The 135,468-nt window shown below is 38.3% G+C and overlaps 5 protein-coding genes and 1 pseudogene across 5 annotated transcripts; all 6 read right to left on the bottom strand.

The window, feature by feature from the left end:
* Positions 1 to 31,907: 31,907 nt before the first annotated feature.
* LOC136750000 (myosin heavy chain, fast skeletal muscle) lies at positions 31,908 to 47,241 on the bottom strand. The gene is made up of 40 exons (XM_066704700.1): positions 47,196 to 47,241; positions 46,123 to 46,338; positions 45,886 to 46,029; positions 45,622 to 45,778; positions 45,498 to 45,525; positions 45,279 to 45,390; positions 45,101 to 45,193; positions 44,941 to 45,004; positions 44,738 to 44,836; positions 44,554 to 44,657; positions 43,446 to 43,584; positions 43,077 to 43,195; positions 42,831 to 42,980; positions 42,521 to 42,691; positions 42,124 to 42,430; positions 41,973 to 42,037; positions 41,739 to 41,826; positions 41,522 to 41,639; positions 41,303 to 41,426; positions 40,718 to 40,854; positions 39,434 to 39,689; positions 38,980 to 39,222; positions 38,726 to 38,902; positions 38,375 to 38,520; positions 38,201 to 38,291; positions 36,955 to 37,344; positions 36,747 to 36,873; positions 36,531 to 36,649; positions 36,222 to 36,418; positions 35,954 to 36,137; positions 35,102 to 35,267; positions 34,537 to 34,661; positions 33,806 to 34,114; positions 33,516 to 33,719; positions 33,259 to 33,384; positions 32,921 to 33,091; positions 32,735 to 32,839; positions 32,549 to 32,644; positions 32,275 to 32,406; positions 31,908 to 32,027 (listed from the first exon to the last, which is right to left on the bottom strand). The coding sequence occupies exons 2-40, from the start codon at positions 46,324 to 46,326 to the stop codon at positions 32,010 to 32,012; spliced, it is 5,805 nt and encodes a 1,934-aa protein (XP_066560797.1). The 5' UTR covers positions 46,327 to 46,338; positions 47,196 to 47,241; the 3' UTR covers positions 31,908 to 32,009.
* Positions 47,242 to 53,888: 6,647 nt separating this feature from the next.
* On the bottom strand, positions 53,889 to 89,586 carry LOC136749996 (myosin heavy chain, fast skeletal muscle-like). Its single transcript, XM_066704696.1, has 40 exons — positions 89,376 to 89,586; positions 89,150 to 89,293; positions 88,905 to 89,061; positions 88,779 to 88,806; positions 88,587 to 88,698; positions 88,074 to 88,166; positions 87,914 to 87,977; positions 87,730 to 87,828; positions 87,431 to 87,534; positions 87,210 to 87,348; positions 86,667 to 86,785; positions 86,389 to 86,538; positions 85,897 to 86,067; positions 85,506 to 85,812; positions 85,224 to 85,294; positions 84,552 to 84,639; positions 84,345 to 84,462; positions 84,122 to 84,245; positions 83,143 to 83,279; positions 82,316 to 82,571; positions 81,927 to 82,169; positions 81,574 to 81,750; positions 81,339 to 81,484; positions 81,161 to 81,251; positions 80,677 to 81,066; positions 80,467 to 80,593; positions 80,266 to 80,384; positions 79,589 to 79,785; positions 79,317 to 79,500; positions 78,959 to 79,124; positions 78,727 to 78,851; positions 78,226 to 78,534; positions 78,075 to 78,131; positions 55,730 to 55,876; positions 55,457 to 55,582; positions 55,061 to 55,231; positions 54,875 to 54,979; positions 54,683 to 54,778; positions 54,465 to 54,596; positions 53,889 to 53,939 (listed from the first exon to the last, which is right to left on the bottom strand). Exons 1-40 carry the CDS (start codon positions 89,577 to 89,579, stop codon positions 53,922 to 53,924), a joined length of 5,811 nt encoding a protein of 1,936 aa, XP_066560793.1. The 5' UTR covers positions 89,580 to 89,586; the 3' UTR covers positions 53,889 to 53,921.
* LOC136750484 (myosin heavy chain, fast skeletal muscle-like) lies at positions 56,001 to 62,027 on the bottom strand. Its single transcript, XM_066705645.1, has 9 exons — positions 62,013 to 62,027; positions 61,496 to 61,885; positions 61,281 to 61,407; positions 61,071 to 61,189; positions 58,139 to 58,335; positions 57,844 to 58,027; positions 57,487 to 57,652; positions 57,167 to 57,291; positions 56,001 to 56,327 (listed from the first exon to the last, which is right to left on the bottom strand). The coding sequence occupies exons 1-9, from the start codon at positions 62,025 to 62,027 to the stop codon at positions 56,001 to 56,003; spliced, it is 1,650 nt and encodes a 549-aa protein (XP_066561742.1).
* On the bottom strand, positions 62,150 to 68,516 carry LOC136750483 (myosin heavy chain, fast skeletal muscle). The gene is made up of 23 exons (XM_066705643.1): positions 68,313 to 68,516; positions 68,076 to 68,219; positions 67,810 to 67,966; positions 67,678 to 67,705; positions 67,485 to 67,593; positions 67,307 to 67,399; positions 67,147 to 67,210; positions 66,966 to 67,064; positions 66,765 to 66,868; positions 66,532 to 66,670; positions 66,036 to 66,167; positions 65,788 to 65,924; positions 65,413 to 65,583; positions 65,022 to 65,328; positions 64,860 to 64,930; positions 64,638 to 64,725; positions 64,416 to 64,533; positions 64,178 to 64,301; positions 63,693 to 63,829; positions 63,139 to 63,394; positions 62,675 to 62,917; positions 62,411 to 62,587; positions 62,150 to 62,299 (listed from the first exon to the last, which is right to left on the bottom strand). The coding sequence occupies exons 1-23, from the start codon at positions 68,514 to 68,516 to the stop codon at positions 62,150 to 62,152; spliced, it is 3,252 nt and encodes a 1,083-aa protein (XP_066561740.1).
* A 22,534-nt stretch (positions 89,587 to 112,120) lies between the features above and the next one.
* On the bottom strand, positions 112,121 to 124,326 carry LOC136750002 (myosin heavy chain, fast skeletal muscle). Its single transcript, XM_066704703.1, has 39 exons — positions 124,117 to 124,326; positions 123,880 to 124,023; positions 123,612 to 123,768; positions 123,480 to 123,507; positions 123,287 to 123,395; positions 123,109 to 123,201; positions 122,949 to 123,012; positions 122,767 to 122,865; positions 122,566 to 122,669; positions 122,333 to 122,471; positions 121,821 to 121,952; positions 121,573 to 121,709; positions 121,198 to 121,368; positions 120,807 to 121,113; positions 120,645 to 120,715; positions 120,423 to 120,510; positions 120,201 to 120,318; positions 119,963 to 120,086; positions 119,478 to 119,614; positions 118,925 to 119,180; positions 118,461 to 118,703; positions 118,198 to 118,374; positions 117,942 to 118,087; positions 117,766 to 117,856; positions 117,284 to 117,673; positions 117,070 to 117,196; positions 116,860 to 116,978; positions 116,425 to 116,621; positions 116,144 to 116,327; positions 115,808 to 115,973; positions 115,485 to 115,609; positions 114,465 to 114,773; positions 114,176 to 114,379; positions 113,901 to 114,026; positions 113,505 to 113,675; positions 113,319 to 113,423; positions 113,127 to 113,222; positions 112,909 to 113,040; positions 112,121 to 112,153 (listed from the first exon to the last, which is right to left on the bottom strand). Exons 1-39 carry the CDS (start codon positions 124,318 to 124,320, stop codon positions 112,136 to 112,138), a joined length of 5,808 nt encoding a protein of 1,935 aa, XP_066560800.1. The 5' UTR covers positions 124,321 to 124,326; the 3' UTR covers positions 112,121 to 112,135.
* Positions 124,327 to 132,955: 8,629 nt separating this feature from the next.
* Positions 132,956 to 135,221, bottom strand: LOC136749024 (myosin heavy chain, fast skeletal muscle-like; annotated as a pseudogene).
* Positions 135,222 to 135,468: the final 247 nt, after the last annotated feature.

The following is a 135,468-nucleotide window of genomic DNA, read 5'->3' as shown; positions in this document are numbered from 1 at the left end:
TTAGCTACAGCCACGGCTCGTCTGTATGGGCAGGTGGGCAGAGCCCCACCAAAATATTCAGCCACTTGAAAACATAGAAGTCTATATAAACTTAATAAATCCTAAAATTGTTAACTCGTAAATGTGTTCATCATTAGTTCATAAATATTTTCGGAGTTACTAGGCTATTTTAAGTCGTAAAGTGGGATTGATATGTTGAAATTTAGCGCATGGCTTCGGTTGACAGGGTGACTATATTAATGATTGCACTAAGCGGGGAAGCTGGTCTCCGAGCCCTCCTGAGCTCAACAGCGCCCCACATTTTTCCAATGTAAATCTGTGGTGAAAAATGGAAATGCAGCGCGCTCTAATAGAGAGCCATATGGGCAGATATGAGACTGCCCCACCATCAAATAAGTGAAAGCATAAATCAGTTAGTTTAAATGTGCTCTTGTAAATAGCCTGTAAATAAATATGAATATGCCTATACGACATTTCTGCATTCCAGAAGGGAAACAATTGCAAAAGAACAATCAATAAAAATAAAATAAAAAAAGATAGATAACAAATTGCCTGTAAATAGTTTGTTTGTGTTTGTTTTGTTAAATAGCCCAGTTCCCCATGCGCTAATGGTTAGGCTTGAACTTGATAATTGTTCTGAGAATTGGCTTTGTTTTCTTCTCCTGGTTTTTTCCCCCTCGTAACCATTTAAATCAATATTCAAACACAATAAATACTACATTCATGTGTGCATTCTAAGATAACATTCTATGTATGTATGTCGAGCCTGCTAATCAACATTAGAGCATCACCTGCAGGCTGAATTACGCAAGGACACTAGATCTCTGCCCAAAGTGTTCTGCATGTGTTCAGTCATTTGTCAATCGATTGTAGGTTAATCATACAGTCTACGATACGATCCAGAATCTGCCCCACCTAAATTTATGGTCAGGAGCCGCTACTGGTTAGCTATACGTAGTCGATTGGTTAACACTCTTGATTGTCAGGAACATTGACCTATCTACGCTCTTCATTAAACTTTTGTTGAAATAATGTTCGTATAATGTTTGATGGCAGTCACAAATTTAGCGATGAAGGAAGTAGTAGTAATGGCACATTTTTACGGACAGTCAAACTTTTTTACGGATTTACAGACAAGGTGAAATTAAGATTTTTTTTTACTGACTGTCCGTAAATTTACGGACGGTTAACAACCCTGACCCCAATCCTAAATCTGTGTAGTTGAACAATCTTATTTTTGAGAAGTTTGTGACGTGCTGATCATGTATGTATCTTGTATAAGGCAATACTCACATAATTGTTATGTGCCTGCTTGAGCAATAATCTTGTTTTGCATTAAACACGTTGCCACTTTATCCCCAGTTAATAATAACAGGCACACTGAACTAATGCTATAATATGAATATTACATTATAGTAGAAATGGGGAAATGCTTTCTAGAAGAATAATTTATCAATTTAAACACCCCATTTTGCATTTTATAAATAAACTAATGAGTCTTTCCAATTCACCATGAATACATTTGGGCTGCGTCCCAAATCGCACACTTGTACTAAGGTGGCCATCTTAAGGCCGTGTGTCCACCGCCAGGCGCTCGTCTGAAAGCACCCAGTTAGGAGCGCTTTGGGGCCACAGCGTTATTTCAGTGCCGCGGAAGTAATGTGTTGAAGTACCTAATGTCGCAGATAGGTGGTGTTGCTGACAAATACTGAATGTACAATTTCGGCACAAAGTAGTGATCACTCTGCTCTTGCTCTGGATGAAGGGAAGGCTGAAGCACGTAGAGAGAGGACGGACGGTAGGTGTGGTATTTGTCCCGCCCCTCCTCCACTGTGATTGGACGGCTGGGTGAAAAGTGACAGTGATGAGCGCTGCGTTTTACCCAAAGTTGAACATTTTTCAACTCTCTGCAACCAGAAAAAACGCCTGGCGCTCAGCGGGGAATAGACGCGCTGCTGGCCTCAGGAAAAAACGCTTTGGTGGACACACGGCCTAAGCGCTGTCCCAGTCCCTCAGGGAGCGAGTGAAGAGCCTAATCGCACTGTTTGCGCTTCAATGCTCCTTCAGCGGAGTGAACAGAAGAGCACACTGATGCAGAAGAGTTTAGCGCTGAATCCCAGAACTCTATGCGTTAAAGGCCGAGACAAGTCCACTGGGAAAATATAGCAGCGGCGGGTGCATATAAATGTCATGTTAGCTAGACAGTTATAGAAATTGTTAAATTATGTATCAAGGAAATAATACATAGATAGATAATATAAAATGATTATATAATCATGATTTAAATATACAATTAGAAAGTTCAGCCAAAAAATGTTTCAGCAGCTATCAATTAATTAATTACTGAAGTAGTAGCCTATAAAACTAGTAGGTGATATTAACAAGCAATGTATTTCAAAATTATGATTTTGATTAAATACAGAGACATGACAAGAAAAGACTGCGTAGGTACTTTTTTGGTCAAAGGCAAAGGTGCTGAATGCTAACGCTGAAGTGTGTCCCATTGAGCGCTTTTAGCTTCACCAGCACCCTCCTCACTCAAGTGCACACTCTTTGACGTCAGCACAATGTCACGTGAAGTGTACACTTGTGGAAGAGTGTAGGAGCGAGGGTGCGATTTGGGACGCAACCTTGGTTACTTTACTGTAACAGAGCAAATAGTAGCCATTGATTGGCTATTCAGATCCGTTCTTTCCCCTTTCATTGGTTACTCAGTCAACTCATGTGGTTTAATTGAATTTTGGAAATGGGGGAGGGAGATGATTTACACAATGGGAGTTAAAGCGTAAAGAATTTATTTCCATTGTCCATGTTTTTTATGGCAAACCTTTGTATAAACATTTCATAGTAAGTTAGTCCCTTAATCAGCGCATGCACGTCATTGAGTGTGTACCTGGTGCCACCTGTGTTTCTGTTTCACATTGTGTGCAAGAAAACAAGGTACAGTGCTTCACACACTGATCTACACTTATAGTTGCACTTCAGGGCCGCCGTAATTTAGGCATTTTATTTGATCCGGCTTATTCAGTGGAAGGTTGAAGCATAGATATTGTGCTGTTTTTTTTTTAATCCGAAATTTAATATTTCTGTGGCAATGTTCCGTTTTTAATGTAGTGTGCTTAAAACAATATATTAAAGAAATTAATATATATATATAGGTGGTGTGATTTTACACGTGTGTCTATAAACGTGTTTTTACAAAAATGCTAAATGATATTAAAAAATAGAAAACCTATTACATGTTTTTGTGTAATATAAATTACTGTCAGACATTTTACTTTTGGTACTTTCTAGTAAAACTACAATGTTCAGATATTCAGTATTGAATATATTTCAATAACATATATAACAGCATGTGTCTATTTAATGCCTAAAGTGACAATATTCAAAAGCCAGATGTTTGGAATTCTGTTTCCCTGATTAGTATTCTTCTTTACTTGTATATATTTATTCCGGCTGTTGGTTGTCTAATATAAATGGCTATAATTTATGTTCTGGAGGTCAGATTTGAGTTTTATTTTTTTATACAAGTTCATAAGACTTTGAAGTTTCAATGTTCAGTGAAAAGCCTGCTTGGAGCAATAAAAAGGTGTTACACTGACCATTAATTTTTTTTCTTTGTTTTTCAAAAAAAATATATTTCTGCATTAACATTGGTGGGACAAAGCCAATTATTTGTTATTTTCTAAATCTCAATTTTGTACTGAGTGTTTCCATATAAGAACCTTGCCTCTAGCCCTTAGAGTTAAAGTAAAAATGTGACAACTGTAAAATCAAGCAAGAAAGGGGGGGCCTCGGAGGGTTAAAATAAATAAGTTGTATTGAAAGTCACTTCAAGTGCATAACTGTATTAGTCAAGACAGATATCATGATCTGCACTGAGTCTGATGATTACGGTGTCCATTTTAGGACATCCTTTGCCATCAGTCGTCCTCGAGTCAATATCAAGGATCACCCACTCAAGTCTCTGGTATCAGGATCATTACTCACCCCTCCCTCAGTCAATCCTCACTGCTCCTCCTCACGCCTCACCTCCTCAGCCTCAGTGCTCCTACATCAAGTCTTCTGCTCAGGTATCACGTATCATGCGTCAGGTATCAGGCGTCATGCGTCAGGTATCAGGTGTTGGGTATTGGGTGTCAGGTGTCAGGTCTGCTCCTCACGCCTCACTGCCTTTTTTTTTTTAATGTTACGAAATAACAGCTCACCCGCTGATCCGGTCAATCTTCATTTACATAAGGCGCGGGTCTTAGACGTGCGGTTGGGTCACTGCGCTGCGGTGAGAGACCGGGGCTCGAATCCTGCTCTGGGAATCATTGATACAATACTTTGATTTTTACCTTTCTTAATTAATAGAAACGCATCTTTACGCAATGAAATGTGCTGTGTTTATGTAACAACCTTGTAATCTGTTTAAATTACTGTATTGATTATGCCTTTACATAAGAATATGGGATGGAAATCCAAGACTATCCTTTAAAGACAAATAGTAATTAATCATTTAACAGAAATAATGTTAAATGTCAACATATGTATACGTGTATGTATACATGTATACCCCCCTCCGATCCAAGTCGTGTCCAGAGAATTCCTGCTGTTCAGTTCAGGAACTCATTCATTGAAAAGCAAGATCAGACGTTTGTCGTTTATTATTTTAAATGTTTTATCTACTATTTGTCAATAAAATTGGTGCTTGTTATTCTTTAATATTTCGGCTGAGTGGTTGAACATACGATCTTACATGTCTTACCGGTGTGGGAAACGTACTGTTGTGTTTTGATCTGTAATTCTCCAAGTGGCTACTGCACATTTACCTATTTCATATTAAATGCATGAATTAATTAGGCTTTCTGTTCAGCATGTGTAAGATTTCATTTTTTTTTTAATAACTGTGTCTATTGGCTAATACTAATTTTAGAAACACTCTCTTAAGCTTCGCCCAGGGAGATAGAAAATGAAGTATTGAAAAGTGTGATCGTAGCTCCTTGTCTGAAATACACTCACCTAAAGGATTATTAGGAACACCATACTAATACTGTGTTTGACCCCCTTTTGCCTTCAGAACTGCCTTAATTCTACGTGGCATTGATTCAACAAGGTGCTGAAAGCATTCTTTAGAAATGTTGGCCCATATTGATAGGATAGCATCTTGCAGTTGATGGAGATTTGTGGGATGCACATCCAGGGCACGAAGCTCCCGTTCCACCACATCCCAAAGATGCTCTATTGGGTTGAGATCTGGTGACTGTGGGGGCCAGTTTAGTACAGTGAACTCATTGTCATGTTCAAGAAACCAATTTGAAATGATTCGACCTTTGTGACATGGTGCATTATCCTGCTGGAAGTAGCCATCAGAGGATGGGTACATGGTGGTCATAAAGGGATGGACATGGTCAGAAACAATGCTCAGGTAGGCCGTGGCATTTAAACGATGCCCAATTGGCACTAAGGGGCCTAAAGTGTGCCAAGAAAACATCCCCCACACCATTACACCACCACCACCAGCCTGCACAGTGGTAACAAGGCATGATGGATCCATGTTCTCATTCTGTTTACGCCAAATTCTGACTCTACCATCTGAATGTCTCAACAGAAATCGAGACTCATCAGACCAGGCAACATTTTTCCAGTCTTCAACTGTCCAATTTTGGTGAGCTTGTGCAAATTGTAGCCTCTTTTTCCTATTTGTAGTGGAGATGAGTGGTACCCGGTGGGGTCTTCTGCTGTTGTAGCCCATCCGCCTCAAGGTTGTACGTATTGTGGCTTCACAAATGCTTTGCTGCATACCTCGGTTGTAACGAGTGGTTATTTTAGTCAAAGTTGCTCTTCTATCAGCTTGAATCAGTCGGCCCATTCTCCTCTGACCTCTAGCATCAACAAGGCATTTTCGCCCACAGGACTGCCGCATACTGGATGTTTTTCTCTTTTCACACCATTTTTTGTAAACCCTAGAAATGGTTGTGCGTGAAAATCCCAGTAACTGAGCAGATTGTGAAATACTCAGACCGGCCCGTCTGGCACCAACAACAATGCCACGCTCAAAATTGCTTAAATCACCTTTCTTTCCCATTCAGACATTCAGTTTGGAGTTCAGCAGATTGTCTTGACCAGGACCACACCCCTAAATGCATTGAAGCAACTGCCATGTGATTGGTTGGTTAGATAATTGCATTAATGAGAAATTGAACAGGTGTTCCTAATAATCCTTTAGGTGAGTGTATATTTGTACAACAACAAGAGGCTACAGGATGAGGACAGCGAAGCAACGAGCAGCACTGGATACAGGAGAAGAGAATGGGGGGGACGGCGTATACAGTGAGGGAAACAAGTATTTGATCCCCTGCTGATTTTGTACGTTTGCCCAATGATCAGTCTATAATTTTAATGGTAGGTGTATTTTAACAGTGAGAGACAGAATAAAAACAAAACAATCCAGAAAAACGCATTTCAAAAAAGTTATAAATTGATTTGCATGTTAATGAGTGAAATAAGTATTTGACCCCTTCGACTTGGTGTACTTGGTGGCAAAACCCTTGTTGGCAATCACAGAAGTCAGAAGTTTCTTGTAGTTGGGCACCAGGTTTGCACACATCTCAGGAGGGATTTTGTCCCACTCCTCTTTGCAGATCCTCTCCAAGTCATTAAGGTTTCGAGGATAACGTTTGCCAACTCGAACCTTCAGCTCCCTCCACAGATTTTCTATGGGATTAAGGTCTGGAGACTGGCTAGGCCACTCCAGGACCTTATTGTGCTTCTTCTTGAGCCACTCCTTTGTTGCCTTGGCTGTGTGTTTTGGGTCATTGTCATGCTGGAATACCCATCCACGACCCATTTTCAATGCCCTGGCTGAGGGAAGGAGGTTCTCACCCAAGATTTGACGGTACATGGCCCCGTCCATCGTCCCTTTGATGCGGTGCAGTTGTCCTGTCCCCTTATCAGAAAAACACCCCCAAAGCATAATGTTTCCACCTCCATGTTTGACGGTGGGGATGGTGTTCTTGGGGTCATTCCTCCTCCTCCAAACACGGCGAGTTGAGTTGATGCCAAAGAGCTCGATTTTGGTCTCATCTGACCACAACACTTTCACCCAGTTCTCCTCTGAATCATTCAGATGTTCATTGGCAAACTTCAGACGGGCCTGTACATGTGCTTTCTTGAGCAGGGGGACCTTGCAGGCGCTGCAGGATTTCAGTCCTTCACGGCATAGTGTGTTACCAATTGTTTTCTTGGTGACTATGGTCCCAGCTGCCTTGAGATCATTAACAAGATCCTCCCGAGTAGTTCTGGGCTGATTCCTCACCCTTCTCATGATCATTGAAACTCCACGAGGTGAGATCTTGCATGGAGCCCCAGACCGAGGGAGACTGACAGTTATTTTGTGTTTCTTCCATTTGCGAATAATCGCACCAACTGTTGTCACCTTCTCAACAAGCTGCTTGGCGATGGTCTTGTAGCCCATTCCAGCCTTGTGTAGGTCTACAATCTTGTCCCTGACATCCTTGGACAGCTCTTTGATCTTGGAAATGGTGGAGATTTTGGAATCTGATTGATTGATTGCTTCTGTGGACAGGTGTCTTTTATACAGGTAACGAGCTGAGATTAGGAGAGTCCCTTTAAGAGAGTGCTCCTAATCTCAGCTCGTTACCTGTATAAAAGACACCTGGGAGCCAGACATCTTGCTAATTGATAGGGGATCAAATACTTATTTCCCTCATTAACATGCAAATCAATTTATAACTTTTTTGAAATGCATTTTTCTGGATTTTTTTGTTGTTACTCTGTCTCTCACTGTTAAAATACACCTACCATTAAAATTATAGACAGATCATTTCTTTGTCAGTGGGCAACATACAAAATCAGCAGATGATCAAATACTTTTTTCCCTCACTGTACATAGGACATATAACGTTATTTCTGTTAAATGAGTATTACTATTTGTTCTTAAAGGATAGTCTTGGATTTCCATCCCATAGTCTTCAAAATTTGTAAAGGCATGATCAATACAGTAATTTAAACAGATCACAAGGTTGTTACATAAACACAGCACATTTCATTGTGTAAAGATGCGTTTCTATTAATTAAGAAAGGTAAAAATCAAAGTATTGTATCAATGATTCCCAGAGCAGGATTCGAGCCCCGGTCTCTCACCGCAGCGCAGTGACCCAACCGCACGTCTAAGACCCGCGCTTTATGTAAATGAAGATTGACCGGATCAGCGGGTGAGCTGTTATTTCGTAACATTAAAAAAAAACAGCGGTGAGGCGTGAGGAGACCTGATACCTGATGCGTGATGTCTGACACCTGATACCTGATGCGTGATGTCTGACACCTGATACCTGATGCGTGATGTCTGACACCTGATACCTGACACCTGATGCGTGATGCCTGATACCTGATACCTGATAGTTATGTAATGTAGTAAAATAATGTAGATAAGAATGCAGATATCATATGTCATGAGAACAAAACAAAAAAACACCACTTTTGATCACTGGTAGACCTATTTAAATTGCTAATCAAGCAACTCGTGTTGCTAAGCAAAATTATTTTTGATTAGCATGAGCTGCTATGCAAATTTGAGACAAAATGTACACTGTGAATGCTTAGGTATATAATGCAGTTGCAAGATATGCCACTTGAGGTCAGTAGCGCCATATCTACTTACCCCTCTCCCGGGAGACCTGTGTGTAGAGGAAGTCTTTCTTAGTAAGACAACACTAATGTGTAGGTTCCAGCAGAGATTGCCTAATAAAGACACTGGGATTAAAGTTATACTCTTGCATCTTGGATCTCGGGTTATTACACAGCCAAAATGTTGCAGTGGGCAAATTGTTTTAATTTATAATTAGTTATTGTTTTATTAGTAAGTACTTTCGATTGGCCTAGGACTTTAAATTTGAGTTTTTATCAGAAGAAATAGTAATTGCTGAATAAAGTCCTATTATCTAGTGACCCCCACACATACAACCCACAGCGGTCAAGTTCTCTGAAAATGAGACCGGGTTGATACGCAAGTTTCCGCAATACTTTACTAATACGAATTCAGATTAGCGGTTGATCTGCTGAATTAACTTTGAGGCTGTTTTGTTGTATACAAGATATAGGTTTATTAAAAATGTAAATAGACAACATGTATTCGCAACTGTATTTGACTCGAGGCACAAAACATGTAAAATAACAAACAAGTATTACAATTACACTACCCGTTTCTACAATTTAGATCTCATACACAACTAGGTTTTATGTAATTGTGATTGACCTAATTCTTGACTAGTACATACATTATACTACCTGTGTGGTTTACTGAGATTCATTTATGCAGACGTTTGATAGCAGGGAGGGCTGGCAGACTGCGTCGACTTGAGGAAGGTTGCAAAGCTTTCAGGTTTTTGGTTCAGTCTTCCTGGATGTTGTCTCCTTGGTTTCTTCTCCCGGGTTGTTCCACTCCACTCCACTCTGCTCCCAAATTGTACCCCTCCTGATTGCTAGTTTTAACTTTCTGGTTTTATACATCTTAAATAAACAGATTCTAATGTCTTTCCTTCCAAACTTCTGATTGGTCAGGTTAGGGGTAATAAAATTGAAATTCAAATCTAAGCAGTCTTTTGTCACGTTTTAGTTTTATCAATTACATTTTCCCTCAAAGTATGACCTTACAGTTGATACTAACCATGCCAGGTGTTCTTTCTTGGTAAAGTTAAATTTGAGTTTTCTTGGAATTCCAGGGGGGGATGGTCTGATGCTCATGTCAGTGGAGGATAAATGAATTATCTTTCCAAATGTTAATTTTGCATTGTATGTGAAATGTAAATGGTTCAATGGTTGTTTTAGCTAATGCTATTTCTTTTAAGAAAGAGGTAGAATGTTCTGAGGTAGAATTACATAAGTGTCATTAAATTAGTTTTAAGTCACCTTTTATTGTTTGTTATCAAGCTGAGGAAGAAGCTGGCTAACACTTCTGTTAGCAGCATGTAGTTCGTATTTGGGTTTGGTGCTCTGGTTTATGGGATATATAACATACCTTGAATGTCTGAGTTTCACAAAATAACTCTTCAATTGGTGGTGCTAGTCTCTGTGGAGACGGGGCATGGCAGCCCATTTGTCAGTTGGGGGGGTTTTCCAGCATGGATGTGTTATCTGTCGTAATACACAGAACTTCAAAGCTGTCTCCTTAAGTCCTTTAACACAAGCCTACATTTCTCAGTTAGGAAGGTATATGCATTTCTGTATATATTTGCCAAAATAAGGCTGTATGATTTACACAACAAAAACAGTGGAGCAATACTATTGAATATGTATTTAGAGCAGTACATTAAAGTACACTTACATGAAAGTAATGTAAGACACCATATATGTAGTTAGCATAGCATTAAATACCAATCATTTGTTAAAATCGTAATTTGTTTTGTCTGTGCCACCCAAAACACCTTTGTAACTTCTTTTACATGTAGCTTTCCTCTTTAGTGTCTGTAAGGTAAACACATGCAGTACCGTTTCCTGACACATAGGGGCACCCACCTCTTGATTTGGAAATATTTTTGAAAATTTGATGAAGTGTCCTATTGATGTTATAACTATAGTTACTTGTCACTGCATCCTGTTATCGCAACATGTTGCTTGGTGGGTTATGAAACTGATATGCACTTATTTATTCAATTAGGATATAGAATTATAGTACTGAAACTGTGTACAACACACGCTTCAGATGCAATGTTTAAAACTATTTAGCCAAGTCAAACAAGTCAAGCCTGTTCTTTGTAAAATACAGAACAATACATTTCCTTTTTTCTCTTACTTCCATTACAAAAACATTTGATGGTAAAGCACCAATTTCTTCTTTCAGGATGAGTTAATGAATAAATAAGTGTCCACATATGTGTTAAATAGAAAAACATGATAGTTTAAATATCTTGCTGAATTTTACTTTATAATCTGCTTTGTTAGAAAGATGTTGATGTTCAATAATTTTTTTCTTAAAAATCAAAACAAAATGGAATAAAAATGGAACCAAGACAACAGGAATGTGCAGCACACTTACTATTCAGAAAAGTACCATAGAAAACAGAAATAGTTTGAAGTGACATTTATATTGTATGAATTCCTGTCATCACGGCCATCTTTCTTTATGCTTCTGCAGCCTTGCTCATAATAAAAGCAGGAAACATAACACCTGATTAGATCCTGAACACTTGCATCTCACACTTTTCTGAAGGGGGAGTTGAGCCCAGATCAACATTATGAACATACCTTTTTGAAATATTCTAAAATATGCTTTTTAACACTGGTGCTAGCAGATTCTGGGCCATAATACAATGTTTTGTGCATACTGTATTAAATAAATGGAAAGATATTATGAGAACAGAAGCCAGCAAACACTATATTTGCTTTACTTGCTAAGACAACACTATCCACCATGATTTTAGCACTTCATCCAAAAACTCTATAGCACTCAATTTTAAAAGATCAGTTTCTGTGAAAAACTTTTCCCTGTTAAGGAGAGAAGTTTTGTTAAAGCTGTTATCCTTTGTTTCAAAATGTCGACAAACACATTGTAGCGATCCGGGCAGACAATGTAAGGACACTCATTCTATCTTTGTTTGTGTCTGTCTTGTGTGTTTTCTAATGTGTATATAGTTCTGTATGTTAAGCCCCCTCCTTTACAGCAGTGTTCTTCCTGGGTCACCTAGCAAATCGAGAGGGGGGCAGTCTGTCACTGGGCATGCTGTGTCTGCTGTGGCCACTACAGTGTCAGTTTTGCAGAATGATTGCCTTCCCGGATGAACAAACAAATCACCTGGGCCAGATGGTATATTTACAACAGTACTTAAAGAAATTAGGGAAATTATTTATAGGCCGCTAACTAAAATATTCCAAATGACACTTAGAACAGGGGATGTGCCAACTGACTGGAAGACAGCAAATGTCATACCAATCCACAAGAAAGGGGACAAAACTGAGCCAGGAAATTACAGACCAATCAGTCTCACCTGCATCACCTGTAAAATGTTGGAGAAAATGATTAGACGGAAAATAGAGGAGCATCTTAATGAAAACCATATTCTTGGAGATAATCAACATGGGTTTAGATGAGGCAGATCATGTCTTACTAATTTATTAGAATTTTTTTAACATGCAACTGCAGCTGTAGATCATGTGAAAGCATATGATATGATATACTTAGATTTTCAGAAAGCTTTTGATAAGGTTCCACACCAAAGACTGATCCTCAAATGCTGTAGGCATTCAGGGTAATGTAAGTAGATGGATTATGAACTGGTTGATGTATAGGAAACAGAGGGTGTTGATTAGAGGAGTTGCTTCTAACTGGAGTGAGGTTGTTAGTGGAGTTCCACAGGGATCAGTACTAGGGCCTTTGCTTTTTCTAATCTATATAAATGATCTGGACTCTGGGATAGTTAGCAAACTTGTCAAATTTGCCGATGATACTAAAATAGGTGGCTCAGCAGATACAATCTCGGCAGCACAGGCTATTCAAAGGGACTTAGATAATATTCAGTTGTGGGCCGACACCTGGCAGATGAAATTCAATGTGGACAAGTGCAAGGTATTACATGTAGGTAACAAAAATGTCCACTATAATTACACTATGGGAGGAATAGAACTAGATGAAGTAACGCATGAGAATGTGGACTCCTCACTTTCTTCATCCAAACAGTGTGGGGAAGCAATAAAAAAGGCAAACAGGATGTTAGGGTATATTGTCAAAAGTGTAGAATTTAGAACAAGGGCAGTAATGTTCAGACTGTACAATGCACTAGTTAGAGCTCATCTGGATACTGTGTGCAGTTCTGGGCTCCACACTTCAAGAAGGATATCGCTGCTCTAGAGGCAGTTCAGAGGAGAGCAACCAGACTTATTCCAGGTCTGAAGGGAATGTCCTACTGAGAGACTGAGGAACTGAACCTTTTCACCCTGGAACAGAGGAGACTACGTGGGGACTTGATCCAAGTCTTCAAAATCATCGGGCATCGACCACATCAAACCAGAGGAGCTTTTTCAGATCAGCAGGGTCACACGCACCCGGGGACACAAATGGAAATTGGGCTTCAAGGCATTCAAAACAGAAAACAGGAGACGCTTCTTCACACAGAGAGTTGTCACAATCTGGAACAAACTCCCCAGCAATGTGGTTGAAGCTGAAAATATGGGAACATTTTAAAATAGATTGGATAGGATCCTTGGATCACTTAGTTATTAATGGACACAAAACAAGCACGATGGGTCGAATGGCCTCCTCTCGTATGTAAACTTTCTTATGTTATTATGTTCTAGCTGTCTATGCTGCATATCAGGCTGTGCATGGGACATCATAAGGGGTTGGATGTTCTAGGTGGAGGGTTAGAAAAACATCTGAGTTGAGGATGGCTCATGTGCACTGAATGTATTAGTTTAGGTTATTTTCATGCACTTTTATGTTTCTTTTTTTTGGCGTGGCCTCAGCCATAACAGGGGCCATGTTTATAATTTAAATAATCAAAGCTGGGACTGCGCTGGCCCCACATCCAGTCCCAAGGGCATGACTATCTCCAATATTCTAACATCACCAGTGTTACTTACTTTAGGCTCGGGATCGCCAGATTATCAGCCTGGCCGATAATTGGATCTGATATTCATAATTTTTCCAATAATTGGAATCATTAATGATTGCCGATATAACGGGTCTACTTTTTCCAAATGCGCTGCACTGGCTCAGATGCAGCCGCATTCCTCAGAAAGGTTTCTGCATCTTGTCTGGCTCTATGTCCCGCCCGCAGTTTTATCGGATTGGTAATAGCTCACAAGTAAATAGCCAATCAACACTGTACGCCGTATTTGTGAGAGAGACGTGGGATAAAGGAAAGCAGAGATGTGCATGGCTGAGACGAGAGACTGTTTTCTTGAAGGTAAGAATGCCGATAACTAACATTATCTATTTACTGTCATCCCAGTAAATGTTTTTTGTGCACTAACATTACTACACTGAAACCAATGTTTTGGTATAGCCTACTAGCAAAAAAAGAGATATTGGAAAGCGATTTTTCAGGACCCCGTTAAATAGAGCAAACATGATAAGGGATTTCATTCAACGGAGGCAAAAGCAATGGCTTTTAAATCAGTCACACCTTTTCCACCAGAGTCCCTGCATATAACGTGCTTTGTTACAGTAACAAATATCTAACGTTAACGTTTGGATTTATGCAGTGATATTTTTGTGTAACAAGTCAATGATGTCAGTGCTAATGCAATTAGACAGCTAACATCCATAGTATGGTAACAAATACTATATAACAGATTATTCGCCCGTATGAGTGTTTTTGACGTTTTACATGATGGTAGCTAGGAGCTGGCTAACGTTAGAAGGTTTAGCAATGGTAACACAGCGAATGTTTTGTCAGGGTTCGCATCGCAAGAAGCAAGTCAGTTCACCTCCATTTGTGATGTATTTTCTTGAGAGATTCGCTGATTGTGTGAGGCATTAAAATACATTTTCCAACCCAAAACAAGCATCTAAAATATTTTTTTTGTTACCCAAAACAAGCATTGAAAAGGCATGTACAGCTCATGGTAGAATGCATGGAGGTGATAGCAGGTTGTTACAACTTGAGACTTGCTTTTGCGCTCACAAAATGTACCTGTTTTGGGGAGCTACTTAAGTTAATTATTTTTATCTTTGTAAAATTTCAGTTCAGTTGACAAGAAATGCTGCTACGAGCTCCCTGCACTTTATTTTTCAATATATAATGTTTAAATGTTCTGTTTTCTAGTATTTAATTAAACATATTTTTAAACACATTGAAAGGAAGTTTTGTATTGGTGTTTGTGCTACTTTAAATTTTGACATAACATTAAAATTTTTACCACAAATGTGTGTGTATATATATATATATATATATATATATATATATCAGACCCAATTATCAGTTATCGGTATCCTTGATCACTAATAATCGGTATCGGCCCTTAAAAAAACAAATCGGTCGATCCCTACTTTAGGCCCCCAGTGCTGGTAGGTTGGGCCTCTGTCTGATCGACACCAGTTCCACTGTCACCTTGGTTCATCCTGATGTGCTGTCACAAGGGACACAGTTGGAACCCAGAACTGAACACCTGAGCAGAATGATGGGAGACGTGGCCCTGATTATTGGGAAGGGGAGGTTCACCTTTGGGGTAACAGGAAAGACTGTACCACCCTGTATGAGTTGCATATGTGTGGGACCAGTGTATCTTGGGACTGGATTTCCTCCAATTTGTTGGAGGGCAGTTGGATATGGGACTCTTGAGATTCAAAGGAGGTTCTAAGTTGGGCCTGTCCTCATCGGGGGAACTCACCTGCCTCGCAGGAGGCTGTCCCATGGACCCACTAGGTTGCGATGGGGAAACAAGGCCTCCCCTAGGACCCCTACCTCGTCTCCCCCGCCTTGCCGAGTGAAATCCCCTAAACACACTACATGGAGAAGGGGTGCTCGTTCCCGACTCATTGTCCTACTCCAGGCATGGCTTCCAGAACTCTGGATAAAAGGTGGAGGGGTTTCTCCTCAGTCCTGCCAGGTCTGTACAGACATGTCTTTATTATATCCCCTTTCCCCCTTATCTCTTCTCCCCAGCCTTCATTCATTCCCCCAGCAGAGGAAGCAGATCCGGTCATCGCTATCGTGAATGTGCTGTGGCAGTGAAACTGTGAGGAGCTGTGTCCGGAGCAACAGAAGCAATTGTGGAAGCTGCTCTTTCAATTCTGCCACAATTTTGCCACATCACCCAGTGATGATGTAAAGTTGCATCTGGTGCAGCACCAGATCAACACAGGGGATGCCCGCCTGATCAGGCAACACCCTCGATGCATACCTCTTGCCCGCTGGGAGGCTGCAGACCAGATACTAGAGGAGATGAAGGCTGCTGGGATTATTGAACAGTCTGACAGCCCATGGACTTCCTCTGTGGTCATGGTGCCAAAGAAGGTTAGCCAGTGGCGGTTCTGTATTGACTATTGTTCCCCCGCATCGATGAGTTGCTAGACCTAGTTGCTGGGTCAAAGTGGTTATTGACCCTGGACTTCCGCAGTAGGTACTGGCAGGTCACCCTTGCTCTCACAGCTTTCCCCAAGATCACCTTCCTGACAGGACAGGGGTTATGCAGTTCAGAGTCACGCCATTTGGGCTTTACAAATGCGCCTGCTACTTTAAAGATTAATGGAGAAGGTTCTGTGGGGGGTGTACCCCATGTGTTGCCTTGTGTACCTGGATCACCTGCTGGTCCATGGAAGCACATTCGACACTGCCTTTCACTACAAGAGGTTCTTCAGAGAGTTACAGATGCTGGTCTGAAGTTGCATACAGAGAACTTCCTCCTAATGTGGAAGGGGAGTGTCCTTCCTGGGTTGAGCATGTAGGGGATCACCACAGAAGTGGACAAAATCGCAGCAGTGAGAGACTGGCCTCTTCCAGTCAGCCCACGACAGGTTCAAGCTTTCCTTGGTCTTGCCTCCTATTACTGAACGTTTGTGCAGGGTTTTGACACTCTCGCCGCTTTCCTACACAACCTTCTACAGAAAGAAATTGGGCATTCAAAACGGAAAACAGGAGACGCTTCTTTACACAGAGAGTTGTCACAATCTGGAACAAACTCCCCAGGAATGTGGTAGATGCTGAAAATGTGGGAACATTTAAAAATTGACGATAGGATCCTTGGATCACTTAGTTATTAATGGACACCAAACGAGCACGATGGGTCGAATGGCCTCCTCTCATTTGTAAACTTTCTTATGTTCTTATGTTCTTAAGGATGAGCCATTTTGCTGGACAGCAGACAGAAAAGAGGCATTTGATGCTCTGAAGAATGCTCTGTGCCAGGCCCCTGTGCCCGTGGCTCCCAACCCTCAGCTCCCTTTTATGCCTCATATAGATGCCAGTTATGAGGGAGTTGGGGCGGTGCTTGCCCAATGGTATCTTGAGGGGAAAAAAGTCTTTCAACATGGCTAAACAGAATTACTGCATCACCAGAAGGGAGCTACTGGCTGTAGTGGACTCTGTACACCACTTAAAATATTACTAATGCGGGCTGCCTTTCACCATGCTGCTCTACAGTGGCTGATGACCTTTTGTGAGCCGGAGGGACAAGTGGCCAGGTGGATTGAATAACTACAGTCCTTCCAGTATACTGTGGAGCACCATGATAGAACAAGATACCAAACGGTTGATGCACTGTCTCATCATCCCTGTGCTTGAAAAGGCTGTAAGTATTGTGACCACAGGGAGGAGAGAGATACTGGGGTGACTGAACAGGAGGAAATGCAATGTAGTGTGTTAGAGCAGATGGAGGTGGCTGATTGTAGGACATGCCAGGACCAAGACACTGACCTACACACCATTCTGCAGTGGCTAAAGGTGCAACAGAGACCAGCCTGGGAGGAAGTGGCTCCCATGTCGCAGGAGATAAAAGAGCATTGGTTTCAATGGCCAGGGCTGGCCCTTTGCGAGGGAGTGCTGTAGAGGTGATGGGTGGAACCAGCGTCAGGCATGATGGCAAGGGTTTGTCCCCAAGACACTGAGGGATGAATTGCTAGCCATGCAGCATGGGGCTCCAGGAGTTGGCCATTTTGGGGTTGCAAAAACATTAAGGCGTCTCCGACATTCTACTGGGAACAGTGTTGTCGTGATGTCGTGTGGTTGCTGTGAGGCATGTGTTGCTCGTCAGGCCCCCCAGGGTCATTCCGACTCCCTGTTATAGCAGCATCAAGCATCAAAACATTATTTTCATGCACTTTTATGGTTCTTCCTTTTTGGTGTTGCCGTGGCTTTGCATTTAAATAATAAAAGCAGTTTTGTGTTGGAGCTAGTAGTGCTGTGTTCTTATTAGCTAAAATTCTGTGGTCATCACAATATGTAGTTTTGCAGACTGCTTGGTTTTGCATTATCATTTCCGAACAGAACAAAGCAAACATGATCTGTTAATTCTGAATTGAACAGTCTGTTTTCACTGTCTACTTTGTGCTTTTTAGATATACACTACCGGTCAAAAGTTTTAGAACACCTAAATATTTCCTGTTTTTATTGAAATTCATGCAGTTTAATGTCTCAATGTACTCTGAAATTAAAGCAAAGAACAAATAAACAATTGGAGATTAAAAATAAATCATGGAATCGTTTTTTTCAACAAAATGTAACCCTTTAAGCTGACAAACCCCTCTGGTACCTTTAAGAGGGCACCAAATCCATGTGCTTCTCTTTAATCCTTTGTGTACTCTTCATTGTTTGTTGTTTGCCAGGTGTTTGGTATCCCATGAAAGCTGAGACTCTCAGTTTCTAACGATGTGAAGCATTCTCTGATGTGAAAAAAATGTTTTTTATACCCCCCTGCATTTAACCCCCCTACCCTGCATTCTGAAATGGGGGGTGGGGGATACTTGGTCTGAGTAGGAATACATTTTGGTAGAAGCAACACACCCCTAGAGAGCTCAAAATGTCAAGAAGGAGAACTCTGTTTACAGTATACTAATGCATAACGATTTTACATCATTGGATCTTCTCTGTGTTTGATAGAACATCAGTTGATGTTATTGGAACTCTACAAATGGTAAATTCATAAACAGCAGAGGTCTGTTCTTCATACAGGTTATCCTACTAAGTTTCAGGATAACTTGGCATAAACACGAGATTATCCATTCTCCAAAGGTTCAGCCAGCTATGATACCAGAGCAACAGGTCCTAACCTGAAGTTAGCTGGCTATGAATCTGAACAAATTTAGTCCTGCTCATGAAATGACAGTTGACACACCCCCAACAATGACTGGGCTGTTCCTTGTAGATCCACTAGATGTGGGAGCAATCTTAATAAGGCAAGCTTTTCATTGAGCAAGAATTCATAAAGCTCGCCAAGATCCTTTAAATCATAAAAATGCTTTATCTAAAGGGATGCTTTATCTAGTTGATTTATTAGGACTGATCCTCACTACAGCCACCTGCCAGGGTCATGCATTTACACAGAGCCACAGATCCTCTGTGTGGCTGCTAGGGATGGGGATCAAGACCCGGTTCTATTAAGGACCCAGTTCCAAATTTCTCAAAACCCGAAGATCAATAAGGTCCGAGCTTATCGATACTGCTATCGAGACTAGTTAACTTATGTCTTGAGAGACAAGAGTCATGTTATTTAAATCAAATCTTTAAATCAAATCACTGGTGCACAAACATACATCGATTGTCTAATAAAATTACTAAATTCAATTGAATTGCCTCCCAACCGCCTTCAAACTAAACGAAGAAGAATTGAATTGCCTCACGCCCTAATTCCTTTCATTTCGTTGCTTGCTAGGATGGCTGAACGTACTAATGCTGGGGTCACACTACACGATTTCTACAATCCGACCCGATTTTGTGAACAGTGGGCAGCTCACACTTAACGACTATTTTGCACCGAATTTGTGTCTTTTGCGTCGTGAAGGAGCGCACACTACATGATCGCTTAAGTACAGGGGAACTCACACTACACGACTCATCTGTCATCCTTGTCGTGGCGATCTGCGTCACAGCCTCCAAATCTCGCAGAAACACGCGTGATCCACACAGAGTTCAACAAACACGGACGTACACTTGTATAGGTCATGTTTGTGTAGCGCAGATCTGCGCTGCTCCACCAATGGGATCAGAGGATTTCTGCAGATCTGCGCAAAACTGCAGAAAGAACGCGGACAAACACAAAAAGCGTATAGTATTTTAAAATAACCATTGGTATTTGAAGTATTTTAAAAAATACGTATGACAATCTTATTCTCCTGTGATATTTATTCTTCGTGTTTCTTCTCTCTTCTTCAGTCAGCTCGGCTCTCATTGGCTGCTGATCACGTCACTCTCCACGATCGGTGCCGATCGAGTCGTAAATATGAAACATGTTTAATAAAATCGTAGGGGCTCCGACAAGCTTACGATCAGATCGGAGGGCAAGCAATCGCATCGCAGCCCGTCTCTCACTACACGACCATCGGCAGCGGGGATGCGCCCCGACCAGGCTGCCTGTCGTGACGATCAGTGCCGATCTGTTGTGAGGGGCAAATCGGGCTTAAAATCGTGTAGTGTGTCCCCGGCATAAGCCATCAAAGGCTTGGCTACATTTTAATAAAGCCAAAGATGAGGAAGCGACATGTAATTTATGTTTGCAGGTAATTTCTTGCAGGGGGGGGGACACTACAGCAATGATGAAGCACCTCAACGTTGTGCATCAGTTAAAGGGAAAATGCAGAAGCTTCAGGTCGCAACGGTGCCAACTCTGGCTGCCGCTGCAGGACAGTCATCCTCCTCCACCCAAGGTATGCATGGTGAGCGCACCCCAACTTAATAGCAAGTCTCCATCGTTGACAATAATCAGCCAGTTCAGGGCTCTACAGTGCAACTATTTCACTCGCATATGCCCCTAAAATTAGATATGTGCGCAAACCGGAAAAATGATTTACGAGCACAGTGTGTGAAGAGCTGTCAGGAAGTGCTGTCGATACGTTTTTCTTTTTGTTGTATAATATTTATTTTATATATGGATATTATTTATTTTATTTGTTGTTGGAAAAAACGTGTTGAACATTTTGCTGCTGATGTATTATTTTACTGTTCTCAAAGTTATACGCTGTGTTGAAATCAGAAATGAAAGACTCAACGTTTTTGCAATAGCAATAACAGTTCTGTTAAGAATGTATCGTTGTCTCGTCTTTCCACCAATAATAGAAAAGTATCGATAGTGGTATCGATAAAGACTCAGATCGTTAAGCAATCTCGAAAATTGTATCAATATCAATACAAATACAAATACAATACACTGTAGGTGACACAGAAAATGTGAGCAAATCTGCAGTGTGCAATGCGGTTGAGAAATTTTAATGTAAATGTTGTTTGGGGGAATAGGTTGTCATTTTAGAGTGTCAGGGAGACATTTTCCTTTGAAAAAATAAGTTTATTGCACCAAATGCATTAGGTATCAGCCTATGAATAGAAAGAGAAATATTCAGATCCAGTTTAACACTTTAACAGTTTTATGCTTGAAGTGGAGACATGACAACTAAATATATCCAAGTTCACACTCACAGCCAGCTTCATATCCTTCTCCACCTTCCTCATCTTTAAGGAAGTGTAATTAGAATAGGGCTAACCGATCATTACATTTAAATAGGCTGTAAACAAGTTCACAGTACATGTTCTAACAGCCTAGAAATAATATAGACAGCTAAACGATGAATATCTATTTCAAGACCTCTAAGCCTGACCCCCGGCTCTTGTGGCGAGCGGCAGCAGGTGTTTGCATGTCTTTGAACAACTTGTTGTTTTAGTGTTTAAATGAGTTTTGTAGTTCCCTTGTTGGATTTCATGTGTTGAGATTCAATCAGAAAATTAAACTTTTTTCCCCATTCTTTGTGGTGATTATTTTGGTAATCCATGGTCACTGTGATGAAGTGGCTTTGCCTCTCATCAGGAAATGTCTGTGCATACTAGTATTATTGTTATTGTTTTCATTTGTCATTTGTTTTACTGTTGTTTTTGATTTGTTTGACTGTTCAATCTACTGAAAGTGTATACATCACTATGATGGCGGTATGGTATTTACATAATCAATACTTATCTGGTTTGGTTACGTGGGAGAGGTTTTCCTGCCCGGAAACCATAGGACGATCACGTCTTAAACGGCATTTTCTTTTCTTGCAGCGTTGAATCTGTTAGGGCAGTTGTTTGGTTTGTTTTTGTTTTTCTTTAATGGTATGTGTATTTTCTTTTGTTTATGTTTCCTCTTGGTTATTTCTTTATTATTTTGTTGCGTGTCAAAGTGTCCTTTGATACGAGGGCGATATGGATCTCTCGTGAGGACTATTTCCTGTTTAAATGCCATGCTCCACTTCCGTGTGTGTGTGTGTGTGTGTGTGTGGTATTGTGTTGATGTGTGTTTTATATAGTAGAATCATACTGTGGAGGAAAAATATGAATCATTTTGTGCTTCTGTGCTTTGTGTGCTGTGACCCTGGTGGTTTCTGGCAAGTCACTATTAATTTGCCGGCATTCTTTCCAATGAATTATGAGAACCTGTTATTTTGTAACTTCTGAGTACTCCTTTTTAGTTTATCAGCAACTTACATTCTCTACTTGTTTCTTATTAAAGTTTAATTGTTTCAAACCTATCTTCGTTATCGGCAAATGAGCTTCTAGATGCAGCTGGCAATTTAGAGGATAATAATTATTATTCATGAGTAATAATTGTAATATTGATGATGGGTAGGCTTATTTTAGAATGCCAATGAAATTACTATCATAGTTATTTAGATGACCAATCAGACACTGTTTGTAAAATGTCAAACCCCTTGAAGGTATGTCCCAAAATGGGAATAAAAGCTTTGTACTTCCTTGAACTCTTTGGAAAAACAGCATTATACTTGTTTAATACTTTCTGTTGCTGTGTTCTGCTGTTTTTTCCCGTGCACGTAATAAAAGCTGATTAGAACTTCCGACTCCAAATTTAAATTCCAGCACAGTACCCAACTCTCATTAACGGGAATAATGATGCTGGTTGTATGTATGTAGTTTGTAATTCTACAGTTTAACTTGGTGTATTTGATATAATTTAGGTTATTTATTTATTGCCTTGTTGTTAATAGCAACTGGGTTCTCCTTACTATAGATTGATTGGTTTGGTCCAAAGCTATAAAGGTGTGGTTTTTACTCTAGACTGATCACTATGGGGTGGATTTAAGCAAATTGGATATGTTTTTCTATGTGTATAGGAGACTTGATTGATATACATGGACTACAAATTTGTATGTGTTGTTTTCATCAGCTTTCAGCCATGTTTTGTTTTGTTGTGAACTGAACTTGCCACCTAATTACACCTGGGCTGGTCGTCCCGATTATTATAGGGGATAACTTCCTCACAGTCACCATTCTCAAACAAGCAGGATTCAATAGCATGTGTATTTATTGTTTCCTAGGAAATATGGATATGGATTCAGTGTTGGACATAAATGGCTTCGGGGTCTCGATCTGGCAGAACCAGGACTGCTTTGTGACAGGAAAGTCATATGGAGGGGGTGTTCGCAGGTGGTGCAACAATGTCACTGTGCACGAGCGGCTATGTCTACCTGACACTGAACTCTTGTCGTTATTGGTAATTCTGTTCTACCACCCAAGGGAGTTCCCTCAATCATTTATCACAGTAGTGTACATTCGTCCTAAAGCCGACACTACGCGTGCTGCTAACACAATCTTTACTGCAACCTGAAAAAAACACTGAATAGTTTTTTATCAGTATATTACTTGCCCCACTTTTTGCGATAATATGTTGGACATTTGTTACTGCTCTATTAAGGGGGTTTATAATTGTTTTCTAATGTATATTAATGATCTGAACTCTGGGATAGTTAAACTTGTCAAATTTGCAGATGATACTAAAATAGTTAGCTCAGCAGATACAAGCACAGGATATTCAAGGGGACACCTGGCAGATGAAATTCAATGTGGACAAGTGCAAGGTATTACATGCAGGTAACAAAAATGTCCACTATAATTACACTATGGTAGGAATAGAACTAGACACACACATTTTGATTAGCTCTGCCCCAGGAAGATCCAACTAATTGATGATGAAATTCTTTGCCAAAGATTTGTAATAATTAATGTAATTGATTTAATCGATTAGTTGCTGCAGCCCTACCAAGGACGTTCGTGCCACAGGCCTAAAAATTTGAAACCTTTGGTGTTTTGTTTGGAACAACTATGGCATGTTTCCAGAGCTTTTGAAGCAGGAGAGACTTCATAAAAATAAAATGAAAAATACTACCTAGTTGCTCTGCACACGTCTTGAGTACATAGCCACAAATATTGTCTGGTCCTGGAAGTGTGAAGTGTGGTGCCCAGAACTGTACACAGTATCCAGATAATGTCTAACTAGTGCATTGTACAGTCTTTACATTACTGCCCTTGTTTTAAATTCTACACTTTTGGCAATATACCCTAACATGCTGTGTGCCTTTTTTATTGCTTGCCCACACTGTTTCGATGGAGAAAGTGAGGAGTCCACATAGACTCCTAGGTCTTTCTCATGCGTTACTTCATCTAGTTCTATTCCTCCCATAGTGTAATTATAGTGGAAATTTCTGTTACCTGCATGTAATACCTTGCACTTGTCCACATTGAATTTCATCTGCCAGGTGTCAGCCCACAACTGAATATTATCTAAGTCCCTTTGAATAGCCTGTGCTGCCGAGATTGTATCTGTTGAGCCACCTATTTTAGTATCATGTGCAAATTTGACAAGTTTGCTAACTATCCCAGAGTACACTGAATGCCTACAGCTTATCAAAAGCTTTTTGAAAATCTAAGCATATCATATCATATGCTTTCACATGATCCACAGCTGCAGTTGCATGTTCAAAAAACAAACTAGTATTAGTAATTACATGATCTGCCTCTTCTAAATCCATGTTGACTATCCCAAAGAATATGGTTTTCATTAAGATGCTCCTCTATTTTCTGTCTAATAATTTTCTCCAACATTTTACAGGTGATTGGTCTGTAATTTCCTGGCTCAGTTTTGTCCCCTTTCTTGTGGATTGGTATGACATTTGCTGTCTTCCAGTCAGTTGGCATATCCCCTGTTCTAAGTATCTTCTGGGATATTTTAGTTAGCGGCCTATAAATCATTTCCCTAATTTCTTTAAATACTGTTGGAAATATACCATCTGGCCCAGGTGATTTGTTTGTTTTTAATTCTGCTAGTCCCTTTAGTGTCTTTATCCTGATCTCTCTTAGGATTTGACTGGACTGTGGCATGTTATCTGTTTTTTCTTTTGCAAAAACCTGTGTGAAAACTCATTTAGAACATTTGCCACATCTTGTTCATTTTCCAAGATACTTCCATTTTTGCCCTTTATCTGTTTCATTTCCTTCTTTATTGACCTCTTGCTCTTGTAGTATTGAAAAAATCTATTTGCATTAGTTTTAGCTCCAAGAGCTATGTTTCTTTCTGTTTCCCTCTTTGCTTTCCTGATCCCTTTCTTAACATCTCTTTGCAGTTCAACATATTCTTTGTACACCGATCAGCCATAACATTATGACCACCTGCCTAATATTGTGTAGGTCCCCCTTTTGCCGCCAAAACAGCCCTGACCCGTCGAGGCATGGACTCCACTAGACCTCTGAAGGTATGCTGTGGTATCTGGCACCAAGACGTTAGCAGCAGATCCTTTAAGTCCTGTAAGTTGCAAGGTGGGGCCTCCATGGACTTGTTTGTGCAGCACATCCCATAGATGCTCCATTGGATTGAGATCTGGGGAATTATACTCCTGGGATTGAGGTACAAACATTTCACAACTTTCCCACTAGCAGTTTCCCTTGGTTTTCTTTCCTTAGTGGAACATCTCCCATTGTCAGAGCTCCCTGCCCCCCTGGTCCCTAGATTAAAAGATTCTCAATTACTCTGCACATACGCTCTCCCAATGCATTAACCCCCCTTCTGTTTAGATGTAGACCGTCCAGTTTGTACCGGTCCCATCCATCCCAGAAGAAAGACCAATGCTCCATAAACCTAAAACCCTCTTCCCTACACCAAGATTTCAACCACGTGTTAAACTTTCTAATCTCAGCCTGTCTCCCTGGCCATGCACGTGGTACCAGAAGTATTTCAGAGAAAACTACCATGGAGGTTCTGCTCTTTAGTTTTGTTCCTAACTCTTTCAATTTGGCTTGCAGAACCTCTGTCCTACCTTTTCCTATGTCATTGGTTCCAATGTGGACCATGACCAGTGGATTCCCCCCTTTGGCCAGTAGCCCATCTACTAGTTTAGGGAGATCTGCAACCTGAATACCAGGCAGGCAAGATACCATGAGGGTCTCCTTATCACTAGAACACACTGTGTGTTCTACGCCTCTAAGGATTGAATCTCCTACTATAACTACCTCCCTGTTCTTGGGGGGAGTGGGCACCATGGTGCTCTGGTGTTCAGCTGCCCTGCCATCACCCTCTGAGCTGTCATTGTCCAACTTGGTATCCAGCAGTTGGAACCTGTTGGGCATTTCTAGCTCTTGGGATGTCTTTAGGGGTTGTGTGCGCCCTTTTCTGTGGTTACGACCTACTGTAACCCAGCAGTTCTCTATGCTGTCCTGCTCTAAGGTCTCAACTCTCCTAGGTTTTGGCGTGCACACCATCTCTTTCATGGGCTGATTGACCAATTCTTTTATATCACTAATATAGCACAGATCAACAAGCTGAGCATCAAGATCACGAACCATTAGTAGTATTTCAACATGCCGACAACGTTCACAAATTAAATCTTCTTGGATTAGTTAATCAAGGAAGGCAGTCTTTATGCAAATCTGACACTGTAGTGGCCACATGCCACTACCTGCCTCCAATTCACAACTAACTGGCCCCACCTGCAACAGAATTCCTGCTAGTCCTTGAACTGATGTGCTTCTTGCAAGCTACGTCTGTTTCTTTACCTAACTACAATATTATTATTATTATTATAAATTGTATTTATAGCGTGCTCTGTTACGACCCCAAGTGGCTGATGTAAGGGAATGAGGGGGACATAACATAGAACACATAAATCCAGTATGAGGTGAGTACAAAAACCCACACTAAGAATCATCTATATACAAAACCCTGAGGTGCTGGTGGCGTGTCGTCTGCGCAGTGAAGCAGGCACTGTGGGAGGGACGGAACATTTGTCTGTTCAACAAGCAGGAGCTGGACCCGATCGTCATCGCGCGGAGGGGCATGGTGTTCGTAAGAGACTATGTCAATCTGGAGGTCCATCAGAGGGGCAAGGAGGAAGCCTATAAGAACTGGCACATACAAGATCTGGGGGAGCTCAGGATCCCATGATGGGACCCACCTCCGGGGACGGTCAGTTCCCCCTGCTGGAGCCCGAGTCCAAGATCTTTTAAAGATTTTATGGATGATTGTTTTTAAAAAAGATTTTAAAAATGAATCTTAATTGTTTTTAAAGATTTAGTTGCTTTTAAACCACATTGTTTAGGGTTTTTTGGTTTAGTTTTGTTATATTCTTTTGTCAAATACATTGACCGTTTTGGATTTAATTTTAAATGCATTGGACCTTTTTTGTTTGTTTTTTATTTTTACCTTTTTAATTGTTTCTTTATTTTGTCCAATGCATTTTCAGTTATTTTCAATGTATTTGACCTTTATGTTGGTGAGCAGTTTTTGCTTTTATCACGTTTGTTTTGTTGTTTTGGGCACGTTTATTTTGAAGTTAATTGTTGTTTGTTAAAAATCACAAAGATTTTAAAAATTTTAAGTGATTTTTAAGGATTGATATTTTAATGATTTTAATCATAAGTATTAAAAAATTGAATTGTTTTTCTTTTATGTAAAATGTAAAATACTATACCAAATAAACAGTATATACAAAAAGGGTTTATTTACAAAAGGGAAGGGAAGTATATACAACTATGTACAATAGTCAAACTGGACTTGACAACAACAATATTAATAATAACAAAAATAAACAAACACACACAGAGGAAAACTAACTGGACGGTGTCGGCTATTACTGAAACAAAACAAAACTAGTCTAGTCAAAATCTAAGCTAGTCTAAAAGGGAATCCACTACTTAACTTGTATTTCTGGACAGACCCTAACTACTAATACAAAGGGGTGATCACCTCTTCTACCTAAATACCTAATGTGCTAGACAACATACAGCTCTGGAAAAAATTAAGAGACCACTTAAACTTGATTTCTGAACATGTCTCTTAATTTTTTTCAGAGCTGTATATCACTACCTGTAAACGTGTAAACCCGTGGGTATCTCACCTATCTACCTGCTTTCCCCTGAATAAAAGTCAATAACAGTTTACAATGTGATGATAGTTACAAAAGGAAACACAATCAATCACAAAGGTAATTTAGCACAAACAAACAGGGTAGCAATTTAAATCTGTAGCAAAATATTTTTGTCTACCATTGCAACACGCACATGCATGAAGTCAGTCCGCTCATTCATTCATGCGGTCCAGATGTTATTTTACAGAGAGAATGGATGATGTGATTGTTACAGATAGGGCTGTAATGCTGTCGACCAGACCAGACCAGACCAGAGCACTACTCCAGCACTTAAAAAACCGGAACTCTGCCTCTGACACAGGGGTGTAGTGGAGCCAGGTGGAGCGCCGCCACTCTTTCAGCCCCATGCTTCTCAATTATAAATATTTTAAAATATTAATAAATGTATTTTAAACATTTCCTTGCCTGGTGTATTTGTATGAAATAATATGATAAGAATAAGTAATAAAGCCCAATTATTAAGGTAACAATTCATATAAAAACAGTGTGTGCAGCAATTGCTCCTTTTTATTCTACAACTACACCACTGGAGGTGACTATTTTGGTGAAACTATAATTCAACAAAAGAAAAGCCCGTTGTTGTGGTGGAAAATGAACCAGTATCGAGCACCCACGTGAGCTGCTCCTGGTATTGCTGACTGCCCTATTGATGTGTGCCTAGGGCCTGTCACGTGGCCTCCAGGTACGTTGCCCTACAAGGCCGGCCTGTATATTGTTTGTTTGTTGTTGCATTGTGTTGTGGTGGTGCATGTGTCTTGCCTGTACAATGCTATATGTCTATACGATGTGTAGAAAGCAGAACTGTGGCCCTGTCCTAGCTCTATAAATAGAAACATATTCTGTGGAGTGAGTATTTCATGTCCAGCTCATTCTATCAGAGAGAAATCAGAGATTAAAAAATATGCCGTAATGTCATGGAGGTACTAACTCTAGAGCTGCTTTGCTGGAAATCAAAAGGTGAAATCATGAAAGTCATGAAAATCATTAAATAACAATTTATGCATGTTTGATTGCCCCATCACCCAATTTTACCCAAAGATCCATCGGTTTGTAGTCTTAAAAACTGTCTACAGCGGAGTGCAAACTGTGCACACTCTTTGGAGAATTTTGTTTAAAAAGTCTGCCATGTTTTCAATGGCTATTTTTGTCTGCTCAGCTGGTTGCTTTAGTCCCTAGTAACTGAGTCTGATCCTTCTTATTTTGTAAGGCCCAAGTGAAGTGACTGTGGATATTATCCTGGGTTGGCTGTGGGGAAGCCTGTAAATGTCACTGGTGTACAGTGTCAAATGATTCCTACAATGAAAGAAGAGTCAAAGGCAAGTTTCACATTTTATGGATAGAAAATAAACCCACACTTGCCTCATGAAGGTCAAACGTTGATATAAACTTTTTGGACTTCTGTCATCAACAGGTTTTCCGTTTGCAAGGACGATTAAAAATAAGTTAGATCTGAAATTTACAAATGAACATATTGCAGCTGGTTTTAAATGTAGTTTATTCATATAACTAGTCACTTGCTTTCTCTTCCTTTAAGCCTTAATGTCTGATGCAGCAGGCATAATCACTGTCTAAAGTAAAACTTTCCCAAGGTGAAGGTTTACAATTAAAAGCCATGTCCATTACCATTCAAAAATGCCCTTTTCAGAGGGCACAAATGCTTAAAATAAATATTTGTTTTTGTTTTATTAACAAACTTATTTCTAATGTTAAATAAGCTTGATAAACTTTCATAGAAAGATATATTCCCAGTTGAAACTTTCCCCATAAAATCAAAACCTATAGTTGAAGGGAGAATTCTATTATTATAATTGATTACAGACATTTATGTTTTGGAAGGATCTTAATTTCTGTATATAGGAAATGGCACCCGTAAAAAACAGCAAAAAAACCAAAAAAAAAACCATCTTGATAATGGCCATGTAAATGTTGGGAGACAAATCATTCTGCCAATTAATCTGTTCATGGTAATATGTGACAGATACTAATGTATAGTAATTTAGGAAATAAGGAAGCTTAGTAAGACAAAGATAGTTTTGAAGACAGTCATGAAGATTGTAGCATTCAACAGGTGAGAATTGTATTAGTTGTTGCTCACATTACTCATATCTCTTCACGTTTGTTTATAATTATTCAATTAGTCATTTTTTGTCATAATAAAACTGATTGAATATTTATGTCATGGCCCTGTCTGTATTTAAAATGATATTTTATATAGATATTGTGGGTAACACTTATAATAGGTAAGATAGGAATGCTCAAAAAACATAAATACATAAATATTTAGTGAAACACTTCATCGGATCAAGGCTCCCCAGGATTGAGCTTGCATTGTCTATGTGAATGGTCATCTGTGTAAATACTTCAATAGCTGATGGCATCCCAATTCACAACTTCTGCGCAATAACGACTACAGTTTTAAATATGCCTTTCTTGACCAAGCAACAACCACTGCATGTGTAATATCTGAACCGATCACTGACAAAAGCATACACAAGTTTTTCTGAGAAGGATACACAGCAATCCCATAGATCAGGATTACTGATCTGTTCCACCCGATGTGTAAGAATGTTGATGCCAATTGCAAAGGCAGCAATAGGATGGCAACACAAAGCAAAAATCGCACTTATCCTTTCCCAGTTCTATTTATAGTTGCAGAATGAACAGCTGTTGTTTCTCAACTAGACATCCATTTGCTTAAGGAGTCTCTGTACTATATTGCACACTTTAAAATAAAACAAATGTTGTCCTTAATTCTGGATATGTATAGCATAGTCTATGACATTGGTGCTCAGGTATTTGTGCTTCAGGAGGCAAATTAACAAGAAAACATTGCTCTAAAGAGCCACAGTATTGAGAATTCACCGAATCAGTAACTAGGTTATAGTTGGCCTACTACATGTTCATATTTAAACTGTATGATGGGAAATATTTAGTTTAGCATTGCGTATGGGGAAATGTACGTTTCAAATTTTACATTGCTGCTAATTGAACTACCCATACACAGTTATTATAATAAAATGATGTGCTGCAAAGACCTGCAGCAGACATGTTAAAGAGACACTTCCAGCTCGTTCCTCAGAGTACCAGTGGTCTATGACCTTGCATCGTCCTGTATTAAATGCCTGTGAGCTTATGATGCTTATCAAATACTGGATGTATGACAAATCGGCACAAGCTACTTTATAAATGTAATATAAATGTGAAACCCGATATAACAGTGGGGTGATGGAAAGTAAAGCCCAACAAATATAGCAAGTGACAGAAGAGGGGGTTAGAACGTGACACATTTAGGTGTTTAACTGTTGCTAGTTTAACACTACTGTCATGTTCTTGACAGCAGTTTAGCAGTAGTTGGGAAGCAGTGAAGTCAAAGCTAATAGTTGTACGTACATTGACACTAAATATAGTGAAATATGTTCAAGAAGGTGCTTGGGAGATTTGGAAATGAAAGTCCTTCAAGGATCACTACTGAGGTAACTCAGGTAAGCAGTTATCTGCATGTAGCCTACTTTTATTGATTCATTCTTGTGGTTCTTCAAATAACGCTTCTATATGGTTGTGCACTTATTTCTTGTTGGGAGTTTAGAAAGCTAATGATGCACTGGAATAAAGAAAAATAAAAAAAATAGTGCCCCCCCCCTCCCCCACCCCCTGCCTCAAAAAAATGAAACCTTTTGGAATACATAACTTTCATGGCTAATATAAACAGCCGTACATGTTGCATACGTTTTTTTTTTTTTTGGCAGACTGTGTTACTTGCAGTGTGGAAGTGTCTCAATTGTGTATTTAGTTTGGTATCCATGGTGTATTTACTATTTACTAAAAAATACTCAATTGAAATGACACTGCACAAGAGTGCTGAACAGCTGAATTCTTAGCTTTTTGGTATTTCAGAGGTTACAGCTGATTAAATGTTCCAAGATTGGTGTCTCTGGTGTTCAATCCTTATAATCAGATTTGTTAACCATAGAAGATGACCATTCAAGGTAAACCAGATTGATCAAAGTGATCTATAAAGGACAGCAGGGAAAGGCAGAAATGCATACAACACTGAAGAAATTCCACAAACACAGGAAAATAGGATGCAAGTAGACTACTTTTTATCAAGAGCTGAATGAAACGTTTAGAGTATATGATTCATATTGTATGAATCCTTTCGGTACATGTACTTGGTTTTCCTTCATTCTCCTTCTTTGACCTTTTAAAACAAAGAAAAAAGTTAGTTAGTTAAAAAATAGTTAATCCATTGAGATTTCTGTGCTTTTACTAGTAAAATATGTATTGTTTGATTCATGATATTGATGTAAATATTTTTCATTTGCAAGATCTTTCATGTTAACATCTTCCTATAATAATAATAATATCAGCTGCAAAATAGCATTTTTTATTATTATCACCAAAACCTACAAATTTTTACTTCATAGACTTCAATAAAGGAAAAATACCTTCGTCATTTCACGGCTCTTGATTCTCAGCTTGTTGACCTGGGATTCAGCGATGTCTGCACGCTCCTCAGATTCTTCCAGCTCATGCTGTGCCTTCCTGAACTTGGAGAGATGGGTATTGACTTGTTCCTCCTGGAAGGCAAACATATTAAATTGTATGTTACAGATTTAGGGAGGAACTACTGAAATGTTTATTAAAATATATATTTCTGTAATCAATTATTTTACAGTGTAAATTATGACTGATTCAATACTTTTTAAATCTCTGACTTACAGCTTCTTCAGCCTGTCTCTTGTAAGCCTTCACTTTGAGCTGCAGCTTGTCAACCAGATCCTGGAGTCTGTTCACATTCTTCTTGTCCTCCTCAGCCTGCAGGCAATAACATTACACACGCTGTATTAGTGCAGAAATTGACTTTTTGTATATCAGTGTATTTATTGGTTATAATTGGTACATTACCTGGTAGGTGAGCTCCTTGACTCTTCTCTCATATTTGCGGAGACCTTTAATGGCATCGGCTCCACGTCGTTGCTCGGCTTCCAGTTCATTTTCCAGCTCACGCACCTAGAAATCAATCTGAATGTAAGTGTGGAGCTCTTTATTGTATTTCTGTAATGGTGAATCAATTCATAACAGCCAATTTACCCTGGCCTCCAGTTTCTGGAGCTGCTTCTTTCCACCCTTCATTGCCAGCTGCTCAGCCTCATCCAGACGGTGCTGCAGGTCCTTCACTGTGACCTCCAGGTTCTTCTTCATTCTCTCCAGGTGAGAGCTGGTGTCCTGCTCCTTCTTCAGCTCCTCAGCCATCATAGCAGCCTGAAAGTTTTAGAATGCTTTTCTAGGTTACATGAACTCTGCTATACTGTTTTAGTACTGCTGCATTGCATGGAATAAGTTACATTTTATTAACTTTAATTTGCTGATTTAATAAAATGTCTCATATTGAAAGGCAGTAGGAAATACTGACACTAAGTATTACTCACATCAGTAATAGCCTTCTTGGCCTTTTCTTCTGCATTCCTTGCTTCCTGGATGGTGTCATCAACTTCACCTTGGAGCTGAGCAATGTCAGTCTCAAGCTTCTTCTTTGTGTTGATCAGGCTGGTATTCTGAAACAATTTTAGTTGTAATGTAATTAGAAATACAGAGCCCACTGGAAATACACTGTATATGAAAAAGCAATAATATTATGTTATAGGGAAACATTACATTTCCAAAAAGCATTAAACTTTGTTTTAACCTGGGAGTGCAGCAGCTGCACACGTTCACTGGCATCAAGCAATTCTTGCTCCGCCAATTTGCGTGCTCTCTCTGTCTGTTCCAGGGCAGCCCTCATTTCCTCAATCTCAGCCATCATGAGGGTGTTCCTTCGCTCCACCATGGCAACCTGTTCCTTCATGTCCTCCTGTCCCCTGATAGCATCATCCAGGTGCAGTTGGGCATCCTGATTAATATGGGAAGGAATTAATACTTTTACAAACTGAACGTGATGCAGGTAGGTCTAATTCCAGGTTACATTACATCTTATACCTTGAGTTGTCCTTGGACGTTCCTCAGTTGTTTCTGGGCCTCGGCAGCCTGGCGGTTGGCGTGGCTCAGCTGGATTTCCATCTCATTGAGATCTCCCTCCATCTTTTTCTTCACTCTCAGGGCATCATTCCTGCTCCTGATCTCGGCCTCAAGACTACTTTGCATTTGGTCAATAATCCTTTGGCTGTTTCTCTTGTTCTGCTCAAGCTCCTCATCTTTCTCAGCAATCTTTCTGTCAATCTCTGACTTGATTTGGTTTAGTTCCAGCTGAATACGAAGGATCTTCGCTTCCTCATGCTCCAGTGTAGCCTATTAATAAGATAAGCACAGACAGGTTCTTTCTAGGAGTGTTGAATTGTCCATGTTTGACTACTTATATCAACAGCAACTTACAGTGTAATAAGTTTAACAGATAGTGATAAACACAGAAGTAGTGTATTTAAAAGCATAATCCATTGCTTTACTGTTCAAGGTAGTGTTTTGATATTTTGAAAGTGGTGGATTAAAAATAGAAACAGGAAAAAAAAAATTATTAATGGAATCCTGATGTCACCTTTTGGAGGACTGTACATGCATTTTATAAAATCTGAGTTTGTAAATGGTTTAAAGACACCTGTTATAATTGAAAAAAAAAATGTTTTAGTGTGGGTGATAGAGATTTTTGTCCTACACATTGATAAATGGTGTAGTCCAAAGTGTGGACAATAGACTTTGGATTCTAAGCCAAGTACCTCGGCCTCCTCTAGGGCAGTTTGGAATTCAGACTTCTCTGTCTCAGCTTGTTTCTTTGCCTTCTCCAGCTCGTGAATTGTTTTTCCACTCTCACCAATCTGTTCAGTGAGGTCTGAGATCTCCTCTGTTTTACAGACGAGAAAAACATTGTTAAACAACAATTACCAGACTAAGCTGTCTGGTATTAGATTGTTCTTTATTCATGAATATATACTACATATTGAATAATTCATTTTAGTAAAAATAAGGTAAAAGTAAAAATATATATGTACACTTATGTGTCAAAAAGGTCACCCAAACCAACACTTAGTAACCTTGAATATCTTTTATGCACATTTAACTTTTGAATAACAGAACAAACCAATTAAAAAAGTAATTGTTTATCAATCCTAATCAGACATACTGTACCTTAGTTATCATAAGTTGTGTATTGTTCTACAATAAATATAAATAAAGAATTCAAATAATTATTTCCATATTGACATCTAAATGTTTAGACTAAATTAATTTCTGAGATGCCTATTTTAAGATGCAGTGCACTTTTTCTTAAATGCTCTTTCTTACGCTGTAAGTTCTTGTTCTCGCGCTTAAGGGTCTCAAGATGATCCAGAGCCTCTTCATAGGAGTTCTTCATCTTGAAAAGCTCAGTGCTGAGAGAGCGAGCTTCTTTTAGACTTGACTCCAGCTCTGCCTGGCCCTCCTCAAACTTCTGCTTCCATTCTGCCAGAACCTGACAAAAATAAATATACTCGTTACAACTGTAATTGGAATGTCTTATTGCATTTTTCAATTGTAATTGGAAGCATGTTTTTGTTGGACATGCAAATAAAACATCAGCTTGGCAATGGATGTCCTGATGAGTTCAGTATTACACACTGTATCTAATACGATTAGATCGGTAATACATATTGCTTGCTCATTTCTTTAATTACTCTTATTACTGTCAGATACTAGTCTTTAATCATTTGTGGATTGATGTTCATATTTGGAAAACAGATATCATATAATAATAATTCACAGTTTTATTATGCTTCTTGCGTTCTTGATTGTTTTCCTCCTTGCTCCCTTTCCCGTAGCCCTTGACTGTGACCCTACATCATGACAGAACTCAGCTTTTACCATCCAGGATGTAGGAAGTCACTTATTGTACTTGCCTGTGTAAATTGTAAATTGGAATTTGTAAAATGTATTATATTTTGAATTGTTTTAGTTAAATTGAATTTGTAATGATTGATGCCTTTTACTTAACTGTATTATTGCACTTTTTTTTGCACGTATGTTGTAAGTCGCCCTGGATAAGGGCGTCTGCCAAGAAATAAAAAAAAAAAAAAAAAAAAAAAAAATAATAATAATAATAATAATAATAATAATAATAATAATTATAGCTTATACATTTTCCTTTATTAGACTACATACCTTGTCAAAGTTCCTCTGTTTCTTATCAAGGGCAGCTGCTTGAGCGTTTGCTCTCTCCACATCAATCATGAGGTCTTCCACCTCACCCTGCAGCCTCTGCTTGGTCTTTTCCAGAGAGGCGCACTTGGAGTTCATAGCCTCAATTTGTTCCTCAGCATCTTGCAAGCGCTGGGCAAGCTTTTTCCTAGGGAATGTTTTGAATGATTAGAAAATGGACAAGATTTTAAAACTTACTATAAATAAATTAATGTTAAAGTGCAAAGTGTACTTGGCTTCCTCAAGCTCCTCAGTGCGCTGGATGGCATCAGTTTCGTATTTTATTCTCCACTGAGCCACTTCACTGTTGGCCTTGGACATTCCGCGCTGAAGTTCAGCCTTGGCCTCCTGCTCCTCCTCATATTGCTCCCGGAGCAGGTCACAGTCATGGCGAGCTGATTGTAAAGCATGAGCCAGGGCATTCTTAGCCTGCAGAAAAAATTAACACATCAAGAAATAAAAAGTATATAATTTTCCATATATAGACTATAATGAATTTTATCTTGTGCTAACAGACACAACTACCCAAAGGATATATCACCTTGGTTTCCTCTTCCATATGCCTTTTCAGCTCTTCAATTTGTTGAGTGTAGGCCTGCTTTCCTCTTGTTAGTTGGGATACCAGAGCTTCTTTCTCATCCAGTTGGCGTGCAAATTCACCTAATGAATACATAATACAAGTTATCAGTTCTTGACTGAAAGAGTTGTTCCCTCTCCCCACAAAAACAAAAAAGGAAATAAATTGTGATGGACATACCATTTTCTGTGTTTAGTCTTGCTTTTTGTGTACTCAGGTCATTAATCTGGCGTGTGTTCTCATCACTCTTAGACTTGAGTTCACTGAGTTGGTCCTCCAGAGTACGGCACATCTTCTCCAGATTAGCCTATAATGAAAATATAATTTAAAGCTTTATAATTTTATGTAAAATCAGACAAAATTGTGTAAGAAAGCACTTTATATTTACCTTGGATTTGGCTATGGCTTCCATGTTGCTGGAGAGGTCATCGATTTCCATTTTGTATTCACTCTTCTCCTTCTCCAGCTTCTGCTTGACGCGCTGAAGGTTGTCAATCTGTTCTCCTAATTCTGCCACGCTGTCGGCCTGCTTCTTGCGGAGGGCAGCAGCGGTGGCCTCGTGCTGCAGAGTCGACTCTTCAAGGTCGCGGCGGAGCTTCAGGAATTCAGCTTCACGTTTCTTGTTCATCTCAATCTGAGCAGAAGTGGCACCACCAGCCTCTTCAAGCCTTTCACTGATCTCCTCAAGTTCCCTGGAGAGATCAGCCCTCTGCTTCTCAATCTTTGCACGAGCAGCACGTTCAGCCTCCGTTTCTTCCTCCAGTTCTTCAATACGAGCCTAACATTTGGAAGTGTTATTAGTATACAATCTAAACCCTGTTAAAACAATGCACAAAATAACAAATACTGTTATATGACAGAAAATAATGTTGTATATATACACAGAGTAAATAATATAGTGTATATATATATATATATATGTGTACAGTATTATTTATGGTCATATAACAACAACAACAACAACAACACAAGTAATAGTAATCACGCAACACATAGTAGATTGACCACATCCAGGTTTATACCGGTGCATTTAACATATGTCCTTGCTAGATGGGTACGTTTCCTCGAGTTTGGATTTGAAATTCTGCTTACCAGTAAGTTGTTGTTACTATTATTATAATAAAAAAAACTGGGTTGCACCACTGCACCCATCTAATAGCAAATGAGAGCGGGACGGAACATGTGTGCTTGTGCTTTAAAGTTTCTTTTTGTTGTAGTTTTTGTTCTCTCACACGGCCTAAATAGCACTGCAGGAAACCCTGTATATATATAAACCCATATTCGCTACTGTTTTTAGTGTGTATTTAAAACATTTAATTAACACAAGGTAACTGTATTACTTCGTAAATTCGCTTCCATTGCTTTTAAAAAGCGTAATATAATGATTGACAGTTACTCCTCCCACATTCTAAAAACTCGATACTTGCGATACGTGCTTTGTATTTTGCCCAAAATAATATATCGAATATATCGCAAAAACTTGATATATTGCCTAGCCCTAGTCCTAAACTTGAATTATATTCTCTGTTTACTTTGACCTTAGACGACTATGCTTTAATAATCCATGCAAACCTAGGCTTTTTGGTAATGCAACAGTTTAAGTGTGGTATTGTATTTGAATTGCCTAAGAATACCTGGAGCTCCTTAATCTTCTTCTGCAGCTGAACACCCAGAGTTTGTTCATCCTCAATCTTACTGAGGAGTTGGCTTGTTTCAAAGTCCTTCCTGTTAAGTGAAAAGAATATCAGCATATGTCCTCATTTATTTATTTCACTTCTTCACTCTTGTTACTTTTAGGAAAGGATTACTTTTTGATCTTCTCCTCTGACTGTTGTTTGTCATTTTCCAGATCCATTATGGATTCCTGGGCTAGTTTCAGATCACCCTCCAGCTTTCTCTTGGCCCTCTCAAGGTCCATTCGGAGTTTCTTCTCTTGTTCCAGTGAACCCTCAAGCTTAAAAATGATAAATATATATGAACATACTGATTTTATTACTGCAATATTGTAATGCTTTAAAATGTTTCTTGTGTAAACTGTAAGCTACTTCTGGATAATAATGTCAGCTAATAAATACATACATAAATAAAAATAATAAGGATTAATTAATAATAAACTATGAAAGCTATGTTTTTATGACCTATATGACCCTCCAACTTACATCATCCACTTGTTGTTCAAGCTTGCTCTTGGCTTTAGTCAGAGTGTTGACTTTGTCTTCCTCTGCTTGAAGGTCATCCAGAGTCTGCTGGTGTGCTTCTTGGAGGGCTTTCTTCTCCTTGGATAATTTAGCAATGGTTTCATCCTGGATGGCCATCTCTTCAGTCAGGTTTTTCACCTAGAGGATTTTTTTTTCATGATTTAAACATCTTTCAAATGATGGTAATATGAATTTCTTATTTCTTAAATATTTACCTTGTTTTCAGTGGCATGTTTCTCCTTCTCCACTTTGGCCAAGGTGAGCTCTAAGTCATCAATGTCTTTCTTGAGCTCAGAGCACTCATCCTCCAGTTTCCTCTTCTTGGCAGTCAGCTCAGCGTTCATTTCCTCCTCATCCTCCAGTCTCTCTGAAATATCCTTCACTTTGGCCTCAAGCTGGATTTTGTTTTTGATCAGTCCCTCACATCTTTCCTCAGCATCTGAGAGATTCTCAGTCTCCTGTTCATAAAGTTGTAATCATTAGTGATTTATTTTCATTAGAAAAAAAAACTAATTGTGACACCACAATCTGCAATGTATTATTTGCATACAATGGTTGATTTGAATGTCATTAACATAACCTTATTGATTTTTAAAAAATGCTAAAAGTTTATATTATATTTGTATATTGTATGCTTAAATATTTCATAGTGTCTAAATGATTTCTTACAGACTGGACTTGCAACAGCAGGTCATTATTTTCCTGCAGCAGAGACACCATCTTCTCCTCAAGCTCCTTTCTCTTGGCTTCTGCCTTTTTCAGATCTTCCTTGCACTTCACAAATTCTTCCTTCATGTTGGCAAATTCCTTCTCAGTTTCTGCGCTCTTCAGAAGTGGCTTGATCTTGAAGTACAGCTTCATCCATGGCCAGTGTTTCACATTCATGAATGAGCGGATGTTGTATTGAATGGTGAAAACCGACTCTCTGTAGGAGAGATGGTTAGTTTTGCTTAGTAATTTAATATTGTATACAGCATTACAGAGATAGACAAGAGTAAGGCTGCAGTAGCAAATACAAATATAAAGTAGAACAAACTTAAAGGAGGTATGGTAATTCAGCAAATACTGTTTGGCTGCTAGATGGGAAATATTATCTTCTCATAGATCATAAATGTTAAAATATGATTCTGGGGGTACTAAGCATATGAGGATTTTGACCCCTGTTATTAAAGCCCATGTGCAGACGAGTACAACATAATTATGTCTCTCTAGTTAACATATTAAAGATATACAGTACTGTGCAAAAGTTTTAGACAGGTGTGAAAAAATGCTGTAAAGTAAGAATGCTTTCAAAAATAAACATGTTAATAGATTATATTTATCAATTAACTAAATGCAAAGTGAGTGGACAGAAAGACAAATCTACATCAAATCCATATTTGGTGAGACCACCCTTTGCCTTCAAAATAGCATAAATTCTTTTAGGTACACTTGCACACAGTTTTTGAAGGAACTCGGCAAGTAGGTTGGCCCAAAAAACTTGGATAACTTACCACACCACTAAAAATGTGGTGTTTTTATTCTTGCTATTAAAAAAAAATGATGACAGAAAATGTTCAAAATTAATTATTAAAATAAAGCAGTAAAGTCTGATTTTACTAACTATGATTGAGAAATGTTTACAGTCTAAATAACACATACAGAAGACTGAATTTGTGTGTGTGTCATCTGTATAAACCAATCTAATTATATAGTTGGAAAATGGCCAATTAATTAATTGGAATCTGAGAATTGTGTTTACAATATATCAGAAATGCTCGTCACATGTCGTGTCCTTTCCGGTTACAAACGTTCAGTTCCACCTACAGACTTAGTGATCAAGGAATAATGAAACAGCTGTTAATTCGCAGTTGTGAGTGTATTTTCAATCTCTGGTGACACAATTATATTCCAAATTGAGAAATGTATTTTGTGTCTGCAGTTTTGAAAAATGTTGCCACATTTTCCTGTTACCTTCTTTCCATCATTTGTTGGAACTCCACTCTCATCAAGAAACCCCGACAAAGGGCCTGAGTACTAGTAATAAGTTTAGCAAGTTTATCATCTCGCATCTCCTCAAGTGTACCCAGCAGGCCAGCTTTAAAGAAAACCTGTAGAGCAGAAGAGATTATGACTTATGACTTTATCATCACTTCTTTCTTGCTGATATACTTCAATCATACTGCAATATTATTTGTATATAAATTATGAAGAACTGGTAGTCTGCTTTAATTTGGAATTCATATAGAGTTCTTGCACCAAATTCATATAGAGTTCTTGCACCTGATGCACAATGTTGGTGATAACAGATGCACATTGTAGTCTATAAATGGCCTTTACAGTGTAATGAATTTCCTTTTTTTAAACATTTGGGGGATTAAAACATTGTTGTGTTCTTTCACTAAACATTGTAATACACTTCTAAGTGTAAAAATGTAGAATGCCCTATGGAACTGTCTGCTCTTTGATGATTTATGATATGAATGTATGCCCTTTGTCGGTATATAAGAAAGTATATTTCAGAAATGCTTGTCACATACTGTACTTTTGACTGCTTACCTTTGTGTGCCCAAATTTATACTGAGTGTGATCTACATCAATGGATCCCAAGAGCTTCTCTGAAGCTTTCTTGCTGTCAATGAACTGACCCTCTGGGATGGCACTAGCATTCAATATTTTGTATCTAGAAAATATAAGCGAGAATTTTGTTATTACAATATATCATTAGTATACTATGTGTATGTCTTCAGTTTGATCTGATATTGTATTTTACAATACCTTTGCTTGAAGTCTCCATAGAGGATTCTGCTTGGGAAACCTTTTCTGCAAATTCTGATACCTTCTAGCACACCATTGCACCTCAACTGGTGGATAACCAGGAAGTTTTCCATGAGACCTAAAATTAAAACGAAATGTTAACAGTAAACAATACCTGAAATATATGTTTTAGAATACAGCAGTATACTTAAATATTAAATATGTATGTTGACAGTACCTGGTGTCTTTGATTCATTAGGAATCAAGCAGCGCACAAAGTGAGGATGTGTGCTCCTCAAGTTGGTCATCAGCTTGCCCAAGTTCTCCTGTGTTGTGACAAGAGGACACATTGATTAAATGTTGGTACTTGCTGTTTTTTCAGTTTTGTTTTTAACTGTTGCCTCTTTTATGTTGTAACGTAATATAGTGGTTTAATGCTCAAGAAATATAAGAATAAAAATAAAAATGTTACCCTGAAGAGAGCAGACACTGTCTGAAATGAGCCACCCTTCTTCTTGGCACCCTTCTTTCCACTATCTGTTAAAATAAATAATAAAGGACAGTTATGTCAGTGCAATTCTTATGATTAACTTATTTTCAAGAAAACTGAAAAACTATATTACCGTCAGCTCCAGGATGACTGGCATACAGCAGGGCCATCAGCTTGACAGAGGATTTCTGGTACAGCCCCACCACTGTCTCATTCAGGGGGTCCTTGTTCTTGTCCAGCCATCCGGTGATATTGTAGTTCACAATTCCAGCATAGTGCACCAGGGAGAAGTGGGCTTCAGCCTTGCCTTTGGCAGGCTTGGGTTTCTGGAAGCAGTTGGATTTGCCAAGATGTTGGTCGTAGAGCTTGTTCTTGAAGGTTATGTCTGATGCCTTGGGGAACATGCACTCCTCTTCAAGGATGGAGAAGATGCCCATTGGCTGATGATATAATACAATCAATTTTGATTTACAAAGCATGGCCAAGTTGAGGTAACAATCCATTTACGTAACATTTTGTATTTTACCAACCTTCTCAATTAGCTCAATGCAGGCAGCCAAGTCCATACCGAAGTCAATGAACTCCCATTCAATTCCTTCCTTCTTGTACTCTTCTTGTTCCAGTACAAACATGTGGTGGTTGAAGAACTGTTGCAGTTTCTCATTGGTGAAGTTAATGCACAGCTGTTCCAAGCTATTGTACTAAATTAAGAAAGTTAATGTATTGTATATGGAGTAAATGAATGTTTTTTACATGCATTGCTCCCCCCTCCCCCCCCCTCACCCTCTTCAGTAATAGCTGAGAGTAAATGATTATGCCTATGTTAATAGTATTACTCACATCAAAAATCTCAAATCCTGCAATGTCCAGGACACCAATGAAGAACTGTCTTGATTGTTTTGTGTCCAACATCTGGTTGATACGAATGACCATCCACAAGAACATTTTCTCATATATAGACTTAGCCAGAGCATTAACAGAATTGTTTACCTAATACAATAATACAAAAAAATGTTTAGATAATATAGAACAGAAATGTGTACACCATGTATAATTGGAGAAAAATAATAAGTCTGAATGCCATACCTGCTGAACAGTCTGCCCCTTGGTCACATATTCATTTCCAACTTTCACTCTGGGATAACACAGGGCTTTGAGCAAGTCAGATGAGTTCAGGCCCAAGAGGTAAGCGACTTTGTCAGCCACTGAAACAAGAAATAAAAGGGCAGGTGTTGTAATAAAATTGATCGCTTTGGCGACTATGGATATAAGACTAATGTTGGTCTCACTGATACCACTGTAAGATGATGGGTGCCCAGCGAGCCTTAGGAAAATATGTGGCAGCTTCCCAGGTCAACACTTTTTTAATGTATTGTTTTATTTTTCCTTTCCACTGTACATATTTAGTATCAAAATAATACACCCATAAAACATAAATCAATATCTGAAGTTTACCCTCAGTGCCATCAGGTTCAGCCTGCTCCTCACGTTGTTTCTGCTTGAACTTCATATTACCATTGTGCATCACAGCGCCAGTCAGCTTGTAGATGCCAGCTTTCTCCTCACTTGTAAAGCCCAGAATATCAATGGCAGTCTGAAAGATTGCAAATACACTGATCAGCCATAACATTATGACCACCTGCCTAATATTGTGTAGGTCCCAAAACAGCCCTGACCCGTCTAGGCATGGACTCCACTAGACCTCGGATGGTGTGCTGTGGTATCTGGCACCAAGACATTAGCAGCAAATCCTTTAAGTACTGTAAGTTGTAAGGTGGGGCCTCCATGGACTTGTTTGTACAGCACATCCCACAGATGCTCGATTGGATTGAGATCTGGGGAATTTGGAGGCCAAGTCAATACCTTGAACTCGTCAGACCAGGCCACCTTCTTCCATTGCTCCGTGGTCCAGTTCTGATGCTCACGTGCCCATTGTAGGCGCTTTCGGCAGTGGACAGGGGTCAGCATGGGCACCCTGACTGGTCTGCGGCTACGCAGCCCCATACGCAACAAACTGCGATGCACTGTGTGTTCTGACACCTTTCTATCAGAACCAGCATTAGCTTTTTCAGCAATTTGAGCTACAGTAACTTGTCTGTTGGATCGGACCACATGGTCCAGCCTTCGCTCCCCATGTGCATCAGTCAGCCTTGGCCGCCAATGACCCTGCTGCCGGTTCACCGCTTTTCCTTCCTTGGACCACTTTTGATAGGTAGTGACCACAGCAGACCGGGAACACCCCACAAGAGCTGCAGTTTTGGAGATGCTCTGACCCAGTCGTCTAGCCATCACAATCTGTCCCTTGTCAAAGTCGCTCAGATCCTTACGCTTGCCCATTTTTCCTGCTTCTAACACATCAACTTTGAGGACAAAATGTTCACAAAATGTTGCTGCCTAATATATCCCACCCACTGACAGATGCCATCATAACGAGATTATCAGTGTTATTCACTTCACCTGTCAGTGGTCATAATGTTAGGGATGATCGGTGTATTCAATACCAGGAAAACATTACATTTAAGCATTGCAATCAGAACCTAATCAGCTAGACAGGATAACTTACATCTGTGGCATCCAGCTCCTCTTTGTCATCAATGCTGGCCACAGTGATCTGACCCTGGCTGATCATAGGGTAATCATAGGGATTGGTGGTGATCAGAAGCATGTCTGCATGAAACAAAAATATACATATTTAAAAAACAATAGCAATGATTATCTCCCTTCATTATTTTTTTTTTCCCTCCTACCAATAAGCTCTGGCTTGTGGTTGGTCATGATCTGATAAAAGATGTGGTAACTCCTTTCGTCAGACAGCTGGAATGTTACTCTGGACTTCTCTAACAAGTCTGAGAAAAAAAATACAATTACAATATTATTTAAAAATGTAAAATATAAAAATGAAAAATCATGAATATTAGTACTACCTTTAAGAAGAAGGAAAATGACTTACAAGTCTCAATATCAGCAGAAGCTAGTTTTCCTGTAGTTCCAAAATGGATTCTGATGAATTTACCCTATTTGAATAAAATAAGACAAAATTCAAATACTGACCGTGTAAATGGCAAGCACTTCATTTATTATTTGAGACTAGCATTTGATTTTTGACTTACAAAGCGAGAGGAGTTGTCATTCCTCACTGTCTTGGCGTTACCAAAAGCCTCCAGCAGAGGGTTAGCTGAGATGATTTGATCCTCCAGGGTTCCCTGTTAAGGACATTGGATAATTTAAATAATTGCTAAATCGCAGTCTTCCTGAACTATTCATATGCCATACATATTAATGTCTAACTTTTATCTTGCCAGGCTGTACATCTTTCTTCTTGTCAGATGACACTGCGATTGTCGCAAAGTATTGGATGACACGTTTCGTGTTCACAGTCTTTCCAGCACCAGATTCTCCACTGTAGGGCAATACAGACAAATTAAATGGACTTTAATAAAACCGAAATTCGTACCAGAACGCATAATTCATAATGTATTTTTTCAAATATAAATAACTTATACGTACGTTATCAGGATTGACTGGTTTTCACGATCTGTAGCAAAAATGAAAAAAATGTTTTACACCATTCTCAGTTAAACAAATTATATGAATGCATGACATAAACACCATAATTTATGTGAATACCTACCAGTGAGCATGTTCTGATAAGCACTATCAGAAACTGAGAAGATGTGTGGTGGAGCCTCCATGCGCTTTTTGCCTCTGTACGCTGTCACAACTTCTGCATTGTACACTGGGAGCCACTTGTAGGGGTTCACAGTTACACAAAACAGCCCAGAGTAGGTCTGAAAGAGTATAATTCAGAACTTCACTACACAATTCAGATGTATTCAACGATACATGTATGAATTAATTCACTACTTTTCTTTTTACCACAGTTTTATTGACTTACATAGATCATCCATGCTGCATAACGCTCTTTGAGGTTATACAGCACAGTTGCTTCACTGAGGTGGGTCATCATCGCCATGTCCTCAATTTTATCATACTTGGGAGGATTCATTGGGAAGATTTCATCTTCCTTAACTGTTAGAGTCTGAGAGACAAAATTGTAATATTAAGTAGACGACTTCCGCTGAATTAATGAAAAATAAGGCCTTTTGCAATTATACTACTAAATACTACTTACTAGGCCTCCCTCTGTTTTTACAGTGGCTTTGCCCCCTTCTTTGCTCTGGAGAGTACCTTTAAGGTACAACTCCTTGGGCTCAGACACAAACACAGCAGTTTTAGCATCAAATGGTTTGTTCTGAGCCTCAATTCTCTCCCTCTCAGGCTTCCTCAGGTATGTGGCAGCCGGGCCAAAAACGGCCATCTCCCCGTCCGCACTCATGGTGGCGATTTACTGTGGATTTAAAACATACAGTTACCAGACACCAGGAATTTAAACGACATGGGTCAAATACTAAAGCTTGCAATTAGAGCAAGTTCTACACCATCTAATTCAGAGATTAATCTTAATATTCTGTGGTATATTGAGATGATAAACAGATATTGCAAAGGAGACATCTAACGATATTGCATTTCAACTGTTTTCACATAAATTGGGAGTACTGAAGATAGAATTGAAAGACAAGGTGAATAAGGTGAATAAGTCTGTACTTTCATTATTTCTCTGGTTAAAAAACATTAGTGTTGAAGTCATCTGAAATTTTTTTGACATTTGACAAAAGATTTCATATACCTTTTATCTTATGGTATGTTACATTTTCCCAGTTTTCCTATTTTTGTCATAATCCTACTAACTATAATGCATTATTATTTTACACAATCTCCCTCTGTTTTTACAGTGGTTTTGCCTCCTTCTTTGCTCTGGATAACACCTTGAAGGTGAAGCTCCTTGGGCTCAGACACAAACACAGCAGTTTTAGCATCAAATGGTTTGTTTTGAGCCTCAAGTTTCTCCCTCTCTGGCTTCCGCAAATATTTGGAAGCTTGGCCATAAATCGCTATCTCCGAGTCTGTACTCATGATGACGATATACTGTGAGGTTAAAGCATATAGTTACAATCACAGGGAATTAAACTACAGGCATCAAATGTACTACACAAACTAGTAGCCTACTGAACTTCAGTATTAGTCAGATAATTGTATTGTACAGAGATCAGAATTATTTCTGTAAAAGAGACAATAATTAGGGACTTCGTTTGAGTCACAGATTTTGGGATTACTGAAACTGGAATTGAAACAGTAGGTTTTTACCTGCTTTGACAGCAATCACAGCAAGATGGTTTCAAATTCTGCAACACTGCAAAAAATAGATTAGATTAGAAATTAATTAACCACATGGAATGTAAATCTTGGACATGAGCAGAGATTGACAGTTGTTTATACCAATATGGTTAGTTGACGGATACAATAACTTAAATGATGATGTTTTTTGGTGTTACTTCTTTAAATTTAAAACTAATGTTCAGAAGTGAATTAAACTTGTGTGAAAATAGTTAATGGTTTACATTTTGAAGAGATTTAATCAATTTAGTTACAGATATTGTGAAGTAGGTTTTTATTATTTGTAGCTTTGTTTGTCAGAATAATTCAATCTAATTCAATCACAAATACCTATTAGCTAGATACAGAAGGATCTTACCACTTGTTTGAACTTGACAGCTTCACACTGGCGGGGGGGCATTTAAAGAACTGCTTTTATACAGATCATTTTGCTAGCCAAGCAAAAAGTTATTCTTCATTTGGTCATGTAACTCTGAACCAATCTCTCATTAGACTGTATTATTGCTTGCTACATGAAATTTAATTTTGGATCAAGTGGAAATAATGACAGGATTAATTTTGCATCCATGCCAGATCATATGAAATGAATATTCTAGGGTGATTTTATTTATCGGTCCATTTGCCCTTCTTCTTGGTATGCAGATAATAGCATGGCATCATTTACCCTTGTTATTGGCAAAAATATAGAAATGTTTATGATTTTCATTTTGAATCAGTGTCAGATCGTGTGAAATGTACATCTGAGTTGCATGTAAGCAAAACTGATGTTTACACAGCTAATTATTTTTCAAATGCATTATGCTTAAAGCTAATGGAGGTCTCAAGTAGCTACAAGGAAAGTATCCTGCCCCTGGATCACAAGATTTTGATTGAAATCCTAGTTCCATTCAGTCCTGTGAAAAAGGAAAAGGTAATTAAAGTGAGAAAAACAACTCCTGAATTACATTAAGGGTTTAAGGAATTTAAGGGTTAAAACATATTTTAAATGTATTCTCTTCCTGGTTTGCTCTACATTTGGTATAGCAATACAAATTCTGAAGTTATCTAATTAAAAAAATAATAATAATAATAATTTACTTTAAATGTAAATTGTCAATAAATAATTAAATGCAAGTTGTAATCACATGATGTTCCTTGTCTTTGGTAAAATAAAGTGTTTGGCTAAGTGTTGTATTTCAGTAAAAGACACAATAGTTATGAATTTCAGAAGCTGATAGCTAATATGCCTTAACAGCATGACATAATAAAGATAATTATGCAAATATGATCATCATTATGTTAATTAAAGTAAATGATAATTTCAGAAACATTTCTTCACTAATGCCTTGGTATATTAGTGGTGATTATCTTCAAGCATGGTTCAAATCCTTCTGTTTCAGTTATAACAATTGTTTGTTTTAAATGCCATATCTACCAGAATTACATCCATGCAGTGAGATGTGAGTGTGTTGTACTCAATAAGTCATTAAATAACTATAGAAGAAGTATTATAAAAATAACAATTTATTTTTACTTGGAATACAAGTTTCCTGACAGGGGATGGCTAAGACAAAATATCCCCTGGAAAGATTTATTTTGCAGAGAAAAACAGTAGATCTGTGTACCTTAAAATAAAAGTATACATTTATTTATATTGTATCTATCTTTGTGTTCCTCAAAACTCATTTAACTCCAGCTAAATCCATTAGTTCCCCTGAAATGGATGAAAGTAATGAATTTTGTGCAGTAACAACTTTTAACAAAATGTAAAGTTTTCCTGTATTTTATCATTGTGAATCAGCTGCCCGTGACATTTTTTATTAAGATTCTACATTTAATGAGAACTGTATGTTAAGTATGTAGAACACTGATACAGGAGACAGATCCTGCCAGGGCGGCAGTGGAGGAGCACAGAAATGCCAGTGGTTCACTAGCAGAGGTTCTGCCAGGTCAGTGATTTTGCTGACTTGAAGGTTTGTGTAACTGTTGCTCTGCTCTAAGGGTACCTGAGGTGTCCCTTTCTGAAGCCATTTATAAACGTTGCAAAGCAGACAAATAACATTTCTATGGTGTTGATTAAGACACTTGAGTCTCTGGGGTATGAAATATGGAAGTTAAAACATATTTAACAGGCATTATGAAACTTTCATTTCTGTTATAAATATACTTAATTTAATGCTGAGTTAGCAGATCAATTGTTTTATATGAAGGGCTGTGTGATTCAGATATCAGGAAATTACTTGGCTGTATGTGATTTATACACCAAAATTATTTAGTGGCAGCTTGTTTTTTTTATGGGTCATAACTGTTCAAGGTTGACCTGTCTTAACATGGCAGTGATGACACTCCTACTAAAAGTCATTTCTGACCTTGATCTCAATCTGGATGTGTGACAACATCCTCTTCATAATTTGTTTTTACCACAAGTTGCATTTGCTTTGCCAGAAAATTGATGTTATTTGACACCATATGAAAAAATGTTTGTAGCAAATGACAGTTCCAAATATAGGAAAGCATTATTCTGTGATGACTAGTTATCCTTTCATAGTCCTTTTATAAGCACTGTTATGAGCAGTTCACTATCCTTTTTAAGTGGTTTCATTCTTGCTGAAGTGATCTAGCATGCTTTTCAACTATTATCCTTGGGTAAGATATTAAATACTAGTCTACATTGTAAAATAAGCCAATTAAGGCTTGATTTTGCATAACACATTAGCTTTTTTGTTTTTGTTCTTGAATAATTAAGTTGATTTTATTTTATTTTGTTTGACAGATCTGGCCAAGAGCATCCAATACTAATTTTCAACTGCTTGAGTTAAGCATGTGCATTTTGTAAATATTGTATATTAATCATTACTTATTACTAAAATGTGTACCATTTACCATTTGTTTTATGTTTCTCTTTTGTGTGTTATTTTTTGTGATCGTATTTCAGATGGTGGGAACTGTGGCATTCTCTTTTCCCTTTGTCTTCTCATCTTAAAAGGTAAGATATTTATCCTACTAAACAGAATGTAACTGTAAAGCAAAAGAGTGTTAGAAATATCCTTTGAAAATGCACTATACATAAAGGTGATCTTACTAGATGATATTGTAACATGTCATCACATTAAATATTAACTCCACAATTCTAATTTTAACTTCACTCTAATCATTTTAATACAATTTGAAGAAAAACATTATTTTCATTTTCAGGTATAAATTGATTGTGGAATTAAAACTCACACAAATATCCAAAACAGGAATGCAAATATGTTTTCGTTTCTACTAACTGCAGTACATGCAATAATGTATAATTTTGTATGATGGATTTATTATTTTTTCTCTTAGTTTTGTGTATTTGAAATCTGTAATAGCTTAAAATTGCCACCACACATGAACTGGATACATATTATCCATTACTTTCAAATACTTTTTTAATCAGATATGACAAAGGGTCATTAGTCTGCTTCACCCAGTCTGACTGTGCAAGTGGATTAGATATTAAACAGAAAAGGATAATGTTCTGTGATGCAATACTCTACTACTTTTGTCACACATAGGGCAGGATTAAATCAAAAATCAAAAAAGCATTAGCGCATGTCTGCGAATGGAAATCGCGCTGCTAAACTATCGCGATATTAAATCTGACGTGATCTGCGCCGCAAAACGACCTCCTCGCAGCTCGTTTCTGGCACAACGCGAGAATAAAACACACTTTCACAGCCGCTACTACTTAGATGCTTCTCTTCTGATTTGTAAAGTAAACCCCATGATGTACAGTTGTGTAGTTTGCTGTTAGCGGCTGGTTAAAATTGTAGTTAATCGCACCCAACAGTACAGTGGGAGTGGTTACATTTTCGCTGCATTAAATCAACAAAATATCTGCGAGAAAACCCCGTGAAAATGCTCTCTTTACTATCAAGTAAATATTAATCCTCACTTGTACTCACTACAACGTTATGTATATTCAGCCTATGTCATATAAGGGGCGTGTTTCCATGCATGATACATTTGGCATTAATAGTTTAAAGTTTTACACGTAACAGAAAGGTAGGCTGTTCCTTTAATTTTAAAATGAGAAAATGCACTCGCCAGTGAGAAACAGCTGATTCCAGACGGGTATATGCAACAGAAGGCAAAGGTAATGCTGTCCAGTATCCGTTTATATTAGGTTAGCTATATATTGTTGTTAAAATATATCAGCCAGCAGTTCATGAGTTGAGCATGCAGTGTCACTCACATCCAGATACCGCCTAGAAATCCGTGAGTCTCCTTTCTTACACTGTATCTGTACCCTAGAAGCCCGTGCAGTAACGCACTCACCGCAGATTGAATGTGTATCTAATGTGTATCTAATGTGTGCATTTTGTAATCGAAGTTCAGACATATCGACTCGGACCCGCAGCTCAGACACTCAGAGCTCCGACAGTCACACCCGCCACGTCAATCAGGCAGATTGTTGCAGTGGGCGGCTTAACACTGTTTATATTAATTCGGAAGGTTAGTCACTTGTAATGTGCTCATACTATGTTATGTTCAATGAGCTAAAACTACTTAAAACATGTTTGCGCTCCACTATGACAGAAGAAAGTGTTTATGGCGGCGCACCTGTACTCTGTTGATGTTATTGATGAATTTGGCGTCACAACAGGAGACTTGCATTCACACACAAACTCCTACATATCGGCGAAACAGCTGATTTCCAATGAACAGTTGTGGCTTATTTGTAGTTGCTAGTTTCTTCCAATGATAAATGTAACCACTGAGTTTTGTAGCCGGTGCGTCAGTTTGTTTTTAATGTGCACCACTACACACAACCCAGCTAACACACAATGTTGCCACAACGTAGCAACGTAATTCAACATTGTGGCAACGTTGTGTGTTAGCTGGGAAGTGGACGCTGAATAAAATATTTACATCGATCTGTTGTTCACCCAACCATTGATCCACCCGCTAACAGAAAACGCCTCGGTAAGGGCGTCTGCCAATAATAATAATAACAACTACACAGCTGTCATCAATGGCGGCTTCAGTTTTCATGTAATTTTTCTTTTTTTTTCTTCTACACATATTTGTAACCACTACGAAGTATAGGCTTGTAGTTTTGTGTCAGCGGGGAGATTAATGCTGTGGATTTATAGCATGGCGCGCCAGATCACTGTATTTGGGCCGGATTAAATCAAAACTTTGACCCACCCGCTAATAGCAACCTACATCACAGCGCCCGCCCATCCCGGGAGCCACGCCCCCAGAACAGGCTCCTCCCCCTCGCAGCTCCTCATATTGTAGAGCTGAGCTGCGAGATTCAGTCCTGCCCATAGACTGAAACCAAATGGAAACTTCAAAACTTTGGTTATGAAAAACATCACAAGTTTCTATGCATGGGTGGTGTTTGCAAAAATATCATGATACATACATTAGTGATACATGATGTGCGGGCAAAGCAGACATATGTATCCAAATAAAGGCATTGAAAAGTACAAGAATTCATATATTTAAAATAAGAGCAATAATAGTTACTTAATTGAACCCTTAATTGAATGAATCATTTGCTTACATTTGACTTTTTAAATTGTGTAACTGGTAAAACGTTGGTTCCTTATTTATTATTTATACAATAAAATGTGCATGTACATTTTTCTTTAAAATGAGTCAAGATGTGAAGAAATGTGTGAGTATTAGTGTTGAGGGAATAGATCAGATGGTTACATATTTTATCAAAATACACAATGTTCAGATTTATTATTTTCTTATGCTATTCCATTGCTCTTGGCTGGGATTAGAGAACTGTACTAGAGAACTGTACTCTGTTGTGGCTTCATTTTTAGTAAGATGCCACTTTCTTCTAATCATAAATGTAACCTCTATAATGTACAGGTGTGTAGTTTGCTCTTAGCGGGTGGGTCAAAGTTTTGATTTTAATCCAGCCCCTTGCCAGTTCATACCACACATTTTCTATTGAAATGAGGTCTAGAGATTTTGATGGCAAATCAAGAACATGGATTTCGCCTTTCCTTTTGGTAAATATTTGAATGTGGGTTTAGGATTGTTATTCTGCTGGAATGTCCATTTGTGATGAATCTTGAGTGACAACAGCTTTTGACAGAGTTGTTTGTCATTTAATTGGCTAAAACCTCTTGCTGTCTTTTGGAATTAATCCATCCCTGTATTTTATCAAGGGTACCAGCTTCAGAGGAGGCAAACAGAACCTCTGCAGGGCTTCACAGTGTGTGTGGCATTCTATTCAATATAAGCTATTTTATATATATGAGTTATTTTGAACCTTGTATAAAGCTGGTCTAAAATGAAGAAGCTTGAATTAAAAATGTACTCCATTGAATTGAGGCCATGAAGGAAACTGCACAAAAATTGTTTATGTCAATTAGAAAGTCATAACCACTTTTATGATGAGTTTTTAAAAAGGAAAAATCTCTTCCTTACTGCAATACCAGTAACCATGGCATGTATTTGTAGAATCAGACTTGTATAACTGTCCTCACAAAACTAATGCTTGTTTACTAGCATTTCATTTGTTAACTTCAAAACAATGCCAACAATTACAGGAAAGTAAATAATAATAATAATAATAATAATAATAATAATAATAATAATAATATAATAAAACAATAGAAATATAATGGTGCAAGTCAACAACTTTTATTTTGTGCTCATAGAATTGCAGGCAATGAGATTCATATTATATGAATCTTTGGACTTCAAAGACGTATCCGCCCCTCATTCTGCACTTTTCTCCTTTAAAAAATCAAAAAGAAAGAAGCAAAACTGATTAATGACAGTACAAAAAAACATTTTTAACTGCAAAAAATATCTATGTATCTATGTTTTGTTTATAACAGGGATTCACTACATTGGTCATCCAGAACTACAGGCAGGGACTTAGTTGCTAGGTGTATTTCACTATTAAGGATTGTGCTAATCGGATTTACAAATTGATGTTGACTGATGCGTTCATCATATCCATGCCAATTGTACCTTTTCACCTGGAATGAGGTGTTAATTAATGAACAAGCAGGTATATCATCACTCTTGAACCAACACCAAGTCAAATAATTGTATTAAATCTTGATATTGAAAGGGGAATCTTAGTTATTAAAATATGACAAAGCATTTGCTTAAACATTTGATAACTTACAAAAAGTGAATTCTGATTTAAATTCCTCCCTGACCAGGGTTTATGTAGGGCAAATACATATGTTTTACTTATGTTGTGTGCTATTACACGTTTTTACTTCATAGACTTCAGTTAACGGAAAATACCTTGCCAATTTCACGGCTCTTGGCTCTGAGCTTGTTGACCTGGGATTCAGAGATGTCCGCACGCTCCTCAGCTTCCTCCAGCTCATGCTGCACCTTCCTGAACTTGGAGAGATGGGCATTGGCCTGTTCCTCCTGATGGACAAAAATATATTTTTATAATCTAATTTACTCTGTAAAATACAAGGAGTGTTTAAATACTTTTAAAATCTCTGACTTACAGCTTCCTCAGCCTGTCTCTTGTAAGCCTTCACTTTGAGTTGCAGCTTGTCAACCAGATCCTGGAGTCTGTTCACATTCTTCTTGTCCTCCTCAGACTGCAGGCAATAACAGGTTAATTCCGCACACCGTATTATTGCAGACATTGACTTTTTGTATATCAGTGTATTTATTGGTTATAATTGGTACATTACCTGGTAGGTGAGCTCCTTGACTCTTCTCTCATATTTGCGGAGACCTTTAATGGCATCGGCTCCACGTCGTTGCTCGGCTTCCAGTTCATTTTCCAGCTCATGCACCTAGAAATCAATCTGCATGTAAGTGCGGAGTTCTTTATTGTATTTCTGTAATGGTGAATCAATTCATAACAGCCAAGTTACCCTGGCCTCCAGTTTCTGGAGCTGCTTCTTTCCACCCTTCATTGCCAGCTGCTCAGCCTCATCCAAACGGTGCTGCAGGTCCTTCACTGTGACCTCCAGGTTCTTCTTCATTCTCTCCAGGTGAGAGCTTGTGTCCTGCTCCTTCTTCAGCTCCTCAGCCATCATAGCAGCCTGAAATTGTATTGTACATGTTTTAGGATTATTTAAGATTTTGGAAGTGGCATTAACGCAACTGTAGTTTATACTGGTATTCATCACCGTATTACCTAAAATAGAGTATAAATAAAATCTATTTAACTAGAGTTACATTATGATACGTTCTAGATCTTGCAGGTTGAATAATGAATGCCTTATTTAAAGGCAGTAGGAAATGCTTATACTAGTCATGTTACTCACATCAGTAATAGCTTTCTTGGCCTTTTCCTCTGCATTTCTTGCTTCTTGGACAGTGTCATCAACTTCACCTTGGAGCTGAGAGATGTCACTCTCAAGCTTCTTCTTGGTGTTGATCAGGCTGGTATTCTGAAACACAAGTAATATTTTAGCTGATAGTAATATAAATCGACATTGTACATTTTCAGCTCATTGGAGAAAAAAATCTACACATGCATTGTTTTTGATAAAGCAATAATACAGGAAACATTTATATTTAAAACATTTCTTATTAACCTGGGAGTGCAGCAGCTGCACACGCTCACTGGCATCAAGCAATTCTTGCTCTGCCACTTTGCGTGCTCTCTCTGTCTGTTCCAGGGCAGCCCTCATTTCCTCAATCTCAGCCATCATGAGGGTGTTCCTGCGCTCCACCATGGCAACCTGTTCCTTCATGTCTTCCTGTCCTCTGATAGCATCATCCAGGTGCAGTTGGGCATCCTGATTAATACAAGGGGGGAAAATCCTTTCAGAAATTGAACATGATATATACAGGTCTAACGACAGCTTACATTAAATAATGTACCTTGAGTTGTCCTTGGACGTTCCTCAGTTGTTTCTGGGCCTCAGCAGCCTGGCGGTTGGCATGGCTCAGCTGGATTTCCATCTCATTGAGATCTCCCTCCATCTTCTTCTTCACTCTCAGGGCATCATTCCTGCTCCTGATCTCAGAATCAAGAGCGCTCTGCATTTGGTCAACAATTCTCTGGTTGTTTCTCTTCATCTGCTCAATTTCCTCATCCTTCTCAGCCACCTTTCTTTCCACTTCTGATTTGACCTGGTTCAGCTCCAGCTGCACACGAAGGATCTTGGCCTCCTCATGCTCCAGTGTGGCCTGTTAATAAGATAAGCACCGACAGGTTCATTCTTAGATGGTTGAATTGTTCATGGGCCATATGTGTGTGAATAATTATTTGATCAATATCAGTTTTACTACAGGAAAAATAAATAACTTTTGGTAGTATAAGTCACATCAATAGTGTATATCGTTTTAAAAAGAATAGATTTTTTGTTCAGAGTAGAGTTTTTTTCATTTGTTACTCTTTTGAAAGTGGTGGGTTAAAATTAAAATAAAACTGTTCTTAGAAGGCAATTAGGAGATAAGGCTTAAATGGTTACCATCACAAGTTAATGACTATTGCCATCATTGATGCGAACCACTGCACCTTTTTTCCCCCTGCCTTATTTCTGCAGACCGCGCCTCCCCCACTTTGCCAGCCCATACTTGCCCCACCCACCGCTGGACCGCACTGCGTGCTGCTTTATTTGTTTGAGCCCCTGCCCCCCCACAAGGCTGTGCATGGCACTGCTCTTTCTGGTAGTTCACTAGAACCAATAAAGAGCCATTTTCTCCTGGTACTCATTATTTACTGTAAAATATCAATGCATTAATTTAGTTTAGCCTATCCCTTTTCACTTCTAAATGTTAGCACATACCTTCACTCGTGTGAAATTGGAGGCAGGTGGGGGTGAGGGTACTGGTTTCCCTTTACATGGAATCACCCACCACATCACCTCGGAGAGAACTGTAATTTTATATTTTCAAACTCTGATTTTTCAGACACCTGCTGTCAGAATATCTGAGGTGTTGTTTTCGATTAGCTGATACAGATTATTATACACTCTGTTGTAGTCCAAATGTGTAAAAAGTACTGCCAATTGTATGCCAGGTACCTCTGCCTCCTCCAGTGCAGTCTGGATTTCAGACTTTTCTGTCTCTGCTTGTTTCTTTGCTTTCTCCAGCTCATGAATGGTCTTTCCAGTCTCACCAATCTGTTCAGTGAGGTCTGAGATCTCCTCTGTCATTAAAATAAGTGGAACAGCAATTGAACACAACAACAGATCACAAATCAGAAGGGCATATAAATACATAATTTAATATGAATAGAGATCTGAATGATATAAAGTATTTTTTGTATGTGTATTATTGCAAATACAGTATTTGTTGTCATGTGTAACAGCTATTTTTTTTTATTTGATGGTTTCTAACTTACGCTGCAAGTTCTTATTCTCGCGTTTAAGAGTCTCAAGATGATCCAGAGCCTCTTCATAGGAGTTCTTCATCTTGAAAAGCTCAGTGCTTAGAGAGCGAGACTCTTTCTGAGCCGCCTCCAGCTCTGCCTGGCCCTCCTCAAACTTCTGCTTCCATTCTGCAAGGACCTGTCGTAATATGTTATTATGGCAGTAAAAGATGTAGCCAAACATGAATTTCAATTCCTCATTCCTGATAAATTATTGTTTTTGTTTTCATTGAAAACAGTGTAAATAAAATATGTAATTTAACATCTTTGTCAAATTTCCTAAATTATTAAATACATATTTAATCAATTTTATTGTATTCGACTACGTACCTTGTCAAAGTTCCTCTGTTTCTTATCAAGGGCAGCTGCTTGAGCGTTTGCTCTCTCCACATCAATCATGAGGTCTTCCACCTCACCCTGCAGCCTCTGCTTGGTCTTTTCCAGTGAGGCACACTTGGAGTTCACAGCCTCAATTTGTTCCTCAGCGTCTTGCAGGCGCTGGGCAAGCTTTTTCCTGTGGGAAGATAGGATGATTAGAACAGACATTAACTTAACATAACAGAACTTAACTTAATGTTTATGTAGCTAAATCCTCAACACTGTTAAGTCAACTGCGAGAACTAACTTGGCCTCCTCAAGCTCCTCAGTGCGCTGGATGGCGTCAGTTTCGTATTTTGTTCTCCACTGAGCCACTTCACTGTTGGCCTTGGACATTCCACGCTGAAGTTCAGCCTTGGCCTCCTGCTCCTCCTCATATTGCTCCCTGAGCAGGTCACAGTCATGGCGGGCTGATTGTAAAGCATGAGCCAGAGCACTCTTGGCCTGAAGGGAAAATTAACATATGGAGAAATAAATAATATATATATACACTCACCTAAAGGATTATTAATACTACTACTAATACTGTGTTTGACCCCCTTTCGCCTTCAGAACTGCCTTAATTCTACGTGGCATTGATTCAACAAGGTGCTGAAAGCATTCTTTAGAAATGTTGGCCCATATTGATAGGATAGCATCTTGCAGTTGATGGAGATTTGTGGGATGCACATCCAGGGCACGAAGCTCCCGTTCCACCACATCCCAAAGATGCTCTATTGGGTTTAGATCTGGTGACTGTGGGGGCCAGTTTAGTACAGTGAACTCATTGTCATGTTCAAGAAACCAATTTGAAATGATTCGACCTTTGTGACATGGTGCATTATCCTGCTGGAATTAGCCATCAGAGGATGGGTACATGGTGGTAATAAAGGGAAGGACATGGTCAGAAACAATGCTCAGGTAGGCCGTGGCATTTAAACGATGCCCAATTGGCACTAAGGGGCCTAAAGTGTGCCAAGAAAACATCCCCCACACCATTACACCACCACCACCAGCCTGCACAGTGGTAACAAGGCATGATGGATCCATGTTCTCATTCTGTTTACGCCAAATTCTGACTCTACCATCTGAATGTCTCAACAGAAATCGAGACTCATCAGACCAGGCAACATTTTTCCAGTCTTCAACTGTCCAATTTTGGTGAGCTTGTGCAAATTGTAGCCTCTTTTTCCTATTTGTAGTGGAGATGAGTGGTACCTGGTGGGGTCTTCTGCTGTTGTAGCCCATCCGCCTCAAGGTTGTACGTGTTGTGGCTTCACAAATGCTTTGCTGCATACCTCGGTTGTAACGAGTGGTTATTTCAGTCAAAGTTGCTCTTCTATCAGCTTGAATCAGTCGGCCCATTCTCCTCTGACCTCTAGCATCAACAAGGCATTTTCGCCCACAGGACTGCCGCATACTGGATGTTTTTCCCTTTTCACACCATTCTTTGTAAACCCTAGAAATGGTTGTGCGTGAAAATCCCAGTAACTGAGCAGATTGTGAAATACTCAGACCGGCCCGTCTGGCACCAACAACCATGCCACGCTCAAAATTGCTTAAATCACCTTTCTTTCCCATTCAGACATTCAGTTTGGAGTTCAGGAGATTGTCTTGACCAGGACCACACCCCTAAATGCATTGAAGCAACTGCCATGTGATTGGTTGGTTAGATAATTGCATTAATGAGAAATTGAACAGGTGTTCCTAATAATCCTTTAGGTGAGTGTGTGTATATACACTCACCTAAAGTATTATTAGGAACACCATACTAATACTGTGTTTGACCCCCTTTTGCCTTCAGAACTGCCTTAATTCTACGTGGCATTGATTCAACAAGGTGCTGAAAGCATTCTTTAGAAATGTTGGCCCATATTGATAGGATAGCATCTTGCAGTTGATGAAGATTTGTGGGATGCACATCCAGGGCACGAAGCTCCCGTTCCACCACATCCCAAAGATGCTCTATTGGGTTGAGATCTGGTGACTGTGGGGGCCAGTTTAGTACAGTGAACTCATTGTCATGTTCAAGAAACCAATTTGAAATGATTCAACCTTTGTGACATGGTGCATTATCCTGCTGGAAGTAGCCATCAGAGGATGGGTACATGGTGGTCATAAAGGGATGGACATGGTCAGAAACAATGCTCAGGTAGGCCGTGGCATTTAAACGATGCCCAATTGGCACTAAGGGGCCTAAAGTGTGCCAAGAAAACATCCCCCACACCATTACACCACCACCACCAGCCTGCACAGTGGTAACAAGGCATGATGGATCCATGTTCTCATTCTGTTTACGCCAAATTCTGACTCTACCATCTGAATGTCTCAACAGAAATCGAGACTCATCAGACCAGGCAACATTTTTCCAGTCTTCAACTGTCCAATTTTGGTGAGCTTATGCAAATTGTAGCCTCTTTTTCCTATTTGTAGTGGAGATGAGTGGTACACGGTGGGGTCTTCTGCTGTTGTAGCCCATCCGCCTCAAGGTTGTACGTGTTGTGGCTTCACAAATGCTTTGCTGCATACCTCGGTTGTAACGAGTGGTTATTTCAGTCAAAGTTGCTCTTCTATCGGCTTGAATCAGTTGGCCCATTCTCCTCTGACCTCTAGCATCAACAAGGCATTTTCACCCACAGGACTGCCTCATACTGGATGTTTTTCCCTTTTCACACCATTCTTTGTAAACCCTAGAAATGGTTGTGCGTGAAAATCCCAGTAACTGAGCCAATTGTGAAATACTCAGACCGGCCCGTCTGGCACCAACAACCATGCCACGCTCAAAATTGGTTAAATCACCTTTCTTTCCCATTCAGACATTCAGTTTGGAGTTCAGGAGATTGTCTTGACCAGGACCACACCCCTAAATGCATTGAAGCAACTGCCATGTGATTAGTTGGTTAGATAATTGCATTAATGAGAAATTGAACAGGTGTTCCTAATAATCCTTTAGGTGAGTGTATATATATATATATATATATATATACATTATATATAATTTTACTTATATAGGCTATAATGAGTATAATACTGGCGTCCCGTCCTGGGTATGTTCCTGCCTTATTCCCTATACCTGCCGGGATCGGCTCTGGCTTCCCCACGACCCTCACCAGGATAAGCAGTTTCGACGATGTATGGATGGATGGATGGATGAGTGTAATATTTTACTAATGGAGGCAAGTTTCAAAAGGATACATTACCTTGGTTTCTTCTTCCATATGCCTCTTCAGCTCCTCAATTTGTTGAGTGTAGGCCTGCTTTCCTCTTGTCAGTTGGGATACCATAGCTTCTTTCTCTTCCAGCTGGCGTGCAAATTCACCTAATGAACAAATAATACTGATATTAATGACTTTTGCTTACAATAGCAATAAAAAAGTAAATCAATACAACTTAGTATTTGATTGACATACCATTCTCTGTTTGTAGTCTTGCTTTTTGTGTATTGATGTCATTCATCTGGCGCAAAGTCTCATCACTTTTAGCCTTGAGTTCACTGAGTTGGTCCTCCAGAGTACGACACATCTTCTCTAGATTTGCCTGTCGTTTGAGATTATAATCAATATTCTTGAAACAATTAGAATGTATATTTATGGTTATATTTGGACCTGACTGGGTCATTCTTTACCTTAGACTTGGCTACAGACTCCATGTTGCTGGAGAGGTCGTCGATTTCCATTTTGTATTCACTCTTCTCCTTCTCCAGCTTCTGCTTGACCCGCTGAAGGTTGTCAATCTGTTCTCCTAATTCTGCCACGCTGTCGGCCTGCTTCTTGCGGAGGGCAGCAGCGGTGGCCTCGTGCTGCAGAGTCGACTCTTCAAGGTCACGGCGGAGCTTCTGGAACTCAGCTTCACGTTTCTTGTTCATCTCAATCTGAGCAGAAGTGGCACCACCAGCTTCTTCAAGCCTTTCACTGATCTCCTCAAGTTCCCTGGAGAGATCAGCCCTCTGCTTCTCAGTCTTTGCACGAGAAGCACGTTCAGCCTCAATTTCTTCTTCCAGTTCCTCAATTCGAGCCTAGAGTAAGGAAAAGTGTGAATAGATAGGTTGAAACAAGTGATAATAATCAAAGAAATGTCAATTTAAATATTTAAATTTGAAATGCATGCCTGGAGCTCCTTAATCTTCTTCTGCAGCTGAGCACCCAGAGCTTGTTCATCTTCAATCTTGCTGAGAAGCTGGCTAGATTCAAAGTCCTTCCTGTGATGTGCCAAATATATTTGAAATAAGTATTTTTACTTCATACTTTTACAAAATTGTATTCATATTTATTATTAATTCCTACTTCTTTATCTTCTCATCTGACTGTTGTTTGTCATTTTCCAGATCCATTACGGATTCTTGGGATAGTTTCAGATCACCCTCCAGCTTTCTCTTGGCCCTCTCAAGGTCCATTCGGAGTTTCTTCTCTTGCTCCAGTGAACCCTCCAGCTTGAAAAAGAGAAAAAAATAAAATGTTTTGAATAAAATTTATGAAGTGTCAGTTATTTGTTATGAACTTGTAGTTGGCTCTCCAAGATCTATTTTGGCCCTCTGACTTACATCATCCACTTGTTGTTCAAGCTTGGTCTTGGCTTTAGTCAGAGTGTTGACTTTGTCTTCCTCTGCTTGCAGATCATCCAGAGTCTGCTGGTGTGACTCTTGGAGGGCTTTCTTCTCCTTGGTTAACTTGGCAATGCTCTCATCCTGAGTGGCCATCTCTTCAGTCAGGTTTTTCACCTATAGGAGTTTAATTAAACAGACATAATGAAGTCCTCTTTCTGATGGTGCATGTTTCTTTAAAATGTTAAATTCTTTAAAATGTACCTTGTTTTCTGTGGCGTGTTTCTCCTTCTCCACTTTGGCCAAGGTGAGCTCTAAGTCATCAATGTCTTTCTTGAGCTCAGAGCACTCATCCTCCAGTTTCCTCTTCTTGGCAGTCAGCTCAGCGTTCATTTCCTCCTCATCCTCCAGTCTCTCTGTAATCTCCTTCACTTTGGCCTCGAGCTGGATTTTGTTCTTTATCAGTCCTTCACATCTTTCCTCAGCATCTGAGAGATTCTCAGTTTCCTGTTGATTAAATTACTGAACATTAGGAAATACAAAATGTTGCTATACAGATTCTTACTTTCATTTCTATTATATATTTAATGTTTTTTAAGTTTAAATAATATATAGTGTAACAGTTGGAAATACATTATAATTGTACTAAGACTTTTACAGTGTAACTATTCCCAATACCATATTTGTTTTGTATTTTTTCATATTGTCCAAAGCAGCAATATGCTTACAGCTTGCACTTGTAGCACCAGGTCATTCTTTTCCTGCAGCAGAGACACCATTTTCTCTTCAAGGTCCTTTCTCTTGGCTTCTGCCTTTGCCAGATCTTCCTTGCATTTCACAAATTCTTCCTTCATGTTGGCAAATTCTTTCTCCGCTTCTGCACTCTTCAGAAGTGGCTTGATCTTGAAGTACAGCTTCATCCATGGCCAGTGTTTCACATTCATGAATGAGCGGATGTTGTACTGGATGGTGTAAATGGATTCCCTGTAGGAGAGATGGTTAGTTGTGCTTAGTAACTTCATAAATAATGCAACATATCAAAGAGGTGGGCAAGAGTAAAGCTGTAGTGACACATATAATAAAATTACACATATACAATCATGTTAGATGGAAAATATGGTTTCATAGATTGTATACAAGTTTTTATCATTAAGGAAAATTATTTAACAATTACGCTTGTTCTTAGATATTTATTCGGTATTGTACGTTTTTGTCTTCATCCATAGCTTGAGAAACTATTTGATTCTAAGTTTTGAAATATGTTGCCACATTTTCCTGTTACCTCCTTTCCATCATCTTTTTGAACTCCACTCTCATCACGAAACCACGGCAAAGTGCCTGAGTACAGGTGATCAGTGCAGCCAGTTTTTCATCTCGCATCTCCTCAAGTGTACCCAGCAGGCCAGCTTTAAAGAACACCTGTAATTGAGGAACCAGAAGAGATTATGACTTATGACTTTATCATCACTTCTTTCTTGCTGATATACTTCAGTCATACTGCAATATTATTTCTGTGTACATTATGTAGAACTCATTGTCCACTTGATTGGTTTTCATATTGTGTTTTTTCATTGCTTTTCAATGTAAATGATAAATAATAATTACACATTATAGTCTTTGAATATTCCTGAGAGTCTAATGATTGTGCTTTTTCAAGATATTGTTTGTATATATTTATATTTTGTATTGTTTCAACAACCAGTGTTTGCCCTTTTTGGTCAATGTAGATGGAATTGTCCCACGCAGACATACTTTACGGATGCCTACCTTGGTGTGCCCAAATTTATACTGAGTGTGATCTACATCGATGGATCCCAAGAGCTTCTCTGAAGCTTTCTTGCTGTCAATGAACTGACCCTCTGGGATGGCACTAGCATTCAATACTTTGTATCTATTACAATATGAGAGAGAATAAAGTAGACCTTTTTGACACACAATAGGCCAATATATATATAAGTATCTGTATATCTTCAGTTTGATCTTCTAATATTGTATTTTTCAGTACCTTTGCTTGAAGTCTCCGTAGAGGATTCTGCTTGGGAAACCTTTTCTGCAAATTCTGATACCTTCTAGCACACCATTGCACCTCAACTGGTGGATAACCAGGAAGTTTTCCATGAGACCTAGAATGACAATTAAATGTTAACAGTAAATAAAATCAGAATTGTATGTATTCAAATACAACAGTTTACTTGGATATGAATTATGTAAAGCATGTAGACAGCACCTGGTGTCTTTGATTCATTGGGAATCAAGCAACGCACAAAGTGAGGATGTGTGCTCCTCAAGTTAGTCATCAGCTTGCCCAAGTTCTCCTGTGTTGTGACAAGAGGACAAATTGATTAAATGCATTGACATAGTTTTCAAATGTTTTATGTTGTAACATAATTTACTTGTTTAATGGGGAAATAGGAGACTCAAGAAATATAGTCAATAGTAAAATGTTTACCCTGAAGAGAGCAGACACTGTCTGAAAAGAGCCACCCTTCTTCTTGCCACCTTTCTTTCCACCACCGGCCTCTGTTAAAACAAATAAAATGATCAGTTATGTCAGGGCAATTCCTAAAATTTAAATAAGGATTTTTGTGAGAATGTAATACAAGTACATCACCTTCAGGTCCTCCATGGCTGGCATACAGATGAGCCAGCAGTTTGACAGAGGATTTCTGGTACAGCCCCACCACAGTGTCATTCAGGGGGTCCTTGTTCTTGTCCAGCCAGCCATTGACATTGTAATCCACAGTGCCAGCATAGTGCACCAGGGAGAAGTGGGCCTCAGGCTTGCCTTTGGCAGGCTTTGGTTTCTGGAAACAGTTGGATTTGCCAAGATGTTGGTCGTAGAGCTTGTTCTTGAAGGTTAAGTCTGATGCCTTGGGGAACATGCACTCCTCTTCAAGGATGGAGAAGATGCCCATGGGCTGTAGAAATTTTAGGAAATTGATTAGAGAGAGAGAGAGAGATATAAAATTGTATTCATACATAACACTGGGTATTTTACCAACCTTCTCAATAAGCTCAATGCAGGCAGCCAAGTCCATACCGAAGTCAATGAACTCCCATTCAATGCCTTCCTTCTTGTACTCTTCTTGTTCCAGTACAAACATGTGGTGGTTGAAGAACTGTTGCAGCTTTTCATTGGTGAAGTTGATGCACAGCTGTTCCAAACTGTTGAACTATTCAAGATAAATTGAGAACAGCATTGTGTATGTTCATACAGCAGTTCATACTTGGTAATATAAAATTCTGCCCAGTTGTATGTAGCCAGAGAAAACACAGTTTTCCAATTTATTTTTTGAAAACCAATATGGAAATCACATTAAATCTTCAAATATCTTTTTCGATTAGATCATTTATTAAAACAAAATAATATTACTCACATCAAAGATCTCAAATCCTGCAATATCCAGCACCCCAATGAAGAACTGTCTTGGTTGCTTGGTGTCCAACATCTGATTAATGCGGACAACCATCCACAAGAACATTTTCTCATAGACTGATTTAGCCAGGGCACCAACTGCATTGTTGACCTAGCATAACAGAATTACATTTACACAAAGCAGGTCAGAATGTAGCACATTTCACAGCATGGATAAACTCTGAGGAAGATATATTAGTGTCTGAATACCAGACTTCCATACCTGTGGAACAGTCTGCCCCTTGGTCACATACTCATTTCCGACTTTCACTCTGGGGAAGCACAGGGCTTTGAGCAAGTCAGCTGAGTTCAGGCCCAAAAGGTACGCAATCTTATCAGCCACTGAAACCAAAAATAGCAAGTCAGGTATTGTCATAAATCACTACATTGTATCCTAGATTGTGTCGGTTTCAAATCCAGATCATGACTTTCTTTGACTATAGGTGGACGTTTAAATGACCGACAGTGTCTTCTGTTGAGTAGAGTTCAGTGCAGTATGACATCCAAAGTTCCCTGTAAATGAGCTGCTGCTGCTTAGTCCCTATGTGAGTTGAGATTATGGAAGTTCTATTAATGAAGCTACAGGGTTCATTGAGAGGTCTCCAGGTTATAGGAACCCTTGACAACTTTATTTGTTTTCCAGTCTACATATTCCATGTCAAAATTAAGAAATGTATGAAAACCAAAACATAAATCTGAAGTTTACCCTCAGTGCCATCAGGTTCAGCCTGCTCCTCACGTTGTTTCTGCTTGAACTTCATATTACCGTGGTGCATCACAGCACCAGTCAGCTTGTAGATGCCTGTTTTCTCCTCACTTGTAAAGCCCAGAATATCAATGGCAGTCTAAAATATTAAACATTAGATAAAAAATAAATAAATAAATAATAATAATTAAATATTACAGCTTCTACCTGATTAGCTAGTTAATAGCACTTACATCTGTGGCAACCAGCTCCTCTTTGTCATCAATGCTGGCCACAGAGATCTGACCCTGGCTGATCATAGGGAAGTCATAGGGATTGGTGGTGATCAGAAGCATGTCTGCATGAAAGAAAAATATACATGTTTCAAATACAGCAACTGACATTATAGGAAGGTTTCATTATCTCTATTCACTCATTAAAATAAAAGATCTTACCTATAAGCTCAGGCTTGTGGTTGGTCATGATCTGATAAAAGATGTGGTAGCTCCTTTCATCAGACAGCTGGAATGTTACTCTGGACTTCTCCAGCAAATCTGTAAGATTTTTTTTATTTTTATATTGTTACATTTTTAAAGATTACAACATTAATGTTTTAGGAGAAATACAATTACTTACAAGTCTCAATATCAGCAGAAGCTAGTTTTCCTGTAGTTCCAAAATGGATTCTGATGAATTTACCCTATTTGAATAAAATAAGACAAAATTCAAATATTGACCGTGTAAATGGCAAGCACTTCATTTATTATTTGAGACTAGCATTTGATTTTTGACTTACAAAGCGAGAGGAGTTGTCATTCCTCACTGTCTTGGCATTACCAAAAGCCTCCAGCAGAGGGTTGGCTGAGATGATTTGATCCTCCAGGGTTCCCTATGAAGGACATTAGACCATTAACAAGGGTGTTAAAGCTGGGCTCTCCTAAACTATTCACCCAACATAAGGAACACTATCTAACCTGCATTTTGCCAGGTTCTGGAGCTTTCTTTTCCCCAGACACTGCGATTGTCGCAAAGTACTGGATGACACGTTTCGTGTTCACAGTCTTTCCAGCACCAGATTCTCCACTGGGGGCAAAACAAATCAAGAGTTAATCTCATGTCCTTTTAGTGAAGGAGGAAATAAACAAATACATAATCAATAAATCTTACGTAATCAGGATTGATTGGTTTTCACGATCTGTAAATAAACATGAAATATGGGTGAAATAAGTACTTAAACTTTATGGTTAAATTCAAAATTGTTAGGGAGTGTACAATTAGAACAATTTGTACAGTACTTACCAGTGAGCATGTTCTGATAGGCATTATCAGAAACTGAGAAGATGTGTGGTGGAGCCTCCATGCGCTTTTTGCCTCTGTATGCTGTCACAACTTCTGGGTTGTACACTGGGAGCCACTTGTAGGGGTTCACAGTTACACAAAACAGTCCAGAGTAGGTCTGAAATAGTATAATTCAGAACTTCACTACACAATTCAGATGTATTCAACGATACATGTATGATTTAATTAATGAGATTTTTTTTTTTACCCCAGTTTCATTGACTTACGTAGATCATCCATGCTGCGTAACGCTCTTTGAGGTTATACAGCACAGAGGCTTCATTGAGGTGGGTCAGCATCGCCATGTCCTCAATTTTATCAAACTTGGGAGGATTCATGGGGAAGACTTCATCTTCCTTAACTGTTAGAGTCTGAGAGACAAAATTGTGGTTATTAAGTAGACTAATTCAGCTGGATGAATAAAAAATAAGGCCTTTTGCAATCATACCATAGATACTACTTACTTGGCCTCCCTCTGTTTTTACAGTGGCTTTGCCCCCTTCTTTGCTCTGGAGAGTACCTTTAAGGTACAACTCCTTGGGCTCAGACACAAACACAGCAGTTTTAGCATCAAAGGGTTTGTTCTGAGCCTCAATTCTCTCCCTCTCAGGCTTCCTCAGGTATATGGCAGCCGGGCCAAAAACGGCCATCTCCCCGTCCGCACTCATGGTGGCGATTTACTGTGGATTTAAAACATACAGTTACCAGACACCAGGAATTGAAACTACAGGAGTCAAATACTAAAGCTTGTAATTCGAGCAAGCTCTACACCATCTAATTCAGAGATCAATCCTAATATGTTGTGGTATATTGAGATGAGAAACAGATATTGCAAAGGAGATATCTAACAACATTTAAACTGCTTTCACATAAATTGGGAGTACAGAAGATAGAATTGAAAGACAAGGTGAATAAGTCTGTACTTTCATTATTTCTCTGGTGAAAAAACACATTGGTGTTGAAGTCATCTGAACAATTTTGAAATACAAGATAAAATAGAAGATTTCATATACCTTTTATCTCATGGTATGTTACATTTTCCAAGTTTTCCTATCATTGTCACAACCTATTTACTATAATATATTATTATTTTAAACAATCTGATGTCTTAAATAATCAATAAACTAGTATGTTCTTTGTTTATGTTTTGAACTTAATTACTTTCCATTACCTATAGATGTGACTAGCAGAATTTCAAGTACTGTCACAATAACACTTAATTTGCTTTATTTTAACTAGTGTTTTCTTTTCTTAATAACTTTTTACCTTTCAACCAAGCACAGGAAGATAGTTGGAAACTCCACACCACTGCAAAAATAGATTAGAAAACAGTGTTAGAATCCTTTTTATCATATGGAATCTTTTGCTCACATCAAAATCAGTTGACGGATAGTTTAACGTAAATGTAAAAAACCCTTATTTTTTAAACCCTATTGCTCAAAAGTGAATGGAATTGGTGAAAACAACATTTTTTTTACATTTTTAATTTAAAGCATAGTTACAATTACAGTAAAGTTTTGAACAGGGCTCATTTCCTTGTATTATTTATTGTATAGTGTCTCTGCAGTGCCCTATTAATTCTATTGAAGCTACAAATCATCATCTAGATTGGAAAGCATCTTACCACTACTTGGAACCTGATTGCTTCTCTAAGGAGTGGGAGGGTCACAGGAGCTACTTTTATTGAGAGCCTTTTGCTAGCTAAGCAAAAAGCTCATCTGTATTTGGTCATGTAACACTGAACCATCTCTCATTAGACTACATTAAAGCTTGCCACACCAAATTTAATTTTGGATCAAGTTGCTTTTTATGGTAATGATGATAGGATTAATTTTGCCTCATTGCCAGATAATGTGAAATTAATATTCTAGGGGTGCTTTAAAATATTGGTCTATTTGCTCCACCTCTTGGATGGTGTGTGTTTTACTAAGTCATGTTAAACAAATCAGCATTTGCTCCTTGTATTGGTATGAACATCTTCAGCTTATCTTAACTATAACAATTTGCCAGTGTTTTGGGACACAACCACTGGCTTGAGGAATAAAATATCTAGAAAATATAAGATAGAAAACCAATGTTTGCATTCCTAAAGCAGAGTTTTACTGTACTGGAACACAAGGTGTTGATTGCTGCTGTGTTAAGAAGATGGTACTTTTCACATTAGTTTTCTCATTGATGTTAGACTGCAGTGGTCCTGTAAGAATCTCCTGATCCCTTTAATTGTTGGATATAGTTGTACAACCTAGTGTTGAAAACCATTAGTAATTCTTGAGCATAAGTCACAGTTGAGTTCCTTCCTGATATGCCTCACATATGGTATATGATGTTTAATCTGAGGTAATCAAGTTTAAAAAGCATTCAATTAATGTACACTGAATAATATCATTGATAGGAGCTGAGCTGAAAGAAAGTGATGTTATTTAGCTTTGGTAAAATATTTGATAAACTCATGTTTAAATACAAATACATATTGTGCAGGGGTTTGGATGGGAAGTAAGTCTAAACTACAAAATAATCAAGAAAAATATCAAAATAAATGCAAGTGAGGATACCTATTTTTATATATATATATTCAAAAAAACGTATATACAGGCGCTAAAAAATAGTTGTCTGGGGTGCCTTGTCCTGGGAATTTAATATAAAAAGAATATCTAATGGCAAAAAAATACAGAAGATAAGGAACAGCAACTTAAATGGAATAATCAAAATCTGTATACTTTTATTCTTGCACTTTCATATTTCAAGCAAACAACAATGTTGATGCGTTTCAACGGTTCATCTTCATCAGGGAAGTGAGGTGTTTCAAACATTTAAATAATTTGAAACTTGTATTAATTGATGCCCCGTATTTAAGTGTCAATGATCAACCAATTATTCAATCAACATGTAAATAATTGTTTCAACAAGAAATATGTAAATGCTGTTTTAATTAAATAGTCTGTATTCCCCAATCTCGATATGTCACCCCTTAATCAATCATGATCATTCAATTATATTTAAATTCATTCATCAACGATTTCAGGGATCAAGTTCAAAAAAATAATTACCATAAAGATACATAAAAATTACATAAAAATCACCAACATTACATATATTACAAGAGCAGTTAAATAGGGTGCATGCATATATCTCCTCAGAAGTACAAGATAAAGCTAAATTAGCGGACATAGATTGATATCATCATTGAGACCCAAAGGTTCCAGTGTGTTCAAAGTCAGAATCCATTGCACTTCTCTACGTAAAACAGAATATTGACCAAGTTTCCCCTCTAGCCGGTACATTGACCTTCTCTATGCCCACGAATCTCAGAGAGTGTGGAAAAGATCCATGTCCAGCCATAGTGTAGTGCTTTGCCATTGCATAGTCATGATTCTGGTTTCGAATAGCTGCTTTGTGTTCTGCAATCCGTACTTTCAGATTTATTTTGGTCTGTCCAATGTACACCTGACCACAAGGGCAAGTTAACATTTAGATTACACCAGTGGTGTTACAATTTATAAATCCATACATTTAGATTTTTTTACCAGATCGTGGATGGGAAAAATATTTTGTGTTACTAGTATTAGAACAATGTACACAATGTCCGCATTTTGTAATTGCCATTCAGAGGTTTGTTAGAAAGCCAGGTATGAGGATGTTCTATTTTGGGGCTGAAAGATTGTACTAGAATATCCCTTATGTTTTCAGAACGTTTAAATATGACACAAAGTGAATTCTCTTGTATTACTTCTCTCACAGAATGGTCATATCTCAAGATATGCCAATGTTTACGAATAATTATTTGAACATCATGTGAAATTAAGTTAAACTCGGTAGAAAAACAAACCATATTAAGGTTACTATTGTACTCCTCCTTCTTTTGATGGAGAAATTTGTTTAGCTTAACAAATCAGAATGTGAATTTATGAAGGTAGACTATCCTGTATGTCCAGCATTTTATTGTCTTCCAGAAGTGCATAAAGATCCAGTTAACCCTGCTATGCTCAGATGAAAGTGGTCAGCACAAATTACAAATTTCATGAATCAACAAATTTCCAGAAAGATTAGTCATTCTCCCATGTGAAATAAAATAGTACTCCTGTCCCTGTGATTGAGTCTTTTTTGTTCAAATTTAAACTGAATGTTTGACAGGGTGTTATGGTGATGCTGTCTCATGAAATCCTGAATGTAACTTTCTGTTTTCTCAGCTAATCTTTGCCTGCTAAACTACAATGTGCTAGTGGCTCCTATTGGTGCTTAGTAATAGTTCATAATTAAAATTGCAAGATGTTGCTTCTAATACTGATGTAATCCTTTCAAAATGCAGAGCACACCTAAACATAATTTAATATAGTTGAACATTTGAAAGGAATTAAAATATTAGATATGATACTTCTTTTAATAACTATAATTACAGGAATATCAGATGTGTACCTTTTATACATGTCTTGCAATTGCTGACAGACATGTATGTGTATTGCAAGATATAAGCAGTTCTCCTAAAGTGAATAAGATTGAGGTTTTGCATTTTTGTAGCTGCAACTCCTTTAAGAAAGAAAACCCTGTTTTGTAATAATCTTCTTTCAGTCGACACATTAATACTTGAAAACAGATTTTATTACAGACACATTAAATGCCATCTGTATGTTAACTATGCAATCCACTGATACTGGAGATGGATCCTGTCTGGGTGGCTGTGGAGGAGTCCAAAAATGCTAGTTGTTAATTTTTCTGAGTCTTTGCCAGGTAAATGATATAGCTGACTAGCTAACTAGAAGGTTCTCAAAACTTTTCCTGTTCTCTAAGGGTACTCCTGCTAGGACATACATACAGACAGACATACATACATACATACATACTACATACAGTCTGCTTCTGGGAAAGAGCCAGGCTGTTTTGTAATACTGTTCATTTTGGATGATGCAATGTTCAGTGGTACTTTTGGAGTTAACAGTGGATAAAAGTGAATATGAGGTTTGGATTAAGTTCAGTAAAGCCCTTTATAATCAATAGTATTTCTTATCAGGCTGCATCTTTCCACATCATTGTGTATGAACAGCTGTGATGAGCTTGTCTATGGAGGCTTATAGCAAAAAGAGGTGAAATAACTGATAAGGTCAGGTTTCTTACAACTTGGAGAGTGTATGTATTAAGCAAAAGATGTATTTAAATCCCTGTATTATGAAGGAAAACACAAGCTTCCAAAGCTTTAATTTGTGTTCTAAATATACTTCAGTTAATGCTGAGCTCACACATTATTTTTATATGAAGGTTCAGGCATCCTGCCTCAGTAAATTACTCAGCAGATTGATATTAATATGCTAGACTGGTTTTGCAGCAGCTTGTTATTTATGACTCATAATTACTGAAGGTGACCAATGTAAAGGTGGAAGTAAAAGTAAAATTTGACAGTGATCTGAATCAGGATCTGACAAAATCCTGATCCAATGCATTTGACCACAAGCCCTTAATTAAATTACATATACTTTGCAAGAAAGTGGATGTACTGTGGTACTATATAAAAGTGACAGTTCCATATATAGAAAATATTCTAGGATTTTCTAGAAGCTGTGATTTGACCATGAGTGCCTTTCATCTGTGCTTTAGGTGTTCACTGAGCACTGAACACTGTGCCTGTGGTAAATTATAAAACTTTTCACTAATTGTAGACTTGATGTTCCTCTTTTACATTTTTGTTTTACTCTTATGGTCAAAAAATATATGGCTTTTAAAAAATGTACCTATGTATTCCTGGAGATCATTGTGAAATAATCATTATTATATAGGCCTAAAATGTATAATAAAACTTTTTTTATAAGACATTTGTTATTCTCTTTAGTGTTTTACCTTATTGTTTTTATTTTTGTATAGAGATTGTGGGAACTGTGGATCATTAAATTTGTTCTGGAATTTATGTTTTATGTCTGGGTTTCCATGACACCCAGTGATGTTTTTCGCTTTGCTTTTTAATTTTTTTTACTGATAAATGCTATACTTGTTCCTGCAAGTGTAATTGGTATACGTAATCGATTGATAGTGTTAATTGTAGCTTTGCTTTTTCTGATAAGAATAATTCATCAAATTGATTTGTGCAATCTTCCTCTGTCTAAAAGTGTTGTTAGGAATAATACACATCTGCAGATGTAATATGGTCTATACAGTGCATCCGGAAAGTATTCACAGCGCTTCACTTTTTCCACATTTTGTAATGTTACAGCCTTATTCCAAAATGGATTAAATTAATTATTTTCCTCAAAATTCTACAATCAATACCCCATAATGACAACATGAAAAAAGTTTGTTTGAAATTTTTGCAAATATATTAAATAAAAAACAAAAAAAGCACATGTACATAAGTATTCACAGCCTTTGCTCAATACTTTGTTGAAGCACCTTTGGCACCAATTACAGCCTCATGTCTTTTTGAGTATGATGCTACAAGCTTTTCACACCTATTTTTGGGCAGTTTCTCCCTTTCTTCTTTACAGGACCTCTCAAGCTCCATCAGGTTGGATGGGGAGTGTCGTTGCACAGCCATTTTCAGATCTCTCCAGAGATGTTCAATCGGGTTCTGGGCTCTGGCTGGGCCACTCAAGGACATTCGCAGAGTTGTCCTGTAGCCACTACTTTGTTATCTTGGCTGTGTGCTTTGGGTCGTTGTCCTGTTGGAAGATGAACCTTCGCCCCAGTCTGAGGTCCAGAGCGCTCTGGAGCAGGTTTTCATCAAGGATGTCTCTGTACATTGCTGCATTCATCTTTCCCTCGATCCTGACTAGTCTCCCAGTTCCTGCCACTGAAAAACATCCCCACAGCATGATGCTGCCACCACCATGCTTCACTGTAGGGATGGTAATGGCCAGGTGATGAGCGGTGTCTGGTTTCCTCCAGACATGACGCTTGCCATTCAGGCCAAAGAGTTCAATCTTTGTTTCATCAGACCAGAGAATTTTGTTTCTCATGGTCTGAGAGTCCTTCAGGTGCCTTTTAGCAAACTCCAGGCAGGCTGTCATGTGCCTTTTACTGAGGAGTAGCTTCCGTCTGGCCACTCTACCATACAGGCCTGATTGGTAGAGTGCTGCAGAGATGGTTGTTCTTCTGGAAGGTTCTCCTCTCTCCACAGAGACACGCTGGAGCTCTGTCAGAGTGACCATCGGGTTCTTGGTCACCTCCCTGACTAAGGCCCTTCTCCCCCGATTGCTCAGTTTGGCCGGGCGGCCAGTTCTAGGAAGAGTCCTGGTGGTTCCAAACTTCTTCCATTTACAGATGATGGAGGCCACTGTGCTCATTGGGACCTTCAATGCTGCAGAAATGTTTCTGTACCCTTCCCCAGATCTGTGCCTCGATACAATCCTGTCTCGGCGGTCTCCAGACAATTCCTTGGACTTCATGGCTTGGTTTGTGCTGTGACATGAACTGTTAACTGTGGGACCTTATATAGACAGGTGTGTGCCTTTCCAAATCAACTGAATTTACCACAGGTGGACTCCAAACAAGTTGTAGAAACATCTCAATGATGATCAGTGGAAACAGGATGCACCTGAGCTCAATTTTGAGTGTCATGGCAAAGGCTGTGAATACTTATGTACATGTGCTTTTTCTGTTTTTTATTTTTAATAAATTTGCAAAGATTTCAAACAAACTTCTTTCAGATTGTCATTATGGGGTATTGTTTGTCGAATTTGGGGAAAATAATGAATTTAATCCATTTTGGAATAAGGCTGTAACATAACAAAATGTGGAAAAAGTGAAGTGCTGTGAATACTTTCCGGATGCACTGTATATTACAGAGACAGAATAACAAAGAAATTACTACAGGCCAATTCTGTTTAAAACATTTGATTTCTTCCAAGTTGACACAAATCAATGGTGTTATTTTATTACAGCTAATTTAAGACCACATATAGAGATTGATAAATGGTATATTGGTACTAGCTGGAAGTAGATTCTCTATTTTGGGGGATAATTCACATTATCTGTAGTATACACCTATATGTTTGTCTTGTTTTTCTGCAGTATCTTGTACTTCTCATTAAATAAAGTATAATAAAGTGTGACATTGTTTAGTGACAACCATGTACAATAACTGTTTAAGGTGCCTAGATCAACTTAAACTATCAACTAAGCTATCTGTATCTTGATAGGAGATTATATGTGGGTTTAGTTGAAACTTCAACTAGAAATACTAATAAGAAATATTATTATTATCATCAACTTATTTAAAAACAAATACTGTATTAAAACCATCTGTCTATATATTTGTTTTAGTGCAATCAAGTGTGGTGACAAAACAATAGTTAAAGTAAAATTGAAATAGAACGCAGAAGGTGCTGGAAGTTGAAAAACTGGCCATTCGTTGCTTATGAACTTCCAAGGACAGCTGCAGCTGAGGAAATACAGTGCAAATGGCTTAGCTAGAGTGGTTCTTATATTGGCTTCAACATGTTTGTAATTTGAAGTAATTCCACGAAAGCAGGAAGGAATATGCAAGTGAACTATTTTTATTCAGTGCTAAATAAGCTTGAACACAATAAGATTCATATTGTATGACTCTTTTGGAGTACACACACTGATTTCCTTCATTCTTCTGCTTCTTTGCCCTTTTAAAACAAACAAACAAACAGTATTACTTTGTCAGAATTTTCTCAAGCTGTGATTAACATATCAAAATATTTACTTTGATTCACTTATGTATGATTATTTCCAAGGTCTATATGAGAAATAATGAATAAATTATTATTTAGGCTAGTATAAAAAAATACAGATCTATAGTCACAAAGCAATTATTGTTACATGCACAAAAAAGTGACAAAAAAAATGAAATTATACAGAGCATAAACATATACATGATTGATATTTATGTATTATGTTTTACACAAGAATATATATATGAGCTAACTGTTAAAGGAATATATTTCCTTCTCAGAGTGTTCTTCTAATATTTCAACTCACTTTAGAGCTCATATCGCGGCTCTTGGCTCTGAGCTTGTTGACCTGGGATTCAGCGATGTCCGCACGCTCCTCAGATTCCTCCAGCTCATGCTGCGCCTTCCTGAACTTGGAGAGATGGGTATTGGCTTGTTCCTCCTGAAAGAGTAAATTGTATATTAAATGCATGCATGCATCATTTCATAGATTAAGGGAGGAACCACTGAAATGAAGCTTACAGCCTCCTCAGCCTGTCTCTTGTAAGCCTTCACTTTGAGCTGCAGCTTGTCAACCAGATCCTGGAGTCTGTTCACATTCTTCTTGTCCTCCTCAGCCTGCAGGCAACAACATTACACACGCTCTATTACTGCAGAAATTGACTTTTTGTATATCAGTGTATTTATTGGTTATAATTGGTACATTACCTGGTAGGTGAGTTCCTTGACTCTTCTCTCATATTTGCGGACACCTTTAATGGCATCGGCTCCACGTCGTTGCTCGGCTTCCAGTTCATTTTCCAGCTCACGCACCTACAAATTAATCTGCATGTAAGTGCGGACTTCTTTATTGTATTTCTGTAATGGTGAATCAATTCATATCAGCCAATTTACCCTGGCCTCCAGTTTCTGGAGCTGCTTCTTTCCACCCTTCATTGCCAGCTGCTCAGCCTCATCCAGACGGTGCTGCAGGTCTTTCACTGTGACCTCCAGGTTCTTCTTCATTCTCTCCAGGTGAGAGCTTGTGTCCTGCTCCTTCTTTAGCTCCTCAGCCATCATGGCAGCCTGACATTTTATTATACATGTTTTAGGATTATTTAAGATTTTGGAAGTGGCATTACCGCAACTCTAGTTTATACTGGTATTCATCACCGTATTACCTAAAATAGCTACTCACATCAGTAATAGCCTTCTTGGCCTTTTCCTCTGCATTTCTTGCTTCTTGGACAATGTCATCCACTTCACCTTGGAGCTGAGAGATGTCACTCTCAAGCTTCTTCTTGGTGTTGATCAGGCTGGTATTCTGAAACACAAGTAATATTTTAGCTGATAGTAATATAAATCGACATTGTACATTTTCAGCTCATTGGAGAAAAAAATCTACACATGCATTGTTGTTGATAAAGCAATAATACAAGAAACATTTATATTTCAAAAAAGTAAAATTTTCTTATTAACCTGGGAGTGCAGCAGCTGCACACGCTCACTGGCATCAAGCAATTCTTGCTCCGCCACTTTGCGTGCTCTCTCTGTCTGTTCCAGGGCAGCCCTCATTTCCTCAATCTCAGCCATCATGAGGGTGTTCCTGCGCTCAACCATGACAACCTGTTCCTTCATGTCCTCCTGTCCTCTAAGAGCATCATCCAGGTGCAGTTGGGCATCCTGATTTAAAGAGAAAAAGTTGAATTTTGTGTTTTCTTTAAGAAACCAAATGCCCCATGGGAATTGACATAAGTAATTGCTACAGGCTTCATACCTTGAGTTGTCCTTGGACGTTCCTCAGTTGTTTCTGGGCCTCAGCAGCCTGGCGGTTGGCGTGGCTCAGCTGGATTTCCATCTCATTGAGATCTCCCTCCATCTTCTTCTTCACTCTCAGGGCATCATTCCTGCTCCTGATCTCAGAATCAAGAGCGCTCTGCATTTGGTCAACAATTCTCTGGTTGTTTCTCTTCAGCTGCTCAAGCTCCTCATCCTTCTCAGCAATCTTTCTGTCCACTTCTGATTTGATCTGGTTCAGTTCCAGCTGGATACGAAGAATCTTGGACTCCTCATGCTCCAGTGAAGCCTGTTATTAAATACATTGGATAAAACCATTTTATTTGTTGGTGGGCTATGCTGGGTGTTCATGAATTGATAATTTAAATTTCAAACTATATTTATGGATAGTACAAAACAAATCTTTTTATACAGATGTATTTGTATTAAACATGGCTTTCAAAGAGAAGTCTGCTATAATTTTGCATTGAATTTTTAGTACCTCAGCCTCCTCCAGGGCAGTCTGGATTTCAGACTTTTCTGTCTCTGCTTGTTTCTTTGCCTTCTCCAGCTCGTGGATGGTCTTTCCAGTCTCACCAATCTGTTCAGTGAGGTCTGAGATCTCCTCTGTTTTACAGACAAGGAGTTCAATGTTGTAGCACTTTTCTTAATTGAATTTTCAAAAAAATGTTTTCAAAATTACACTAGAGTTGCTGTTCTGTGTTATTACTTACGCTGCAAGTTCTTGTTTTCTCGTTTAAGAGTTTCAAGATGATCCAGAGCCTCTTCATAGGAGTTCTTCATCTTGAAAAGCTCAGTGCTGAGAGAGCGAGCCTCTTTCTGAGCCGCCTCCAGCTCTGCCTGGCCCTCCTCAAACTTCTGCTTCCATTCTGCAAGGACCTGTAATTATATATTGTAAAACTAATACATTATTTAACCAAATGTGAGATTGGATTTCTCACTATGCAGACTCATGTTTTTTTTTTTTAAACAACCTAAATAAAGACATAATTTAACTACATACTTTGTAAAAATACTCTGCTTCTTTATACTATAAACATTTGATACATTATCCTCTATTTGACTACGTACCTTGTCAAAGTTCCTCTGTTTCTTATCAAGGGCAGCTGCTTGAGCGTTTGCTCTCTCCACATCAATCATGAGATCTTCCACCTCACCCTGCAGCCTCTGCTTGGTCTTTTCCAGTGAGGCACACTTGGAGTTCACAGCCTCAATTTGTTCCTCAGCATCTTGCAGGCGCTGGGCAAGTTTTTTCCTAGGGAATGTGTTGGATGATTAGAAAATTGACTAGATTTGAAGACTTAATATAAACAAATTAATATGAAAGTACTAAGTTTAGATACTTGGACTCCTCAAGCTCCTCAGTGCGCTGGATGGCGTCAGTTTCGTATTTTGTTCTCCACTGAGCCACTTCACTGTTGGCCTTGGACATTCCACGCTGAAGCTCAGCCTTGGCCTCCTGCTCCTCCTCATATTGCTCCCGGAGCAGGTCACAGTCATGGCGGGCTGATTGTAAACCATGAGCCAGGGCATTCTTGGCCTGGAAAGAGATAACAACCATACACAGAATAATAATGAAATAACACATTCAATAGCATATCTTACATTTGGGTGTAAGGGATTATTCTGATATCTAATTCTGCCTTCCTATTAGCATTGTTTTGGTTTATTAATACAGCAGATGTAGCTTCAAGTTATACTTCATATTTTACTTCTCAGTTTTACAAGCTCATTCTAAAGGTGTCAGCATTTAGTAGGATACATTAATCATGAGATGGAGCATTTCCGATATGATACAAAGACGTATGGTTATTTTAAATTTTTCCAACTTAATTGCTTTTCCTGATTTTGGCAAGTTCAATATGTGATATCTCTGCTGTAATTGAATATGTAAATCAGTTTATAATTTTAACAACAATTTTGCTAAAGTAAAACATACGTTTTAAGTAGCTTATTTTACTGTCCTGTGAGGACTAAAAAACATTTATTATGGGCCATCTATCTTTTACAGATGACTAACCTTTACTTCCTCTTCCATTTGCCTCTTAAGCTCCTCAATTTGCTGAGTATAAGCCTGTTTTCCTCTTGTCAGCTGGGATACGAGAGCTTCTTTCTCTTCCAGCTGACGAGAAAATTCACCTAAGAAAAAAGCGATTTATAAAATCTTACTTCTGTTTTTGGACTATGAAACTGCACAGTACATTCAAATGGATACACTTACCATTCTCTGTTTGCAATCTTGCTTTTTGTGCACTGAAGTCATTCATCTGGCGGATGTTTTCATCACTCTTACTCCTCAGTTCACTAAGCTGGTCTTCTAGAGTACGACATATCTTCTCCAGATTAGCCTGTGATTACAAGATCATTTATCATCTGTATTACAAATCAGAAACATGGAATAAGTTGTGTACTAAGAAAAATGTCAATCTACCTTAGACTTGGCTACAGACTCCATGTTGCTGGAGAGGTCATCGATTTCCATTTTGTATTCACTCTTCTCCTTCTCCAGCTTCTGCTTGACGCGTTGAAGGTTGTCAATCTGTTCTCCTAATTCTGCCACGCTGTCGGCCTGCTTCTTGCGGAGGGCAGCAGCGGTGGCCTCGTGCTGCAGAGTCGACTCTTCAAGGTCACGGCGGAGCTTCTGGAACTCAGCTTCACGTTTCTTGTTCATCTCAATCTGAGCTGAAGTGGCACCACCAGCCTCTTCAAGCCTTTCACTGATCTCCTCAAGTTCCCTGGAGAGATCAGCCCTCTGCTTCTCAGTCTTTGCACGAGCAGCACGTTCAGCCTCAATTTCTTCTTCCAGTTCCTCAATTCGAGCCTAGAGTAAATAGAAGAATGTATAGAGTGAGTGAAACAACTGAACATAATTAAATCAAAACATCACTTATGATCTTTCAGTTTTTTTGTGGTACCTGGAGCTCCTTAATCTTCTTCTGCAGCTGAGCACACAGAGCTTGCTCATCCTCAATTTTGCTAAGAAACTGACTTATTTCAAAGTCTTTCCTGTGAAGTAGAAAATATTTCTTAAACTCAATCCCTTTAATTTACCAACATTTTCTTCACTGTAATATTTATTTCCATTAGTCTTACTTCTTGATTTTTTCTTCTGACTGTTGTTTGTCATTTTCCAGATCCATTACGGATTCCTGGGCTAGTTTCAGATCACCCTCCAGCTTTCTCTTGGCCCTCTCAAGGTCCATTCGGAGTTTCTTCTCTTGCTCCAGTGAACCCTCAAGCTTTAAAAATAGATGGGTTGATTAGAGAATTATGAACTGCAATGTATATAAACATTGTAATAAAGATCTGTTTTGACCCTCTGACTTACATCATCCACTTGTTGTTCAAGCTTGGTCTTGGCTTTAGTCAGAGTGTTGACTTTGTCTTCCTCTGCTTGCAGATCATCCAGAGTCTGCTGGTGTGACTCTTGGAGGGCTTTCTTCTCCTTGGTTAACTTGGCAATGCTCTCATCCTGAGTGGCCATCTCTTCAGTCAGGTTTTTCACCTAGAAAGTTTAAATAAACAAATTGAATTATCACATCTTTTGGATGAAGGATATATATATATATATATATATATATATATATATATATATATATATATATATATATATGAGACAATATTAAGTGGTCTCGTACTTTTTTCCAGAGCTGTATATATATTGTTTTTTTATTCTCAAACCTTATTTTCTGTGGCATGTTTCTCCTTCTCCACTTTGGCCAAGGTGAGCTCTAAGTCATCAATGTCTTTCTTGAGCTCAGAGCACTCATCCTCTAGTTTCCTCTTCTTGGCAGTCAGCTCAGCATTCATTTCCTCCTCATCCTCCAGTCTCTCTGTAATCTCCTTCACTTTGGCCTCGAGCTGGATTTTGTTTTTGATCAGGCCCTCACATCTTTCCTCAGCATCACTGAGACCCTCAGCTTCCTATTAAAATATTATTTAATGATATTTAAATTTTGTTTTCATACATACATTTATACACAATCAAAATTACATAACTAATATCCCTGATGTAAATGTATTAATAATATGAGGTTCAGTTTAATTAATCATGTTAAAGTAATGCTTACAGACTGGACTTGCAACAACAGGTCATTCTTTTCCTGTAGAAGAGACACCATTTTCTCTTCTAGGTCCTTTCTCTTAGCTTCTGCCTTTGCCAGATCTTCCTTGCACTTGGCAAATTCTTCCTTCATGTTGGCAAATTCCTTCTCTGCCTCTGCGCTCCTCAGAAGTGGCTTGATCTTGAAGTACAGCTTCATCCATGGCCAGTGTTTCACATTCATGAATGAGCGGATGTTGTATTGGATGGTGAAAACGGACTCTCTGTGTGAAGGAAGAAGACAGTTTTAGTGATTTATAAAAAAAAAACAACAACATTATTTTAAAACATTTTTAAAAATAAACAGTTGCTCAATATTAACGAAAAGAGCAAGACAGGTGCAGTTCTTAAGAACTTAAGTAAAATGTACTAGAAATTACAGGAGCTGTTTAGAAATATTTCTGTAGCATGAATATTCTTCAGAGAATGTATTTGTTCTCATATGGGATTGTTCTTGGATAGATTTCATGACCTATAATTGTGTGAAAAAATAAATGTATTTTGCGAAATGAGGAAAAACTACACATTTAACAGTTTTACGAATACATACTTGACTTTTACATTATACATCTTGACATTAATAGTGTCAACTTTAACTACATTTAAAAAATATATTTTTAACTACAATGTATTAAGTTGCCATTATCATTTATTGTTACATCCTTCCCATCACTGTGCATTCTTTACTGAAAACCACCAACATAAGAATAACGATGTATCCCTAACTGTTGAATGTATTTAATATTTTATTAGAATTATGTTTACATGTATACACACAAAAACACTGTAGTTTACCTCCTTTCCATCATCTTAACAAATTCCTTTCTCATCAGGAAACCACGGCAAAGAGCCTGAGTACAAGTGATGAGTGCAGCTAATTTCTCATCTCGCATCTCCTCAAGGGTTCCCAGCAAACCAGCCTTAAAGAACACCTGTAGTTGAGGAACCAGAAGCATTTAGATTTGTATTTCAGTTTTACTTTGTATGAAGTTTATTTCCCACAGGTGTCACAGATAAGGGGTGTCTCCTAAGCAATATAATAATAATAATGCTAGCTCTGCTTATCTAGTCTGTCAGTTCAAATGGTGTCCTGTCTGCTGCAGTGGCATTGCAGCCTCACTGTCTTGGTACATCTGAGATAATGCTGAGCTAGGTTTGTATGACAAGTCCATCTCTATAAAAGTAATCTGCTCTCCAGAGTGACACTGTGACCACAAGCGTAACATACAGATAAAGGCATGTGATTATTATTGTTATTAAAAACCTGGACATGCACAGATGTTCACCTAGCATAGTTCATAATGCATGATTATTATTATATTATTTGATTGAAGATGTTGTGTTCTTCACTCAATGTGTGAGCAATCAAAGTGTGTAATTAAAGAGCTGCTTAAGTTACATAAGAAAAATGTTTCACAAGCTGATAAACTGGGAGATCAATTATGATGTTGTCTTACAAGGAAGTAGATGCATTTAATAAACCAAAATGGTATGTGTAGGTTAACCATAACTACATTCATTTATTTATTTATAAATATGTGCTTATATGCAGTTAAATGAGAATAAGCAGTTTATCTGAAACTTTTTAATAGTCAAGAAGCCGACCCAGTTAGATGGCAATGCCATACAATACTTTATCGATCTTTATTATGTCAGGGCATAAATAGCAGTTAAATAACAGTTAAATCATTACATTGGAACCTGGCCTAATGATTTGTTTTAATTTCATTAAAAAAATATTTTATTTTTAAATAAAATTAAAAATAATACCTACCTTGGTGTGTCCAAACTTGTACTGAGTGTGATCTACATCAATGGATCCCAAGAGCTTCTCTGATGCTTTCTTGCTGTCGATGAACTGACCATCTGGGATGGCACTGGCATTCAGGACTTTATACCTTATATTCAGAACAGAATATGATATGGAAATATATATATTTTTTCAATCTTTTTCTTACTACTTTGATTTAAACTTCTAAGATTGTGTTTTACTATACCTTTGTTTGAAGTCACCATACAGAATTCTGCTTGGAAATCCTTTTCTGCAGATTCTGATACCTTCCAGCACACCGTTGCACCTCAGCTGATGGATAACCAGGAAGTTTTCCATAAGACCTGAGACATGAGTGAAATGTTAGCTGTTATGTGACATGGTATGTTTCGCAAGCAGTTTACTCATGTATCCAAAGGGATATTAACAGTACCTGGTGTCTTTGATTCATTGGGAATCAAGCAGCGTACAAAGTGAGGATGGGTGCTCCTCAAGTTGGTCATCAGCTTGCCCAAGTTCTCCTGCGTTGTCACAAGAGAGGGTTTTTATTTTTCTCTTTTTCTTGTGTAAAATGAAAACATCTTAACATTAATTTTACTTTAAAATAATTTGTCTCTAAACTACAGTACCTTGCCAATGTATTCAGACTCTCTCAAAGTTTTCATATTTTGTTGCTCTAAAGCTGCCCTAGAGTGGCTAAATAAGAAAGTGAATTGCCCAGTCAAAGTCCTAAATTGAATCCTATTGAGAATCTGTAGAAGGATTTGACAACTGCTGTCCTCAGCAACTTGAAAGAGCTTGAGGAAATCGACTAAGAAGAGTGGTACAAAAGGTATTTCCACCAAAGTTGATGGGTCTGAATACTTATGTAATCAACATATTCCATTTAGTTTTCTATCTAGTTTTTGCTGAAATTTACTGTAACTCATCTTAGCCTTTAAAAGTCGTCAGTTTGAGTATTTACATTTTGAATAAATTATTATGTTTAAAAAAATGTGTTTGCCTAATTTTGTGATCTCACAAAATGGGACACAGTAGGAAGGATCTGAATACTTTTGCAAGAGACAAGGCAAGATTTTTCTGTTACCATAAATTCAATATTTACCCTGAATAGAGCAGACACCGTCTGGAAAGAGCCTCCCTTCTTCTTTCCGCCTTTCTTTCCACCACTGGCCTCTATAAACACAAAGTAAGTGCCAATGCAATCATTAACATTACATTTAATATTTTTTACAGGTTGTCTGCTTTTGTAAGAAAAATGAAAAATGTAAAGACCTCACCACCAACAGTTGTAGAAAGATTGACATGAAACATGTTTTAGAGTGCAATCAGTTTAAAATATATTATTTTAGTTTGAGATATGTAACAAAGAATTAATGAAAAGTACCTTCAGCTCCTGCAAAGCTTGCATACAGATGAGCCAGCAACTTTAGGGAGGCTTTCTGGTACAGCTGTACCACAGACTCATTCAGGGGGTCCTTGTTCTTGTCCAGCCAGCCGCTGACATTGTAATTCACAGTGCCGGCATAGTGCACCAGGGAGAAGTGGGCCTCAGCCTTGCCTTTTGCAGGCTTGGGTTTCTGGAAACAGTTGGATTTGCCAAGATGCTGGTCGTAGAGCTTGTTCTTGAAGGTTGTGTCTGATGCCTTGGGGAACATGCACTCCTCTTCAAGGATGGAGAAGATGCCCATTGGCTATGGGAATTTTAAGAGATAATTTTAATTTTAGGAAAGATATGTGAAGTTCTATTCATACATAACATTGGGTAGTTTACCAACCTTCTCAATAAGCTCAATGCAGGCAGCCAAGTCCATACCAAAGTCAATGAACTCCCATTCAATTCCTTCCTTCTTGTACTCTTCTTGTTCCAGTACAAACATGTGGTGGTTGAAGAACTGTTGCAGTTTCTCATTGGTGAAGTTGATGCACAGCTGCTCCAAACTGTTGAACTATTTAAGATAAGTTGAGAATAGTAAGCATTTTATGCTGTACTTTCTTATTCAGTTTAAGAAATATAAATTCATGTGGCATGTTTATTACTTCAGGTCTGATTTTTATATTTACAGAAATGGTGGTAAGTATAAGTGTGTGCATATAAATGAATAGGAATCTCGACCTAAATAACAATGAATACTATTGTGTTGTGCATAGGCCTACATATATAGAAAATGATATATACATATTCAGGGAAACCCCTTGAGGCCTGGCTCCTTTATAATCTCATGAAAAAAAAACATTTCTCCTCACAATATGCATTCCATATTACTCACATCAAAAATCTCGAATCCCGCAATATCCAGTACCCCAATGAAGAACTGTCTGGGCTGCTTGGTGTCCAACATCTGGTTGATGCGAACGACCATCCACAAGAACATTTTCTCATAAACAGATTTTGCCAGAGCACCAACTGAATTGTTGACCTAAAACAGTATATATAAATCATTAACATTTATATGTAATCATTAATTAAAAATATTACTACAGGTATAATATTCCAAGCTACATTATATAAATTAATTCAAAGAATAATTAATTTTAATTATGGTACCTGCTGAACGGTCTGCCCCTTGGTCACAAACTCATTCCCGACTTTCACTCTGGGGTAGCACAGGGCTTTCAGTAGATCTGCTGAGTTCAAGCCCATGAGGTAGGATGCTTTGTCCGCCACTGAAGCAAAAATTATAATAATACATTCAGTACATTCTGATAAATTATTTGTGGATTGCTGTATCCTTTTGGTCATTATCTCAGTTCTTATGTGTCTAGGTTGTCTCAATTTCCTCTCTTCTTAGTGCTAAAGACATGACTAAAAAAGACTTCACAACAACTTTCATATTCCCTGCTCAGCATGAGATGACACAGTAAAACACAAATAAATATCTGGCTGCTTTAAATTCAATGTACAGTTGATTTGTTTGTTTTTTATGTAATTGTAAATATGAAGTTGAGTATGTAAAAAACTAACTTTGTATTGTATTAATTCCAGTGAAATATTCAATTAACTTGGGAATAAGGACTTCATATTATCTTTAGTTTTATGCCAGTGTATATATTGTGAGTGACATTGAAAGTAATAACTCTTGATATTTACCCTCAGTGCCGTCAGGTTCAGCCTGCTCCTCACGTTGCTTCTGCTTGAATTTCATGTTACCATAGTGCATCACAGCACCGGTCAGTTTGTAGATTCCCGTTTTCTCTTCAGAAGTGAATCCCAAAATATCAATAGCACTCTGAAGAATTATAATTATTCCATGTTAGAAAACAACAGTAATATTACAGTTAGCATTGAATTCGTTAGTAAACAGAACTTACATCTGTAGCAACCAGCTCCTCCTTGTCATCAATGCTGGCCACAGAAATTTGCCCCTGACTGACCATAGGGAAGTCATAGGGATTGGTGGTGATCAGGAGCATTTCTGTAAGAAACAAAACAAAACAAAACTGTTTTCACATGTCTTCTACATTCTCAAGATGGCTCAGTTCAGAGACACCAAACACAATGGTGTATGTCTTATATTTTGTTAAATATCTACAATTAAAACTAGAGCATCTCTTTTCTCTCTCTCATATATGTTACCATTTACTTTCTATAATTATACATTTTTACATACCAATGAGCTCTGGCTTGTGGTTGGTCATGATCTGATAAAAGATGTGGTAGCTCCTTTCTTCAGACAGCTGGAATGTTACTCTGGACTTCTCCAGCAAGTCTTGGGGAATAATAAGAACATAATAATAAGATATATGTTTTAAAGCCTTGGAGTTTATAAAGACAGACAAAAAAATATTACTCACAAGTCTCAATGTCAGCAGAAGCCAGTTTTCCTGTGGTTCCAAAGTGAATTCTGATGAATTTACCCTTTATGGAACAATACATGACATAATTATGATCATGTAGTTACATGAAGAGTGAAAGATGAAGGTATACTTTTTAGAAGTTAAGCCTTTGACTTACAAAGCGAGAGGAGTTGTCATTCCTCACTGTCTTGGCATTACCGAAAGCCTCCAGCAGAGGGTTGGCTGAGATGATTTGATCCTCCAGTGTTCCCTGTGAAGGACAATAGATCTTTAACAAGGATAAAACAGCTGGGGTTTCCTAAGCCATTCATTCACCATCCATCCATTTTTGAAACTGCTTATCCATGTGGGTTGTTGGGGGATGCTGGAGCCAATCCCAGCAGGCATAGGGTGCAAGAGGAATACACCCATGATGGAATACCAGTCCACACACACAGGGCAATTTAGCATTGCCAATTAAAACAATCTGTATGTCTTTGGATGGTGGGAGGAAACCAGAGTACCCAGAGCAAACCCACATGGACACAGGGAGAATATGCAAACTCCACACAGACAGGTACCGTGAGCTGAGACTTGAACGCAGGACCCCTAGAGCTGTGAGGCAGCTGCTCGAACCGCTGCACCACCATGCTGCCCTCACATTCAGTCACCATTAGTAGTATTTTCTAACCTGTATTTTGCCAGGCTGTGCCTCCTTCTTCTTGTCAGATGACACTGCAATGGTGGCAAAGTACTGGATGACACGTTTCGTGTTCACAGTCTTTCCAGCGCCGGATTCTCCACTGAAGAGATTGAAAGAGTCATTCAAAAAGGAACACACGAATAAAGGGAGAATTTTATTTACTTATTGAGTGTTACATACGTGATCAAGATTGACTGATTCTCACGATCTGGAAGATAATTAACATAATGTTAACAGTCAGCCTTATTTAGTGGAAATGCAATTATGCTAAATTTAACAAAACATTTTTGTTTATAAATCACATACCCGTAAGCATATTCTGATAGGCACTATCGGAGACAGAGAAGATGTGTGGTGGAGCCTCCATGCGCTTTTTGCCTCTGTATGCTGTTACAACTTCTGGGTTGTACACTGGGAGCCACTTGTAGGGGTTCACAGTTACACAAAACAGCCCAGAGTAGGTCTGAAACAGCAGAAGGAATTAATTAACCACATATTTCAACCATTGAGTTTGTTTATTTATTGTCTATCTTTGTTATTCAAAATCTTACGTAGATCATCCATGCTGCGTAACGCTCTTTGAGGTTATACAGCACAGAGGCTTCATTGAGGTGGGTCATCATCGCCATGTCCTCAATTTTATCAAACTTGGGAGGATTCATGGGGAAGATTTCATCTTCTTTAACTGTTAGAGTCTGAGAGACAAATTTTTGTTATTAAGCTTACCGGTTCAGGTTGATGTAGTATAATTAATGCTTTTTGTTAGATACTACTTACTTGGCCTCCCTCTGTTTTTACAGTGGCTTTTCCCCCTTCTTTGCTTTGGAGAATACCTTTAAGGTACAACTCCTTGGGCTCAGACACAAACACAGCAGTTTTAGCATCAAAGGGTTTGTTCTGAGCCTCAATTCTCTCCCTCTCAGGCTTCCTCAGATATATGGCAGCCTCGCCAAAAACGGCCATCTCCCCGTCCGCACTCATGGTGACAGTTTACTGTGGATGTAAGCATACAAGAAGGTGACCACATTGGAACTGTATCAGTTCCTCTTGTCCTGTGGAATATACTATGAATTTAAGGTTTTTGGGTTATGGCCAAAAGTTAATGGCTTATTTTGTCTTATTTTGTACTAATAAATTGTCAAACTACAATAAATCCTAATCTGCTTTAAAAGTCAATAAAATATATGTCCTGATTTTTGTATTGTTTTTGTTGTTGCTATTTATATATTGCACATTTAAATTATATATATATATATATATATAGAGAGAGAGAGAGAGAGAGAGAGAGAGAGAGAGAGAGAGAGATAGATATTGTTTATTTAGTTTCTACTGTTTGAAGTCAAATAGTTCAGTATGATATTTGTTTTCTTTTAAACCAGAAATGTTCTTACCTTCCTTGGCAGCAAGCACAGGATGATGATTAAGTACTCCACAGCACTGCAAGAAACAAAAAGAGAAAGTACACATTCTTACAACGTGTTGTTAAGATGTTAATGGACCTTGTGTTTTCCTGTGTAGTATCTTTACATCTGGGAATGTATCACTACCCTCAGTTATCAACAAAATGTGAGCAAGAGGAGTGAAACATTTACTCATGTTCTCTAACAGGCATATACCTGGGATTCTTTAAATAGGAATTTACCACTTTTTCTAGTCAGTTAGCATTTGTTTTTTGATACTGTAACATGTATTTCTAATACAAATGACATAAATCCTGCTTACCACCAGATTACCACTTGACTTCTCTTGGGAGGCGATAGGCTCTCATGAGCTGCTTTTATTGAGATAATTGTGCCAGCTAAGCAAAAGGCTGTGCTCTATTTGGTCATGTAACACTCAACCAGTCTTTCATCATATATACATTATCACTTGCTGACGATGATTTAAATTTGGATCAGATTTTTCAAATGGTAATAATGACAGCATTAAATTTGTCTCAGTGCCAGAACATGTGAAGTGTATTCTTAGGGTTATTTTATTTCATTTCACCTTTGCATGTCCATTTTGTACACAGCAGATGTTGACCATTCATCAGTACAGGCCAATGGATTCAAATTGCTTTCTCCAATCATAAACATTTTCCAATGTGGTTAATTATAATGTTTACAAGAATACAGTAAATCATACATGGGCAGTAGTGTTTTGGAAACTTTTTAGAACAAAACTAAATTCGAACCATATTATATGTAATACAAATGTGGTTAATACAATATTTCCAAGAATAAAGTCAATCTTACCAGATATATGTGAATTTTTTACTAATCAGTGATTAGAATGTGTTTATTTTTATTTACAAAAGTAGTGTTCTTGAATCTTTTTTAGGACAAAACTAAATTGGAACACAATTAAATGCAGCTACATATACCAAATCATCTGCCCTCCCGAAGGACAACATTAATATCTCCTGAAAAATTTGAAGGCTTGGTGAGATTTGTTTTCTATTTCATCATTGAGCAAAATGTCTTTAAAATGTTGCCTACCATCATACTGTATCCATGTTTCAAAATTATTTATGAATCTCTTTAAAGGAGAATATGTTTTTGATGCTGAAAAGAGCATATTTCCTGCAATGTTTGTTGGCAGCCCAGATGACATGAGGCTATCAGAAGGGTTTTGTCAATGCTTTTCTGTAACACATCTGTTTGTGTGTGTTTGTCAATGTGTCTTAATGGCATTTAAATGTTAATAGACAAATGTGTGTGGTATAATGGCAAGCAAGGCAAAAGATGCCACCTGCCACAGTTACCAACTGCCTAAAATACCAATGGATTAGTGTTAGTTGAGGTTGTAAATGAAACAGTTATTGTCATTCATGTCACCAGTGAAGTTGTTAGTCTGTGCTCCAGACAATTATTTTTAAATTGTGCACATCAGTGGAAAACCAACCATTTATTTATTTGTGTATTCATTTATCTGCTTGTTTAATAATTTATTTGTTTAGGATGTATTGGAGTTAACACATTTGACTATATAATCAAAAGAAAAATGGTGAGGTTTCATATGGGTTGATATTAATCTTTAAATAAAGTAAATAAATAAAAATAAAAACATATTTAGTGTTTACTTATTGTACAAATTGTTTCTCTTGTATTCAACTCTAGTCTTGTAATGTATGTATTTCATTACAACTCCTTAAATACCTTCCACTCCTGAAAATGCTTTTTTGAGAATGTTTCACAGGACATACCAATTGTGTCCTCCTTTAATTTCATTATTTCAGCTGCCATTAAATCATCTCATGAATACCATTGAAGTACTGAATGTAAAGTTCATGACATTGACATTGGAGAGGGATCTTGTTTCGGCTGCTGTGGAGGAGCCTGCAAATGTCAATGACTCACTTGCTTAAGCCTTCCCAGCCTTAACACGGTTGAGCAATTTAGCTGACATGAAGGTTTTAGATTTCAATTTAAACAGGAAAACAGCTCATCAAAATACATCTGCTTAATTTAAACAGATGTTTGTTTGATGTTTTGCTACTTGTATATGTTTTCTGAAGCCTCTTCTTTTTCCTTAATTGTTACAGTGATACAATTGACTGTCCTTGCTCTGCTATTTTTGTTGTATTGTAGACACTGGTATTTCTGATACCAGTTACAGTTAAAACATCTTCTCTTGGTTCCAAACAAAGTGTAAAGGTAGGCATCTAAAACTGGTTGAGTGGAACCTTCTAATATATTAATTTCTTTTGCCATGATCTTTTTTTTTTTTAACCAAAAAGGCCTTAAAAATTGTGTGTATACTGTATTGTACAAACTATAAGAACAATCCTGTAAATACATAAATAGATAAATAAATAAATACATACATATGCTGGCAACTGAGCTTTTTAGTCCCACTTGAAAGTATTAGTAAAGCACTTATTTGATCTTGTTGATCCATTTCTGTTTTAACTATCACCCTCCTACCTTTCTGAACCGTACTGGTGCTGCTGGTGCTGCTACTACTGATACAACAGCTGGCTTCAAGCTGGCATCAAGGGAGACTTCAGTCCTTTAAAGAGGAAAGGGTCTAAAACAAACAACAATAACAAAGTATTTTGCCATGTCAGATACTGAATGTCTGAAAATAGTTCTGTTGTCATTCATTTATGCAACAACTACTGAATGTACGCTTGCATTTATGTTGCTAAAACCCACTGTAGTCTATAAATGATGTGAATAATTCTGGAGGCAACTGTACCTGTAGTTAGTAGTATACTATAGCCTAGATCTTTTTTTTCTTCTCTACTAACTAAAGTTAATTGAAAGCCAGGAAAGCACATGAACACAAATAATGATGTACCAAAAGTAAATTGATTGAAAGCAATTAATGCTGTACAACCCAGTTACACAAAAACATTGAATAGCTTTACTTAAAAAAAAAAAGTTTTTGGCATGCTTTTAAACACATTTATAGACATACGTGTTGTCAATGCCTTGTCAATAACACAGTATTACAAAAGATAAAACAACACCTATACTTTTTATTTCCTTAAATATTGTTTTAAGCAGATTGCATACTGATTACAAACAGAAAATTACCACAAAAATATGATATTTCGGGTAAAAAAATGTACTTAATTTTAACACAATAAAAACAGTACAATATCTAAGTGTCTAGATAGTTGAGGACGGCGGACCCCCTGACAACGCAAGGGGGATAACACGACGTCCATGCACTTGGAAAAAGTGCGTGGCGCTAGCGACAAACGCTCTGCCCTCGAAGGCGAAGTGGAGAAACTTCCTGTGCGCCTGCGCAATGGTGATGTGAAAGTAAGCATCTTTCAGATCTACCTTGGTGAACCAGTCGCCGGGCTTGATGGTCTGGGACATGGTTCGCAGGTTGAGCATCTTGTCGGTGGTTCAGGCACCTCAGATCCAAGATGGGGTGGAAAACGCCATCTTTCTTGGTCACAAGGAAGTGGGGAATAGAATCCCTCATGCTGCCCCAGCGGGGGCACTTCGCGGATTGCTCGCTTCTCCAGGAGAGAGTGCTGCACACTGCAATGGGTCACAAATAAAAAATAAATATCAAAGTGTTGCCCAAGTGATGCACTGTACCTTGCTGCCTTGCACACAACGTGCAACAGAAATACCGGTGGTGCCAGGTACACACTCAATGACGCGCATGCGCTGATTCAGAGCCTGTTGCTCAATTGCATACTGTACCTGAAGTGGCAAGGGATCATCTAAAATAAATTAATTAAAATGTTATTTAATGACAAAGAAACAAGCCACAACCATAACCATAGTCAGTTTTCCTTGTGCCTTACTCAGAGTAGTATGGCCCATCAGTTAAGAAATGTTAAGGGCTTGTCTATGTGACACCATGACTGATAATGAAATCTGTAGCTGTAGATGAGGTCCCAACATATACAGTGACTCTCAAAAGTATTCACCCCACTTGGACTTTTCCACATTTCATGATGTTACAACATTAAATCTGAATGGATTTAATCAGGAGTTTTTGCCACTGATAAAGACAGGAAATCTGCAAATTGGTCTAAATTAATAACAAATACAAAACAGAAAATAATTGAATGCAAAAGTGTGATGAAGCCACCTTGTATTTCATGCTTTATGTAGGAAATGTCCGTCCACATAATCATGATTATTATATTTTTTATTTTCACCTGTTTTACTGTTATTTTCACCTGTTTTGCTGTTGCCTTTCAGGACAAAGTTAAATATGCTGAAAGTGTTCATTAACATCATAATCGCTATTATAGCTGTCTTATCTCAAGTATCTCAATACTTATCTAGTTTTTGTTATGTGGGGAAGGTTTGCCAGTGTTTTCCTTTATGGCAGTGTTTAATCCGATAGGGCATTTGTTTTGTTTGCTTGTGCCTTCCGGTATGTGTATTTTCTACCTGCAGTTTTTTTTCCTTTGTTATTCCTTTACTGTGCTGCATTTGAATATACTATGGCATTGAAGCACAAATTTACTAAAAAGTAAATTAAATTGCTTTAAAAATTAATAATAGTAACAGAAATAAAGCAATAATAGCAAATGTTTACTGAAGATGTTGACTGGATATCAGCACAACAAGCTCAGCAAAGACAACAAGCTCAAATAACAGTTAGGGGTCATGATTTAGAGTCATGATTTAACAGTACCTGCCTATATGAAGATTGATTCATGGTTTCTTTGTTACTGAGAGCTGCACGGACAGTGGTGATGAACTCATCTACATTTGCTGATTTCAAAAGGAAATTAATTTAATTTTGAACCTTAAATAAATCTACATTGAGGGGGATTATGCATCTATTATAATTATTTATGAACATAAGTATTTACAAGTTACCACAGACAGACACAGGAGAGTACAGGTGAGAGGCAGCCATCTTGTTGTTTGACTAGACCAGTCTTAGCATTGCTCATTTTGTTTTAAATTTGCCTTAATTGAAGTTATTTTTGTCTGTAGTTTGCTTAAATTGAAGTAAATTCAGTTCAGCTGCTGAGTTGGTGAAAGTCAATACATTGTACAAAGGTGATTTAGTCAAGGACTAGCAGGACTTATGTTGCAGGTGGGGCCAGTTAGGTGTGAATTGGGGGTAGGTAGACAAAAGCTACTTAAAGCAGCTGTTGAGAAAGAGCTGCGCTGTTTTTCGGTCACAAAAAGTTAAGCAGTTGACTAGGGCTCTGGAACCAAAAAAATAATAAAATAAATAATAATAATAATAATAATCATCACATTTAGAAGCATGTGGCCACTACAGTGTCAGGTTTGCAGAATGATTGCCTTCCTGGATGAACTCATCCAAGATTTAATTTGTGAATGTTGTCAACATGTTGAAATCCTAGAGATTAAGGTTTATGATCTTGAGGCTCAGCTTGTTTATTAGTGATAGAGAAGAATTGGTCAATCAGCCCATGAGAGAGATGGTGTGCATGCCAAATCCTAGGAGAGTTGAGAACGTAGAGCAGGAAAGTGTACAGAACTGCTGGGTTACAGTAGGTTATAACCACAGAAAAGGGCACGCACAACCCCTAGAGACACCCCAAGAGCTAGAAATGCCCAACAGGTTGCAACTGCTGGATACCGAGTTGGACAATGACAGCTCAGAGGGTGATGGGAGGGAAGTTGAGCACTAGAGCACCATGGTGACTCGATTCTTAGAGGCGTAGATCACACAGTGTGCTCTAGTGAAAAGGAGACCCGCATGGTATCTTGCCCGCCTGGTGATCAGGTTGCAGATCTCCCTAAACTAGTAGACAGACTACTGGCCAAAGCCGGGGGGGATTCCACTGGTCATGATCCACATTGGAACAAATGACAGGAAAAGGTAGGACAGGTTCTGCAAGACAAATTTAAAGAGTTAGGAACAAAACTAAAGAGCAGAACCTCCATGGTAGTTTTCTCTGAAATACTTCCGGTACCACGAGCATGGCCAGGGAGACAGGCAGAGATTAGAAAGTTTAACACGTGGTTGAAATCTTGGTGTATTGAAGAGGGTTTTAGGTTTATGGAGCATTGGTCTCTCTTCTGGGATGGATGGGACCTGCACAAACCGGACAGTCTACATATAAACAGAAGGGGGGCTAATGCATTGGGAGAGCATATGTGCAGAGTAACTGAGAATCTTTTAATCTAGGGACCAGGGGGGCAGGGAGCTCTGACAATGGGAGATGTTTCACTGAGGAAAGAAAGGGAAACTGCTAGTAGGAAAGTCCTGAAATGTTTGTACCTCAATGCCAGGAGTATAAGGAACAAGATGTTAGACCTAGAAGCCACAGTGCTAGTGTGTGACTATGATGTTGTAGGAGTGACAGAAACATGACTTACAGAAAATTATGGGGATGAATACAAGTTGAAAGGATACACACAGTTTAGGAGGCACAGGCAATATAGAAGAAGGAGTGGGGTAGCATTATATGTGAAAAATGACATAGAAGCAGAATAACTCAAATTAGATCCCAGTAACGGAACAGAATCTTTGTGGTCAAACTTTTGAACAAGAGATCAGGAGGATTAGTGGTAGGAGTGTGTTACAGACCACCCAACTCAGATATTCAGTAAGATGTTGCATTGTTATCAGGACTGCATGTAGCAAGGATGTACTGTTATAATGGGGGATTTCAATTTCCCAAACATAGACTGGGAAATCTCAGTCGGGACTACAGAAGCAAAAATATAAATGGTTGAGATGGTAAATGACTGCTTTCTAACTCAATTTGTCAGGGAACCAACCAGGGAGAGTGCATGCATTGACTTGATATTTTCAAATGACCAAGATAGAGTCACAGGGACACTAGTTAGAGAACCAATGGAAAACTGTGATCACAATATGGTTAGCTTTGAGGCATTCTTTCAAAAAACAAGGACCGAGTCTAAAACAATGATCTACAATTTTAGAAAAGCAAACCTTGAAGGTATGAGGCGGCACTTAGAAGAGTTATACTGGAGCACACTGAATACAGATTCAGTTGAAAATGGATGGTTATATTTTAAGAATATACTATTTGAGGCTCAGGAGAAATTTGTACCAGAACTTAGCAAATTGAGGAACAAAAAACATTGGCCAAAATGGTTTAATGGTTTAGTATGCAAAAGAATATCAAGAGAAAGAAAATGTTGTATAGTGCATACAAAAGAGATGGAGATTAAACAAAATACAAGGAATATGTTGAGCTGCAAAGAGATCGTAAGTAAGGGATCAGGAAAGCAAAGAGGGAAGTAAAAAGAAGCATAGCTCTTGGAGCTAAAACTAATGCAAAGAGCTTTTTTCAATACTACAACAGCAAGAGGTCAATAAAGGAGGAAGTGAAACAGATAAGGGGCAGAAATGGAAGTATCTTGGAAAACGAACAAATGTGGCAAATGTTCTAAATGAGTATTTCACAGAGGTTTTTACAAAAGAAAAATGGATAACATGCCACAGATCAACAATCAGTCCAGTCAAATCCTAAGAGAGATCAGAATAAATGACGAAGAGGTACTAAAGGGATTAGCAGAATTAAAAACAAACAAATCAGATGGTATATTTCCAACAGTACTTAAAGAAATGAGGGAAATTATTTATAGGCCGCTAACTCAATTATTCCAAATGACACTTAGGACAGGGGATGTGCCAACTGACTGGAAGACAGCAAATGTCATACCAATCCACAAGATAGGGGACAAAACTGAGCCAGGAAATTACAGACCAATCAGTCTCACCTGCATCACCTGTAAAATGTTGGAGAAAATGATTAGACAGAAAATCAAGGAGCATCTTAATGAAAACCATATTCTTGGAGATAGTCAACATGGGTTTAGACGAGGCAGATCATGTCTTTATTAGAATTTTTTGAACATGCAACTGCAGCTGTGGATCAGGTGAAAGCACATGATATGATATACTTAGATTTTCAAAAAGCCTAAGACAAGGTTCCGCACCAAAGACTGATCCTCAAATTGGAAGCTGTAGGCATTCAGGGTAATGTAAGTAGATGGATGATAACTGGTTGATGTATAGGAAAAAGAGGGTGTCGATAAGAGGAGTTGCTTCTAACTGGAGTGAGGTTGTTAGTGGAGTTCCACAGGGATCAGTACTAGGGTGTTACGACCCCAAGTGGCTGATGTAAGGGGATAAGGGGGACGTAACACTGAACACACAAATGTAGTAGTGGGAGAGTGAGGTAAGTGCAAAAACCAACACTAAGTCAACTATTTTTATAAGAAGGGTTTATTTACAAAGGGGAGGGGAGTATATACAAGTATGTACAGTATTCCAAAAACAGACGTGATGATAATAATAATACAAATAATAAACAAATATACACAGAGGAAAACACCCTGGGCAGTGTCGGCTAATACTAAAACAAAATAAAACCTAACTATGCTAGTCTAGAAGGAAATCCACTACCTGACTTGTATTTCTGGAACAGACCCTAACTGTCTACACTAACTAAACTATAATACCCTGACAACTCATACAAAGGGGTGATCACCGCCCCTACCTAAATACCTAATGTGCCAGACAACATATCTCCCTACGTGTAAACGTGTAAACCCATGGGTATCTCACCTATCTACCCGTTCTCCCCTGAACAAAGGTCAATAACAGATACAAATGTGACAAAACCAAAACAGAGAAGAAAACAGTGGGTATTTACACAAGGAAAACACAATCAATCACAAATGTACTTTTTTACACAAACAGACAGGGTAGCAACACGAAATGGCATTGCAATTGATCGGCTCCCGAAATGGGGGAATGACAAGGTATTTAAGCAGTAGTTGGAGACATCAGATTGGACAGGAACAGCGCCAAACTGCGGAGTTGAGTAACGGGGACGAGAACCAATCGCAGCTGGACACCTGTGTAAATTAGGGATAAGGAGGAGAACAGAACACAGAGCACAACGCAAGTACACGTACACGCACTTACGTAAGGGCACGTAACATAGGGCCTTTGCTTTTTCTAATCTATATTAATGATCTGGACTCTGGGATAGTTAGCAAACTTGTCAAATTTGCACATGATACTAAAATAGGTGAATCAGCAGATACAATTTCGGCAGCACAGGCTATTCAAAGGGACTTGGATAATATTCAGTTGTGGGCCGACACCTGGCAGATGAAATTCAATGTGGACAAGTGCAAGGTAATACATGCAGGTAACAAAAATGTCCAGTATAATTACACTCTGGGAGGAATAGAACTAGATGAAGTAACACATGAGAAAGACCTAGGAGTCTATGTGGACTCACTTTCTCCATCCAAACAATGTGGGGAAGCAATAAAAAAGGCAAACAAAATGTTAGGGTATATTGTCAAAATTGTAGAATTGAGAACAAGGGCAGTAATGTTCAGACTGTACAATGCACTAGTTAGAGCTCATCTGGATACTGTGTGCAGTTCTGGGCTCCACACTTCAAGAAAGATATCGCTGCTCTAGAGGCAGTTCAGAGGAGAGCAACCAGACTTATTCCAGGTCTGAAGGGAATGTCCTACTGAGAGACTGAGGAACTGAACCTTTTCACCCGGGAACAGAGGAGACTACATGGGGACTTGATTCAAGTCTTCAAAATCATGAAGGGCATCGACCACATCAAACCAGAGGAGCTTTTCCAGATCAGCAGGGACACACGCACCCGGGGACACAAATGGAAATTGGGCTTCAAGGCATTCAAGACGGAAAACAGGAGGCACGTCTTCACACAGAGAGTCGTCACAATCTGGAACAAACTCCCCAGCGATGTGGTAGAATTTGGGAACATTTAAAGTCAGACTGGAGAGGATCCTTGGATCACTCAGTTATTAATGGACACCAAACGAGCATGATGGGTTGAATGGCCTCCTCTCGTTTGTAAACTTTCTTATGTTCTTATTTAAAATAGTTTAAAGGTAGTTATTCTGAAAATACAATGCTATGGTTTGTTTTTATTAGACTTTTTATTTTGTGTTCACATTATTGTGCACTACAAAAAGAAGATTCAAAATTTGGCATCAATTAATGCTGAGTTAACAGAATACTTTTTTATATGAAAGGCTGCGCTTCAGCAATGCAGCATCAAAAGTTTACTTGTCAGTAATAGATTTATATGCTGCTGGTAATTTGCAGCATCGTATTTCTTAAGTCTTGGGAATGGGTGACCAGTATAAAAATGACCCTCCTGTTGAAAGTGATCTTTTATGGCTCTTATTTTGGATTTGTGACAAAATAATTTCCATATTTACTTGAGAACATGCATTAAAATATTTTCTCTTTGCCAATAAGTAAATGATATCATATACAAATGACTCTGGCAAATGACACTTCCCAATATAGAAACACATTCTAGTGTGATGACTAGTGATTATCATTCTATATTCCCTTTATAAAAGCTGTGATGAGAAGTTTAGAATCCTTTTACAAGTTTACAGCTGTGCTTAGTGTCCTCACAGGTTGCTTATTTGATCTACACTCTTATTGTAAAATAAGAGCAATATTGGTATTAAATGCATGTTATTGCATTATATGATACTGTTTAAAATTAAATTAAAGTTTGTGTTTAAACTCTTTTTCTATTTTTCATCCAGGTAATGATCATTCCCCTACATCATTTATCTTGGAAGGTAAGTTATTTAAGATAATTGCAGTTAAACTTAATGAGAAACGTCTTTTGCAAAAGCAAAAACTTTGTACATCTTATGAGATTGTGCTTTCTTTTAATGTGTTAAATGGTGTTAATTACAGTTCTGCTTTTAATACATTCATTTTTTTAATTATAAAAAACATCAGATACAATTTGATTGTGACATTACAATGTTCAAAAAACTCCCAGACAAAAGTAATCATAGTAATTAATATAGATTTGATATGAATACGTAATGAAAGGAAATATTTAGTCAGGACTAGAGAAAGTATTGCATCCCATACTAGTACATAAAAATGAAGTTTGACTTGTTTCAGTTTGTATTTTGATTTGTGATGGGATTCTGTCTATCATGAGGTGAATAATATTTTTTAATGATATAGTATTTTAAATGAATTAACACCTAGGGTTTTATAATGGTTCCTAGGTGTGTATGCAACTAATGTATTGCTTCACAATATTTGAAGATGTTTCCTGTGATGATTTGTGTGTATTTATATATATATATATATATATATATATATATATATATATATATATATATATATATATATATATATATATATATATTTATTTATTTATTTAATGAGTCCTTTATGACATTTGTTTTCCATGCACATACTACATCAGTTCATGTGTATACAGGGTTGGTTTGAGTGCACACTATCTAGTGTATATTTGAAGCATACAATGTTGACGAGTATAAACTGTGGGTGTGTGCAAATACAAACAATATAGATCTTGTAAAATATATATGTACATTATACTGGTTTGTATATATACTGTGTTGGTTTGTTTGTGTGTTAGTTAAAGTATTAGTCTGAGCTCATACTATCTTAAATAATGTTTGTTAATGTATACCATAAATGGTACTGGTTAATGTATACGAGTGTCTTGCTTTGGGTGACCTTGACTTCCAGAGGAGACATACCACAGAGAAGCCGGGGTGGGCTCTCTACCAACCAGTAGAACAGGAGGGGCAGAATGTTGTTCTTATTACTAATGTTTCATGTGAATTATTTTTAAAGTATTTATATGAACATGTTTACATTATGTGGACTTCTGTAAGGCATGTCTCATTGGGAAGCCTTTCTAGTGCCAATGATTTGTAGCCTGGATTGTAATAGTCAACATAATCAGTATTCTCAAAGAAACTCTTTCTGTCAATTTTCCTTTGTCCAAAGAGCTCATTGTTTTCATGGAAATGAATAAATGTGAAGAAAAACAAATTACATGATCCAATAATTTACTTAATGATAATAGGTTGACGATCCTTCCAAGTACATGATTCTAAATTCAGCTTAATGGGCGGCCAGTGATAGTTCAACATGATGTGTGGCTGTATACACTTGTCTAGGCAAATTCTCTATTTTTGATCTGTCTTGCCGCACACAGCCCTTCTCATGGGCATATGCAGGAGTGCAACCTGAGAAAATGTCCACATGCTCCTCAGCTTCCTCCAGCTCATGCTCTGCCTTCCTGAACTTGGAGAGATGGGCATTGGCCTGTTCCTCCTGGTATGGAGATATACAAATGATAAGCATTCAGATAAAAGAAGAGAGACCTAGTTTCCTTTCATATCATGTCTTGTGTCATATAATATATGAAACCAGTAGTTTTGTCATTTATTTGCATTGGTCTTTATGTAGCTTAATTGACCTTGTTACTAAATAGTTTTTTCCACGTTTCCACCGGCTTAAGGGTCCGGACGCGTCTGTGTTTTGTGGCCGGTTAACTATCTGCTGCTAGACGTGGCCTTAAGTGTCCGTCACTCCACTGAGGAAATACTTCGCTTTCAGATGGAGTGAAATCCACGTACAGAAACAATGACTGCTTGCAGTTAATATCCGAGTGTATTAAAACCTTGGATTTCACAATCTAGTTAAAAATAAACTGAAGGATAATAATCAGATCGGTAGCAGCCGATTTTATTAATATTTTATGAACAACTGGACAGGGTTTCAGGCTGTCGTATTATGAATGGTGTGCAGAACTATGAGGAGCCGTTAGGGACATTATTCACTCCGTGGTACATACACTATACTGAGACGCATACACTACATACTGAGACGCATACACTATACTGAGACGCATACACTACATACTGAGACGCATACACTACATACTGAGACGCATACAAATACTGAAATGCATCCAGTGAGATACTTCCGTATACAGTGAGATTTCACATACGTTTACACCGAGATTTGACTTCCGTTTACACTGAGATTTTTAAGATACAGCGGGAGGTTTATTAGCCAGGCCAGGGGTTTATTTCTTTAAACATCCATTCTTGTCTGGCAATACATCTCACTAGAATGAGCTCTGTCTGAATAAACAGCTGTCTCCCGCGACGAGTATATGCATAATTACAATAATGTTGCCCGGCTATATAAGTGTATTGGTGCAGTCCAGTACAATATCGTGTTGTTTCTATTGATCCCCCTGTGTCCTTCCCCTGAGCTCTAACTGTGACTTCACATCTTGTCTGCAATGATCAGCTCACAAGCATGTAGGACCTGGATTTACTGTATTTGTTCTTATGCGCTTATGTCATTTTGAACTTGTAATTTGTACTATTTTTTGTAGAAACCCCGGGCTTCTAGTGGAACATGATTACATTTCATTATTATTATATATTACTATTATTTATTTATTAGCAGACGCCCTTATCCAGGGCAACTTACACAACATAGGAGCATTATAAAAGTGCAATACAGTATACAATTACAGATCAAAAAATAGTACAAATTACAAGTTCAAAATGCTATATTGTAGCTGGATGATTAATGGTGAAACGTGCATTTTGTATCAGCTGTAACGTGGCCTGGTTAAGGACGTCTGCTAAGTAAATTACAAATAATACGGAAAAAAGTATTGTTTGTAGTTACAAATCTGCAGAAAGAGTAATAAGTTGTGTCATTTAAAATATATATATACTAGCACAAATGATACTAAATAGCAAATAAGTATTGTTATTGTTGCACATGGAAACTTATTCTTATGGGGACGTGCTTGTCTGAATATAATGTTGTCTATACACGTTTAGCTCTTCCTAATATCTCTTAACAGAAACGTATTCATTACGCTGTTTACGATCATCTAAAGCAGAAAGAATAAAATAGTCCTTTGTACGTCATGTTCTATCGCTCTGATCCTCCCATAAGAGGGGATGGACTTCACAATGGCCTGGTTTTACAAAAAAGCTCTGGGATGTGTCTGGCACGGCATGGACGCTTAACCCAGTGGAACCGAGGCATTAGCTTCCTTTGCCTTATTTGTGCATATAATTAGCTTAGTAAGCAAAACAGATACTGATACTTACAGGCCGCTATCTCAAATATTCCAAATGACACTTAGAACAGGGGATGTGCCAAGTGACTGGAAGACAGCAAATGTCATTCAATCCACAAGAAAGGGGACAAAACTGAGCCAGGAAATTACAGACCAATCAGTCTCACCTGCATTACTTGTAAAATGTTGGAGAAAATGATTAGACAGAAAATAAAGGAACATCTTATGAAAACCATATTCTCGGAGATAGTTAACATGAGTTTAGACGAGGCAGATCATGTCTTACTAATCTATTACAGTTCTTTGAACATGGAACTGCAGCTGTGGATCACGTGAAAGCACATGATATGATATACTTAGATTTTCAGAAAGCTTTTGATAAGGTTCCACACCAAAGACTGATCCTCAAATTGGAAGCTGTAGGCATTCAGGGTAATGTAAGTAGATGGATTATGAACTGGTTGATGTCTAGGAAACAGAGGGTGTTGATTAGAGGAGTCGCTTCTAACTGGAGTGAGGTTGTTAGTGGAGTTCCACAGGGATCAGTACTAGGGACTTTGCTTTTTCTAATCTATACTAATGATCTGGACTCTGGGATTGTTAGCAAACTTGTCAAATTTGCAGATAATACTAAAATAGGTGGCTCAGCAAATACAATCTCGGCAGCACAGGCTATTCAAAGGGACTTAGATAATATTCAGTTGTGGGCTGACATCTGGTAGATGAAAGACTGAGTAATACCATTAAATAACATATTTTCTAACACAAACTCAAACAGAGAATATACATGTCCCACAAAAACTTTGAATTGGCCAAAGTGTTGTGGTCTGTTGAATGGGTAAAGTTAGTTGGGAGCAGGGTTACCAACCATCCATATCTTAATTTCACCTTGTCCGTAAATCTGTAAAAAAGTTTGACGGTCTGCAAAAATGTCCCATTACTACTACTTCCTTCATTGCTACATTTCTGACTGCCATCAAACTTTCCTCTGATGAAGAGTGTAGATAGGTCAATGTGCCTGACAATCAAAAGTGTGAACCAATCAACTACACACTTAATATCTGATTAACGATAGCTAACAGTATCCAAAAAGTTGTGAAAATCAGGTTGTGAAAGTGCTCCTTTCAATTGGCTTGGACAAAGGACCCTGACTTTATGCAATGGATATGTATGGACAAAGATAACTGTAAAAATGAATACAGTATGTGGTGCAAAAAGTAATTTTTTATTGCTCCTGGTGGTGTTAGGGGTGTGTGGAGCCATACCAGCATGAAGCATGATGCAGTTTCTAAAGCTAGGAGACAGAGGTCAGGAATAGCTCATTTCCTTGTAAAAGAGGCTCCTAAGAAGAACAGTTTGAATCAATAATTAACAGAGACAGAATTGAAAATGTTTAATTTTGTCAATTTTGAACAATTTACCTCTGGATGATGTGAGTGAATTCTTCGGGGACTGGTTTTCTGACTCAAAAATAGCTAAAGATGTCAGGTTTAAAAAGCAGAGAAATCAGCTGTCAACAGAAATGCTGAATGGGATATTGACAATGAAACAGTGAAAGATAGCAAAAGCTTCTGATGGTAAATGATAAATGCTGCAAATATTACCATATATGACCACAAAAGCCAACAGGGTAGCTCCACACCATAGGGTGAGTATATATGTTTGTTTCATACTTTTTAAGACCAAAATAGGGGTGTCATTAAAAAATAGGGCATGTCAGTAAAAAACAAATTCCAAATTAGTTAGTCATGTCAGTAAAACCACAAATTTATGTTTGGCAACCCTGGTTGGGAGTGATAATCATTGTGTTATGGTTGATGGGGTTGTGTTAATGGGCCAGACTAAAAAAACCTGCACATCATATAGGTTTACCAATATTTTTTTTAAATATTAAAAACAAACAGCCAATGTTCCAGCTGTCACCTCTCAGAACCAGGCAAGGTAAAGCAGATTGTAATTAGGACAGGTGTGCTGTAAAACACTGCTGGATTTGATCTATAAAGCACTATAGGGAAAACCACAGAGATACTCACATCACAGAAGAAATTCCACAAAGACAGGAAGAAGGATGCAAGTAGGATGTTTTTATTTAGTGCTGAAGTCAATTTTTACACAATAAGATTCATATTGTATGAATATTTTGGGTACACACACTTGTTTTCTCTTCATTCTGCTGCATCCTTGCCCTTTAAAAACAAACAAGGAAATGAACAAAGCAAATCATAATTCCATTAAGATTTCTGTGCTTTTTATAGCTATATTTAATAGAAAAAATATACAAAGATTATTTATTTTTTGCAAATATTTGAAACTATATAAAAATATATATTTTAAGGACAAGTTCTTAAACATGTTCTTCTGTATTAGTAGGAGTGTAAATAAGTAAGCAGTGTAAGTAAAGTCTGTGATTTCCCTGTTCTGTTGATCAGATTTCTAACTTTCAGCTAACTGTCACCAAAACATGGTAGATGTCTGAAGCCTATGGAGTACAAAAGCAAATCAAGTAATTAATGTGTTCAGTAGTGCCTTCCTATAGAAATAATAGCTGTGAAATAGCGAGTTTAACACATTTTTACTTAATTTAGTTCAATTAATGGGAAATACCTTGCCAGCATCACGGCTCTTGGCCCTCAGCTTGTTGACCTGGGATTCAGAGATGTCCGCACGCTCCTCAAATTCTTCCAACTCATGCTGCACCTTCCTGAACTTGGAGAGATGGGCATTGGCCTGTTCCTCCTGGAATGAAGATATAAAAATGTATGAACAATAAACATGCCTTGTGTCAGATAATACATTAAACCAGTTTTGTTTTACATTTATTTCCATTGGTCTTTATATAAATTGAACTTGCTAATGAATTATTTAGCTGGCTTTATTTGTGAAAATAATGAGTGGGCAATTCATTTTCATGTGTACAATGTCACTTTGCCTCTGCCATGTGATCATTCTTGAACACTAGTGAATGAGGCCTTTAACACAGCCTCCTCAGCCTGTCTCTTGTAAGCCTTCACTTTGAGCTGCAGCTTGTCAACCAGATCCTGGAGTCTGTTCACATTCTTCTTGTCCTCCTCAGCCTGCAGAGACAACAGATGACGCATACTTAATATAGATCATACATGTGTATTTAACCTGTCTAAAAGACGATACTCGATGTAGTTAGTTCTGTTATACCCATCATTATATTACCTGGTAGGAGAGCTCCTTGACTTCTCTCGTATTTACGTACACCTTTTATAGCATCGGCTCCTTCACTCGCTCCCTCAGGGTCTGGGACACAGCGCTTAAGATGCCACCGGAGAACCTCTGCCCCGCAAGGGAAGGGAACGAGGGAACAAGTGTGCGATTTGGGACGCAGCCTGGGACGCAGCCAGACTCAGAGTAGGCAATTGCCTAGGACCTCGGGTTTGGAGGCAGGGCCTCCATAACCATAACATCCCTATACGCTAGTCCACCAATCAAGACGGGCAGCAAAAGTCTAGGCTCTTGTCCATTGGATATAGATGTATTGTCACTCACCTGTAGTAAAACCAATTAATGTCACCGTTTCAAAGTGAGTTGTAACAGTTGTTTTTGTGCACGTTTTGATATTCTTTTACCTTAATTATTTATCTAATCAATCACATTATTTCTTTACTTTCAGCGCACTTCTCTTTTACATATTCACGTATAGTTTAATTTAGCGTGAGTGCTAATTACTAGATTGATTGGCTTGGCTCTGATTGAGTGAGACTCCTATACCAGGTGTGGTACCTTTTCAAAAGGAACTTGCTTTGTATACCGGTAGCTGCTGCTGAAACGGTCTCCCTGCTCTTATGGAGGCTGGTTCTGTGTGCTGTGTGTTTAACTGTGATCGCCCTGTTTTAAAGTGTAGAGCTGCTGCTAAACGGTCTCCTTGCTCTAATGAAGGTGCTGCCCCTGGTCTGTCCTGTCCGGTGTTTGCGATCTGCCCCGTCTGCCTGTTGATGCAGCTGCGCGGTTGCCGGAGCCCGCTGTGCCTCACTGATCCGAGCTGCTGCGGGAAAACTATAAGCGCAACGCGAAAAGTGCTTTTATTGTGTTCATTAGCGATCTTGAAGTGGGCAGCATTTGTGGGGGTTTTAGTATCTGTTTATCCTTTTATGGTGGGTGTTTTATGGTTTGTATTGGGGGAATCACTTTCCACTGGAATTGGCTTTAATAATTGTGCTCTTTAGCACCCCTGCTTGCGGGTAGCGGGTAGTGGTGGTATTGCAGCCAAAATCTGCAGGCAGAATTGGCTATAGAATTGGATCTGAAAATAGGCTAAAAGAGTACTAGAGGCCCCTAGAAAAGAGTAAGTGGGTTTGGGCGGTGGCTCAGTTAATCTTACAGTGACTAGCCTGGTTGATGGGGTGCTTCAGACCCTAATTGTGTATCCCCTATATTTGATTTTTAAATTTGTAATGGTTTCAATATTTTAATATCATTTTAAACTTGCAATACCTTGTCCTTTTATTCCTTGGTGTTTTAATAAACTTGTATTGTTAAACTGAATTAATCTAAACTGAAGGTGGTGTCTTCAGTGGCGTAGCTGGCTACACAATTGTAACCCTCGCTACAGGGTCTCACCCTCTGAATGTATGAAGAGATCGGGTACGATGAACAAAATGCAAAAATGCAACTTCTGTGCAGCTGACTGACTTTTAGCCAGTGACTTACGATGGCGCCGAAGCGAACACATCCTTCAGGGGCTGCTTAGCGGAAGGCTTACAGAAAATAGACTGTCAGCCCCCCCACCCCGCTCCTTCCGGAGATATCACCGTCAGCCCCGGGGTGAGGTGAGGTCTAGCGACGCCCCTGCAAAATACTAAAGTGAAGAAGTTTGTATTCAAAGAGCAAACACTAGAGCATTTTTTAATGTTACAGAAAGGTATCTCAACTGTCTGTATATCTTCTAAATTCCGCTGGTGTTTACAATACTGCTCTAACAATACTTAATTTTAGTTTTCAAATCATAAATAGTTATTTTTATTGAAAAATAAGCATACAATTTTATGAAAAAATGCACTATTCTTTCTCCTTCGTAGTTTGTCTTTCACTTTCACTAGCAGTTGATTTGTGTATATATTGCATATTTAAAGTATTGTACAGCAGTACATAATGATTATATCTTTTGTCTATTGGATCCATAGGATGGGGAAATCCTGTCCATACCCAGCTAGGAAAAAACCATAAAGGCACTGATGTTCGTTTACTGGAGTGGTGTCCAGGAAGTGTTCATCTGTAATTATTTTTTGGAAATGTTATGTTGTCTTGTGTTTCCTTTTTTAAAATTATGTTATTTTACTGTATATAGTAGGTAGAACTGTTTGTTATCCCAACTAGTGGGTGGGGGTGTTACTGTAAATAAATTACTGAACAAATTACTGCAAACAAAAAAAAAAATCTGGCTGCCTTAATTTTTAGTCAGTGTGGCTTTTAGTAATTTCTAATTAAATTATAATAAACTAACTTAAAAATTTAATCAATTTAAGTTAACATTTTAAAGTAATGGGGAAAAAACCATAACTTACTGTACAAATGTAGCCTATCTAATGACATTACTTGTTTTAAACACTACCTGTTGTAGGATCAATTATGAGGTTTCTAAAGACCAGTGGTGCGTCAGAAGAACTACAGGGCAAAAGAGAGAGAGGAGCAAGAGAGTGGCCTTGAGGCAGAGCATCAACAGGGCAAAGAGAGTGAAGACCTGGAGAGTGATTGTGAGGAAGAGCACGGAGAGGGCAAAGAGAGTGAAGACCTGGAGAGTGATTGTGAGGAAGAGCACGGAGAGGGCAAAGAGAGTGAAGACCTGGAGAGTGATTGTGAGGAAGAGCACCGAGAGGGCAAAGAGAGTGAAGACCTGGAGAGTGATTGTGAGGAAGAGCACGGAGAGGGCAAAGAGAGTGAAGACCTGGAGAGTGATTGTGAGGAAGAACATCAACTCAGTAAAGAGAGTGAGCGGCCAGAGAGTAGCCATTAGGTCGCAGGCAACAGTAGTGAGAGACTGGAAGTCATTGAGTCTGGAGGAGACAATGCCATACTTAAACTTCTTAAAACATGTTTGCGCTCCACTATGACAGAAGAAAGTGTTTATGGCGGCGCACCTGTACTCTGTTGATGTTATTGATGAATTTGGCGTCACAACAGGAGACTTGCATTCACACACAAACTCCTACATATCGGCGAAACATCTGATTTCCAATGAACAGTTGTGGCTTATTTGTAGTTGCTAGTTTCTTCCAATGATAAATGTAACCACTGAGTTTTTTAGTCGGTGCATCAGTTTGTTTTTAATGTGCACCACTACACACAACCCAGCTAACACACAATGTTGCCACAACGTAGCAACGTAATTCAACATTGTGGCAACGTTGTGTGTTAGCTGGGAAGTGGACGCTGAATAAAATATTTACATCGATCTGTTGTTCACCCAACCATTGATCCACCCGCTAACAGAAAACGCCTCGGTAAGGGCGTCTGCCAATAATAATAATAACAACTACACAGCTGTCATCAATGGCGGCTTCAGTTTTCATGTAATTTTTCTTTTTTTTTCTTCTACACATATTTGTAACCACTACGAAGTATAGGCTTGTAGTTTTGTGTCAGCGGGGAGATTAATGCTGTGGATTTATAGCATGGCGCGCCAGATCACTGTATTTGGGCCGGATTAAATCAAAACTTTGACCCACCCGCTAATAGCAACCTACATCACAGCGCCCGCCCATCCCGGGAGCCACGCCCCCAGAACAGGCTCCTCCCCCTCGCAGCTCCTCATATTGTAGAGCTGAGCTGCGAGATTCAGTCCTGCCCATAGACTGAAACCAAATGGAAACTTCAAAACTTTGGTTATGAAAAACATCACAAGTTTCTATGCATGGGTGGTGTTTGCAAAAATATCATGATACATACATTAGTGATACATGATGTGCGGGCAAAGCAGACATATGTATCCAAATAAAGGCATTGAAAAGTACAAGAATTCATATATTTAAAATAAGAGCAATAATAGTTACTTAATTGAACCCTTAATTGAATGAATCATTTGCTTACATTTGACTTTTTAAATTGTGTAACTGGTAAAACGTTGGTTCCTTATTTATTATTTATACAATAAAATGTGCATGTACATTTTTCTTTAAAATGAGTCAAGATGTGAAGAAATGTGTGAGTATTAGTGTTGAGGGAATAGATCAGATGGTTACATATTTTTTCTAAATACACAATGTTCAGATTTATTATTTTCTTATGCTATTCCATTGCTCTTGGCTGGGATTAGAGAACTGTACTAGAGAACTGTACTCTGTTGTGGCTTCATTTTTAGTAAGATGCCACTTTCTTCTAATCATAAATGTAACCTCTATAATGTACAGGTGTGTAGTTTGCTCTTAGCGGGTGGGTCAAAGTTTTGATTTTAATCCAGCCCCTTGCCAGTTCATACCACACATTTTCTATTGAAATGAGGTCTAGAGATTTTGATGGCAAATCAAGAACATGGATTTTGCCTTTCCTTTTGGTAAATATTTGAATGTGGGTTTAGGATTGTTATTCTGCTGGAATGTCCATTTGTGATGAATCTTGAGTGACAACAGCTTTTGACAGAGTTGTTTGTCATTTAATTGGCTAAAACCTCTTGCTGTCTTTTGGAATTAATCCATCCCTGTATTTTATCAAGGGTACCAGCTTCAGAGGAGGCAAACAGAACCTCTGCAGGGCTTCACAGTGTGTGTGGCATTCTATTCAATATAAGCCCGAGTTATTTTGAGCCTTATATAAAGCTGGCATAAAACGAAGAAGCTTGAATTAAAAATGTACTCCTGTGAATTGAGGCCATGAAGGAAACTGCACAAAAAGTGTTTGTCAATTAGAAAGTAATAACCACTTTGAGTTTTTAAAAAGGAAAAATCTCTTCCTTACTGCAATACCAGTAACCATGGCATGGCAATGTCCTCACAAAACTAATGCTTGTTTCTAGCATTTCATTTGTTGACTTCAAAACAATGCCAACAATTACAGGAAAGTGAATAACAAAGAATAATAATAATAATAATCATTATCATCATCATAATAATAATAATAAAACAAACAACAGAAATATAATGGTGCAAGTAAACTACTTTTATTTTGTGCTCATAGAATTGCAGGCAATGAGATTCATATTATATGAATCTTCGGACTTCAAGGATGTATCTGTCCCTCATTCTGCACTTTTCTCCTTTTGAAAAAGAAAGAAGTAAAAATGATTAATGACAGTATGACAAAACATTTTTAACTGCAAAAAATAAGGACAGTTTATGAGATTTTTGTGTAATCTGTAGATTTCCTTGTGGTTATTCAAGCTTTGCATGACAAATTAGTATATATTTTATAATGTAAACTGTGGTAATTAAGCATGACTTGCAATAAAAGTACTGTGCACAGGCAGTTATAGTTTTCAATATAAATACTAAACTAAGGTAAATCACAAATTTTGTAAAATCATCAGTGTATCTATGTTTTGTTTATAACAGGGATTCACTACATTGGTCATCCAGAACTACAGACAGGGACTTAGTTGCTAGGTGTATTTCACTATTAAGGATTGTGCTAATCAGATTTACAAATTGATGTTGACTGATGCGTTCATCATTTGCCAAACATTTCCTTATTTCAGGGGAAATGTAATCCAATATCCATGCTAATTGTACATTTTCACCTGGAATGAGGTGTTAGTTAATGAAGAAGCAGGTATATCATCACTCGTGAAACAACACCAAGTCAAATAGTTGTATTAAATATTGATGTTGAAAGGGGAATCCTAGTTATTAAAATATGACAAAGCATTTGCTTAAACATTTGATAACTTACAAAAAGTGAATTCTGGTTTAAATTCCTCCCTGATCAGGGTTTATGTAGGGCAAATACATATGTTTTACTTATGTTGTGTGCTATTACACTTTTACTTCATTGACTTCAGTTAACGGAAAATACCTTGCCAATTTCACGGCTCTTGGCTCTGAGCTTGTTGACCTGGGATTCAGAGATGTCCGCACGCTCCTCAGCTTCCTCCAGCTCATGCTGCACCTTCCTGAACTTGGAGAGATGGGCATTGGCCTGTTCCTCCTGATGGACAAAAATATATTTTTATAATCTAATTTACTCTGTAAAATACAAGGAGTGTTTAAATACTTTTAAAATCTCTGACTTACAGCTTCCTCAGCCTGTCTCTTGTAAGCCTTCACTTTGAGTTGCAGCTTGTCAACCAGATCCTGGAGTCTGTTCACATTCTTTTTGTCCTCCTCAGCCTGCAGGCAATAACAGGTTAATTCCACACACCGTATTATTGCAGACATTGACTTTTTGTATATCAGTGTATTTATTGGTTATAATTGGTACATTACCTGGTAGGTGAGCTCCTTGACTCTTCTCTCATATTTGCGGAGACCTTTAATGGCATCGGCTCCACGTCGTTGCTCGGCTTCCAATTCATTTTCCAGCTCATGCACCTAGAAATCAATCTGCATGTAAGTGCGGAGTTTTTTATGAATTGATTCGCCATTACATAAATACAATAACAGCCAAGTTACCCTGGCCTCCAGTTTCTGGAGCTGCTTCTTTCCACCCTTCATTGCCAGCTGCTCAGCCTCATCCAGACGGTGCTGCAGGTCCTTCACTGTGACCTCCAGGTTCTTCTTCATTCTCTCCAGGTGAGCACTAGTGTCCTGCTCCTTCTTCAGCTCCTCAGCCATCATAGCAGCCTAAAATTGTATTGTACATGTTTTAGGATTATTTAAGATTTTGGAAGTGGCATTAACGCAACAGTAGTTTATACTGGTATTCATCACCGTATTACCTAAAATAGAGTATAAATAAAATAAATGTAACTAGAGTTACATTATGATATGTTCTAGATCTTGCAGGTTGAATAATTAATGCCTTATTTAAAGGCAGCAGGAAATGCTTATACTAGTCATGTTACTCACATCAGTAATAGCCTTCTTGGCCTTTTCCTCTGCATTTCTTGCTTCTTGGACAGTGTCATCAACTTCACCTTGGAGCTGAGAGATGTCACTCTCAAGCTTCTTCTTGGTGTTGATCAGGCTGGTATTCTGAAACATCAGTAATATTTTAGCTGATAGTAATATAAATTGACATTGTAAATATAAAGCTCATTGGAGAAAAAAATCTACACATGCATTGTTTTTGATAAAGCAATAATACAGGAAACATATATATTTAATAAAATCTTCTTATTAACCTGGGAGTGCAGCAGCTGCACACGTTCACTGGCATCAAGCAATTCTTGCTCTGCCACTTTGCGGCCTCTCTCTGTCTGTTCCAGGGCAGCCCTCATTTCCTCAATCTCAGCCATCATGAGGGTGTTCCTGCGCTCCACCATGGCAACCTGTTCCTTCATGTCCTCCTGTCCTCTGATAGCATCATCCAGGTGCAGTTGGGCATCCTGATTAATACAAGGGGGGAAAATCCTTTTAGAAATTGAATATGATATATCCAGGTCTAACGAGAGCTTACATTAAATAATGTACCTTGAGTTGTCCTTGGACGTTCCTCAGTTGTTTCTGGGCCTCAGCAGCCTGGCGGTTGGCGTGGCTCAGCTGGATTTCCATCTCATTGAGATCTCCCTCCATCTTCTTCTTCACTCTCAGGGCATCATTCCTGCTCCTGATCTCAGAATCAAGAGCGCTCTGCATTTGGTCAACAATTCTCTGGTTGTTTCTCTTCATCTGCTCAATTTCCTCATCCTTCTCAGCCACCTTTCTTTCCACTTCTGATTTGACCTGGTTCAACTCCAGCTGCACACGAAGGATCTTGGCCTCCTCATGCTCCAGTGTGGCCTGTTAATAAGATAAGCACCGACAGGTTCATTCTTAGATGGTTGACTTGTTCATGGGCCATATGTGTGTGAATAATTATTTGATTAACATCAGTTTACCTATGGAATAAATAAATAACTTTTGGTAGTATTCGTCACATCAATAGTGTATATCATTTTAAAATGAATAGATTTTTTGTTCAGAGTAGAGTTTTTTTCACTTGTTACTCTTTTGAAAGTGGTGGGTTAAAATTAAAATAAAACTGTTCTTAGGAGGCAATTAGGAGATAAGGCTTGAATGGTTACCATCTCAAATTAATAACTATTGCCATAATTGCTGCGAACCACTGCCCCTTTTTTCCCCCTGCCTTATTTCTGCAGACCGCGCTTCCCCCACTTCGCCAGTCGATACTCGCCCCGCCCACCCCTGGACCGCACTTCATGCTGCTTTCTTTGTTTGAGCCCCTGCCCCCCCACAAGGCTGTGCATGGCACTGCTCTTTCTGGTAGTTGTAATGCTAGAACCAGTGAAGAGCCATTTTCTCCTGGTACTCATTATTTACTGTAAAATATAAATGCATTAATTTAGTTTAGCCTCTCACTTTTCACTTCTACACCTGCTGCATTTCAGAATATCTGAGGTGTTGTTTTCGATTAGCTGATACAGATTATTGTAGTCATACACTGTTGTAGTCCAATTGTGTAAAAAGTACTGCCGATTGTATGCCAGGTACCTCAGCCTCCTCCAGTGCAGTCTGGATTTCAGACTTTTCTGTCTCTGCTTGTTTCTTTGCTTTCTCCAGCTCGTGGATGGTCTTTCCAGTCTCACCAATCTGTTCAGTGAGGTCTGAGATCTCCTCTGTCATTAAAATAAGTGGAACAGCAATTGAACACAACAACACATCACAAATCAGAAGGGCATATAAATACATAATTTAATATGAATAGAGATCTGAATGATAAAAAGTATTTTTTGTATGTGTATTATTGCAAATACAGTATTTGTTGTCATGTGTAACAGCTAATATTTTTTTTTATTTGATGGTTTCTAACTTACGCTGCAAGTTCTTGTTCTCGCGCTTAAGGGTCTCAAGATGATCCAGAGCCTCTTCATAGGAGTTCTTCATCTTGAAAAGCTCAGTGCTTAGAGAGCGAGACTCTTTCTGAGCCGCCTCCAGCTCTGCCTGGCCCTCCTCAAACTTCTGCTTCCATTCTGCAAGGACCTGTCGTAATATGTTATTATGGCAGTAAAATATGTAGCCAAACATGAATTTCAATTCCTCATTATGCAAACTGATGAATTATTGTTTTTGTTTTCATCTTAGCATCTTTGTCAAATTTCCCAAATTATTGAATACATATTTAATCAATTTTATTGTATTCGACTACGTACCTTGTCAAAGTTCCTCTGTTTCTTATCAAGGGCAGCTGCTTGAGCGTTTGCTCTCTCCACATCAATCATGAGGTCTTCCACCTCACCCTGCAGCCTCTGCTTGGTCTTTTCCAGTGAGGCACACTTGGAGTTCACAGCCTCAATCTGTTCCTCAGCATCTTGCAGGCGCTGGGCAAGCTTTTTCCTGTGGGAAGATAGGATGATTAGAACAGACATTTAACTTTACATAATGTTTATGTAGCTAAATCCTCAACACTGTTAAGTAAACTGCGAGAACTAACTTGGACTCCTCAAGCTCCTCAGTGCGCTGGATGGCGTCAGTTTCATATTTTGTTCTCCACTGAGCCACTTCACTGTTGGCCTTGGACATTCCACGCTGAAGTTCAGCCTTGGCCTCCTGCTCCTCCTCATATTGCTCCCGGAGCAGGTCACAGTCATGGCGGGCTGATTGTAAAGCATGAGCCAAAGCACTCTTGGCCTGAAGGGAAAATGAACATATGGAGACATAAATAATATATATAATTTTACTTATATAGGCTATAATGAGTATAATACTGGCGTCCTGTACTGGATGTGTTCCTGCCTTATACCCTATGCCTGCCGGGATCGCCTCCGGCTTCCCCACGACCCTTACCAGGATAAGCAGTTTCGATGATGGATGGATGGATGGATGAGTATAATATTCTACTAATGAAAGTTTCAAAAGAATACATCACCTTGGTTTCTTCTTCCATATGCCTCTTCAGCTCCTCAATTTGTTGAGTGTAGGCCTGTTTCCCTCTTGTCAGTTGGGATACCATAGCTTCTTTCTCTTCCAGTTGGCGTGCAAATTCACCTAATGAACAAATAATACTGATATTAATGACTTTAGCTTACAATAGCAATAAAAAAGTAAATCAATACAACTTAGTATTTGATTGACATACCATTCTCTGTTTGTAGTCTTGCTTTTTGTGTATTGATGTCATTCATCTGGCGCAAAGTCTCATCACTTTTAGCCTTGAGTTCACTGAGTTGGTCCTCCAGAGTACGACACATCTTCTCTAGATTTGCCTGTCGTTTGAGATTATAATCAATATTCTTGAAACAATTAGAATGTATATGTATGTTATACTTGGAACTGACTGGGTAATTCTTTACCTTAGACTTGGCTACAGATTCCATGTTGCTGGAGAGGTCATCGATTTCCATTTTGTATTCGCTCTTCTCCTTCTCCAGCTTCTGCTTGACACGCTGAAGGTTGTCAATTTGTTCTCCTAATTCTGCCATGCTGTCGGCCTGCTTCTTACGGAGGGCAGCAGCGGTGGCCTCGTGCTGGAGAGTCGACTCTTCGAGGTCGCGGCGGAGCTTCTGGAACTCAGCTTCACGTTTCTTGTTCATCTCAATCTGAGCGGAAGTGGCACCACCAGCCTCTTCAAGCCTTTCACTGATCTCCTCAAGTTCCCTGGAAAGATCAGCCCTCTGCTTCTCAGTCTTTGCACGAGCAGCACGTTCAGCCTCAATTTCCTCTTCCAGTTCCTCAATTCGAGCCTAGAGTAAGGAAAAGTGTGAATAGATAGGTTGAAACAAGTGATAATAATCAAAGAAATGTCAATTTAAATATTTAAATTTGAAATGCATGCCTGGAGCTCCTTAATCTTCTTCTGCAGCTGAGCACCCAGAGCTTGTTCATCTTCAATCTTGCTGAGAAGCTGGCTAGATTCAAAGTCCTTCCTGTGATGTGCCAAATATATTTGAAATAAGTATTTTTACTTCATACTTTTACAAAATTGTATTCATATTTATTATTAATTCCTACTTCTTGATCTTCTCATCTGACTGTTGTTTGTCATTTTCCAGATCCATTATGGATTCCTGGGCTAGTTTCAGATCACCCTCCAGCTTTCTCTTGGCCCTCTCAAGGTCCATTCGGAGTTTCTTCTCTTGCTCCAGTGAACCCTCCAGCTTGAAAAAGAGACAGAAATAAAATGTTTTGAATAAAATTAATGAAGTGTCAGTTATTTGTTATGAAGTTGTAGTTGGGTCTCCAAATCTATTTTGGACCTATGACTTACATCATCCACTTGTTGTTCAAGCTTGGTCTTGGCTTTAGTCAGAGTGTTGACTTTGTCTTCCTCTGCTTGCAGATCATCCAGAGTCTGCTGGTGTGACTCTTGGAGGGCTTTCTTCTCCTTGGTTAACTTGGCAATGCTCTCATCCTGAGTGGCCATCTCTTCAGTAAGGTTTTTTACCTATAGGAGTTTTATTAAACAGACATAATGAAGACCTCTTTCTGATGGTGCATGTTTCTTTAAAATGTTAATTTCTTAAAATGTACCTTGTTTTCTGTGGCGTGTTTCTCCTTCTCCACTTTGGCCAAGGTGAGCTCTAAGTCATCAATGTCTTTCTTGAGCTCAGAGCACTCATCCTCCAGTTTCCTCTTCTTGGCAGTCAGCTCAGCGTTCATTTCCTCCTCATCCTCCAGTCTCTCTGTAATCTCCTTCACTTTGGCCTCGAGCTGGATTTTGTTCTTTATCAGTCCTTCACATCTTTCCTCAGCATCTGAGAGATTCTCAGTTTCCTGTTGATTAAATTACTGAACATTAGGAAATACAAAATGTTGCTATAAAGGTTCTTACTTTCATTTCTATTATATATTCAATGTTTTTTAAGTTTAAATAATATACAGTGTAACAGTTGGAAATACATTATAATTGTACTAAGACTTTTACAGTGTAACTATTCCCAATACCATATTTGTTTTGTATTTTTTCATATTGTCCAAAGCAGCAATATGCTTACAGCTTGCACTTGTAGCACCAGGTCATTCTTTTCCTGCAGCAGAGACACCATTTTCTCTTCAAGGTCCTTTCTCTTGGCTTCTGCCTTTGCCAGATCTTCCTTGCATTTCACAAATTCTTCCTTCATGTTGGCAAATTCTTTCTCCGCTTCTGCGCTCTTCAGAAGTGGCTTGATCTTGAAGTACAGCTTCATCCATGGCCAGTGTTTCACATTCATGAATGAGCGGATGTTGTACTGGATGGTGTAAATGGATTCCCTGTAGGAGAGATGGTTAGTTGTGCTTAGTAACTTCATAAATAATGCAACATATCAAAGAGGTGGGCAAGAGTAAAGCTGTAGTGACACATATAATAAAATTACACATATACAATCATGTTAGATGGAAAATATGGTTTCATAGATTTTATACAAGTTTTTATCATTAAGGAAAATTATTTAACAATTACGCTTGTTCTTAGATATTTATTCGGTATGTACGTTTTTGTCTTCATCCATAGCTTGAGAAACCATTTGATTCTAAGTTTTGAAATATGTTGCCACATTTTCCTGTTACCTCCTTTCCATCATTTTTTTGAACTCCACTCTCATCACGAAACCACGGCAAAGTGCCTGAGTACAGGTGATCAGTGCAGCCAGTTTTTCATCTCGCATCTCCTCAAGTGTACCCAGCAGGCCAGCTTTAAAGAACACCTGTAATTGAGGAACCAGAAGAGATTATGACTTATGACTTTATCATCACTTCTTTCTTGCTGATATACTTCAGTCATACTGCAATATTATTTCTGTGTACATTATGTAGAACTCATTGTCCACTTGATTGGTTTTCATATTGTGTTTTTTCATTGCTTTTCAATGTAAATGATAAATAATAATTACACATTATAGTCTTTGAATATTCCTGAGAGTCTAATGATTGTGCTTTTTCAATATATTGTTTGTATATATTTATATTTTGTATTGTTTCAACAACCAGTGTTTACCCTTTTTGGTCAATGTAGATGGAATTGTCCCACGCAGACATACTTTACGGATGCCTACCTTGGTGTGCCCAAATTTATACTGAGTGTGATCTACATCGATGGATCCCAAGAGCTTCTCTGAAGCTTTCTTGCTGTCAATGAACTGACCCTCTGGGATGGCACTAGCATTCAATACTTTGTATCTATTACAATATGAGAGAGAATAAAGTAGACCTTTTTGACACACAATAGGACAATATATATATAAGTATCTGTATATCTTCAGTTTGATCTTCTAATATTGTATTTTTCAGTACCTTTGCTTGAAGTCTCCGTAGAGGATTCTGCTTGGGAAACCTTTTCTGCAAATTCTGATACCTTCTAGCACACCATTGCACCTCAATTGGTGGATAACCAGGAAGTTTTCCATGAGACCTAGAATGACAATTAAATGTTAACAGTAAATAAAATCAGAATTGTATGTATTCAAATACAACAGTTTACTTGGATATGAATTATGTAAAGCATGTAGACAGCACCTGGTGTCTTTGATTCATTGGGAATCAAGCAACGCACAAAGTGAGGATGTGTGCTCCTCAAGTTAGTCATCAGCTTGCCCAAGTTTTCCTGTGTTGTGACAAGAGGACAAATTGATTAAATGCATTGACATAGTTTTCAAATGTTTTATGTTGCAACATAATTTACTTGTTTAATGGGGAAATAGGAGACTCAAGAAATATAGTCAATAGTAAAATGTTTACCCTGAAGAGAGCAGACACTGTCTGAAAAGAGCCGCCCTTCTTCTTGCCACCTTTCTTTCCACCACCGGCCTCTGTTAAAACAAATAAAATGATCAGTTATGTCAGGGCAATTCCTAAAATTTAAATAAGGATTTTTGTGAGAATGTAATACAAGTACATCACCTTCAGGTCCTCCATGGCTGGCATACAGATGAGCCAGCAGTTTGACAGAGGATTTCTGGTACAGCCCCACCACAGTGTCATTCAGGGGGTCCTTGTTCTTGTCCAGCCAGCCATTGACATTGTAGTCCACAGTGCCAGCATAGTGCACCAGGGAGAAGTGGGCCTCAGCCTTGCCTTTGGCAGGCTTGGGTTTCTGGAAACAGTTGGATTTCCCAAGATGTTGGTCGTAGAGCTTGTTCTTGAAGGTTAAGTCTGATGCCTTGGGGAACATGCACTCCTCTTCAAGGATGGAGAAGATGCCCATGGGCTGTAGAAATTTTAGGAAATTGATTAGAGAGAGAGAGATAGATGTAAAATTGTATTCATACATAACACTGGGTATTTTACCAACCTTCTCAATAAGCTCAATGCAGGCAGCCAAGTCCATACCGAAGTCAATGAACTCCCATTCAATGCCTTCCTTCTTGTACTCTTCTTGTTCCAGTACAAACATGTGGTGGTTGAAGAACTGTTGCAGCTTTTCATTGGTGAAGTTGATGCACAGCTGTTCCAAACTGTTGAACTATTCAAGATAAATTGAGAACAGCATTGTGTATGTTCATACAGCAGTTCATACTTGGTAATATAAAATTCTGCCCAGTTGTATGTAGCCAGAGAAAACACAGTTTTCCAATTTATTTTTTGAAAACCAATATGGAAATCACATTAAATCTTCAAATATCTTTTTCGATTAGATCATTTATTAAAACAAAATAATATTACTCACATCAAAGATCTCAAATCCTGCAATATCCAGCACCCCAATGAAGAACTGTCTTGGTTGCTTGGTGTCCAACATCTGATTAATGCGGACAACCATCCACAAGAACATTTTCTCATAGACTGATTTAGCCAGGGCACCAACTGCATTGTTGACCTAGCATAACAGAATTACATTTACACAAAGCAGGTCAGAATGTAGCACATTTCACAGCATGGATAAACTCTGAGGAAGATATATTAGTGTCTGAATACCAGACTTCCATACCTGTGGAACAGTCTGCCCCTTGGTCACATACTCATTTCCGACTTTCACTCTGGGGAAGCACAGGGCTTTGAGCAAGTCAGCTGAGTTCAGGCCCAAAAGGTACGCAATCTTATCAGCCACTGAAACCAAAAATAGCAAGTCAGGTATTGTCATAAATCACTACATTGTATCCTAGATTGTGTCGGTTTCAAATCCAGATCATGACTTTCTTTGACTATAGGTGGACGTTTATGGTGGATCCAAAATTAATGACCGACAGTGTCTTCTGTTGAGTAGAGTTCAGTGCAGTATGACATCCAAAGTTCCTTGTAAATGAGCTGCTGCTGCTTAGTCCCTATGTGAGTTGAGATTATGGAAGTTCTATTAATGAAGCTACAGGGTTCATTGAGAGGTCTCCAGGTTATAGGAACCCTTGACAACTTTATTTGTTTTCCAGTCTACATATTCCATGTCAAAATTAAGAAATGTATGAAAACCAAAACATAAATCTGAAGTTTACCCTCAGTGCCATCAGGTTCAGCCTGCTCCTCACGTTGTTTCTGCTTGAACTTCATATTACCGTGGTGCATCACAGCACCAGTCAGCTTGTAAATGCCTGTTTTCTCCTCACTTGTAAACCCCAGAATATCAATGGCAGTCTAAAATATTAAACATTAGATAATAAATAAATAAATAAATAATAATAATTAAATATTACAGCTTCTACCTGATTAGCTAGTTAATAGCACTTACATCTGTGGCAACCAGCTCCTCTTTGTCATCAATGCTGGCCACAGAGATCTGACCCTGGCTGATCATAGGGAAGTCATAGGGATTGGTGGTGATCAGAAGCATGTCTGCATGAAAGAAAAATATACATGTTTCAAATACAGCAACTGACATTATAGGAAGGTTTCATTATCTCTATTCACTCATTAAAATAAAAGATCTTACCAATAAGCTCAGGCTTGTGGTTGGTCATGATCTGATAAAAGATGTGGTAGCTCCTTTCATCAGACAGCTGGAATGTTACTCTGGACTTCTCCAGCAAATCTGTAAGATTTCTTTTAATTTTAATTTTGTTACATTTTTAAAGATTAAAACATTAATGTTTTAGGAGAAATAAAATTACTTACAAGTCTCAATATCAGCAGAAGCTAGTTTTCCTGTAGTTCCAAAATGGATTCTGATGAATTTACCCTATTTGAATAAAATAAGACAAAATTCAAATACTGACCATGTAAATGGCAAGCACTTCATTTATTATTTGAGACTAGCATTTGATTTTTGACTTACAAAGCGAGAGGAGTTGTCATTCCTCACTGTCTTGGCATTACCAAAAGCCTCCAGCAGAGGGTTGGCTGAGATGATTTGATCCTCCAGGGTTCCCTATGAAGGACATTAGACCATTAACAAGGGTGTTAAAGCTGGGCTCTCCTAAACTATTCACCCAACATAAGGAACACTATCTAACCTGCATTTTGCCAGGATCTGGAGCTTTCTTTTCCCCAGACACTGCGATTGTCGCAAAGTACTGGATGACACGTTTCGTGTTCACAGTCTTTCCAGCACCAGATTCTCCACTGGGGGCAAAACAAAACAAGAGTTAATCTCATGTCCTTCTAGTGCAGGAGGAAATAAATAAATACATACTGAAGTAATCTTACGTAATCAGGACGGACTGGTTCTCACGATCTGTAAATACATATGAAATACAGCTTAAATAAGTACTTAAGTTTCATGGTTCAATTCAAAATTGTTATTGAGTGTACAATTAGAGTGATTTGTACAGTATTTACCAGTGAGCATGTTCTGATAGGCATTATCAGAGACAGAGAAGATGTGTGGTGGAGCCTCCATGCGCTTTTTGCCTCTGTACGCTGTCACAACTTCTGGGTTGTACACTGGGAGCCACTTGTAGGGGTTCACAGTTACACAAAACAGCCCAGAGTAGGTCTGAAATAGTATAATTCAGAACTTCACTACACAATTCAGATGTATTCAACGATACATTTATGATTTAATTAATGAGTTTTTTTTTTTTTTACCCCAGTTTCATTGACTTACGTAGATCATCCATGCTGCGTAACGCTCTTTGAGGTTATACAGCACAGAGGCTTCATTGAGGTGGGTCATCATCGCCATGTCCTCAATTTTATCAAACTTAGGAGGATTCATGGGGAAGACTTCATCTTCCTTAACTGTTAGAGTCTGAGAGACAAAGTTGTGCTTATTAAGTAGACTAGTTCACCTGGATGAATGAAAAATAAGGCCTTTTGCAATCATACCATAGATACTACTTACTTGGCCTCCCTCTGTTTTTACAGTGGCTTTGCCCCCTTCTTTGCTCTGGAGAGTACCTTTAAGGTACAACTCCTTGGGCTCAGACACAAACACAGCAGTTTTAGCATCAAAGGGTTTGTTCTGAGCCTCAATTCTCTCCCTCTCAGGCTTCCTCAGGTATATGGCAGCCGGGCCAAAAACGGCCATCTCCGCGTCTGTACTCATGGTGGCAATTTGCTGTGGATTTAAAGCATACAGTTACCAGACACCAGGAATTGAAACTACAGGAGTCAAATACAAAAAGCTTGTAATTCGAGCAAGCTCTACACCATCTAATTCAGAGATCAATCCTAATATGTTGTGGTATATTGAGATGAGAAACAGATATTGCAAAGGAGATATCTAACAACATTTAAACTGCTTTCACATAAATTGGGAGTACAGAAGATAGAATTGAAAGACAAGGTGAATAAGTCTGTACTTTAATTATTTCTCTGGTTAAAAAACACATTGGTGTTGAAGTCATCTGAACAATTTTGAAATACAAGATAAAATAGAAGATTTCATATACCTTTTATCTCATGGTATGTTACACTTTCCAAGTTTTCCTATCGTTGTCACAATCCTATTTACTATAATATATTATTATTTTATACAATCTGATGTCTTAAATAATCAATAAACTAGTATGTTCTTTGTTTATGTTTTGAACTTAATTACTTTCCATTACCTATAGATGTGACTAGCAGAATTTCAAGTACTGTCACAATAACACTTAATTTGCTTTATTTTAACTAGTGTTTTCTTTTCTTAATAACTTTTTACCTTTCAACCAAGCACAGGAAGATAGTTGGAAACTCCACACCACTGCAAAAATAGATTAGAAAACAGTGTTAGAATCCTTTTTATCATATGGAATCTTTTGCTCACATCAAAATCAGTTTGACGGATAGTTTAACGTAAATGTAAAAAACCCTTATTTTTTAATCCTATTGCTCAAAAGTGAATGGAATTGGTGAAAACAACAATTTTTTTTACATTTTTAATTTATAGCATAGTTATAATTACAGTAAAGTATTGAACAGGGCTCATTTCCTTGTATTATTTATTGTATAGTGTCTCTGCAGTGCCCTATTAATTCTATTGAAGGTACAAATCATCATCTAGATTGGAAAGCATCTTACCACTACTTGGAACCTGATTGCTTCTCTAAGGAGTGGGAGGGTCACAGGAGCTACTTTTATTGAGAGCCTTTTGCTAGCTAAGCAAAAAGCTCATCTGTATTTGGTCATGTAACACTGAACCATCTCTCATTAGACTACATTAAAGCTTGCCACACCAAATTTAATTTTGGATCAAGTTGCTTTTTATGGTAATGATGATAGGATTAATTTTGCCTCATTGCCAGATAATGTGAAATTAATATTCTAAGGATGCTTTTAATTATTGGTTGATTTGCTCCACCTCTTGGATGGTGTGTGTTTTACTAAGTCATGTTAAACAAATCAGCATTTGCTCCTTGTATTCGTATGAACATCTTCAGCTTATCTTAACTATAACAATTTGCCAGTGTTTTGGGACACAACCACTGGCTTGAGGAATAAAATATCTAGAAAATATAAGATAGAAAACCAATGTTTGCATTCCTAAAGCATAGTTTTACTGTACTGGAACACAAGGTGTTGATTGCTGCTGTGTTAAGAAGATGGTACTTTTCACATTAGTTTTCTCATTGATGTTAGACTGCAGTGGTCCTGTAAGAATCTCCTGATCCCTTTAATTGTTGGATATAGTTGTACAACCTAGTGTTGAAAACCATTTGTAATTCTTGAGAATAAGTCACAGTTGAGTTCCTTCCTGATATGCCTCACATATGGTATATGATGTTTAATCTGAGGTAATCAAGTTTAAAAAGCATTCAAATAATTTGCACTGAAAAATAGCATAGATAGGAGCTGAGTTGAATGAAATGTGATGTTATTTAGCTTTGGATGGGAAGGAAGTCTAAACTACAAAATAATCAAGAAAAATATAAAAAAAAATCAAATGTGGATACCTTATATACCTTATATATATACACACACACATATACATACACAGTGAGGGAAAAAAGTATTTGATCCCCTGCTGATTTTGTACATTTGCCCACTGACAAAGACATGATCAGTCTATAATTTTAATGGTAGGTGTATTTTATCAGTGAGAGACAGAATAACACCAAACAAATCCAGAAAAACGCATTTCAAAAAAGTTATAAATTGATTTGCATGTTAATGACGGAAATAAGTATTTGACCCTTTCGACTTATTACTTGGTGGCAAAACCCTTGTTGGCAATCACAGAGGTCAGACGTTTCTTGTAGTTGGCCACCAGGTTTGCACACATCTCAGGAGGGATTTTGTCCCACTCCTCTTTGCAGATCCTCTCCAAGTCATTAAGGTTTCGAGGCTGATGTTTGGCAGCTCGAACCTTCAGCTCCCTCCACAGATTTTCTATGGCATTAAGGTCTGGAGACTGGCTAGGCCACTCCAGGACCTTAATGTGCTTCTTCTTGAGCCACTCCTTTGTTGCCTTGGCTGTGTGTTTTGGGTCATTGTCATGCTGGAATACCCATCCACGACCCATTTTCAATGGCCTGGCTGAGGGAAGTAGGTTCTCACCCAAGATTTGACGGTACATGGCCCCGTCCGTCGTCACTTTGATGCGGTGCAGTTGTCCTGTCCCCTTAGCAGAAAAACACCCCCAAAGCATATTGTTTCCACCTCCATGTTTGATGGTGGGGATGGTGTTCTTGGGGTCATAGGCAGCATTCCTCCTCCTCCAAACACGGCGAGATGAGCTGATGCCAAAATGCTCGATTTTGGTCTCATCTGACCACAACACTTTCACCCAGTTCTCCTCTGAATCATTCAGATGTTGGCAAACTTCAGATGGGCCTGTACATGTGCTTTCTTGAGCAGGGGGACCTTGCAGACGCTGCAGGATTTCAGTGCTTCACGGCGTAGTGTGTTACCAATTGTTTTCTTGGTGACTATGGTCCCAGCTGCCTTGAGATCATTAACAAGATCCTCCCGTGTAGTTCTGGGCTGATTCCTCACCATTCTCATGATCATTGAAACTCCACGAGGTGAGATCTTGCATGGAAACCCAGACCGAGGGAGACTGACAGTTATTTTGTGTTTCTTCCACCTGCGAATAATCGCACCAACTGTTGTCACCTTCTCACCAAGCTGCTTGGCGATGGTCTTGTAGCCCATTCCAGCCTTGTGTAGGTCTACAATCTTGTCCCTGACATCCTTGGACAGCTCTTTGGTCTTGACCATGGTGGAGAGTTTGGAATATGATTGATTCCTTCTGTGGACAGGTGTCTTTTATACAGGTAACGAGCTGAGATTAGGAGCACTCCCTTTAAGAGAGTGCTCCTAATCTCAGCTCGTTACCTGTATAAAAGTCACCTGGGAGCCAGAAATCTTGCTGATTGATAGGGGATCAAATACTTATTTCCCTCATTAACATTTAAATCAATTTATAACTTTTTTGAAATGCATTTTTCTGGATTGTTTTGTTGTTATTCTGTCTCTCACTGTTAAAATACACCTACCATTAAAATTATAGACTGATATTTTCTTTATCAGTGGACAAATGTACAAAATCAGCAGGGGATCAAATACTTTTTTCCCTCACTGTATATATACATACAAATAAATAATCACTGATTACACTGATGGATGAAGGTCTGCACAGATATTTTCACCATGCATTGCATTGGCTCCACCCATTGCCATTTTATAATCTTCACTTTGTCAATGTAAAATCACTGATCAAAATATAATGTATTGTTTTCGTAAGTTTGTTTTATTTATTTTTAATTGGCATACCTCACAGAATAATTCATTAACATTATTTAATTGTAGACAAAATATGAAAGGATACTATCAAACAACTGATTTGAGCGCAAGTTTTATGATAAGCTCAAATGAAAGTGGGCAGCAAAAATTACAAATTTCATGAATCAACAAATTTCCAGAAAGATGAGTCATTCTCCCATGTGAAATAAAATAGTACACCTGCCACTGTGATTGAGTCTTTTATGTTCAAATTCAAACAGAGTGTATGACACCTTTGGGTGTTATGGTGATGCTGTCTCATGAAATCCTGAATGTAACTTTCTGTTTTCTCAGCTAATCTTTGCCTGCTAAACTACAAAGTGCTGGTGGCTCCTATTGGTGCTTAATAATAGCTCATAATTAAAATTGCAAGATGTTGCTTCTAATACTGATGTAATCCTTTTAAAATGCAGAGCACTTCTAAACGTAACTTAATATAGTTGAAGATTTGAAAGGAATGAAAATATTACATTTGATACTTATTTTAATAACTATAATTACAGGAATATCAGATGTGTACCTTTTATACATGTCTTGCAATTGCTGACAGACATGCATGTGTATTGCAAGATATAAGCAGTTCTCCTAAAGTAAATACGATTAAGGTTTTGCATTTTTGTAGTTGCAACTCCTTTAAGAAAGAAAACCCTGTTTTGTAATCTTCTTTCAGTCGACACATTAATACTTGAAAACAGATTTTATTACAGACACATTAAATGCCATCTGTATGTTAACTATGCAATCCACTGATACTGGAGATGGATCCTGTCTGGGTGGCTGTGGAGGAGTCCAAAAATGCTAGTGGTTAATTTTCAGAGTCTTTGCCAGGTAAATGATATAGCTGACTAGCTAACTAGAAGGTTCTCAAAACTTTTCCTGTTCTCTAAGGGTACTCCTGCTAGGACATACATACAGACAGACATACATACATACTACATACAGTCTGCTTCTGGGAAAGAGCCAGGCTGTTTTGTAATACTGTTCATTTTGGATGATGCAATGTTCAGTGGTACTTTTGGAGTTAACAGTGGATAAAAGTGAATATGAGGTTTGGATTAAGTTCAGTAAAGCCCTTTATAATCAATAGTATTTCTTATCGGGCTGCATCTTTCCACATCATTGTGTATGAACAGCTGTGATGAGCTTGTCTATGGAGGCTTATAGCAAAAAGAGGTGAGATAACTGATAAGGTCAGGTTTCTTACAACTTGGAGAGTGTATGTATTAAGCAAAAGATGTATTTAAATCCCTGTATTATGAAGGAAAACACAAGCTTCCAAAGCTTTAATTTGTGTTCTAAATATACTTCAGTTAATGCTGAGCTCACACATTATTTTTATATGAAGGTTCAGGCATCCTGCCTCAGTAAATTACTCAGCAGATTGATATTAATATGCTAGATTGATTTTGCAGCAGCTTGTTATTTATGACTCATAATTACTGAAGGTGACCAATGTAAAGGTGGCAATAAAAGTAAAATTTGACAGTGATCTGAATCAGGATCTGACAAAATCCTGATTATATGCATTTGACCACAAGCCCTTAATTAAATTACATTAAGTGGATGTACTGTAATAGTATATAAAAGTGACAGTTCCATATATAGAAAATATTCTAGAATTTTCTAGAAGCTGTGAAAGAGCTTTGACCATGAGTGCCTTTCATCTGTGCTTTAGGTGTTCACTGAGCACTGAACAATTAAATTATAAAACTTTCCACTAATTGTAGACTTGATGTTCTTTTACATTTTTGTTTTAATCTTATGGTCAGAAATATATGGCTTTTTAAAAATTCCTGGAGATATATGTATATATGTTGAGATCATTGTGAAATAATCATTATTATATAGGCCTAAAATGTATGATACAACTTATTTTATAAGACATTTATTTTTCTCTTTAGTGTTTTACCTTATTGTTTTTTATTTTTGTATACATTAAATTTGTTCTGGAATTTGTTTTATGTCGGTGTTTCCATGGCACCCAGTGGTGTTTTTCGCTTTGTTTATTTTTTATTTTTGTACTGATAAATGCTATACTTGTTCCTGCAAGTGTAATTGGTATAAGCAATTGGTTGTGTTAATTGTAGCTTTGCTTTTTCTGATAAGAATAATTCATCAAATTGATTTGTGCAATCTTCCTCTGTCTGAAAGTGTTGTTAGGAATAATACACATCTGTAGTTCTATATATTAAGAGAGACAGAATAGCAAAGACATTATACTACTACAGGCTGATTCTGTTTAAATAACATTTGATTTCTTCCAAGTTGACACAAATCAATGGTGTTATTTTATTACAGCTAATTTAAGACCACATATAGAGATTGATAAATGGTGTATTGGTACTAGCTGGAAGTAGATTCTGTATTTTGGGGGATAATTCACATTATCTGTAGTATACGCCTATATCTTTGTTTTGTTTTTCTGCAGTATCTTGTACTTCTCATTAAATAAAGTTGTAAGTAATTCAGCCATAAAATACTCTACTCTGATTATTAACCAACATGGAACTGTATGTGTGACATTGTTTTGTGACAACTATGTACAATAACTGTTTAAGGTGCCTAGATCAACTTAAACTATCAACTAAGCTATCTGTATCTTGATAGGAGATTATATGTGGGTTTAGTTGAAACTTCAACTAGAAATACTAATAAGAAATATTATTATTATCATCAACTTATTTAAAAACAAATACTGTATTAAAACCATCTGTCTATATATTTGTCTTAGTGCAATCAAGTGTGGTGACAAAACAATAGTTAAAGTAAAATTGAAATAGAACGCAGAAGGTGCTGGAAGTTGAAAAACTGGCCATTCGTTGCTTATGAACTTCCAGGGACAGCTGCAGCTGAGGAAATACAGTGCAAATGGCTTAGCTAGAGTGGCTCTTATATTGGCTTCAACATGTTTGTAATTTGAAGTAATTCCATGAAAGCAGGAAGGAATATGCAAGTGAACTATTTTTATTCAGTGCTAAATAAGCTTGAACACAATAAGATTCATATTGTATGACTCTTTTGGAGTACACACACTGATTTCCTTCATTCTTCTGCTTCTTTGCCCTTTTAAAACAAACAAACAAACAGTATTACTTTGTCAGAATTTTCTCAAGCTCTGATTAACATATCAAAATATTTACTTTGATTCACTTACAGTGGGGGAAAAAAGTATTTGATCCCCTGCTGATTTTGTACATTTGCCCACTGACAAAGAAATGATCAGTCTATAATTTTAATGTTAGGTGTATTTTAACAGTGAGAGACAGAGAAATGCAGAAAAATGCATTAAAAAAAAGTTATGAATTGATTTGCATGTTAATGAGGGAAATAAGTATTTGACCCCTTCGACTTAGTACTTGGTGGCAAAACCCTTGCAGGCAATCAAAGAGGTCAGACGTTTCTTGTAGTTGGCCACCAGGTTTGCACACATCTCAGGAGGGATTTTGTCCCAGTCCTCTTTGCAGATCCTCTCCAAGTCATTAAGGTTTCGAGGCTGACGTTTGGCAACTCGAACCTTCAGCTCCCTCCACAGATTTTCTATGGGATTAAGGTCTGGAGACTGGCTAGGCCACTCCAGGACCTTAATGTGCTTCTTCTTGAGCCACTCCTTTGTTGCCTTGGCTGTGTGTTTTGGGTCATTGTCATGTTGTCACGACCCATTTTCAATGCCCTGGCTGAGGGAAGGAGGTTCTCACCCAAGATTTTATGGTACATGGCCCCGTCCATCGTCCCTTTGATGCGGTGCAGTTGTCCTGTCCCCTTATCAGAAAAACACCCCCAAAGCATAATGTTTCCACCTCCATGTTTGACGGTGGGGATGGTGTTCTTGGGGTCATTCCTCCTCCTCCAAACACGGCGAGTTGAGTTGATGCCAAAGAGCTCGATTTTGGTCTCATCTGACCACAACACTTTCACCCAGTTCTCCTCTGAATCATTCAGATGTTCATTGGCAAACTTCAGACGGGCCTGTACATGTGCTTTCTTGAGCAGGGGGACCTTGCGGACGCTGCAGGATTTCAGTGCTTCACGGCGTAGTGTGTTACCAATTGTTTTCTTGGTGACTATGGTCCCAGCTGCCTTGAGATCATTAACAAGATCCTCCCGTGTAGTTCTGGGCTGATTCCTCACCGTTCTCATGATCATTGAGGTGAGATCTTGCATGGAGCCTCAGACCGAGGGAGACTGACAGTTATTTTGTGTTTCTACCATTTGCGAATAATTGCACCAACTGTTGTCACCTTCTCACCAAGCTGCTTGGTGATGGTCTTGTAGCTCATTCCAGCCTTGTGTAGGTCTACAATCTTGTCCCTGACATCCTTGGACAGCTCTTTGGTCTTGGCCATGTTGGAGAGTTTGGAATCTGATTGGTTGATTGCTTCTGTGGACAAGTGTCTTTTATACAGGTAATGAGCTGAGATTAGGAGCACTCCCTTTAAGAGAGTGCTCCTAATCTCAGCTCGTTACCTGTATAAAAGACACCTGGGAGCCAGAAATCTTGCTGATTGATAGGGGATCAAATACTTATTTCCCTCATTAACATGCAAATCAATTTATAACTTTTTTGAAATGCGTTTTTCTTGATTTTTTTGTTGTTATTCTGTCTCTCACTGTTAAAATACACCTACCATTAAAATTATAGACTGATCATTTCTTTGTCAGTGGGCAAACGTACAAAATCAGCAGGGGATCAAATACTTTTTTCCCTCACTGTTTGTATGATTATGTCCAAGGTCTATATGAGAAATAATGAATAACTTATTATTTAGGCTAGTATAAAAAAATACAGATCTATAGTCACAAAGCAATTATTGTTACATGCACAAAAAAGTGACAAAAAAATGAAATTATACAGAGCATAACCATATACGTGATTGATATTTATTTATTATGTTTTACACAAGAATATATATATGAGCTAACTGTTAAAGGAATGTATTTCCTTCTCAGAGTGTTCTTCTAATATTTCAACTCACTTTAGAGCTCAAATCGCGGCTCTTGGCTCTGAGCTTGGGATTCTGCGCCTTCCTGAACTTGGAGAGATGGGCATTGGCTTGTTCTTCCTGAAAGAGTAAATTGTATATTAAATGCATGTGTAACATCATTTCATAGATTAAAGGAGGAACCACTGAAATTAAGCTTACAGCCTCCTCTTGTAAGCCTTCACTTTGAGCTGCAGCTTGTCAACCAGATCCTGGAGTCTGTTCACATTCTTCTTGTCCTCCTCAGCCTGCAGGCAATAACATTACACACGCTGTATTATTGCAGAAATGGACTTTTTGTATATCAGTGTATTTATTGGTTATATTTGATACATTACCTGGTAGGTGAGTTCCTTGACTCTTCTCTCATATTTGCGGACACCTTTAATGGCATCGGCTCCATGTCATTGCTCGGCTTCCAGTTCATTTTCCAGCTCACGCACCTAGAAATCAATCTGAATGTAAGTGTGGAGCTCTTTATTGTATTTCTGTAATGGTGAATCAATTCATATCAGCAAATTTACCCTGGCCTCCAGTTTCTGGAGCTGCTTCTTTCCACCCTTCATTGCCAGCTGCTCAGCCTCATCCAGACGGTGCTGCAGGTCCTTCACTGTGACCTCCAGGTTCTTCTTCATTCTCTCCAGGTGAGAGCTGGTGTCCTGCTCCTTCTTCAGCTCCTCAGCCATCATAGCAGCCTGAAATTGTATTGTACATGTTTTAGGATTATTTAAGATTTTGGAAGTGACATTACCGCAACTGTAGTTTATACTGGTATTCATCACCGTATTACCTAAAATAGCTACTCACATCAGTAATAGCCTTCTTGGCCTTTTCCTCTGCATTTCTTGCTTCTTGGACAATGTCACTCTCCAGCTTCTTCTTGGTGCTGATCAGGCTGGTATTCTGAAACACCAGTAAATATTTTAGCTGATAGTAATATAAATCGACATTGTAAATGTTCAGCTCATTGGAAAAAAAAAAATCTACACATGCATTGTTTTTGATAAAACAATAATACAGGAAACATTTATTTTAAATATAAATATAAATATAAATATAAAATTGTCTTATTAACCTGGGAGTGCAGCAGCTGCACACGCTCACTGGCATCAAGCAATTCTTGCTCCGCCAATTTGTGGCCTCTCTCTGTCTGTTCCAGGGCAGCCCTCATTTTCTCAATCTCAGCCATCATGAGGGAGTTCCTGCGCTCAACCATGACAACCTGTTCCTTCATGTCATCCTGTCCTCTAAGAGCATCATCCAGGTGCAGTTGGGCATCCTATTCTTTAAGAAACCAAATGCCCCATGGGAATTTACATAAGTCATTGCTACAGGCTCCATACCTTGAGTTGTCTTTGGATGTTCCTCAGTTGTTTCTGGGCTTCAGCAGCCTAACAGTTGGCATGGCTCAACTGGATTTCCATCTCATTGAGATCTCCCTCCATCTTCTTCTTCACTCTCAGGGCATCATTCCTGCTCCTGACCTCAGAATCAAGAGCGCTCTGCATTTGGTCAACAATTCTCTGGTTGTTTCTCTTCAGCTGCTCAAGCTCCTCATCCTTCTCAGCAATCTTTCTATCCACTTCTGATTTGATCTGGTTCAGTTCCATCTGGACACGAAGGATCTTGGACTCCTCATGCTCCAGTGAAGCCTGTTATTACATACATTGGATAAAACCATTTTATTTGAACTGTTGGTGGGCTATGTGGGGTGTTCATGAATTGATCATTTAAATTTGAAACTATATTTATGGATAGTACAAAACAAATCTTTTGAGGTGAATACAGATGTATTTGTAGAAAACATGGCTTTCAAAGAGAAGTCTGCTATAATTTTGCATTGTATTTTTAGTACCTCAGCCTCCTCCAGGGCAGTCTGGATTTCAGACTTTTCTGTCTCTGCTTGTTTCTTTGCCTTCTCCAGCTCGTGGATGGTCTTTCTAGTCTCACCAATATGTTCAGTGAGGTCTGAGATCTCCTCTGTTATACAGACAAGGAGATCAATGTTGTAGCACTTTTTCTTAATTGAATTTTCACAAAAATGTTTTCAAAATTACACTAGAGTTGCTGTTCTGTGTTATTACTTACTCTGCAAGTTCTTGTTTTCTCGTTTAAGAGTTTCAAGATGATCCAGAGCCTCTTCATAGGAGTTCTTCATCTTGAAAAGTTCAGTGCTGAGAGAGCGAGCCTCTTTCTGAGCCGCCTCCAGCTCTGCCTGGCCCTCCTCAAACTTCTGCTTCCATTCTGCAAGGACCTGTAATTATATATTGTAAAACTAATACATTATTTAACCAAAAGTTCCTCTGTTTTTTATCAAGGGCAGCTGCTTGAGCGTTTGCTCTCTCCACATAAATCATGAGGTCTTCCACCTCACCCTGCAGCCTCTGCTTGGTCTTTTCCAGAGAGGCACACTTGGAGTTCATAGCCTCAATTGATTGTAAAGCATGAGACAGGGCATTCTTTGAAGAGCCTTGAAGAGAAAACAACCATACACAGAATAATAATTA

The sequence above is a fragment of the Amia ocellicauda genome, chromosome 5, assembly GCF_036373705.1.
Source record: "Amia ocellicauda isolate fAmiCal2 chromosome 5, fAmiCal2.hap1, whole genome shotgun sequence".
Lineage (NCBI taxonomy): Eukaryota > Metazoa > Chordata > Actinopteri > Amiiformes > Amiidae > Amia > Amia ocellicauda.
The sequence above is the reverse complement of the archived record's forward strand: the minus strand, read 5'-3'. Positions and strand labels throughout refer to the sequence as shown.

Coding starts and splice junctions, on each gene's coding strand:
- LOC136750484 (XM_066705645.1), bottom strand. Junction 61,190..61,280: donor AAGACTACAAACAGAGAATG/GTATGTCAATCA, acceptor TTTGTTCATTAG/GTGAATTTGCACGCCAGCTG. Junction 57,292..57,486: donor CGAGAATAAGAACTTGCAGC/GTAAGTTAGAAA, acceptor TTTTAATGACAG/AGGAGATCTCAGACCTCACT.
- LOC136749996 (XM_066704696.1), bottom strand. CDS start 89,579: ATGAGTGCGGACGGGGAGATGGCCGTTTTTGGCGAGGCTGCCATATAT. Junction 87,978..88,073: donor ATGACAACTCCTCTCGCTTT/GTAAGTCAAAGG, acceptor TGTTCCATAAAG/GGTAAATTCATCAGAATTCA. Junction 55,583..55,729: donor TGCAGCTGCTGCACTCCCAG/GTTAATAAGAAA, acceptor CTTGTGTTTCAG/AATACCAGCCTGATCAACAC.
- LOC136750000 (XM_066704700.1), bottom strand. CDS start 46,326: ATGAGTGCGGACGGGGAGATGGCCGTTTTTGGCCCGGCTGCCACATAC. Junction 38,521..38,725: donor TTGAACAACAAGTGGATGAT/GTAAGTTGGAGG, acceptor ATCATTTTTAAG/CTTGAGGGTTCACTGGAACA. Junction 32,645..32,734: donor TCAAGGAGCTCACCTACCAG/GTAATGTACCAA, acceptor TATTGCCTGCAG/GCTGAGGAGGACAAGAAGAA.
- LOC136750483 (XM_066705643.1), bottom strand. CDS start 68,516: ATGAGTGCGGACGGGGAGATGGCCGTTTTTGGCCCGGCTGCCATATAC. Junction 67,967..68,075: donor ACGCAGCATGGATGATCTAC/GTAAGTCAATGA, acceptor ATACTATTTCAG/ACCTACTCTGGACTGTTTTG. Junction 62,300..62,410: donor TTGAACAACAAGTGGATGAT/GTAAGTCAGAGG, acceptor CTCTTTTTCAAG/CTGGAGGGTTCACTGGAGCA.
- LOC136750002 (XM_066704703.1), bottom strand. CDS start 124,320: ATGAGTACAGACGCGGAGATGGCCGTTTTTGGCCCGGCTGCCATATAC. Junction 117,857..117,941: donor TCAGATGAGAAGATCAAGAA/GTAGGAATTAAT, acceptor GGCACATCACAG/GAAGGACTTTGAATCTAGCC. Junction 114,380..114,464: donor ACGTCCAAGGACAACTCAAG/GTACATTATTTA, acceptor TGTATTAATCAG/GATGCCCAACTGCACCTGGA.